This window comes from Eulemur rufifrons, chromosome 25 (assembly GCF_041146395.1).
Source record: "Eulemur rufifrons isolate Redbay chromosome 25, OSU_ERuf_1, whole genome shotgun sequence".
NCBI classification, from domain to species: domain Eukaryota; kingdom Metazoa; phylum Chordata; class Mammalia; order Primates; family Lemuridae; genus Eulemur; species Eulemur rufifrons.
In genome coordinates, this window is record NC_091007.1 from 5,137,475 (window position 1) to 5,281,653 (window position 144,179).

The window sequence follows — 144,179 nt, forward strand, 5'->3', positions numbered from 1 at the left end:
GTTCAAAAATTAGAATTAATATCCTCAGCTACATTTTTATATACATTTATTTCGAAGGTTCCACATGATTTAAATCAAGAGCCTGGTTATTTTACCAGGGTTTTGTTTGAGCTTCAGTGTAGTGTTCAGCTTTAATACACTGCATTTGTTTTGCCATTTAATAACATCATTACCAAGTTGATTAAAATTACATTAGACTCATTATATACATAAAAAATATTGTCACATTCACTAGCTAAACAAATGTTACTTTCATTTTAATAGACATACTTTTGTACCTTGAAAGCTTAAAGCTCCAACTTGCGACAGGAAGAACCATCCGTGTTAGGTTTTCTACTCTCTAGTATTCAAATGTAAGCAAAGTAATGTCGAAAACAAGCTCCCCAATTAAACATGAAGTCATCCTTTCTTGGAGGGCCCAAAACTTTGTCAGTGTTTTGGTCATTGTAGTGTAACAGGATATTTTCAAAAACATTACTAATTTTTTTTTTTTTACCACAAACCTGAATTTTTTTCAATGAAAAGGAAAAAAAAAAAATTTTCAAAAGCATGAAACTAACACTATATTTTTTAAAAAGATCAAAATCCTACCCTCCTATTAATAATTAGGATCATTTTTTATAATTTTTACATGGCTAATTTAATGGCCCGATTAAGAACAGTAAAACCCACTGACCACATTCTCTATAGACAGAATGCCAGGAAAGGATCATGTAAACGACCACCCTGGGGTTAGAACTGAGAAGGAACCATATTGTTGATCCTGCTTCCAAATGAATTTCAGAGGCATTTGTGCTGCGTCCTGGGCGGGCGCTGACGGATCCCGGCACCCACCGCAGAGCTGTGCCCGGCATGGCCTGGGCATTCGGTGGGGACGGCCTGCTCTGAGCTCTGCAGGAGTCGGGCCAGAACAAAGCGCACAAGAGCGCTAAGACTGACCTGGTAAACAGATACGAGGAGCCCTACACCTCAGGCCATAAACTCACTTTAACTGCCTTGATTTTTAAGCACCATTAAGCGGTTAGCCTTTCTCTCCAATGTATTTAATTTTCAGATTCAAAGACAAGGGTAGCAACTGAAGGAGAATGATGAGCATTCTGTGAGATGCTGAATTAATACAATCAGGGAAACTCTTTAGTCAGTTTAACACCCAGGTTAAAATATGAGAGGAAAAAATCTGGACTAAAAGAGACATTAGGGAAAAGAAGAGTAACATGTTATTCCATGGGTCTGGATTAAAAGTACTTTTTAAGAATATTTTTAGTTCTGTGTTCAAATGTGTATGCACAGATGCCTATGTCAGCTATTAAAAGGCATACACACTACAGTAGCCTTAAAAATACCTAATCTATGGTTTCTCAGTACTTGTAACATTAGTGGAAATAGAATGGGCCAATAGAGTAAAAATGTTCAGGTTTTGGAGGAAGATACAAATGGAACTCAGTAATACCTTATCATCGTGCGTGCATCCCTAAATGCTATTGCTGTTTCCAGGTTAAATTCTTTTTTAAAGGGTCAGTGATGACGTAATTTAAATGCTCATCTTAAGCAGCATCTACATGAGGATGAAGACATTTCCACGTATTCTTATCACTAACAGACACCAGGGTGCAAGTTGTTCACAATAGTATAAAATACTGCTTTGGCAATGACAAACACAGCGACGCGGGTTTCGTGGGACCGGGTCTCACAGCAGCACCGACTCCTGGATGGAAAGCCCGTCCCGGTTTCTGTAGTGGTAGGCGGGGGGCGAGGGCCCTGGATACTGATAGCCGGGAGGGCTGGCGTCCTCCACCGCGCGCGCTGGTCTATACCGCACCGGGCTGTCCACCGAGACCGCGGGGAGGCCGTGGTCCTGAAAGGGGACGTGCTGAAACGCCGCGTATTTCGCTACGTTGCCACGACCAGCGTCCCGAGCCCACGACTGCCCGTGCACCTCGGGCCTGTAAGTGTAAGTCACTTCCGGCCACTTCCGGCTGTCTGGCAAATAATCCACCGGAGGAAGGATGAACGGTGTGTGCTTTGGGGACCCCGAAGTGCCCGGGTGCCCGCCGGCGGCAACGTCCGCGGGAAGCACTTCTATCCGACTGGCCGGCAGCACGAGCGGGCCCGGGCGGCCGAGCGCTCTGTCCGGAGAGAGATCGATCGAAAGGGTAGAGCCGTACGGCCTCCCGGAAGGACGACCCGGGGCCCCGGGGCTGAAGTGGGGGGACCCAAAGCTGTTGGCGGGGAAGTGTTTCGGGGTGTCGCCGTGGGCGGGCGGGCGCGCGTAGCCGGGGGGCTGCGCCCTCAAGGTGAACCTGCTGGGGGCCTTCGCGGGGCTGGCGCTGGGCTCCGCGGGCTTCCGCGGGCTGCCGGGGTGGGCGACGGTCCTCGGGCTGTGCGCGCGAGCCCTTTCCAGGGCCTCTCCCACGGCAGCCGCGCCTTCGCCCTCGTCGCCGGGCGCGCTGTCGCCGGGCACGTTGTCGTACTGCGACGCGGTGGAGCCGCGCTTGCCGTCCTCCACCTCCAGGGCCCTGGGCTGCGGCCTGGCGTGCGACGCCGACACGCGGGCGTCGGCGGGGCTCGGGGCGACTGCGAGCGCGGGGTGCCCCTGTCTGCTCTTGCCTTCGGCGAGCCTGGCACTTCTCTCCGCAGCTGAGCCGTCGGACGGTTTGTTCCACCGGGGCACGAACTCCTTCCTGACGTTGGAAGTGGCGTTGCTGTTCTGGTTAGCAGCGGCATGATTATACTGCCTGGAACCGTCGTGTGGACCTGGCGGGGGTTTTCTCTGAAAATCTGCGTCTTCCTTAAGCTTCTTGCTGTCCTCGTCCACCGATTTCCGTCGTAGCGGCCTGGCGCGCTCCGGGGTGCCCGTTCTCCCCTGGTGGCGCGGGGAGTGCTCGTGCTTCCTGGGCTGCGACAATGCCGCGCCCTCCCTCCTGCTGCCCAGGTGGGGGCTCGGCCGGCCCACGCTTCTTTGGCCGTTGCTCAGGTGACTGACGCCACCACCCGGGAATTCAGGCGGAAGCTGTCCCAAAGGTTTCTTTGGATATTCATCCTCTTTACCTACAGAGAAAATAAATTCGTAAGTATAAAAAATACATGCGGAAACAGTATCCAGTATAAAAGATATATTTTTAATAACTGCATCCTTTTGGTATGTGTACACTCCTTCATACACACACTTTTACACCACAGCATTTTAGCGCCTGGTGGGATTATCCGTCTTTTAGAGACGGACACTAAAACGCACCCCTCAAAAGCTTACTAGGCGATGTGTGGGTGGGAACACTTTGTAAACTTATGGGTGAGTTTCATACGTTTGTCTAACACAAGACTCTCATATTTTGTTAAGACATATTATCTCGTGCTTTTCCAAGAATGCAAGGCTGACATTCGCATTTCTCTCGGCAGGACAGTCACATAATCTGATGTGACTTAAAAAGGTCACTTTGAGTGATGGGTTGCATTCAGACTGTGGCAATAATTAATCATGCTAATAACAGAAATGGTTAATACTTACTAAGCACTCAGCACGTCAGCCACTGATCAAAAAGCTGTACTACGACGTTAGCCTTAGGCACACAGTGCAGGTCACTACTGTTTTACTCATTTCATAGATGAGAAAACGGAGACAGAAATGAACCTGCCCAAAGGCACACAGCTAGTCAGATGCAGAATTCAGACCCTGAGCTGATTCCAGAGCCTCCACCCTTTATTCCTGCACTACACTGTGGTGGGAGGAGTGAGAAGAGGTTGCCTCTGGATCTATTTTTAAGGTACAGTCCACACACTGCTCAGAGGTTGGACGTGAACTGTAAGGAACAAGCGGAGTTCAGCAGGACTCCAGGTTTAAAGGCAGCCACAGGCAGTCACTGTTGCCTAACAGTTGGCGTCACCAACACTGTCCTTGTACCCTTTTGTAAGAAAGATGTTTTATGAGATGTGGACAAATTATTTTAATTAATAACCCCAAATTTAAAATGCTTGTCATTGAGAAAAGTTTTCTTTGCCTTATGAATGCTGTATGTGACATGTGCATTTTGGTTTAGCTTCTGACTGGTCAACATGTGAAACGCATGGAGTGGAGGAAGCTGACTGAAACGCTGCCTGAGTCGAGAATGTTCAGAAGTAGTTATTCAGCCCATCAAGTTAAAAGCAAGTGATGAAAATAAAATTAGAATCTACTTAGTATCCCCTGAAAGGTTTTTAATCAACTCTATAGATTTTATAGTTATCTATTTAGTCTCACATAAATATATGAATTCCTTCTTCCCTGGAGGCAAATAATCCCAACAAACACAAATTATCCAGAAGATTTAAAGACCTATGTAACAGAAAAACTGAATTTATAAACTTTCCTCTAGTCCCCACTGTCTGACGGTTTTCTAAGGGCAGAACACAGTGAGCTGACTGGCTAATTCGCTGGCTGCTATCAGATGATAACAACAGCCAATCGTCAGTAGGAACCTGATGGAAAACACAGCCACTAAAAAGGGAAGGAAAAGTGTGGCAGCCAGAGAGTGGCTCACTTGTGCCTGCAAGATGTGCTGTTCCCAAACTGGATTCGTCCTAGAGATTCTCACGCTCAGCCTTGGGGCTGTCCCCACCTCCACCACTCACTGGCTTGCGGCAGCCTGCAGAGGCCACCAACTTTTTAGTTCACATGAAATAATTTTAAATGTTTTTAAAATTCTCCATAGCAGTATTTAAAAAACAAAAAACAAAAAGTAAGAGATTTCTAACTGAATTGCTGTTGCACCTCACGTGTGTTCCTGCGGAAGGTGCGTCTACCTGCGGGAGCTGCACGTGCTTCTCTGCAGACGATCAGCCTGTTTCTGCAACGTTTCAGTCTGTGTAGACCCACAATTCATGAAAACTCAAGTCACTTGAAATCAGGTGTTTCAAAGGGTAGCTACCCTTAGGTCTACACCCCACATCTCAAAATTGGTTGGTTTTACTAAAAACAAGTTTCACGGACTGCCTTTTTCTGTTAGCAAAAAGTCACATATTCCATTACTTATGATCATTATGGTGCTTTCATGGTCCTCACACATTTTCAATGTCAACAATGTAATGAGACCAACTACAGTCATTAAAATATATCTTATATAACCACATCAAAAAGACAACTGAGCAAGGCAAACATGAAAGGCAGAGAGTTGTGACACTGCAGATTCCTGTATGTAGTTTTCTATGTCCTGTGGTCACCCAACTTAATGCTGGGAATGGTCAGTTTGAGGCTGGCTTCCACAGACCCTCAGCTCTAGCTACTCTTGGATGATGGTGTAGTGAAACGGTGCCCTTTCTAAGCACGGTGACCCGGAGTTTGGGCGCTGCTCTAGGCTGGAACTAGCTGAGTAAGATGGATGATGACGTCCCTTATCCTCAACACTGCAGTGGACAATGTGTCAGCTGTCTGGCAGTCACAACGTACTGCCGGGCTTTTTCATGGCCAGTGACTGCCAGATGTTCAGCTGTGTATCTCTAAGGCACAGTGGAAAGAGCACAGTCACAGGAACAAATGACCTGAGTCTGAGTCCTGGCTCTGCCACTAATAAGCTGTGTGAACTTGGACAAGTCATGTAACGTGAGTCTCAGATTTCCCATCTATAAACGAAGATGGTAGTATCTGTTTTGTAGATTTGCTGTGAGGATAAGAGTTAATATATGAAAAAAAGTCTAGCATATTTCCTGGCATACAGCAGCAGATACTTAGCAATTGGTAGTTATTAATATTAGTCTATGCTCTATACAGTCATAAATTACGTAACAACAGGAACATGTTCTAAGAAACGAGTCATGAGGCGATTCTGTCGTGTGAACATCACGGAGTGCACTTGCACAGTCCTGGACGGCACAGCCTGCTACGCACCTAGGACACACGGCATCCCTTCCAACACCTGTTTGTTCCACAGTGTTTCAAAGATGACTGACACAGTAATCTCATCTACAAGTTCACCTGGTCCAGTGGGATGTTCCAGGACACACTTAACCGTGTCTGGTCTCTTAAGTCACATCTTGGTCACATTTGGCTTCAAGTTCCTCTTATCAATATGTATTCAAATTTTCTCATTCTAAACCTATTTTTTAACTGAAAACGTGGAAGCAAAACATTTGGAATAGTGCCTCCATCCCTCGGTGGGGACGAGGGGTCCTGTCCTGCCCCGTCTCTTCTCCTTCAGATACACAGAGTCACGGGGCTGGCTTTAGTTACACCGCCAGGGTGAGGAAGAGAAGCCAAGGTCGGCAGCAAGAGGGTTTAATAAAGGACCTACGCCATGGGAAGAGGTTAAGAAAACACATTAGAGGTGGGTGGAAGGAAGAAGGCGGGAAGAAAGAGGACTAAGAGAACGTGGACCATCTCTGGGGAAAACACCGCCACGGCACGGACTACCCCTACGCTGTAACATCCGCACATTTCCATTCTGAAATCCTTTAAATACATAAAAGGCACATATCAGCAAAGACTTGACTAGACACATAGTAAAATGTGGGATTACGGATATAAAGCACATATTTCTTAGGATTTAAAAATTAAAGAATTTAATAAGTGAGACGTAATGGAGAGACTAAGGTGGTAATTTCAGGCACGAAATGGAATGTAAAGGTATGTGTAACGCACACTTGGGAGATATAACTTTTCAAGAAAAGTATTTACCTTATACTTAACACTACTTTATATTCCAGTAAACACAGAAATTTCTCCAAGGAAGAGTACTTAATATTCTGTGCATCTACTCATGATGTTATAATTAAAAGAAAAATTTAACCTGTTCCATTTATCGAATGGGCAAGAGGCTAATATGCACACTGGGAAAAGAATCTGTAACTATTCAAAATGTCCAAAAAGTAGCCTCTTAAAGTTCTTCCATGATAGTCCGTGATGCATTCCCCTTTCCTCTAGGTAGACCATAACCTAAGTACTTCTTTTGTATTCCTTCCCATCGTACCTAAAATAGGAACAGACTTACAAGGAAGTTGTTGACAAAATGTCCATTCGTTCATATACAATTCATATGAATTAGAGTAATGACTATAAACAGCTCAGAAACATAATGGATATAAATATCCATAATCCACATAGCTAAGAAACTAGATGTAGTAGGGTTTGGGGGAAAAAACCAGTATAGACAAAATGACGTTATACCTAATTAATTCCTAAATGACAACCCCTCTTTCGGAGAAGACTGTGGCAAGTACCTCAAATGCACAAAAACATCTAGAGGACATGGCCTTTTTGCTCTGACAAAGATTTTCATATTTTCAGTAAGGATGGAAGAAGGCAGTAGACAGGGATATAAAAAGAGCCTCTGAAAACATGGGTGCTTAAAGAAACCAATTCCTCCAAATTCTAAGGACAGTGAAGCGAGTTAGGCTACGAGGCCCTGCACTGTGGGATAAGGGTACCACATAAACCAGGCCCACACTGCAGGGTCAGGGCTTGCTTAATTTCAAACAGGGTCTGATCACTCCTACTTTCTACAGTGATCCGTGGCCAGGGAGCACACCACATGCTAACACGTGTAGCTAATACGTGACTCATGAGACCAGCATCAACATCTATCTTCCCTAAATACTTGTTGAGTGCTAACACCGTTGGATGGTGCCATATACAAGTTACTCCCTCCCATCACTGACCTAACACCTCTGAATAGTGTAAAATTCTCAGACATTCCCAATGATCAATGCGCATGCATTGCTGGCATTTCAGAAATCGTCCTGGGGGCCCTCGGGGCAACGTTGTGGAGGAGGAAGGAGAAGGGGTGGAAGGAAGGGAAGAAAGAAGAGAGAGGGAGAGGAGAGGGGAGACGAGAGGGGTGAGGAGAGAGGGCAGTGGGAGGGGAGGGCAGGACGTCAGGGTAGGCAAACACCTACCCTGAGGACCAGAGGAGAAACAAGGAGAGCGGAGGCAGGTAGGATGCAGAGGGCAGGAGAGGGAGGAGCCCACAGGGACCCCCTGAGCAGCAGCCCCTGCTGCCTGCTCTCTGGGACTCTCCTGTCTGCGCAGGGACATGCTCGTGCTTCACAAGTGGACAGGGCAGAGGCTCGACTCCCACAGCAGTGCCAGGATCCAGGACTCTGTGCCCGGGGATCTGACTGCTGTCACTCTGACATCAAGAGGAAAAATCTACCTGACTTCACTAGACAGGTGATTCCTTTTTGAAGATTCATTAGTCAACTTTCACTAAGCTGAAGAGACACTGTGTATACCCTGTAAGAAGGCCAAATGCTATCACCAGCAATATTTTCATGTGCTACTAAATATTCTCTATTTATTCCCACAAAAGTAGATCCAAACAAAGCATTCAACGTTTTGGTACAAGCTCTTTGTAGAGGGAGCTAGGCCTATTTGAACTACCACACAGACACACACACACACACACACACACACACACAAATACTGCTATACTTGATCTTTGTTTGGTTTAAATATCTCCTTTCACCCCTAAGCAACTCACGGTAACTAAAAGATTCGAGCATAATTGATGTCGAAAGAGACAGCTATATACAGGCACAATTAATATTTACCATCCATGTTTTCATTCTGGGCTGCTTTTCAACAGATATAATGCTTTCGCTCCTACCAGCTTCATGCCTAAAATTCTGTGTCCCCTTCGTGCCCCTGACACACAGGAGTGAAGTGAAGACCTACAGCCCTACTTCCACAGCGGCTGTCAGGTGTGATGGGGGTTGCCTTTGTGAAAACAGCACAGCAATGATATTTTTCACCAGTGTTCGGTCAGATGAGTGGTATTTTTATGGCAGTGCTAACAATTAGAATAATATGCTCCAAAAAAAGAAATATAACTTGATACATTTTAGAATAAAGGTAAAAATGTTGATTAGTTTCCTCTTAAGTAACATTTTTTCTTAAAAGCTAACAAAGAATACTCCCGTGGTCCCTAAAGGGCAAGGGAGAGCATCCCTCCTACGCCTTCCCTTGTCCATCCTTGATCTTGCTCGGGTCTCTGTCGCCACCTGGTGGAGGCCACGCTCACCTGCAAGATGTGCTGCTAAATGGTCTGAGAGCTCCGGCTGCTTTCTGCACCCAAGAGACGTGTGTAATTACAGCAAAATGCCCTAAGTGCTCTCTCTGTGAGCAGCGTTCTACTTTTAAGTTTCAACAACAGAATGTATGTACTCTGACTGTTCTAAGAGTTTTCAGTAAGAAATGACAGGGGGCTGCTGTCAAAAAAATTATTCTATTGTTCTGGGGAAGAGTCATCCCCTTCGGATCAAATATTAAGTCTAACTGAGTTTTAAAATATTCTCACAAAATCACTGACTGTAAATATGACTCCATTTCTGTTTAATGTAACATTAGCCTGAAGAATATACAATTCAAATACATTGTAGCCTTCCATAAGGTGATTAAAAGAAATAGTTTGCTTTCTAAATTATATAGTAGCTATCATAATAAAAGAATGTTCAAAAACTTATTGTAGTTAGCCTCATAGGCTTGACTTTTTTCAGCAGATTAAATTTGAAAGGTAGGGAAACAGAAGGGAGACAATTATTTAAACATATCTCTCACTATAAACATATTTAATGCTATGCAAATTCAATAGATCTTTGAGAAATAATGTCAATTTTAAAAACCTGCACTTCGTATTTCCTAGTATTTCAGTCCACACACACATGTGAAAACTGTTGAGCGCGTGTAACATCAGTTTATATTACATAAACAAATACAAGTGAAAACCCACTCAAACCCTCAAAAAGACACTAACCTACAATAAAATTAACGTGTGTGCATGTGCACGAGGGCAATCGGGATACAGGATGGTTTTGTCACCCCCCAAAACTGCCTTGTGCTGACCTTTTGTACACAGTAAGTTTTTATTGTCCAAAACATACACTGGAACTTCACTTACTTCATAAAATTATTGCCTGTGTGTCTACTATCTGCCAGGCACTAGATCAGGTACTAGTGAGACAGAGGCACGCCACTGTCACAGGAACTTTCTCTAACAGCAACACACAAACTGATACGTGTGCTCAGGCACTGGAAGTGTGAGGACGGGACAGTTCGGACATGAAACACAGGCTGTCAAATCCTACAGGTTCGGGGAGGCTGGGGACTGGCCGAGAAGACTTCAGGAAGGTGGTGATGCTTAAGCCAAGTCCTGAAAACTAACAATAGGTAAGGACACAGGTATCCAGAGAACTGTTAGGGGCATTCCTGGAGGAGAAGCATACTCAAAGGCACATTAATGTGAAAGAGGCCTGTGAGTAGCAGCAGCCATTTGGCACAATGCGCAGCTGTGGCTTTGGAATCAGGCCTGGGGTCAATTGAGAGGCCGGTCATTTACCAGCTGTCTGACCTTGGGCAGGTACTGAACCTTGAACTTCAGATGAGAGAAAACTATAGAGTTTTTCATCTATAAGCTACTAATAATAATACTGATGGCAGAATAACTATGAAAACTATTCAAAATTAAAATAAATGCCATTTAATGTATGAATTACGGCCCTACCAAATAAGAAACAAATGCAAAGAACAGAGGATTCCATCAGGCTCAAAGACCTCTAAAAGTAAAAGGGAAAGGGAAAGACCAAAGAAATGCAAAATCCAACCCTCTGGGCTCGGAAGACCCAGACTTCCTTGTGGAGGAGGAAGAATTAGGTAGAGCACGACCAGAATCTGCGGGTTCCTGTAACGGCACCGGCCTGGACACGACAGAAGGCAGCCAAGTGAGTCCTACTGTGATCTTTCTGCAATTTCTTTTTCTTCCCTCTCATCCTCCACTACCCTTCCCCTGACCCTCTCCCACCATCCTGTATCTAGCTCTGTTACTGCCCTTCACACACCACTAGTGATCACTTGTGTAAATTCTGTCTCTTCTGTGTGCACCAGTAGAGCAAGAAACACATCTTCCTCTTCAGTTTTTCAATCCTCAGCAGAGCATCGATAGACAACCTAATAGTATGTGCTGAAAAATGTTCTGCAGTAAGTGAATTTAATACATTATCTACACTGCAACATACTGCAAAGAGCCCTGGATTAATAGTCAGAAAAACTGGACTCCAGTCTCAGTAATACTATTTGGTGGTTCTGTAGCTTCATATTTTTAAGTGTCAGTTTCCTCATCTATAAAATGGGGCTTTTACACGCTTTCCTAGTATATATGGTTTCACAAAATGAGATGATGAAAGCAAAAAGTGCTTATTATTATGCTTGTTTAAAACACCACGGTTACTTCTGTTGAACAATATTATACATCAACCAAATTTCTAAATTTACGCAGGAATAGTATAGTTATTCTATTAGAGGAGGCAGATTTAATTAGTATGTTTACCTGCCTTGCCTTAAAATAAGAAAAAAAGCCATAAGCAGCTGGCAGGACGTTGATTTCCATGAAGTCACCCCAAGTACCACGCTTATGCTTTGAGAAATGGCTCCAGTTAACCGTGCCATGTCTGCCAATCTTAATTTTTGTGTAGCTATAAAGTGAGGAGGTATTTCTTACCAGGTTCTGGAAGGTCTAATTTCGCCCGCTTTAGTTCTGCCATAGAAATCTGAAGTTGTTCTATTACAAAGTCATCTTCGAAGAAAAAATTCTTTGCCAGGGTCTCCTGAAGAAATTCTACAAGTTCTTCCATAGATAATTTCATGAGATGTTCTAAGAAAGAATGAGAGAAATATAAATGTTGAGTCAACAGCTACTTTAGGTTAAAAAGAAAATATATTCTATTCAGGTATAGTATTTTTTTTATAAAAGGGTAGAAAAAAGTTATATACAGTATACAACTTACATATGGCATTTTGAATATCATTATAATTAAGACAAAAATATCCTCTGAAATTAAAGTGATCACAGAGAAAGTAGGTAATTTTATGGGGGGGTGGGTAAGGGTGGAGAGAATACTGCCAAATACCTTCTCCTTGGTTTAAGAGTAATCATCCTAGGCACTGATGTTAACCAGAGCTAACCACAGACACAAAGAAGAAAGTAAAAGTCTACTAAGATCCCACTATGCAATACCCTACAAGTACATGTATTTATGTGTGTAAGTGTACCAATTTATAAAACTAAATTATACTTTTCAAGTTATTCACCTTCTTGCTTTTTTCCCCATTCAATATATCATCTCTCACTTTAACAAATATGATTTTACATCCTGATTAATAGCTATATAAGAGCGCATTGTATGTATATGTTATGATTCACTTAAACAGTCTTCTAATAATGGGCATTTAGATTGTTTCTGATTTTTTATTATTTAAAATCACTGTGTGATGAACCTCCAGTAACAATGTCTCCAGGTATTTTTAAGGTAGAAATGAAAAAAAAGAAAAAGAAAAAAAATCTCCTACAAGTATCAGCTAACTATTGGTTAAGATGCCCAGAAACAGGTTTTTTGTTTTGTAATTGGCTAACGATAAACTGTACATATTTATGGTATATAATGATGTTTTGCTATATGTATATATTGTGGAATGATCAAATCATGCTAGCTGACGTATCATCACCTCATATACTTATCATTTTTGTGATGAGAACACATAAAATCTGCTCTCATAGCAATTTTCAAATATACTATGCATTACTATTGGTCATAGTCACCATGCTATATGACTCCAGGACTCACTCCTCCTAACTGAAACTCTGTACTCTTTAACCAACATCCCGCAGCCCCCCATCCCCAAACTGCCATTTGGATTTTGAAGCTTTATATGGGGTGAAGGAACTTCATGTAAGCCCTCGAGCTTTGCCCCCCTTACCAAGAAAAGCGCAGCAGCAGCAGCTTATCTAGTCTAATGACACGCGGTGTATAAAGCAGTTGCTACGCTGAAAGTTTACAAAGAGTAAAGAAACATCTTACTTGTCAAAAATAATCAAGGGTCATATAAGTAAAACAATTTAAGAGGAAGAAGGGCACTACAAAGAAACATAGCAATATTCCCCTTCTCACTGTTTAGGGAACATTAAAGTAGTATCTCTTAATAAAAATTATACTTTTCTTCTATAATTTGATCCATTCATAATCCAGAAAGAGAGAAAGGAAGGGAGGAGGATGGGGGCAGGGGGAGGAGGAGAAGAAAGAGATTTCAGATGATCATATGACAGAGCCCTGAGTCTGGGAAAATGGTTCGCTGTCAACTGTATTGTTTCGGTGCTTTAATCTGTGTGTTGAGGAAACAAGGAATGAGTGTAGGGGAAATGAACCACAGCACTTCTGAACCCTTTTCTTGAAAAAAGGTAAACAATACAAAGGTGCTTTTAAAGGGTGTTTTCATTCCTGTCTGAAGGATGGTTAATCTGGCACTCCAGAAGTCCACGCTTTTCAAGTAAGCAACCAAACAATCTTATGTGAAAGTACCTAAAATGTACTTAGAACAACGTCAAGCACAGCAGAGAGAAGAACTATAAACACGACCCCACGCACTCCATTACCTTATAATTTAGTCAGGAGGCTGAACAGATCATTCAAGCGTAATGTTAAGAGGGTAGAGTGTACAATGAATGTGAAACTACGTGCTACAACCTAGATGAGAAGTACGCACTAGATGAAGTTTTAAAGCTTTCTATGATTTTCTTCTTTGCACAGCTACAAGAGAAGTCGCATAATTTTTAAGGTTGAATCGAGGCTTTAAAGATGAGTAAGACTCATTTCTTAATATGAAAGTAAGGCATAATGTGCCAAATTTACAGAGCCCTTGAAACACTGCAACTGAAAAGTCTTCAGTTTTTTGTTTTTTTAAGGAAAAAACCTGCCGCATTTATGCACCTGAAGACACTGTACTTGCCCCGGAGGCCACAGTGCCATCGAGCAGAGAGACGGATCTGCAGGTTCCCAGCCGCAGCTTGGAGCTGGGTGCTTTTTTCCCTGGATAAAGGAAACAGTAATAGAAAATATTCTCACTGGCCCTTTTAACTAAGGGGCCAGGCTTCTTTGATCTCTCAGTTTTCCTATTACAAACTTGAGATTCAGAATGATGAAAGAAGGAGTCCCAGCCAGGTGCAGTACCTAACACCTATAACCCCAGCACTTTGGGAGGCTGAGGTGGGAGGATCATTTGAGCCGGGAGTTTAAGACCATTCTGGGCAACATAGTGAGACCCCATTTCTACAAAAAAATTAAAAAATTGGCCAGGCATGGTGGCACACACCTGTAGTCCTAGCTACTGGGGAGGCTAAGGCAGGAGGATCACCTGAGCCCAGGAGTTCAAGGTTACAAAGAGCGGTGATCACACCACTGCACACTAACCAGGGCGACAGAGCGAGACCCTATCTCTAATAAATAAATATTTTTGAGAAGAATATTAGTGAAACCAACAAATCAACAAATTTCATGCTACTGCTTAAGTATGAAACTGCAACTGATATAAAGAAGAGAGAACCACAGACCTTTGCAATGTAGTAAACTTCTAGTCATGAGAAAGAACCAATGACAGTAAAGTACCAACTGAAGATAACTTCTCCACTGATTTTCAAAAATATTTTTAAACCACTATTAAAAGACAATGAATTTTAAGTAGGGTGGGGAATGAGAAATCACAGTTAAAATAAGTGTTGATTTTTATGCAATCTTTATAGTTAAGCATTTTCTTACTTTTGTGTAATTTTAAGATTGTGTAAGACATAGCAGTAAGAACTCGCTCTCCTTCAAAGATGTAGATATCCCATATTCTGAGGTTTAGTGTAAAGGGAGTCTATAATTAAAAGCAAAACAAAACAGAAATAAGGTTAACAGTTTCCCCTCACCTTACAGTTATAATTTCATGATTGACTTTTGTAAATAAATACTTACACGATCAAGGAAACACTGAAAAAACCATTTCATTGTGTAAAAACTTGTGTAGATTTCTTGAGAATCCTGAAAAAACAAAGATCTCACAATTTCTGGGTCATAACAAACAAAATAGGACAATATAATACTAAAAGTTAGGAAGGCTGTTGGAGGTAAATGTCAAAGCTAAACATGAAACCATCTTGTTACAAATATTTTTCATGCTTTCTATTTTTTTCTATTCTTAATTTTTCTCCCAAAATTTTACTTCTCAGAGTCACTCCAAGAATAAATTCCTCTTATGATAGGATTATAATTAGATTAGATTCTCTTTAATATATTTTATAGTGAGCTATCTTTGTTTTACTAAACTGTGTTTCATATAGTAAAGCATATATACAGTTCACTAGGAACGAGTTTGTATGACCCTTTAAGCACTTTTTGTGCAATTAAAAAAAACCCTCCAAAATAACTGAGAAATCACATATCTTTAAACACTATATTGTCTGTATTTATCAGCTTCAAAGAAGTTTGAGTTTATGAATTAGGACCGTGATAGTTCATCAATATTAAATTTTACAAATGGGATGTTTTTCAAACAATTGGAAATGATAACTGCATAATAAATGAAATGGATGACACTAGAAATTAACAAGGTAATTGAGACCAAACACTGAATTTAACTATTCTAGCTTTTATCTTGGGGTAGGTGGGTGTAAGTCAGTGTCACATCTACCTACCAAGTGTTGCTTAAGCTTGGACAGAAATTTATTCAGTATTTTTTCATGATGTTCTTGAAACCTCAAGAGTTTAGGAAAACCTTGGACAAAAAAGCCTAGAATACAAACATAAAAACAATACTTCGTAAACAATACCAACAACCCCTCCCCAATTTAAAATGTACGTATTTCTTTCGTTTGTAACGGTTAAAAATAAAATGACACATCCAGTAGTTACCAAAACATTTTTCCTCTCTACCAAGGAAATAATTGTACGTGAGCTTTGGGTAATGAAATTTTAGCCTAATATTTGTTTGCTAACATCTCCTATGGACCTGTAAATATTAAAAGTGGGAGGAATACTTCTGAATTAAAAGGGAAACCAAGGATGCTAAAAAAAAAAAAAAAAAAAAGGAAACTAAACCCATTTATCAAGATTATCTGTTCTCTTAAGATATTGGGCCATATCTTAAATGCCTAAAATTTTTTATAGGTTATTCTAATCCTGACTACTTATCATTTTGTTTTACTGTTAATACAATACATAACAAACATTTTATTACTTTTTTCGGGTTTACTCTAACAATTTCATTTCTGTTTCCAAAGTTTTATCACTTTTTAATCCTTTCTATAAAGCTATATATTTAACATCTGCTAAAACATACAGGCACTAGATGATCAATGTTATATTAAAAAGTGTATGTTATCCCAAGTGGTTATACAATATAATCTTATAAGATATCTAGGAGGTAACTGATAGCAAATGGTATATTAGTGCTTATTTTGTGTATTTAACTCATTGAACTTTACATCTATTTTTATTCACAAGTTTCCTTTCAGATATTTTACACAATCAATTAAGAAGGACAGATAGTGAATGGACTTTACATTTCTCCACATTAGTATTTCCCAAACTAAGCTCTATGCAGCTTTGAAAGATGTTCATATATGTCCTGTGTTTTTAAAAAGGAATCCAGAGGAGATGCTGGATGTTACATATACCCTTCTTGGATATTCATGAAGTGTATTAGTTTATTAATGTTCCTAAGTTGTCTTTTAGACTTAATGAAACTTATTTTTCTTTGTTTAACTCAGTCTCCCAGACTTACTTGACCTTGGAGTCCATTTTTCCCCCATAAGATATCTGTTTCCAAAAAACAAAACTAGGTTCCACCAAGGACTGGAGGCACACACTATTGGGAGATGCTGCTCTACAATCTGTTGAGCAGAACTATTTCTTAACTAGTTCTCAATTTTCTAAGGTGTGTGTAAAAATTTCCAGAGATAGAGATTCTATTCCTACCGTAGTAACATTTTCCAGTGAAACAGTTTCATAAAAAAAAAAATCTCTCTCTCTATCAGTGCCACTCTCATGGTCAATTTAATAGGAATGGAAGTTAGAAAATTTTCAAGAAAAGTCTGATTTGGAAAAAGTCAATACAGTTCAGTAATAACTAGCTAAAAAGATGCCAACACGCCTAGCATTTTTTCACTTTTCAGTGATGTTCCAGACTTAATATTTTCAATCCCATCTTTTTCAGCCCTAGCTTTGTTTTCATATATTTATAAGTGATAACACTTTCGTATTAGTAAGGCAAAGAACTATGATAATGTTATAAAATTTCATAGGTAGACATAGAAACAAATATCTCTAAGCACAAACTTACCCACAATAATGACCTAAATTGCACGGTAAGTGTAAATGTTAGGATAGTAGGATTAATATTGTTTTACAGATTAGACTGGTGACAATAATTGCTGAAGATAAACTATCAAGTAGATTTAAAAGAAATGACTGTTTTCTAAAATTGGGCAGTCTTCCACATAATTACACCCCACTCAACTTGTAACACTCTATTGTTACTTCCAGACCCATCAGCAACACCAGCCAATGGGAAAGCAAAGACTGATAAGGAAGAGTTGTTTTTCTTCAAGATGCCTTTTTAAATGATACTGCCTATTGGATGGCCACTCAATATAGTAATATGTCTTACATTTAGAATCTATTTACAGGATACAAAGTGCCCAGAAACAGTTACGATGCAGATAATATTTGTTAATAATTGGCAAGGAACACTAAAGGAGAAAAACAAATGCAAACAACACATCCCTCCCCAAACACATAATACCCCACAAAAATCACATGGTAAGAGTGTGAGATTTAATAAACAATGGACTATAGAAGGTCATAATTTTGAAAATATTAAAATGGCACTTTAAATATGTGGCATGTTCTCTACCACATAAAGCTTAAATATCCACAAACTGAGCCTAGATAATCCATTCTCAAAGTAACTAGTGTTAAAGTTGTTTTAAATTTGATATCACCACATGGCTGGCACTGGAAAATAATTTTGCATTATATCAACAAATGCTACTTTTATTTCCAAGACAAGCTGCAATCCAAACTCTGTGAAATAAAGTTTATTGCTTAGCTTGGCAAATATAAGGAAAAAGCTATTAAAAACAATGTGCTAAATCGAAAACCAAAAAATTATTCAAGTTTTGCAATATTAAATAATTGAGTGCCCTGACCATGTTATCAGTCTTTCATTTAAAATGGAACCGATTTTATGGCTGAAGGAACTATTATAAAAACTTCACTGGAAATATAAAACTACTTAATTATGATGTACCTTTCCTTTAAACACCCAAGTGTCATTTCTCAAAAAAAAATTTTTTTTTTAAGAGATGGGATCTTGCTGTGTCGCCCAGGCTGGAGTGTAACTGTTGTATGATCATAGCTCACTGCAACCTTGAACTCCTACCTCAGCTTCCTGAGTAGCTGGGACTACAGGTGTGTATCACCATACCTAGCTAATTTTTAAATTTTTTTGTAGGGCCAGGGTCTCACTATGTTGTCCAAGCTGGTCTCGAACTCCTGGCCTCAAGTGATCCTCCTCCTGCCTTGGCTTCCCAAAGTACTGGGATTACAGGTATGAGCCACCATGCCCAGCCTCAATTATTATTTTTTGACAAGGAGTTATACACCACAATATCCAGTCAATGGTAAACATTTCACTGAAATAATTACATGACCTTCTGAAAGTTTTGATCAAAAGGCATCTTTTATTGCTCCCAATAATATACCTTTTCCTAAATTCCTCTAAACCTAAATTAGCTTATTTTGACTGAGATCGAGTAAAGAAAGAATTTTAAAATGCCAACGATATACTTTGGGGTAAAGACAAAGGAAAATAAATGTGAACAGAAAAGTTTAGAAAAGTTCAATAAAGAAAAATGAAAGAAGAAATTAGTAATAAATAGTAGTTCACCGAACACGTCCTGAGACATTAAATTTGTTGTACTTAATTCTACCAAGCATCTTTGATTTTGTTTGAATTTACCTTTTTTCTCTCTCTTGTTTATGTTTATGATAATACACAGGGTTTTCTTACCATGCATGGCATGTTTGGGACCTGAGAAGAGTTTGACCAGGGCCCAGAAGGCATCTTCCTCGTTCATATACATGAGGAGCAAGGCTGTGATCTGGCTCATGCCCTGACAATACCCGACTTCCTGCAGAGCAAAGGAGAACACAGATGCTGGAGAGTTTAAAATTGAATTACATGCACAAAGACACAAAGCACAAAGACAAAGCTGATCTATAAAATATCAGAAATTGCCTAGATACATTATCTAATAGGCAATTCTAGAGATAAACATTACAATCTTTACAATATTATGCTACACATTATAAAAGAAGAAAATTGTGCTCAAAAATAAATGTACAGGTGTAGACAAAGTCTAAATACCTATATGTTTTTCTTAATGTCCTATGTTCAATACTGTCTTGCTTTCTTTAAAGAGTGCTAATATTTATTTCATTTCATGTATGATTCTCAGCTCACTATTCCTCTTCTTTGCTCAGATTCTGGCAAATTTTCTCTTCCTGCAATTCTCAGTTTGCTATCTTGTCTCCTCTAGATTTCTGAACCTGTATGTAGACACATTTTGGGATGCCCATCCACAGAAACATCCACTCTCCCCATAGTCCCTGCTTGTGATGTGGCCTTAGGGATTCACGTGTGTGTCACAGGAAGCACAGCTGATGGACCAGAAGAGGACACCTGAGAACAGGTAGTTGATTACTGACTAATCAGACAACACTCTCTTTAGGACGTTTGAGCAAAGCCAGAGACTGCCATCAGATGGGTGCATGCCCTTAAACAGACTGGTGATGCTCAATTTGTGGGCACAATTCTAGCCCAAGAATAACCAGTGAGTCGGCAAAGGAAGCAGTTGCAGAGAGAAGCAGTGGACGAAACAGTTCACAGAGATGACAGGAGACACCAGGTGGCCCCAGGGTCGGAGCGACAGAAGGTGCAGCTGTCCTCCCCTGCAGACTCCCCACTTCCCAGCTCCAATCCCCAAAAGCCCAACTAGGGCTTCATTTCTACAAGTACCTTTAATGACCCCCTCTCTAACTTTCCCGAGTTTGAGTGAATTTCTGTTCTTATAACTTAAAAGTTTTAATTATAATAGAAATCATACATCCCAAGGTTCAAAGGTTGTCCTCCCTGGGACCTAGTCACCAAGTACTTATGTGACACCCATATTAGGTCCAACACTAATTCATCTTTCCCCAATTATCTTCTTCCCCAATTATCTTCTCCCCCAGGAATGGTGAATGCCATAAGAATAGCACGTCTATTACCAAAGAGTTTAGTTTTAGCCTCTCCTGGCGATGGCTGGTAAGTACCTAGGTTATCCTGGTTTGGACCTCATCTACTACATACAAGGTGAGACTGAAAGGTAACCTCCCAGGAGCAATGAAGAGCTATAAAATGTTGAGCAAAAATTAATCTAGCTACCAACTTCCTGTGCTTCTACCCTGCTCACTCCCAGTCCTATTTGCTTAAAAATAAGAAGAAAACGATCAATACCATGAAGCATAACGAAACAAAACAGTTTGGAGGGAGAGAGAAAAAGTCATATTCACCAGCAAACTGCTCATATCTAGGCTTTTCCACTCCCAAATCAGCTCTGCTCTGAGACCCGAGGGCTGCTATTGGGTGTCAGCTGGAAAAGACCCACACAGCTAAAGGAGACTGTGGAGACCACCTAGCTGGGAGGTGAAGAAGTCGCCCAGAGGGGCTTGTTAGGTAGAGGGTGCCAAAAGCACCTCCCGTCCCTCAGAATACACCTCAAAGACCTGGGTAGGCATGCTCCAACTTACCGTGTTATAAATAGAATATGCAGCGAGAACATGGAATAAGGATTGCTGCCTAGAGAGAAAAAATCACATTAAACGCAATTTAGTTATTTCACATATTTTTAAAATGACAAATTTAAAAAAAAAAAAAACCATAGGCTGACTGAAAACAAATAGATAAGCCAGATAAAACTACCACTGTAATAAAGAAATTATCCTAAGCTTAAACTGAAACAATACTCTCAACAGTCTAAATTTGAGACTAGATAACATTCAGATAGAATTTATATCAAAAACCACAAAAGACTTCAAAATTTCTTAAATTTGTTGCCCTTTTTTGTTTGACTACCTCACTTTGAAGCAGCTGGCTTGACAGAACGGTGGGGTGGCTTTCTGAAGACTCGGTCACAGTGCGAGCTGGGTGCAGCACCTCGCAGAGCAAGCAACGTCCTCAGGAAGCTGGATATGCTCCAAGTCAGGCTCCAATAGAAGGTGCTGTTTTTCCCATTGCAGGGACTCAGGGACCCAAGATTCAAGCAGTGGAAACAGGAGTGACTCCACTCACCGATATCCCTAATGATCCACTAGCTAAGGTTTTGCTTCCCATCTCTGCAACCTTAGGCTCTGCTGGTCTAGAGATCTTAGTTCCAAAAGGACAGAGACGTAACAATGATTCCACTGAACTGGAAGCTGAAACTGCCATCCAGCCACTTTGGGCTCCTTATGCCTTTGAATCAACAGGCAAAGAAGCAGGTGACTGTGCCTGCCGAGGTGACTGATCCTGACTACTAAGGGGGGATGGGTTGCTACGACACAGTGGACACGAGGAGGAGTATGTCCAGAATACAGCAGAGAGCACAGGGACTGTCCAGCCCTGTGACTGAAGTCACTGGAAAACTACAATAACTAATTCAGGCAGGACTGCTGATGGTCCAGATTTTTTAGGAATGATGATTTGGGTCACTCCACCAGATAAAGAACCACAACCAGCTCAGGCACTTGCTGAAGGCAAAGGGAATGTGGAACGGGCAGTGGAAGAAGGTAGTTACAAACACCAGGTATGACACATGACCAGTCACAGAAACGATCACTGTAATTGTTACGAGTATTTTCTTCCCTTACTTTGGCAAGAATATGCTTTATATATATTGACAAATTTTTTTCTTCCTTCTTTGTTCCCTTTCCATCTAACACAAGATGTATTAATAGTTAACTTTATATCACAGTATTTAAGTTATAGGATTTCAAAGCGGAAGAGTGAATGTTACCCAAAGACTTGGCATCCTCTTGTGGGGAAAGGATTAGCACATTCTTAGTTGTAAGCAGAAGAGCTGTATCATGTTAGACAGCGCTATGACCTTGATACTGTCTTGTGTGGAAATTGAGATGTGTGTCAGGTTGACAAAGGCAGGCTGTGATGGTTGGCTTTGTGTGTCAACTTGGCTAAACAATAATCCCCAGTGATCCAAAACCCTGATCTAGCTGTTGCTCTGAAGGCATTTTGTAGATGTGATTAAAATCCATAATTTGTTGACTTTAAGTAGGGGAGATTATCTGAGATCATCGGGGTGGGCCTCATTCAATCAGTTAAAAGGCTGTGAAGGCAGATCCGGGGCTTCCCTGACGAGGAAGTTCTGCCTGTGGACAGCAGCTCATGCTTCCCAACGGCCTGCCTGTGCATTCTGGACTTGCCTCGTCAGCCCCCACAACTGCACAAGCCGGTATCTTGAAATAAATCTCTTAATATGGATCTCCTCCTGGTTTTTGTTTCTCTGGTTGGACCCTGACTAATAACAGAAGTCAGCAAAACTGTGTCTTTCACTCATACGCTGTCATAGCAATAAAGCAAAGTGTAGTACTAATGCCCTGTTATACTCAGTTCATTAGTTCCTCATTTCATTTACTTCCCTTTTATAGTTTCATTTATGCATGGGGTCAAGGTTATAGAGATATATTTACCAATGACACAAATAATCTCTCATATCTTTTCTAAGATAAATAATAAAAGTATCTGCTATATTTCTAAGCATTCCCAGATCATAAAATGATTATCAATTTTATAGCATCTACTAGGTTAAAAACTGTAAGTTAAATTAAATCCTAAGTTTCATACAACATGGACTCAAATGATGTGCAAAAGCTTAAACCTTTAGGGCCTAAATCAAAATTATAGTCTATAGAAAACATTCTAAACACTCACATTTTAAGTTAATAAAGAGTTTGATAAGGACTATTTACAAATGCTATTTTTATTTCATAATATTAAACTTTACTTACTTAACACCGTATCGGTCTCTAAACATAATATGGTCCCTAAATGTGCGGTTGACATCAAGGTCTATTTGTCTGATATCAGGCGAACAACCCCGTGCTCTGTGTTTTAATTTCTGAAGAGGAAAAAGACGGGAGAAAGCACATATTTATGGAAATCAGTTGTTGGAAAAGCTATGATAAATAGTAAAATAATTCTCATTAAAAACTTATTTTGGTTTAGAAAAATCATTCCCATGGTTCAAAAATCAAAACAATATAAAAAGGTACACAATAGAACCCCTCCCCCATTTCTGCTACGCCCATCCTCTCCCTCTTCCCCTCTCCTAATTTAGGAGAGAGAACTTTTGAGAGTTTGCATTACTGAGACTGCATGAAAGCTCTTCACGGCTGAGCGTCGCAGGCTACTACAGTTTCCTTTTTCTTTCCAGAACGATATTTCTGTTTTCCTTGGAGCTAATCATTGCCTTGTTTCTTGATTTGCTTCATTTTCTACAAACTTGTAGTTAATTCAATCCCAAACTCAGGATGAGTTGTCTAAACCTCCTCTGACGATGTTCCGACAGAACAGTATTCCACCAGCTCCATCTCCTCGGAGCCTCTCTCCCAGGACCTGCCGGCCGCCCGGCCGCGCCCGGCCTGCTGCACAGTGGGGTCCTGGGGTTTCCCTTCGCTGTCGGCTGGGGCTTCCCTTTGCTTTTCTCTCATGTTGGCTCCCCTGTTTCCTGGGTCTCAAATCTTCTTTCCTCCTTGTTTATTCCCTTGCTCTGCAGGAACACATTCTCAGGGAGCTCCTGTGAAAGGGTATACGGAAGATGAAGTTTTTGAAACTTTGAATGTCTGATAATCCTACCTCCTTATTTAACTGGCCGTTCCAGAATTCCAAGTTGGAAAATATTTTTTCTCAAGAAGCATTGTTTCATCATCTTCTGGCTTCCAGTCCTGCCATTCCAATTCTTGTTTCTTTATATGCAATCTGTTGTTTCTCTCTGGAAGCTTGTAGGAGTTTCTCTTTCCATGTTTTGAAACTTCATACTTCTGTATTTGGTTTAGATCTATTTTTATCCACAGGGTTGGGCACTTGACGGATACTTTCAATCTTAAAAACTCAGACTCACATCTCTCAGCTCTGAGAAAAGTTCTTCAATGATTCCTTTGTCAATTTCCTCATCCTCCCTTCCCCACATTCCTATTTTCTCTTTCTGAAACTCTAAATTATTATAGCATAGGGTTTCCTAGGCTGTCATTTAGTTTTCTTATATTTTCTCTATTGTTTTCCATCTCTTTGCCTTTATAATTTACTTTCTGGGAAATTTCCTCAATTGTTCTTCTCAATTAAGTTTTTCACTTCTATTATTTTTTATATTAAACTCTTTGTTGTTCTCGAATGTTCCTTTTTACAGCACCCTATACTTGTTTTATGGATGCAATATCAAGTTTTATTTCTCTGAAGATATTAACAATAGTTTTAAAAGTTCTCTTCTTGCTCTATAGTCTGTTTCTTAGTTGCTTTCTTCCATTGGCTTTCATTTGTCGTTCATGTTAGTTTCTTTCCTCAAATAAATAGCACACTTTGGCTTCTGCTTTTATTTAAATGTAGGACATTAAAAAGCTGTGTGCCCAGCTGGGTATCACAACTGTGGTCTTGACTGTGGAGGAGTCTGGTCGGGCAGTGGCACTGGGGTCCCCTGAAGTCAGGATCTCTGGGTTTATTGTCTTATGCTGAACACATTCCCCAGAGAAGGCTCTTCCGACCTCCTGTGAGGCAGAAAAGCACCTGTCTGCCAATGATCCAGGAGCTGAGTTGAGGGAAAAGGCTGGACTGTCCAAAATTTGGGATATTCAATTCCTCTGCTTTCATGACAGCTGCCCACACTCAGCAACATCTGTGTTCTTCCCCAGCCCGGAGATTCCGTTGCCTCCTCTCCAAATAACAAACCTCCAGTCCTAGGCCAGCGCTGGGAGGGGGCTTAGGGGCTCTAACTGCTTCTGAAACAGACTTTCAGCCACTTCTGTTTTTATCCTCACCTCCCCTTCCAGAGGTACCTGCAATCGGCAATTCCTAAGCCTTCTGGTGACGCGGAGATAGGAGTCAGCTTGCTTGCCCCATTTCCCACTGCCAGCCCAGGATTTAGCTTTCTCAAGTTTGCTAAGTTTACTCAATGTCTGTCTACACTCTGGTTTCCAAAAATTGGCAGCTGTTATCTCTTCTCCCATTTTCTCATTTCTGTGGGTTTGCCTTTTTAAAAACTCTGTCAATGTAGGGGCATTTCAGGGGAAAGGAAGCTAAATAGGTACGCTTAATCTCCCATATTTAGCCAGATGGGAGATTAAAGTTTGTATGAATTTCTATTTAACCATGTTTTAGTATAAATAAGAATTTATACATGTTATATTGACCCATTTACCATGTACTGGTAATATAGACTTCTGCTTAAATCAATTCTAATAAATATATATATATAAACACAACTGTTCCTGATTTCAGCTAAAAGTAGAAAGGTGGCTATCTGGGCATGTTTGGAATACATATGTATATGTTAAGCGTTTTGTGAGTATGTGTATTTTCACGTTGAGGTGGGAGCTCAGAGAAGAGCAGCTTCTGTAGCTTTTTAAAACATGAAAAATAACCACAGTTTGTTTCAGAATTCTGAAGACAGAGGAAGATATTTATAGTATTGTATCAGAATCATATGAACACTAAAATATTATTGTAGGTTATTTCTGATAAACTTGGCTCAGAAGACATTATAAAAAATCTAGCTTTAAAAATAAAAATAGGTACATATTTCTTCTCTTAATATCTTCTTTTTAAAAAGGTAACAAGAGAGTAAAGAGGTTTCAGTTATTGTGCTACAGGCCTCCTGGTAAAAGATGAGATGTCAAAACACAAGAAGAAAATGTTTGACACGACATGATAAAAAAATGCCTTAAAATAAAATTTAATTGGAAGGGAGGAAAAGACCCAAACACATCTATAACATCAGCTTCTCCAGAGGACAAGAAAATCCATCATAAAAAAGGCCTCAGGACAGAAGCAAAGCCCAGTTAAGTAGGTAAAAAATAACAGGTCAGAAATATTATTTATGTCCTAAAATGTTTACAAGCTAATGCACATAATACAGGAAATCAAACACATTTCTTAGCTCCTGAATGAAAGAAGGTAAACAGCTTCTACAGTTATCTCTTGAGAGTGGATAGGTTGAGATCCATGAGTGTCACGATAATGTAAGAATGAACATTTTATTTAAAAGAAATGGTATCTAATGAACCCACAGACCTGAGGGCAGAAGTGCAGGGGAAAGCATTTAGGTGGAAAACTGGCACTATCACCGTGGGTCTGGCCTGCGAGATTACTGAGCCACGCTAAGGCTGGCGATGAGGTTATTTCTGCTATGGACTAACCAACCCTCTACCCTTGGTAAGGTACACTGCTAGACACAAGAGAGACAATAAAAATGAGATAAAATTAAAAGAAGAGGAAAATGTAGAAGATAACAGCATGGGCTCAGGAGCCAGGACAGCCTGGATTTTAAATCCTGCCTCTGCTACTTACTAACTCTGGGGTAAAAAGTTACTTAACTTCACTAAGCTCAGTTTTCTCATCTGTAAGATGAAAATAATAATGATAAGGATAACAAAACCTGCACCTGGGCACTACTGCAGGAATTACATGAGGTAATTCAGGTACAGCATTTATCATACCCACACATAAAAGTATTCAAATAACATCAGCTCTCCTCAAGGTAAAGTAGGTACCATATTTCTAAAACACAGTAACATGAAGCTTCACATTAACACTAATCATACACCAGTTGGAGGGAGGGAATCGGGGAAGGTCTTTGCAATGTGTCTTGGGAATTCATCCCTCTTTTTCTTCCCTTTGGGAAACAAAGCCCCTTAAACACCTCCTATTCCATAAACTCGTCCTGAGTCATAAAGGTCATTTCCTTTCTTTCGCTCTTTTCAACTCAGCCAAGTGTTTTGTTTTCCCATTTTTGAGGTATTTATCACATACCATTATTAAATCTTTCTATGCAATCGTGTCTCCCTCAACATAGAAGAAAAGATTCTTGACACTGCACCTACTCATCTTTGTACGCTCGTCAGCACCTCGCACAGAGCTTTATTCCAAGACAGGTCACTGAGTGCTTGGGACATGCCAGGCTCCAAATGACTGCACCTGAGAAAAATCCTGGTTGACTAAGAGGAAGGCAGTTTTATTCCTACTGAAGTTCCAGTTCATGGAGTATGTGTGGAGAGCAATGTATACACTTTGGTAGAGAGAGAGCAAGAAAGGATGGTCAGGAAGGGAAGACCTGGTTAAGTAATGATGCCAAAGAAAACTCAAATAATAAAAATAATGTTTATGATAGTGTGGAGAATTTTAAGCTTGAAAGCACTGGTTGGCAAGTCATTTTCTTTGTTGTGGTCACTATCAGGTTTTACTAAATGGTGCTCTTATATTAACTGATCATTGGATAATTTTATTCTACATAGAAAAAGCCTAAAATATAAGTGAAAACTATAGTTCTACCATTAATAGGTATGCTGTGTTGAATAGTGTCTCCCCAAAATTCATGTCCACCAGGAATGTGTGAATGTGACCGTATTTGGAAATAGAGTCTTTGCAGATGCAAGTTAGGATGAGGTCTCACTGGATGAGAGTGGGCCCTAAATCCAATGACTGGTGTCCTCATCTGGAAAGACAGAGACACACAGGGATGAAGGCCACGTGACGAAGGAGGCGGATGCAGCGATGCAGCTGCAAGCCCGGGAACACTAAGGACTGCCGGCAACCCCCAGAAGCTGGGAAGAGGCAAGGACGGACTCCACCCCAGAGCCTGGGGAGAGTATGGTCCTGCCGACACTTTAATTTCAGACTTTTCTCCTCCAAAACTGTGAGATATTAACAGATAGTTTTAAGTCACCCAGTTTGTGGTACTTGGTTATAGCAGCCCTAGGAGATGAATACAGCATGTAAATAAAAGTGCTTTTTACTTTCATTAATTTTCTACTTTCATTAATTAAATATCTACCAAGCATGTACCATATGCCGGGCACACTACACTAGGTGCTGGGGTTATATTTTACATGTTCTCTCAGACATCATTTTGAACATGGGCTCTAAAACTATGATAATAAATGCAAACATCTAATCAACAGTTTAAAATAATTTGAAACGCTCAAATTCTGAGGTGTAAACCCATAGATTGTATACGGTCCAAACAGCTAAATTTAAAAATCTTTTATTCATACCAATTAGTAACTCTTTAAACTAACCAGTATGTATTAACTTTCATCTTGAAGAAATTTTACATGAAAAAAATATGTATGTGTGTGTATGTGTTTGTGTGTGTGTGTGTATATATATAATCAAAAGAACATCAAATGCCTTTGTAAGTGGCTTTGGGTTTAAGCTATAAATAACTTTTGTCCCATTTCTTTGATTTTAATTTATTCTATTCATACATATTTTGTAAGGAATATATTTCAAAATCTGTAGGTCTAAGATTCTTAAATGTAAATTTTTTATTCCTTTCAAAGGTTAATATAAAATTTAGGTTTAGAAAGGGTATAGCTGAGATGACAAGGAGGTACATTTACTGCATTGCCTAATTTAAGGAAAATATTACTTATCATTCAGTCAAAAGTTTAACTTTTGACTAAAAAATAATAAAACCTAGAGATATCCTAATAACCTTGGGGGCAAATTCTTTTTTCACCCTACAAGAAAAGAATCACATGCAGGCAGGTATAAGATAAATTGAATTCTGCTATTTTCCCATAAACTATCAAAGTGACACCACAAATCTCTTTATTAATGCTACACTGCAAACAAGCATCTACAATCAGGTGTTAGTCAATTTTCCCTATGAATATGTCCCAACATTAATTGATCATTTTAAGTACTTTAATTGATCATTTAAGTATTTGAAAAGCACTTGATACTTACTGATTGATTGATTGATTGATTGATACAATGACATTTTTCCTGAAGTATCTGTTTGAAATTTAAGAAGTGGATTGCAATCTACAAAACAAGTAATAGGCCTCCAAAACCCAATGTAAGGTAATTTTACTATAATTTTAAGTGTTGATATGAAAATCTTACATATACCTTGAAAGCTACAACACATGTATTTTACTTTTTAATTCCAAAATAACAGGTTAGCTTTAGCTACTCACACTGTAAAGGTCTCTTGTTTCTTCTTTCATTTTAGGGATCTCAAGAAGGAGCGCCCAGACTTCACCTCTGAGCTGGAGTGGGATTCCTTTGTAAATTCTTCTATGAAACTTATTAAAAGAAAAAGAAACTGAAGGTTACAAACTGACAAAAGCTTAGACTAGACGCTTCAACTGATGTCATTAAGATTTGTTAGTCTTGTATTTTCAAAGCATCCATGACAATTAAGTGATACATTTCAACAGGCACACTGAGATCCTGCCATCTCTGTTTTTCAGATCCTAACAGGGAGACACAGAAGGACGGAATAAACAAGAAATCGTTCAGAACGCCCAGCGGGTTAGCATGCTCGTGCCATTACGCAAGTGTCCCTTAAGTGGCACAAAAGCATAATCAGTGCTCTTTTCAAGTTGTGAACATCTGATTTACACATTCCCTGTTGGTATAATTAACTTACTACACACTTTCTTCCTTTTCCCCCATATACCTAAAAGATGCTCCAAATAGCAAAAAGGTTGTCTTGTGCCAAAAGTGTCCTCGTGGAGTGTAGACAGCGTACTCTCACTCCTAAACTCTTCCCTACCACCTTCTCTCTGGGGCATTCTAGTACGTATCAACTCCTTCCTATCTCATACCTCCGTTAATCCCATAAGCAATCTTCAGCTTGAGCCCCACTGCCACCTCCCTTCTTTCCTCCCTCCCTCTTTCTCTTATTTTCTGTCTTTCTCCTTCTTCCCTCTCCTCATTTCAATTCTTGATATTTCTTCAGGAAAACCTTTGTCCTTTTCTTAAATGACATTGATCCTATCTGGTAAGACAAAAACAGTGAAAATATCCATCAAGGAATCACTTTTGAATGAAATTAGGCACAAATCATCAGTATGATCAACTCTTTGGATCTTTGAGAGTATACTGCTATTGCCCTAAGCATCTTAAGATTCAATATACTTCTCCATCTTTTTGTAATTTTATTTTTTCCTCAAGTCTAATTATTCAAAAATCACATACAAATAAATCTATTACGGTCATTCCAGTGTTGTACACAATAACACTTTGAAACTTAAAAATAGATGTCCAAGCAGGGAAATGATTAAACAAATTATGGCAGAAGCCCTTAAGGAGTAAGAATAGGTAAATGATGCATTTATGATCACGATAATATATTTGAATGCTATGACTGAGAAAATAAGATGCATATTTTAGTAATTGAAATGTTGAAGAGCTATGATAACTAATAAACAGGACTTCAACTTTTATTATTACGCTACTTAGATTTTTTAAAACTAAAGCTTTAGTAACTAACTCATGAAGTAGCTTTAAGAAAATTTGATCATGCAGTTGAAAGCGAGTGGCAATGTTGAGCAACTTTTATTGTGAAACACTGAATACTGTAAAGTTGATTCCATTAGATAATGATGTACAGAATCTGTTTTATTCTTTTGGTGTAAACATACTATGCCTCAAATTTGAGATTTCAGTAGTAGTGACTAGAATCATAGAAGTTTCAACCCCATGCAGTAAGTCTGCCTGGAGGAGTGTACACAGAGAGGCTATGTGCTCACTGTAAGCAAGACTTGCAACATTTCCCATGTACTCAACATTTACAGCCATTAGTTGCAAACTTAAATTAATTGCAAATTTAAGATTTATTTTCCAGAAGGAAGTTTGTAATCTACATTCACTTCAAAATTATAGTAAACTGTACTTTTTAAAGGAATATCATCCATAAAAGTAACTTCAAATTATCTCCTAAATTTCTAAAGAAGATGCTGTACTGTAAGTATCTGCTATGAACACCAGGAAGTGTGGAGATTATTACAAATGTGAAAAGTGAAATTTTAATAGTAAAGCAGAATACAATGGCAGGTAAATAAATTGACTTCAAGGGACCTGAATGAGTAAAATATGATATTTTTCAATAAGTAAAATAAGACCTCTGACTCATGTTTGAAACTGTATTTATTTGAAAAGACTTAAGATATTTCATTGCTTTTTCTTCAATTCTGTACTCAATAATTGTACATAAATTACTGTTCACTTATCCTAAAGTTAAATATAGATTTTCAAAAAAATCAAATTGCCATGATTAAATTAAGAAGAGAAAGTAGAAATTTTTCATGTAGAAATAAAAAATTAATGGTCCCCATGCTACTCCAGAGCAAGTTAAAATTGAAAATTAGGGACATACAGAAAAGGTTGAGAAAGAAACACTGATACATTGTCATTTTCATCACCCACAGTAACAATAAACCTCAACTTTTACGGGGCATTTACTATGTACAGGAAACTATTTTAAGCTATTTACAGATATTTATCTCATTTAATTATACCAATAACTCAATTTTATAGGTGGGGAAAGTGAATCACAAAGAGGTTAAATAACTTGCCCAAAGGAAACACAAAAATGTTACCAATTAGTAAAAGATGACTGATTTTACAGTTCATAAAAAACACAGACCACCTTTCCATGACCATGGCACATACTTTGCCCAAATGGACTTAATAAAATACATGGAATAGAAAATAGGGAAATATTAAGAAAATCCAACAGCAGAAAACATTAAAATAATTACAATATAATTGTACCAAAAACTTAAAAGGAATATAAAAAAGATGTCTCTGGGCCGGGCGCGGTGGCTCACGCCTGTAATCCTAGCACTCTGGGAGGCCGAGGCGGGCGGATCGCTCGAGGTCAGGAGTTCGAGACCAGCCTGAGCAAGAGTGAGACCCCGTCTCTACTAAAAAATAGAAAGAAATTATATGGACAACTAAAATATATATATACAAAAAATTAGCCGGGCATGGTGGCGCATGCCTGTAGTCCCAGCTACTCGGGAGGCTGAGGCAGTAGGATTGCTTAAGCCCAGGAGTTTGAGGTTGCTGTGAGCTAGACTGACGCCACGGCACTCACTCTAGCAACAGAGTGAGACTCTGTCTCAAAAAAAAAAAAAAAAAGATGTCTCTGGAATCCAAACTGTAGGAGGTAACAAAACAAAATACATACACAAAATCACATGTTAAAAAAAAAAGAATTCAATTATAAGACTCTAAGAATTTTAAATTTTGCTGATTGGTTTCAGATACTTGTACTATTACGTAACAGGCTAACTTATTAACGTTATACATCTTTCTTCACAAATTTTCAAACTGTCATGGAAGTTTTGGAAAATTTGTAAAACAAAGTGGGAATTCCATCAAATCACAACATTATGCTGACGTGTGCTTGTTCTTCAGCACAGTGGTCCAGTTTACATTTGTTGATAATCTTTCAACTGTCAACGCAGTATTTCATATTTTTTACAACAACCCTGTAATGTAGGTCCAGCAGGTGTTTTCCACTTTAAATGGAGGGAAATGGCACAGAGGAGCGGCTTGCCTAGATCACAGAGTTCCATCTTCTTATTCCTAACTCAGAGACTTTCTGCCGAATCACACTGCCTCCTAGAAATTACAGCTTTATTAAAGCAGCAGCATTTATCAGTAGGAAGCGATAGCTCACTGTCCCCAATTTATGCTAATAAAGGAATATCATTCATTCACTCTAAAATGAAACCTTATAATAAACACCTGCTTCGCGGACAATACTTACTGGGTACTATGGCTGCAAACATGAAAAATATCTCAGCGCTACAGTACAGTGGGGAAAGAAATACAAAAGCAGATAATTATAATTTAAATAGATAATCCTTTATAATAATACATAGGCGGCTGGGCGTGGTAGCTCATGCCTGTAATCCTAGCACTCTGGGAGGCCAAGGCAGGTGGATGGTTTGAGCTCAGGAGTTTGAGACCAGCCTGAGCAAGAGTGAGACCCTGTCTCTTCTAAAAATAGAAAGAAATTATATGGACAACTAAAAATACACATAGGAAAAAATTAGCCGGGTGTGGTGGTACATGCCTGTAGTCCCAACTACTCGGGAGGCTGAGGCAGGAGGATCTCTTAAGCCCAGGAGGTTGAGGATGCTGTGAGCTAGGCTGACGCCACAGCATTCTAGCCTGGGCAACAGAGTGAGACTCTGTCTCAGAAAAAAAATAATAATAATAATAAAATATAGGCACATGCACTAATTGCTGTCACAGCTGAGCATCGCATCCTGATGGGAGAAGTCGTGGTAGAGACAGACCCCGCCGTGGGCCAGGGTGGGAAAAGGAGGCTATGGGCCCCCGTCAAGGTTTGCAGCAGGTGATATGGGGGGATGGTCGGCCCTTCTCTAAAAGGACACATACAATTCTAACCCAAAAAAGGGTTAAGGACGAAGGTGTTGGGGTAAAGGCAGAGAATCTGCTGTGGCTCTCACCCTGAGCCTATCTTAGAGGTATGGAAGAAGGGAGGAACCGATTCTTTGTGGGAGTTAGAAAAGATTTCCTTTAGAGAAAACAACAAGAAACTCAACACTGAATAGGAGTGCGCCAGGAAGGAGAAATGAGGGTGGGAACAGGCATGAGGATGATGATGAATCACATAGCAATAACAGGATTAAGAACAACTGTTACACTAACATTTTCCGATTATTTATTCTGAGCTGACATTATGCTACGTATTCTAAATCAATTTATTCCTTGTAATATTTCTATATCCCTAAAGAGGTAGGTACTATTATTATCAAACTCACTTCACAATGAAAAAGTTAATATGTAGAAAGGTTAAGTAACTAGCTCAAAAGGAACTGCTACGAATTCAAACTCAGTCAGTCAGAGCCTGACTTCAGAATCCAGACTTAACAACCATGATATAAACATCCTATATACTGAATTTTAACATTTTAATATTCCAGTTTGAAAAGTACCACCTTTAAGATTCTTTTACAAATTTATTTCTGGGATTTGATAAATATTTAAAAAAAAAAAAAAGCTTACCTAAAATCTACCTTTTTTCCCCAGTATCTCTGTTCAATTGCCAATAAAATCAAGTAGTCTATTTCAGTCCTACAGATACATTTAATCGTCTACTAACTAAAAAAACTTTCCATGAAATTGCTAATGTTCTCAGCACTTTATTCTAACTTTAGTGACCTCAAAACAGTGACAAATGTACCAATCCATGTCGTTACAGTGGCCAGTGAGTAAACTCTTCAACCCAGCAAGTCTGGCTCGGTTTGCGGGCCTTCCCCAACTGCAAGAGTGCAACAGGAAACCAAAGTCCCTCTCGGAGCTGCTTCTGGCCTTCACTGCCTCTCCATTTTCCTCCATGGTGCCTGCTCCACTGGCTCCTTTGTCTCTGCCTTCAAATAGCACCAAGCCTCCCAAATCTGCAACTAAAAAATTTTAAACCATCCTACAAGGCCCTATTGCCTTTCATAACTACACTCTATTTTCTTGATAAACACCAAAAGGCAAAGCCAGCATGAAAGATGGTATAATTAAAAGGGCTCTAGAGTCCAGCCAGAGAATAATATCTTGCTTGTTGCTAACAAGCTATGTGACCTTGAGAAATTTATTTCTAAATGATATGCCTCCACCTTCCAGTCAGTAAAATAAAATGTTGGTTAATATGGCCTCAAAGGTCCAGTCAGTTATTTGACCAACAAAAAATATGTGTATCTGTAGCAGGTACTTTGCTGTGCTATAGCTCAGACACAATTATATCATGACCAGTTAAATCATTATGGTCCTCACTTAACAGAGAGAACAGTCACTCTGGCAGTCACTGCAAGACCACGTGGGCAACACAAACAACATTAATGGAAACTTTTTTCATTAAAGCTTGGGTTCTTAAAAATCCAAATATTCTCTACCAGAGATATATTTTTATTTCAAGATATTTTTAGAATTTCTCTGTATTACTACTGATGCTAGTAAGGAATTTGTGGAGAGGAAACAGACTTCCCCTTGGAAGAGAAGAAAAATCCATGCTAGTTTTTTACTTCATTGCAATTTAAAACTAGGTATGAAAAGTAGTAATTCTTTTAGAAGGTTCAATCTGTTTCACACCAAATTGGACCATATACATCATCAAATGATTCAAGCATTACAGTTATGGGAGAGTGCTTCAAAATTATACTTCAAAGAAATAGTACTGTTAAAAGTCTCTCTTAATGGGAAACGCATTAATCAGAGTTGCTGTCAGAATAATAGCCAGGTAGAATTGCTCATTTTTACAGAGGCTTACCTACTTTAATAGATATATGTATACTAGAGAAGAACATAAAGCCATGTAATTCTACAAATATTTTATTAGACTGAATGCGAGATTAAAGTGTAGGTGCCGTGCATTGAAAGTTATCCTGTAATTACCACTTGAGCAATCTTTCCACAAAGACATAAGGTAAAGTAGTTGTCAACTTTAGGCCAATCTGAGAGACAGCATAATATTAAACAAGAGCACAGATGTTGTAACTAATATTCTACTTTGAACTGACTCCTCTTAAAAATATCTTGAGTTCTAAATCTAATGATAAAACAGACAGTTAATAAAATCAACAACCCAAAATGAACTCATACAGGATGAAAATAAAATAATAAGTCTGACTAAGGATATTTAGTATGCTTAAAAAGAAAAATGACATTAGCTCTGTAAGATGTCCATGACAAAAAGATTTCCATGGTTAGATAAATTTCACGTAATTTAAGATCTCTCTTAACCCACACCACATGTTATAACATTAAAGACTGAAGAGTCCTATGGTAAAGAAACACTGCTTAACTTTGTTGAGCTCTGATTTTCCCAACTTTCTTCTACCGAGAGCCCTTTTCTCATCTAATAATAAGCAACATGTACTGAATGCATACTAAGTGTCAGGCACAATTCTATGCTTTACACAAATTAAGTTATTGAATCCTCACAATGACCATTGTGGAATAGGCACTGTTATTTTCCCCATTTTACAGATGAACAAACCATGGCAGAAAAAGGTTAACTACCTTTCCCAAGATCACACAGCTAGTAAGTGGCGGAGCTGGGGCTTGAACCCAGATGGTCTAGCTCCAGAACCTGCCTCTTAACCAATAGGCAATACTGCTTCTACATATATTAGAACCCAAGGAACTGATGCTCCCAGGAATTCGTCTTGGCAAATGCTGATACACAATAATTTATATCTACAGAAAAAGTGGGAAAAAGGACCACATAAGAAAAAAAGTACGAGGAAATAGACAAAAACTCTAACAGTTAACTCAGTTGTGTTTTGCTGATTGGATGATGGAAGATATCTTTTTTTTTTCCTTTAAAATTTTTTTGTTGTTCAACCTTCCTTCAAGAAATTAATAGTGGTAGTTAACATTTACTGAATGTTTACTATATGTAAGGGACAATGCTAAGTGCTTTACATGCATTAAATCATGAAATCTTCATCCCTTTGAAATGGGCACTATTTTCTCCATTTTACAGATGAGGAAACTGAGGCTTAGATGTCAGCAGTTCTAAAAGCATGGCAAAGCTATTTTCATAGTAAGACTAAAATGTTTTCCTTTTTTACTGTGTTGCCTTGCGCTGACTGAAAAGTGATGGTGGTAAACCTCCTGGCTAGGGGCACAAATCCAGGCAGCAGTAGTGCTGTGCTGGCATCACTGATTCTTCCTTCACCGTTTAGAAAGAAAGTCAGTGTCACTTAGGAATGTCCTCAATGAAGCAGTAAAAAGTGTTAATTTTATTTAATCTCCAACGTTGAGCACATTATTCATAAACGAAGCGACAAAATGGCAAGTACATATAGAGCACTTTGGTTACTTACTGAAGTACAACTGTTGCCTCAAGAAAATGCACTTATGATAAGATTGTTTGAATCACAATCTTTTTCACAGAACACCGTTATTACTTGAAAGAACAGCTGACTAACCAATAGCTCAGATTTGGGTCTTCAGCAGACATTTTCTCAAAAATAAGTGACGTGAGCCGGCCACTGGATGGAGAATAACTGGGACAGTATTTGTTGTCACAACAATTGACCTTTCAAGTAAAAATTAGCAGTTTGGAAAACTTTTACCACCAAGAACTTAATACCTTCCCATTATTTAAAGATCTTTCTAATGAGATTGGTGGTCGTATTAATGGATGTGTGTATTTTTCTTTAAAACTCAGCACAAACTCAATGCAAGACAAAAAGATTTAAGGAGAGGTTTCTAGAAGCTTTTGGAAAAGGAGACTGAGCCTGCTTCAGGGAAAGCTTTCAGAGGCCAGCCCTGTCTCTCTGAGCAATGTGACATATGGATATAAAGCCTGGAACTGCTCCAGTTGCTGCAGAGATTTTTGACCCCAAAGGGAAGCCGACCTCAAGATAAAGCTGACACTGCAGAAGGCAGGGAAGAGATGGGAAATGTAAGTTACAGGCAACCTAAGGAAGCAGCTGAGTTCACTCCCTCCTGAAAACCAGCCTACCTCTGGATCATCCAATAAAGCCTCTTAATTGTTGAAACCAATTTGAACTGGGTGTCATGTAACTTACAACATAAGGACTTCTAGATTGAAGCATATTGCTAAATTAAATTAAAATATATTTTCAAAAACAAATATGACTACAACACTCTTATAATTAAAGAAGAACTTCCGGGAAAATCCACATTAAATTTATATAGTTTCATATGGAAATAACTTTATTTTAAATTACCTTTTCAGTGTTCTTGTATTTTTCCCATCCTTTTAGCATTTTCAGCCATTTGGTAGTTCTTTCAATTTCCAGGTGCTTTTGCTAAAATAAAATTGAAATTCACCATTACTGTCTGTTCAAGGCTTCTTTACTTACAAATTACCAAAAAAGAAAAAATAAAAAAATGCTGCTAAAAAGAACTACTTTAAAAAGTTACGCTATGTTAGATAGCAAATATCCTAACTTTTTAAAAGTTGGACAACATTAGAGTTGTATCAACAGTATTCCATAGCTAAAATTTAGATTAATAGGAAATGCTCCATTCAGGTAAAAAGATAGAGAAAGGGATTATTTAAATTTTCTAACATTTTAAAACTAACCACTGAAGATCTTGTGTATTCTACAAATTAAAATAAAGGAAGATTTTAAAATATCTTTTTACAAAGCAACAAAAATACAACTTCAAAATTCAATTCTTTTGTATTTTACTAAATTCTAGCATATTAATGTTTTTAGTGACAGAGTTAGCTTTTTAAAGTGGGTATTTATTTATGGAGAGATTAATATATAGTTAGCACTATGCTAGAGGAAAATTATACAAAAATAACAGGAAACAGTTGCTGTCGTAAGGAAAGTTTACTGGTGCTGAGGGCAACTGATGTGGACACACAGCACCATGGCAGGTGCTGGCACAGAGACAGGAGAGGTGACAGCAAGGTCACAGAGGAAGGACAGTCACACCCACCTTGGCATGTCAGAGAAAATGAGCCCAAAACGAAGACCTGAGAGATTGTTAGGGTTTTTACCAAGTGCACTGTGGGAAAGAACATTCTAGGCAGCATGGGAGGCATGCATCTCTGACACACGGGGCCGACGGCCACTCCCAAGGGCTTACACGGGGAAGCATGGGGAGGCTGCCCGAGCAGGGGCCCGTGCGTCTCACTAAGCAGAGATTTGGGGCAAAGCTGGGGAATGGGGAAGGTGAGACAGAAAACGCTTGCTCCTTATTACTTTGGTTTCCAAGAGGAGGGATTTTGTTTTGCCCTAAGTACTCAGGCCTGCAGAGCATAGTAAGTACATGAATAAAAAGCGATGGAAACAGAAAACTACGCAGGAAAGGTAATAGTTCTGAGGATACGTTCTATGCTCACGGATGTATGCTCAATATAAGCCATGAGGTAAGTATGATCACCCCCGTTTCAAAATAAGGAAACAGAGGCACAAAGGGAGGAGGGATTCGTCCCAATTCACCAAAGTGCAGAAGAGGGGTCAGAGCCAGCAGCCTGGCTCCAGGACCTGCGCTCTAAGCCACCACATCTTCTGCCTCTGGCTTCCACCCCGACCTCTGCCCTCGTTCAGGCAACCACAGTTCATGGGTGAAAACAGCAGCTCCTTACTGACTGTCTTCAATCCAGCCTCAAACGGGCAGGCATTTTGTTAGCAGATGGCATATAAGCTTACCACCAATATTTTTAGATCTAAAAAGCATAAAATCCCAAAGAAAATTCTGAATTTAGGAAAAGAGTCTCACCAATGAGAATATTTTTATAGAATTTTATTTTTAGGCATATTCTTAAAACTCTTTAATTACTTCTTGACTCTTTTTAGAAATTTTGATGGGTTTTTCATAATAAAAGACAATCACCCATGAACAAAAGATACTCTGTTATAATTCCCATTTTTCAAAAGGCTAAGCATATTCTTCATTATATTATTAGTGATAAAATGTTGCAGATGGTTCCAGAAATATGTTTAATTTTAAAACTCTGTGGGGCACTGAAATCTAATTAATGTTTCTGCTAAATGTGACTTTAGAGAAGGCCAAGCTGTGAAAAATTAAGATAGATCTAAATTGCCATTTGGTTTTTTTTTTCCTGCACTTCCTCCCCTGACTTCTTCAAAGCATAATCCCTTTTTCCACCAACAGGAAAACACCAAATAATTCAAGCCAACCCAAGAGTATAATAACATACACTTTGCCAGGAACAACCCTGCTGAGATCTAGCAGGTCTCTTGCTATCTTTCATTTTTATGACTATGAAATATCAACGAATCACTTTAGGAAGTAGTCATCCATTTTATTAAAGACACACTTCTGTATTCTAATTTAATGCTTATCATATATATAGATTATTTTAAATGCTATATATTCTCACACTGCAAAGATAAAACACAGACAAAATTTTAAGAATCATTAAGTATGCTTTCCTTTACTCTATAGCAAAAAAAAAAAAAGACATACCTTGGGAAAAGCTCCCAAGGCTGTAGGACTGTAACATTATGTATCAGTAGTTCAATCAAGTTTAAAAGTTAACTCCATGATGCTGTAAGTTCAACTATAACAGACTTGAATGTACATGAAAAAGTCTTTCTCCCTCACTCATGAATCTATAATTCATGGATAAAATATATTTGCTCACCAAACATATTGAAGCTAACTATTCTAACAACTATTCTGAAGAAGCAACTGAAAACATACTCCTGTGTGACAAATGTGAACTTAAATGCCCTAGAAAAATAGGCTAAGGAACATGATCTTGCCATAGACTCAACACCACCAAAACAAACTAGAATATAACAGCATATTAGAATCCCCACCTAAAAGTTCAATAGATATTTTTTTTGAGACAGAGTCTTGCTCTGTCGCCCCGGGTAGAGTGCAGAGTGCAGTGGCATCAGCCTCGCTCACAGCAACCTCAAACTCCTGAGCTCAAGCGATCCTCCTGCCTAAGCCTCCCAAGTAGCTGGGATTACAGGTGTGCGGTACCACACCTGGCTAATTTTTTCTATTTTTAGTAGAGGTGGGATCTCATTCTTGCATAGGCTGGTCTCGAACTCCTGCCCTCAAAGAATCCTCCTGCTTTGGCCTCCTAGAGTGCTAGGATTATAGGTGTGAACCACAGCGCCCAGCCTTACCATATACTTTAAACTCAACATATCCAAAACTATTTTCCCAAACATGCTGCTCCTACCCTTCAATTCCCTGACGTGAATTAAGAGCATCACTACTAAGTCCTCCCCTTCTCTCTTGTGTCCCACCTCCACAGACACACACACACACACACATCTTGACGACAAGAAGTATTCTGCGCTGTGCTGTGTGTGAGAGCAGGAAAAACAGTTTGGTTTTTCCTATCTCTTACAGTTTGCCTTTCATCTCATAGAATTAGGTCGTGCGAATGAGGATGGTTAACCGGCATCACGCATGTCTACACTTCACCAGCAGAGGTCAGAAGAGGACAAGAAGTACAAAAAGGAACATGTCAGTTTTTATAGAACACTTTGACATTGGAAAGTCATGTATCTTGAGTTCGATTTCTAACCACATAAAATTAAGACAGTTTTAAAAGACATAAATAGGCTCCAATATTCTGTACACCATGCAAAATACTGCACTACATGAAGGGACGGCTGAATCTATGAATACTCATAGTTTTACATATTCTTTCCTCTTTATTAAAAACATCAATAAGCTCAAAGAAACAATATAATCCATTATTAATATTGTTCTCTACAGAGTAAAGATCCTAAGTGTGTTTGTTAATTTGTTTAAGTGCCTGTTTAGGGGAAACCAGAGCGCTCTGTAAACACCACCCTAATCCTCTGGCGAGGGACTGCACACCACCAACCCCACTGCAAACTGAGAACCGCCTCCTGCGAAATACGACAGCGGCAAAGCTGGAACTAAAGCCGCGATGACGTGACTGCGCATGGGTGCACAAGTCTTCCCAAACGGCAGCGAGCACGTGCTTCACGGGCATGTTCTGTCAAGGCTGAAGACCGGCAAGGCTATCACTTTCACTGATTTCATTCAGTTAAAGAACATACATAAAATTTTGTATTCGTTTCCTAGAAATGGTAGAGTTGGCCACTAGGACAAGGCGGTCACCACAGAATACGTGACGTGAACTCAAACCACAACATCTGGGGGGGATACCCTGATAAACTAAAGAGTTTCTAGCCATACACTGCTTTGCACATCTTAAAGAACCCAAAACTGTAAAAGGCAGGTCAGGCAATAAGAGCGCAGTTTAAGCAGGAAAGGCCGTATGTAACCTCAGTCAGCGGCCTCAGAACCCTGCCTCTGCCCCAGTAAAAGACTGACAAGTGAATATAAAATTATGTCTTATTTTAAAATAAATTATGAAAGTATGCATAGATCATTTTTTAGTGATGCTTCACTATATTAAACACTTTGGAGTAAATAACCATTTACGAGCCTAGCTGCATTGAGTAAGAGTTCTTTTTTATAAAGGCAAGTCTCTCAAAACAGACATTCCTCAAGGAAGCATCCTCCTAGTGGCTTGTATTTCTTCTTTTCCTCACTGTCACACTGCTTTTGTCATCTGAATGGATCAGGAAATTACAAAAGGGGGGAGGGGGAGATTGGAGAGAGAAGTCAATACTGGGTAGAGAGATTTTTATTTTGTCAAAGGTGGCTCTCTTTTGTTAAAAAATACCTCCTAGCTCTTCTCTCCCTAATTTCTCAAATAAAGGACACTGTAATACCTGAAAGGTCAATCTCTGCCAGTCGAGAGTGTTATAAAGGAGTCATTACATTCATTCGTTCATTCATCCAGTCCACACTTACTGAGCATATACTGTATGCTAAGCACTGTTCTAAGTTCTAGGAATAAGGCAATGAACAAAGCACATTTTTTTTTTAAAATCCTCATATAGATTACACCCTAATGGGAGAAACAGACAAAATTAAGAAATAATCAAAATCCGTAATGTGAAATAAAGCGGTAAAGAGAAAAATGAAGCAGGGAGGGCAATAATTAGCACTGGAGGGAGAGGCCGTTCCAATTTCAGATGTGATGGCTGGGACAGCCTTATTCTGAAGGTGACATTTGAGGAAATACCTCAAGAAAATGAGGGACTGAGCCTTGTAGCTATTGGAGGTGCGCCAGGAGAGGAAGCAGCGGGGGGCCAGGCCTGAAAGAGGAATGTGGCCTGAAAGAAGAAAAAGGCCTCATGTCCAAGAGACACCGAGGAGCCTGCAGTGAGCAAGAGAGGGTGGGAGGAGGAGAGATCAGAGCTATGAGAAACCAGATCGCACGGGGCTGTGCAGGCCGTTCTAAGGATTCTCCCTTTACTGTGGGTGACAGGGGACCCTTAGGTATGTTCAGATCAGAGAGGGACATGGTCTTACTTATGTTAACAGGAGCACGGGGGCTGTTTGGTGAACAGGGACTGTGTGGAGGGGGCAGTGGCAGAAGCAGGAGGACTGGAAGCTCCATAGAAGGACCAAGGTGGGCCAAGTGGCAGAAGTGGAGGAGGGAGGAGTTCTCCATTCTGAATACATCTTTAAGGATTTGCTGACGGATGAGACACGGGATGTGAAGCTGGAAAGCCAGAGACAGCTCGTAAGATGTTAGTGTGGGCAACTACAAGAGTGGAGTTCCCATTTACTAGATGGGGAGTTTGTTAATGGAATACATTTGAAGAGAATCATAGAAATTCCAGGTTGGACATTCATTTATTAGAAATCTAAGTATACATACAAGTCAAACATCCAAGTCTAGACAGTGAAGTGTACATATGCAAAGTCCAAGGTTCAGGGAGCCAAGTCACCAACAGAGTTGCATTTAAAGCCAAAAGATCCATCACCAAGGAAGAAAGTACAGACAGGAAAGGCCTGGGTCACAAGGCACCCCAGGTGCAGGATGAAGGAAGAGAGAAGGAACACGCAGAAGAAACTGAGGAAGAGCAGCCAGTGGAAAGGAGAACAGGAGGAGAGTATGGGGTTCTGAAGGCCAAGCACAGAGACTGGGTTAAGAAAGAGACAGGAACATCAGACACCCTGGAAGGTGAAGCAGAAGACTGAGCACTGGCTACTTGATGGGATCCTACAGCGTAATTACAGACCCTGATAATGGCAATGGGGTGGGGAGTTGAAAATCGGATAGGAAGGAATGAAAGACAGAAGAGTGGAAGAGAAACAGGAAAGAAAGAGTAGAGATACCTTCTTCAAGGTTTGCTGTAAGGGAAACAAAACCAGGGCAGCAGCTAAAGAGAAAATGGGGTCAATAAAATATTTTTTTATGGGAGTAATAATAGAGTATTCTCTTAGGGGAACAAGCAAGTAGAAAGAGAAAGAATTCAGGAGAGAGGGAGCATCAGCGAGTCATGTCCCTGAATAAGCAACGTATGTACTCACAGTAATCGGCACAGACAGGCAGAGGGAGACAGGGGAGCTCACGGATGTGCTCTTCTGATCGCTTCGATTTTCTTATTAGAAATAAGAAGAACATGGAAGAAAGGATAGGGAGGAAGGACAGAGAAGGAGGTGCTGGAGGTTTGAAGTGGGCGAGTATGTCGACAGTGGGATTTCCAGGCAGCATTAATGGCCCAGCTGAGGTTTGTGATAATGAATTTCAAGTAAAACCAGTCAGCACAGGTGTGTGTCTTTTCCAGGTGCACTTAGCCATGCAGATGCAGGCATTGGAAAGGCAGGAAGAAGGCTTTGACTGGGGTTGTAGTTTAGCCTAAAAGAAGCAAGAAACTCAAGAAGTTGAAGGTATGTGCGAGTCATTACAACAGCCTGCAACAAACTTTGAGCTGGGAGAGAAGAGGGGAATGGAGACATGAGTGTACTCCAGTGGCATCAGTGAGCAAGAGGCAAGAGTGGGGCCCAGGGATGAGTGAAGTCAGGAAACTGGACAAGCAAGGTGATGACAGAGGGCAGGACAAATCCTCATGCTCCCACTCAAAGGAGACGGATGCAAAGTTCAACAGAGGCAGAATTTACAAACTGCTCACCATTATTTGCCACTTCCTTCTCATTCATTCCCCAGCTACACAGTATCTGCCTTCCCTTAACCAGCACTGCCATTTCACTTCACTAATACAACACCCCGAAAGCCACCGATAATCTCCCACCTACTGTCTCACCTGACCTTCCTCTAGTCACTGGACAATGAACTTGTCAAAAGCAGAAACTATGTCTTATTTAATTCCATTATTCTATACAGTACTTAGTCCAATACTTGTTACATAGTTGCTACTCAATAATGTAGTTATTAGGCCAGGCGCGGTGGCTCACGCCTGTAATCCTAGCACTCTGGGAGGCCGAGGCGGGTGGATCGCTCAAGGTCAGGAGTTCGAGACCAGCCTGAGCAAGAGCGAGACCCCGTCTCTACTAAAAATAGAAACAAATTATATGGACAACTAAAAATATATATATAGAAAAATTAGCCGGGCATAGTGGCGCATGCCTGTAGTTCCAGCTACTCGGGAGGCTGAGGCAGGAGGATCGCTTGAGCCCAGGAGTTTGAGGTTGCTGTGAGCTAGGCTGACGCCACGGCACTCACTCTAGCCTGGGCAACAAAGTGAGACTCTGTCTCAAAAAAAAAAAAATAATAATGTAGTTATTAAAAGAAAGAAATTCATTTATCCAAATATCTAGGTTATGATGTTGAGAGAAAACCAGGCTGTCACAAGAGAATTCAACTGCAGGAAGTACCTACAGTGGGATCTCTATATATATAAAATGGCAATTTTGTCTATATTTTAAGGTTTTGCTACTGGTTTGGTTTTCAGAAAACTTTGATCTTAGATTTTCTAAAATATTCAAATTCCAATGTCCATTTCACCTTCATTATCTAAAACTCAGCCCTCTCCCCATCAAACATATACAGACCAAGAAGAATCCCAATCGATAGCCCCACTTTCATACCACAGTTCATTTTTTGGTACAGAAAAAGTGGGGAGGAGGGAGATTCTGAACAACCTTAAAACATTCAGTCTCTACTTCTTATGACACCCAAGTGTGGAACCAGCTCCTTGCTAAGTATAATGAGGAAAGGTTAAAAAAAATGTTCACAGGTTTACTATGTAACACTTCTCTAAGCCTTAAAATGCTAACATACTTATTTGACTACAGAAAATGTTTTTTATTGTTGTTTGTCAGAAATTTATTAATATCTCATGTTCCAAAGAGTTACTGGCCTACAATGGTATTTTCTTAGCCATACAGTGCATGAGGATCACTTGTGAAGCTTTTTAAAAATTCCCTGTCCGGGCTCCTGCCCCAGAGAGGCTGATTCCCTGATTCCACAGACAGAAGAGTGCTCTCAAAAGACTATATTCTGAAGCACGGCTACACTGGGAACTGACAGTCTAGAATGGAGTCTGCTGGTAACTACTAGCTTTCCTTACTTTCAAGTATATATCAGAATCTCATAAAATCTCCTAAAATTATTTCACCATTAGTTTAATTACTTTCTTAGAGTGATATGATTAGGGCTAAATTCTAACAACGACTGCATCATTTCCATATAATATGGCACTGAAAATCACAAAAGTGGTCAATTTTAGTCCTCTAATAAAAGCAACTGACCAATAAAATAAATAAGTCAAGAGCTGGACTTACCCGTTCCATAGCTGCATTATGATATGGGAGCTCCTCCTCACTGCAGAGGAAAAACAGTATATGTGAAATAGTGATACCACAGATAACTTTTAAAACATTATATACCTATAGGTACATATGATGTTTAATATTGATTTGTCATCACAAGAGTTACACATAGGCTTCCATTCCATTGAATTCTATACAAACCGTTTTGTAGCCACAGCGCCCCCTATCTTCAAAACTCCAGATCTGTACTGTCCAATACAGTAGCCACTAGTCACACGTGGCTCTTTAATTTTAAATGTAAATTAAAATTAAAGTTAACATTGTGTTACTCGGTCTCACTAGCCATAGTTCAAGTGAACGAAAGTCCTGTAGCAAGAGGCTGCTGCACTGGACAGGGAAGATACAGAACGCTTCCCTCACTGCATAAGGTGCCACTGCACGGCGCTGCTCTAGACCAGGAATCTACCAATTTTTGCTGTCGAGGCAAATATATAAACAATAAATATTTGAGGTTTTATGGACCATGCAGTCTTTTTCACAACTATTCAACTGATGTTGTAGTGCAAAAGCAACCGCAGATAATATGTAAATCAAGTGTGGCTTTGTTTCCACAAAGTTTTACAAAAACAGGTGGTGAGCTAGAGCCATGGTTTGCCAACCTTTGCTTTAGACCACCACCTCTACTCTCGGTTCAAACTATAGCCTATGATAAATGATTGTTTAAAAGGTTAGCAGAAGGGGAAAAAACTGCCTCCAACAGATTTGTGAATTAAAAAGAAAACTTCCACTTTTATTCTGTACAATAAAGAAGGCTTCGTTGTCAAAACTTCAAGCGATGATTTTTTTAAAATATACACTAAAAGATCAAATTTATTTCTCTGATATAGTACATTTGTGATATCATCTCTAATATAAAATATTGTCAGACTCTTGTATTAACTGTCAGTAGTGTAAAAACATTGTGCTATCCATAAACAAAGTTATGTGCTTTGAGTAGCTTTCTCAATAGTATTGATGTTTTGGCAACAATATGTACATACCCTTGCTTTATTTCTCTTGGAACCAGATAACACCCTACTTTTATGAGCATGATAGATTAATATTGAAGACTTCAGTACTTTCAAAGGTATTCTTTTGCTACTCTGAAAAATTCTTAGGTGAACCACTAACCCACAGTAACGGAACTGACAAGTATAATAGCCAAAAGAGATCTATCTTAGAGAGACAGTGCAAATCCCTCATTTCCCAGATAATAAAACTATAATAACATTTTCACTTAGTCACTCAGCTGTTCAACACTATCTAATCCAGTAGGTTCAACTTCAGATCATGCAGGAGTATATGAAGAAAGGGGACAGAGGATGAGAAACCAATTCTCAAGAAGAAAAGAAAGTTTTAAGGATTAAAAACAAAAAGTCTTCAGATCTCACAGATGGATGCTAGAGCAGGAATGTGGTCTGGTTTTCCTACAGATTTTCTTGCATTATTCCTTCATACCTAAAATCCTTCATAGAGAATCTGCTGTGTGCACACACCAATCTCCACAGAACTTTTCCTCCTCGAGTCCCTGTGTGGCGTATGCTAATTTTCACAGTCTTCCAAGGAGAATGTTGCTGCCTGATCACGAGCTCGGTGCGATGTCCAGAGCGCACACCCCGGCACACTGAAGGAGCTCGGCAGGTGCTGCTGACGGACTGCATGAACGGGAGGAGGAAGACACGCCTGCGCGCAGGCATGCATCTCTACTTGCCTCCTAAACATCCTTCAAGCAGAAGACAGGAGATCACGAGCTGGGTGAGCACAGCGTGTTCCTTTAGGCCAGCAAACTGTGGCCCAGGAGTCACATCTGGCCCACTGACTGTTTTCGTAAATAAAGTTCAAATGGAACACAGCCACACTCATCCATTTATGTGCTGTCTATGGTTGTTCTCATGTTACGATGGTACCATTGAGTAATTGTGACAAAGGCCATATGGCCCACAAAGCCAAAAATACTTAATATCTGGCTCTTTACAGGAAATGTCTGCCAACCCCTGCTTTAGAGAACAAGGGTTTAAGGGCACCTAAAGGCTGCTTTAAGAAAACTCCAAGCTGACAGCAAAGACCTATGTTTCAGAAACGCAGTAAGTGAAAACAACAACATAGTCATCTGGATATAGTTTTTCATCTACTATCAAACTTTGAAACAGCTCAGGTAGAGTATTTCTGTTAACTTTGAGATAAACTCTCATTTCAAAACTTAAAACTTAGTTTCTTAAAATCAATTAGCTGCATATTTGACTAAATTTTATTTCTGTTTTTGAAGTAAATTTTATCTAAGTTCAAATTTACTCTAGTCAAAATTTATAGGATTGGTAGAAAGAGTTCTCAAGCCCTTGTAATCAAAACAGATATTCCATAAAAACAAACACACCTTTATTCTGGCTTTCATATATAATAATTTTATATAGTCACAGTAAACTACAGTCCGTCGGCTAAATTTTATAAATATACGCGATTAAACAGTTGAAAATCTGAAGCTTGGTATTAATTTTATCTTCTCTATTTTGGTATAATTTCCTTCTAATTCTTCTATTAATAACTTGCGGCCTAAAAGCATTATCTGTCATTATTCAAATACCAAGCATTCTCTGTTGAGCAGACTAGCAGTGAGCATTTTTGATTAAACTGTTTAAAGTTCTCCAACTTTTTCCTTAAACCTTTCTATTTCTCTCCTCTCCAGCTGTGGCTCCAGCACAGGCACACAGACTGGGATGTCAACCCCTGCTCAGTACTAGTATCAAGCCAGGCAGGTTTAGCAACAGCTTTAATGTTCATTGTGAAATCTGTTACAAAACCAAGTTAGTCCTATACTATATTTTTTAATTACTGTTCACTCCTTCACATATCATAATAGGTAATTTAAGTTTCTAAAACTATAATTAGATATGAAATCAGGCAACAAAGGCTACAAAGTTATTTTTTGCCACTTTATTATACTGACATTGACACCTAAAATCCAATTTCATAGCAGAACCAGTCAAAAATTACAAAGAATTAAGAGAGTAAAAGAAATGCTCCTTTGATCAAGGTGTGACAGGGAGTAATATCTAAATGCCTACACCAAGTGACTTTATTCAACAGTGCAAAAAACTCCAGTCTGCGGTGACAAGCAATAAAAGCCACTAGCAACACTCTCTGGAGAAAATGTTTTACTTAAATTAGGCACTGTAACAAAAATCACTGATTTTGGTGAAATTTAACAGAGGCTGACATTACCCTAATATCCATCTCAATGCCTCACTGTTTTGACGTGTGCTGCCTGCTTTAGGACCATACCATGGAGCAGGAGAACTGGCACCAACCTGCTGCACTTTCAAAGAAGTGGTGAGCTCAGCTACTTAGTGCACATGTCAATAGCAGTGATCCTTCCCAACAGCATCCTTCTCTTTAGGCACTCTTTCCCCTCCCCCCCTTAACATTCTCTGTAGGCATTTCACAGCATTTCTTCTGCGTTTCACTTATTAAAAACACAAGAAAGTGTAACAGGTAGTATACTGTAGCCGTTCAAAACACAGGCTCTGCGGTGAGACTGCCAAGGTCCACGCCCTAGAGCTGGCACTCACTGTCAACAGAACACAGACAAGTTACTTGACCTCTCTGTGCTTCAGTTTCTCCATCTAAAAACAGGAAGAGAGAAAGAGTACCTACCCCAAAGAGCCTGTGAGGGGAATAATCAAGTTATTCCATGTAAAAAGCTTAGAACAGCCTGGCACATAGTAAATGTACAATAAATATTAGCTAATATTATTAAGATAGGTTATTGACCAACTTTTTTCTCACTAGAGCCAAATGGACCTTAGCACAGAGAGCAAAAAACAAACACAAAAGAACTGTCTGCAGTTTTTAGGTTGCCAAATACAGGCTAGGCTCTTAGGCCAGAACCTCTAAGGTCCAGCTCATTGGCTCATGTTGTTTCAAGCAACAAGAAAAGAAAATGTAGGTAAACAAGAGACTCTTTTAGAATGCACAAGTTTTTCATATGTATTTTATACTGTATTGAACCATTTTATAATTAAAAAAAAACACTATCTATTATAGTAGTTCACTCCCATCAGAAACACTTAGGTCAAAATCAGCTGAATTGCATCCTATCTTCTGAGTTAAAATCTAGGAAAGGAGTCAGAAATCTAGTTTGGTTTTTTTTGTTTGTTTGTTTGTTTCTTAATTTCCCAGCTGATTCTAACATGCAAGCAAGTTTGGGACCCACTGATGCTAAGTCTTTACACTCAAATTGTCCTTCAAAACTTCCTTCACATATCTCAGATCTGCACACCTACTCACACAAATATGCAATCACTTCCTGTCACATTTGTAGCTAAGTTTGATTTAAAAAAAAAAAAAGTGGAGGTGAGGAGTTTAATTTAAGAACAGTATTTTCATCATAGTTAAATACTGATGTTGGTATACTGAGGTTCAAAGTCTTCTGATTATAACTACTCAGAAGAATGTTTCAGATATGCTAATGTCACTAGATATAATAATAACACCTTATATTTGTCCAAAACTTTATAAAATATTCTTACATTTTATTTTTTCAAAGCTTCAAATACACTTAAGATATGCAAAGAAGTTATTGATTCCTGTTTTAAAGATGAAGCATGAAATGGTTAACTGACCAGAGACCAGCAAAGCCACAAGAGCACTCATTCTCTAACTCCTAGAACTGTCTGTTTGTATGGTTGTTTTACTCTCAGAAAAACAAGACAAATAAAATAAATTCTAAACACAAAAAAAAAACTGAACAGGAGAAAATAAGATCTGAATACTGTAAATTACTTGTGTAGCTATGAACTACACAAGAAATTATGTTTTTCCTTCAAAATTTAATCATATATTATGAAATAAAAATTCATGGCTTTTTTCCTATTTGTAATAAATGAAACTAGGAAAGAGTACATTTGAATGAAAAGTTCGTTAATCCCTAAATCGTACAGAACCAAACAAACTATAGAGATGAATAAGAGTCTCCAGCCTGTGGGAATCTGATTAAACAATGCCAGAACCAGAACAGACAGATTCCCATCATTTGCAGGATGTATTTAAGAGTCAAAATCACTTTAATTGCTTTGTTTTATAGTGGTGTAGACCTCTCTTAACTCTTTTATAATAGACTCAGGATAAATGGAATTAATTTTGGGAAGCATTACCATGAACACATTTACAACTATAAGGAAGATCAATGGCATTTCTTCTCAATGCTCATTTTTAGGCTGCATAACACTAAAGTTCTAATTGCTAATTATTTTCAAAATGCATTAATGTAAAATAAAATGTTTTATATATTTTTAAAAAATACAAATTATCCATTTGCATTTAATTCTGCTAAATTATTAATACAACTCATTTACTGCATTTAATATTCTTACTAAAATACAAAGAATATTAAAAATTTGTATTCTTAAATATACTTAAATTTTAATCATAGAGGTTAAAAATGCCAGGAAATTAGTGCCAAAAAGCATATTGTAGGACTACTCCTGGAACCTTTGCACAGCAATTCTATTAAAAATAAATAAAATCAATACCACTGAAACATTATAATTTTAAAAGTTAGCTTTCGATCTATGCGACTTACTGTAAAAAGCCAAATCTATCCGTGACTTTGTAAACAAGGTAATCAGCATCTTCCCATGGTTCAATCTCTGCACCTTCTCGTCCCTAAAATAAGGGACAAAAAGACATGTTATTGGGAGTTTATAAAACTGAATAATTATTTGCAATAAAAAAACAATAAAGAAGAGCTTTTAAAAACTGTATTGTTAATAATAAGAGCTAGAAATGAGGCATCGTCAGCCTTATTTAACATTTTTTTCCCTTTAAACCCAACTATTTTTGGCAATACAGTCACCATTTCCTAGCTATGAGCGATGGGAGACACGATGACACAGAGCTAAACCTTGATCACACCAGGGTTCCCGAGGGGAGATGACGAGGAAGGAAGAGCATGGAGGATGAGAAAGCCATTCAAGGAGGAACTGCCAAACTTCAAAGTTTTAGACCAGACCAGGAGCAGTAGCTCACACCTATGATCCTAGCACTCTAGGACACTGAGGTGGGAGATCGCTTGAGCCCAGGAGTCCAAGATCAGCCTGAGCAAGAGTTAGACCCTGTCTCTACCAAAAATAGAAAAATTAGCTGGGCATGGTGGCACACACCTACAGTCCCAGCTACTCGGGAGGCTGAGGCAGGAGGATCACTTGAGCCCAGGAATCTGAGGTTGCAGTGAGCTATCATGACGTCACTGCATTCTACCCAGGACAACAGAGTGAGACTCTGTTTCAAAAAAAAAAAAGTTTTAGGTCAAAACATGTCTTAGAAAAAGATATTTCTTGCCTTTTCATCCAAACTTCTCAAGAGATCAGGCTACCCACTTTCTCTACTTCTTTACTTCACAGTCAAATAAGCCCTGAAACTATTCTTGCCAAGGTCAAAAATGACCTTTCAGTTGTCAGCCCCAGCAGACACTCTTCAGTCCTTAGCTGACAGATCTTGGAGGTGTACTTGTCAGTGGTGCTCACTCCCTCCTCCCCAACTCCCAGAACATTGTCCTCCCTCAGGGTCTCCTTGTGCGCCCTCCAACTCTCCTTGTGATGGCTTTCTCATGGGCAACTCTTCACTGCTTCACTGTTCCTCTCACTCCGGGTATCATTTGCTCTTGAGCTGTTAACTAGCACTGATTGATGAAGAAACACCAAATGTCACTGTCTACACCGAGCCCTCAAATTTTAGACTCAAACACCCAGCTGTCTTGTGGACACCTCCATCTCAGTATATTTTACAATCGCCAGCTCATATTTTCTCCTCTGAGTAGACTGGGAGCACCTAGTGGACAAAGACGGCTGCCACTCATGTCTGCACCATGAATCCCCACGACGCCTCGCCTGTGTTCACGGCGTGGGGGGGAAATGCACGAATGCAAGCATGAATGAATGACAGTGCTACTGGTTTTAAATTAGTTAAGCAGTTAAATAAGTTAACTAGGTTCTTCATGGAATATGGCAAAACCTAACCACAATAATGGGAAACTGCGTCTGATGCTCTAAGCAACCAACATAAAAATGAATTCTGGGAACGTAACTATTAAGTTGAACAGTACGTCCCACGGAGGCAGAGCACAGCCCAGATGGCTTTCTATAATTTCGTGCTTCTGTTATTCTCACAAATAATAAAAAATAACATATATAATTACACACAAGTGACATTAATGTAAAACACAACATTCATAAATCACTGCTAGGACTCACTGTAGACCTCAGGAGGTAAGGTAACAAATAAGAACACATGTAAAAAAAAAAAAAAGCACATGGTTTTCTAGGACATCACAGATTCCATATTAACTTAAGGATAAAATGCTAACAGAAATTACATATAAATGCATAAACCAAAATCTAAGATCCATGGCAAATTGATAACAACACATATAAAATATGAATACAATGCGTATTTAATTCTATATACTCACTTATTCAAGTATCTATTGAGTACCTAGTATGAGTCAGGAACTGTTCTAGGTATTTAGGATACAAGAATAAACCAAACAAAAGAAATTCTTGCCTGGAATATAGTGTTTACATTCTGGGAGAGAGAGCAGACAGCAAACAAAATAAGCAAAATACATAGTATGTTGATGTAGTAAGTGTTACAGTGAAAAATAAAGCGGGTACAGAGTCCCGGAGGTAAATGGGGGGATGTGGTAAACAGGGAGGTGGGAGGTCAGAGAAGATCTCACTAAGATGTAGCATCCGGGTAAGGATCTGAAAGAGGTGAGACAATGAGGCAGGAGGGTGTTCAGGATACAAGTGTTTTAGGCAGAGGAAACAGCCAGTACCAAGGCCCTGCGGCAGGAGCCAGCCTGCTGTGTCAGAGAAACAGCAAGAGACTGGAGCGGCTGGAGAGGAGAAGAGGGAGAGAGAATTTGGAGATGAAGTCAGAGAAAAAAGATGACCTCTATGTTCCCATGAAGTAAACAAAGTGCTTCTGTAATTTAAGCTCTCCAAAAAGCAAATCCATTTCTATTTATATGGTTTTTCTAATAAAACTTTCAAAGAGTAAATATGGATACTTACTCTGTCATATTTAGCAACTATTTCAGCTCGCTCCTGAGCTAGTTTCAGTGCTACATCCTGTTCTGAATCTGTGGAGAGATCAAATTTAGAAGTGTTATTCAAAGAAGCATAAAGTTAATAATTATAAAACTAAGACAAATAAAACAAAAAAACCAATACTGCTTAAAATGACAAATCAAATAAATGTAAAAGGATAAGTTATATATCTGTAATTACACCTTTGGAATAGCAATATAGATGATATTCAAAAGAAAGCAAATTTATTAAGAGCAATTAACTCAGGGACATGATAAATCTTACCTCTCAAGAATCAATTTTGGATCTAAAATTTCATAGAAATGGGTACTGAAGAAGAAACTGAAACTCAAAGTTCTAAGTTTGCAAATGAAACCCCCATAAGTACAAAAGAAGAACATTCAAAAGGGCTTTTAAAAACTTACGGAACTTGGAGCTCCACAAAATAAACTAGCACGAGATATATTTCAGGAGGTAAAAAAAAAAAATTTATCTTACATGATGAAAATAATCATGTCTTTGTTTAGCCTTTCAGGTCCCTTTATCAACGGCCTCAACTACTATAATAATCTCCTAACGGGTCTCTACGCCTCCAGTTTTATGACACACGTGTGTGTGTGCAGGCAACACAAAGGCACACACACACACACACCCCCTTCTAATTAGCACTAGGTGTCTTACAAAAACACAAATCTAACAACAATAGTAAAGATCAGAACATGAAATAGTGTGAATATGATTACAGATCCCAAGTACTGTTAATAAAAAAGATCAGTGACAGACTGTATGAGAGGCATCTCTGATCCAGAAGAAAAAGACAACATTTCAATGGAAAATTAAACAAAGGTTATAAGCAAGAAATTCACAAGAGTGACAACAGCGGCAACAACTGTACTATGTTCTCACTAAGTGCCCTGCAGATAGCGAGGTACTGCCAGGCAGCAGATTCTGTGCTAAGCACTTCACTCTGCCTCCCCACACTGAATTCTCACAACACCCTAGTAGGTATCACCATTAACCCTGCATCAATGGTAAGAATGAGGCTCAGAAATTCTAAACAACTTGTCTAAGGTCACAAAGCTAGTAAATAGCAAAATTAGGATTCAAATCCAAATAGTTTTGACTCCATAGCCCCTTAACCACTACTTTATAAAAATGATTACTAAAGACACAAAAAAGGACTTCTGGTTAAAGATGGCAGATGGAACATACTTTTACATTCATATCTCCTAGAACCCCACTAAAATGACAATATAGGGATTCCTGAAATCCTGTCCCCCAAAAGGCCCAGCGAATGGTGGTTCCTAAGAAGAGGTAACGGTGGGTTAAAAACAAGGGAGTTGATCAAAGGGGGTGAACTCCCTGCAAAGTGAAGGGATGTGCACATGTGTGTGGCACGGGTGGGTACAGGGTGGAAAACCAAACCCTCATTCTCCAAAGCAGGAAACCAATGGAAACACCTAAAACAGAAGAAGCAGGAAGTGGTAACAGAGGTGTGTTACCTGTGCAGGTAAACAGAAAAAGAATCAGCCAGGGGAGTGGAGTGTGGTTACTTCCATGGAGTAGGCAGGGAGCAGGGAGGAATATGGGAGTTTGCTAGTTTCAAAACGAGTCTTACAGATTGCTGAATCTTTAAGCCAAATATGGCTCTGGTAAAAATAAAATCTAAATTTGAAAACCAAGACACAGACAAAAATCAACCTCATTAGTAACTAAAGAAATACGAGTTTTAAAATATCACTTTGCACCTATCTTAGACTAATCAAAAATGTCCTGATGTTGCTCAATGTTGATAACAATGCAGGGAAATTTGCAGTTCCTTACAGTGAGGATAAACATATAAACGTATAAAATCTTTCTGGCAAGTAATTTGATAATATGTGTCAAAAATCTTAAAAATGGGCGTATCTTTTCCCCAACAATTCTACCTCTAAGAATTTATGCCAATGAGAAAATCAAACAAGCACAAAGTTGTTTATAATGGTAAAAATAGAAAATGGAAATTTGTACATTTTTAAAAGTTTATTTGGGAAAAAATATTTATGTCACCACTTTTTTCAGTTAAACTACAAAATGTCAATATGCTTTCCTTTGGGGGAAGTGTGAATAAATAAGTACATAGAATGATTCAATAAAATAAAAGTACAGATTAGTTGTGCAGACTTTCATAATGAATTAATGCAAACACAAGTCTGAGCTAATCAACTCAATCACATACATCTTCATTACCCTATGTTAGACTCAGGAGGCTTTGTCAATTCCTTTTCCCTCTTCTGTTGCCCAGTTTTAAAACATTACACTCACACTTCTATCAAAAGGCAAGGAAAGCAAATTAATAGAAATTAAATTCAAACTAGGGAACTTGACTACTTATTAAACTCTATTTCCATTATCAGAGCTGCTATGCATGAATTTCTTTGGTGATTAGTCCAAATTCAATAGATGAATGCTTTCTTGCGATGTATTTTACACCAGTCCTTTATCCCTGCTGCCAGTCCTAGCAGTCTCAACTATATCTCTAAGATAATCATGAAAAGTGTAAAAGTGTAAGGCAAGAACTGGGCACAGTATGGAGTTTGGAAGCAAAGATGCAAAGTATCTCAAGAAAACTTCACTGTGGCAAAGTATAAGATATAAAGCATTACACAGATCGTGTTTGCTGCCCAGCGCTTCTGGGACAAAGATGATGATGTACTTTAACATGTTTAGAACAGTTAGTTGACTCTAAATCAAATAAATGAGTTCTAAATCTCTAAATCCCCTTCGAAAGTTCTCATCCTTGTACTTCCCCGTGGGGAGAAAATTTTATAATACTAATAAACGTATTCTAAAAAGAGTGAATTTAAAGTCAAACTAATTTCATAAAATATAGCCAAATTTACTTCTTTGAAGAGTCTAAATGGAAGTGCCAATTTTTCCCAATACTGAGGTTAGAGACATTATTTAATAATCTGTACTGCGAGGCAAGCATCTATAGAGTAAGAAGTACTATCCTCATGCAGGATTCACTAAGTTAAATTATGTTTCATACTATCTCATCTGTGGTTGAGTGGTTTTCTAACAATTACACTAGAATACTTCCTTTGGTTTCATTCTGATTGCTTATTTAGCAATTCCATCGAAACAAGGAGTTTGTCCCAAAACCACAAACAATGTCAACAGCTATCTTGTGTCTGTGTACAAGTGTGAACAAAGTTCCAGGCACCTATTAAACAATAACAGCGGTATTAGTTGGTACTTACACCACATCATCATCAAATAAAAATTTAATCAGGGCATTATTCCAACAGTTCATACTACATCTTCATGCTCTCTTTGCATGATAAATCCATAATTAGTAAAAGTTTATTTGGAAAAATTTGGTTTGAAATACAATACCACTTGTTGCCAAAATATCATGGTAATTAAAGAGTAAGTCAACATGATTGCTAAAATAAACATAGCTCTCTTATTTTACCAAAATATTCATTTTTTTTACAATTACCTTATTCGAAACAAATTAAATCAAATTACTTTTATTAACTTTACATCTAATATAACAAAGTTTCAAAGTATAAGGCATATTTTAGGCAGAAAGGATCAGAAGATGTTTGGATACTCAAGCACACAGGAAATACTCAAGTATACAGGCAAAATATCTCTGGGCACAAATTTACAGAAGAAAATGGCAACTATAGTATTTTAAAAATTGACACCTATATGATTTTAATCCATTTAAATCTAAATTCCCAAGAACTTTCAGAATCAAGTATCTCCCTAAATTACATTCCTTAAAGGCAGGCATTGTTTTAATATCTCAGAGTCACTAAATTAACCACAAATTGTAATGAAAAATTCATATAAAGTTACTAAAGTTCAAATTCAATTCAGTAAAGCAAATTAACAGCTGACCATTTTTCCTAGTGTACACTTTGACTTTTGAGAGTTAAAAACATCAACAATATCAATTTTAAAAGTACCTTACCCTTTGTTAGATAATCAGTCTGGCCTTGGAAATTAACTAAAGCTTCAGTCCTCATAGAGTAACTTATCTATTCCAAAATTTCATTATTATTTTAGAGTTCTCCAACACACCAAGAGCATTAGGTGGTAGGTACCTCACACATTCCGCAACTAACAGAAACAAAGAAAGGAGAAGGCAGCTCTACTTTAAACTATTCGTGAAACCAGCACAAGAAAGAAAAAGTTTCAGATGCATTCTGTCTTTTCCTAAGGGGGGAAAAAAGACCTTGCTGTGATCACATGGATATTCGAACAAAGATGATATTTGTTGAGGGTGAAAACATGTCTTTCAGGCTGGATCCCAACCATGAACCATACCGGCCTACACCCAGCATTCCATCGAATAACAAACAGGGGCTTTAAACAAGCAGCTGCATAACATGCCTTAATCTTGTGCTTCACAATTAGCCACTTTCTTGGTACTTTTAACAAAATTTATCATGGAACAACTAAGAAAAAAATTATTTAAAACATTAAACTAAAGCTAAGTAGGAATGTTCTTCTCATATACATTTTTATATCTTGATGTTATTTTTCATGATAATTTTTAACACAAAACCTGCAGCCCTGTTTCAGATAGTAAGCAAATACATACTAAAGCAGTAGTTTCGGACATTTTTAACACACTACACACATACAAGTGAAACGAATGTTTCATGAGGCACTATGTTGTAAGTATTGTAAGATGGCACTTTGATATTTTCCATTCTGTTTTATTTATTCCTTTCTTCTTCCTTTCACTGTTTCCCTCTCTCTTTTAAATGGGTAGGAACCTACAACAGCCTTGTCAGAGGCATGCCTGTGAACATTAATTACACTTAGCTGGACACTAATGAATTCAGTTTATGCTCAGCTAAACCCAGTTGTAACATTCAACTAAAGCAAAAGATCTCAGAAGTTTAGAGAGAGGGAAAAATTTCAAGTCATATGCCAAGGAATGAGAATCAGACTGGCATCAAACTTGTTATCAACTTTTCAAAGTTCTGAGAAAAAAAATTATCATAAACTTGGAATTCCATACCAAGCATGAGGAAAAATAAAGACATGTTTAGATATTACAAGGTGTGGTAAACTGAAGATGCCCCAACCCCTCCCCCAAAGATGTCCACATCCTAATCCCTGGAACCTGTAAATGCCACCTCATATGGCAAGAGGGATTTGCGGCTGTAATTCAGTTAAGGATCTTGAAACGGGGAGATTATTCTGGATCATGCAGGTGGCCCAATGTAATCACAGGAATCCTCACGACAGGGGGCGAGAAGGTCAAAGGAGGAAGCAGGAGGTGTGACGGTAGACACAAGAGGCTGGAGTGACTTGGGGACACGAGGACAAGGACGGGTTGGCAGCTGAGGAAAATAGCCACCAGAAGCAAGAAAAGGTGAGGAAATGGATTTTTCCCTAGTGGCTCCAGAGGGAACCAGCCCTGCTGACATCTTGACTTTAGCCAGTGAAACTGATTTCAGACCTCTGACTTCCAGAACTGCAAGAGAATAAATCTGTGTTGTTTAAGCCACCAAGTTTGCGGTAATTTGTCACAGCAGCACGAATACATAATGATTCAAAGTTTACTGCCTAAGCAATGTTTCTTTGAAAAAGATTTTGAGAGTATACTACAGAAAAACAAAACAACAAAAAGAACTGACAAAGACCCTTTCCTTGACCACACTTTGGTCAGGCTCCTTTGAGCCCACATCTCAACTAGGCCTTGACCTTGGTCCTGCCTGCCTTCAGCCTGCCTAGCCCAGCTGCAGTAAGGATCCTCCCACCCGATATAAGACCATCCTTGATTATCTGAGCAGATTCCTCACCCACCCTTGGTATCTGATCACCCTGGACTGTCTTCCGCAAGACTCCTGTTAATGTCAGTTTAGCAAGAATCCCCTGCCATCTTAGTAACTTTCATCCACTGACCCCTCACTGGGCTCACTGGCTATCAATCGCCATTGTCATTCGAAGTTCAGCCTGATCCCTCTCCCCTATTGTGATAGTCTTGATACCTATTATGATAGTCCTGAAGAAAGTCTTCCTTACCTTTTTAACAAGAGTCAGAATAATTTTCTTTAACAAAATAAAAAAAGAGGCAGACACAGGACCCATGAAATCACAGCAGACCAAAATGAGACATTTTCAGATGTCACCTGTGCAGATGCCTAGACGCAACCAGTCTACGTTAGAGTAGGGAATACCAGGTGTCTCCAAGAGGAAAGTAGATTCCAGGCAACATACAGATCATGGGTATGACTAGTGATACAGTAAAAGCTTACATATAAAGACACCAAAAAGAAGATAAGGGGACTATTAGAAATCTCAAGACAAGCAAAGAACAGAGTGAGAAAAGTCACAGTCCAAATATGAAGTAAAATACAAAGGGGCATGGCTGTGACCTTGATGGTATATGAGAAGAGTGGATTCATTTGACCCTGACACCTTCAACATTAGGATCATACCTCCTTCTCTACATACCTCATAATAATATTTGAGACTGAAGTAAATGATACTGACATTATGAAGACTATATAAGAATTTTATTGGCTGCTAATGTATGGAATCAACTATAGACAATGTCCAAAACTCATCCCTGACCTGCAGGCACACACACGCCCCACTCCAAACCTAAGACCCCCTTCTCAGAGGCAATCACTGATACCTACCAAAAATATTCTCCATATTGTACAAGAATCTGCATATATTCATGCACACATGTATGCATTTAATCTGCTTTTTCTATTCAAAAACTAGATTCATTCTATAAGTAATTGTACACCTTACTCTCTTTCACTTAACAGTACATCTTGGAGGTTGTACAATATTAACATCTATAGATCTACCCAGTGGTGTGCCCATAAAGGTTTCAGAATCAGTTCTAGCAGAAGAGGCAGAGGCAGTGTGGCCTGGTTTCGGGCACCTGCTGATTTCCATGCTGCAAATACTCCTGCTGTCGTGGCCAATATTCAAGCTGCCAATGTGATGTCACTGAACACAGGGTTCAGGCTGGCTCCAGTACACCAGTGATCTACTGAAACCTTTTCACAGCTATAAAGTATCCTAAAGTATTAACATAATTTATTCAACCAGTCCTCTTAGGAATTTGAACTAGGAGAAACTGAATCGATCAATTTGCAATGGGAGTTAAAGATAAAATATGTTTTTATATATATAAAATATTTAAAGCATCATGAGGTAAAGAGCTTTACGGACAATGATGGCCAAAGGCAAGCTGAAAAATGAGGAAGCAGAAACTACCAGTAAGCAGAGAAAAAGTAGGTGACGCAAAGAAAACAGTATCTGAGATGCAGAGCAAGGCAGAGTCACCACTACAGAGACCTTTTAGCCCAAAAGAGACAGAACAGCTCGTCCCTGAAGCTGCTCCATGCTTCAGCTCATGATGGCTTTCATTTCCAGGTCAATGGATTCATGTAGCAAATGCTTGTTTCCTAAAGTCGTCTGAATAAGTTATTTGTGTCTTACCTTGAGTTACTAAATTACAGCTCATCTTTGAAGCAAAGTCAATGGTGCCTCTTAGTCACGGTTTTGGTTATTTGTGATCACTTTCCTACTGCACCATGGACTAAGATGTATCAAGAATAAAGACTGTTTTAAATGTTAAGATCTTAATAAACAACACCGATAAAAACTTTATTATTTATTCTGCCATGCTGTAGACCCAAGGTTGGAAGGAATACTCAGAGGAATAAGCAGAGTGAGAAGATTAACATCAGACCTCAAACTAAAAACAAACAAGGTAAAGGAAGGTGCAAGAGCAACAAGGGAACCTGAAATACCAATTATTTTGATTGGTCATTCTCAGCAAGATGAAATGAAATGTGGACACCTAAAGGGCTACATATACTTGATACCTGAAACAGCTTATTCTGACATAACATCCCAGGATGTGCTAAGCCAGCTTACCAGCTGATGGTCCTCTGAGAAGAACTGGTCCAGTATCTCCTCCTGTCCCTTCATCCCTGCCCCCACCCTCTATTGGGAGATCATCTATAATCCTGAGAAAAGAAAAACTGCTCAGAGGAGTCTGAGCTACATGAGGTTTGCAAAATTTGTCAGGCCCCAGAGATGGAAGCATGGGACTTCAGTCACAAGGATAACCTCCCAGCCATGCCTGGGGGCAACTGTTTAAAGGCATTTTGTTCCTGACTAGCAGTCTCACCCGGTGACCACAAGTCCCTGGAATTTGTGATAAAAAGAACAATGAATAGCTAATCAGTAGCTTATTATTTTAATGTAAATTCTAGGCAATAATTTAGGAACTGCCTCTTCTTTTTTCCTTAAAAACTCACTTGTAACTGCTGCTAATTGGAGTGTACATTCAGAGCAACTTGAGTCCATCCTCCCATTTGGCCACCCTCAAGCTTTGGGCTTGAATAAGCTCTCTCCTTCATATTTTCTGAATCTTCATTGTTTCAGTTTGACAATCCAACCCTATGTTCCCCTGCACTGTAGCCCAGTCCCTCATACAGCTCTCGTAACTATGTTAATTCCACATTGGACAAGTGTCTTTTCAAAACATGCACAACCTCAAACCCCACTTATCTCATTCTTCCTTCCCCGACTAGTGTAATAATCTTAGAAAAATCATTTGGCTTCCTTCCCTCTTTCTTATGTTCACTTGGGAACAACAACAAAAGATCCTGATCATAGCTGCAATTATAAAAATAGTATAAACAATCACTATCAAGGAAAGGGAGAGCAAATGTGAAAGAACCAGGGCCATAAACCCAAAAGTCCTCAGGAATGCCCAGGTTTCCTCTTCAAAAGAGACACACAGGTTTCTGCCTACATCTTCACATTCCTCTAGTTTCATATGCATTGTCTAATACAGTAAAAGTGTCTAAAAGAAATAAACCTAAATGTTCCTCAATTTTTAACTGTTAATTATTGGCATAAATGATTTATACCTTTCCATTCAAAATATTTCTTATGCCACTAACAGCACTATTATCATTATTTCCACCATATCATGCTTTAAATTAATAGTTTTTAAATTATTCATTAGATTTGCAGAATATATTTCTTCAAACTCTTCTATAGAAGCCCAGCAGCCAAGCAAGTAGGGTGAGTCGGCTGGGAAGGATACACGAAAGTCCTATTAGGTGGCCTTTTTATTCTGCAAATGAAAAGATCGATAGTGTACAATTGTTAGGGTGTTTTGTTTGTCTATAAGCACATATTTTATTTTTAATTATATTTTACAGAACTCTTTCTTTTCTTTTTTGAGACAGAGTCTTGCTCTGTCACATGGGGGTCAGAGTACCGTGGCGTCAGCCTAGCTCACAGCAACCTCAAACTGCTGGGTTCAAGCCATCCTTCTGCCTCAGCCTCCTGGGTAGCTGGGACTATGTGCCACCACGCACAGCTATGTTTTCTGTTTTTAATAGAGATGGGGTCTCACTCTTGCTCAGGCTGGTCTCAAACTCCTGACCTCAAGCGATCTTCCCACCTAGGCCTCCCAGAGTGCTAGGATTACAGGCGTGAGCCATCACACCCAGTCTGTAAACACGTATTTTTTAGGTCATTAGGAACAGGACTCATCGCCAATATGTTAAACATAGAGCACTTACCATTAATAGATAGTTAACATTTCTATAACTAATAAAATATTTAAATTATGGTTTTAACAACATGTCCTAGGTAGGCTTCTATTACTTGCTTCTTAATTTCTAGAAAGATGAGAAACAAAATAATTCATAAAGTCCTAGAAACAACTACTGACAAGGATTCATTGCAACAGAGAAGATAATAATTGCTTCTCAAACTGAATCAAAAATTGTAGACTGCCTGTATATGTTCCACCTTACCACTGTCCATTACCATAAAGGTAGAATAGAACTGGCCACTGCTTCTTTTGATCTACTGTATTTCCACATTTGGTACCTATAATATTTTATTGAATGCATTTATTTACATGTCTCTTCTATTAAACCATAGCCTCCATGAAGGAAAGGCTTCTCTCACCCATCTTGGTACTTCTAGTATCTATCACAGTGCTTAGCACGTGGTAGGTACTCACTAAATATTTCTCAAAATGGATTTAAAAATTACTCAAAATTAATTACTAAAGTGAATTATTCAACCCAGTAAAGACTTAATATATCAATGTATGTTTAAAATGAGACTTATAACCTATTTTCCAGACATACCTTTACTGCAGAAAGTACACTGTTGCTAAAGATTCTTAGCTTTCTCTTATATATTTATTCAATTTTCATTCTGTTTCAAAGTGGAATTTAAAATTTTAAGACTCTAAAATTCAGACATGAAAAGTCACAATCTATTTCCTTCACTTAGCACTTCTGATTATCTACAAGTCCTTCATGTGCATTTTACATAGTGTAGGAGGCTCTCAATGAAGGTGAAGGACACCAGAGACTTGTCTGCTGTGTTTGTGTTCCAACCTTCTCTTCACTCTTCTACTTTATCTGGCTCCCAACCTACCCACAGAACTTCACAGTCTCCCTTCCTTTACTGAATGGTTCTATTCACACCACTGTGTGTGCTCCCATCATGCTTCCAGTCCACGTGGAGGAAGTTCAGCTAGGGCAACACTCAGGAACTCTCCACTCTCCCCTCCCTCCTCTCCAAGAGGCAGAAAGTCTTTTGGGGTCAAGAAATCTGGAAGAAGCAAGGCAGCTCTTGTTCTCTCTCAACTCCCTGTCCCTGTGTGCACATTCTCTCTGATCTGCTCTCCCAGCAGGAAGGTGCCTGCCCTTAGGGGAGGCCTGGGGTTGTTGGGCTGTGCTAGTCACCCAGTGGGTAGGTCTAAGTCAAGCAGACTAATGCAGCCTTTTCACTTCAGATCTAATGCCATGTCCTCCAGCAGCCACCAGAGGAGACAATTTGATCTCCATCTGTCAGTCTCCTGTGCCTTACTTCTCAAGGAAAAGAAGCAGTATCACTACTGACTTCCTGGAACACCCCCAAATCAGACAAGTAACTCCCACATTTATGTGTAAGATGAGTCACAGAGAAAAAGGATACGAAGTGATGTAACAATATTTAAATACCATTACTACTGGAGAGAAACATAATTACTAGCTGTTGAATCTGAATGTAATTCCCACATTTGGGGGCAGGGTTGAATGACAAAATTGCCAACAACAGATACTTAGAACCAAGACAAACATGAGTCATTTTACTCAAGTAAAACCCGCCTACAGTTGCTGACAAATTCAAGATTATACTTTAGGTGCTTTTCCAGCAAGCAGTGTGATTGTTTTAACAGATGACCCAAGACTGGTTTACAACAACTCCTTGTTTGTGGATATTTTATAAACTGTTTATCGAGGGTTTACTATTAAAATGTGCCAGACACTGTGTTGGGCATTTAACATGCATAATCTCACGAATCCCCACAACAGCCTATGCTAGTTTTGTGACTATCCCCAATTTACATATGGGAGGCTGAGGTATGGAGAGGTTAAGTAACCTCGGTCACGTGGGAAGTGGCACAGCATGACTTAAAGCCAGGCTGTTCAACTTCAGGGCCCTGTTTCCAACTACCAAGCTCTTTTGTTAAAGTATAAGCAGATGATCTTATTACGTTTCTGCTCAGCTCTAGTAGTCCTTACATTTCTTTCCTTAGAAACAAATCTATGTGATCCCTATGAATTCTTAACAATTGTATTTTCTGGATTCCAGTAGCCTTCCAGTCTCATCACATGAAATTGTCAACTATTTGTGCAAAATGGAGATGAACCAACCATGTTTTAAAGAATCAAAGAATAAGTTATATGAAATACTCTTTGTGATCATAAGCAACTGTACCTCCCACGTTGTGTTTTAAGATATGTGTTTTAGGAAAATAACAAGTGATCAAGAAACATGGAAAATGTTGACACAATAATCATCAAATGGATCCTGAAGTTAACTTTACTAAAAGATTTTATGCTTTTAGTTGATACTAAAAACTGCCTTCATGATTAATTTCCATGATTATGGAAAGGGTTCTAATGAATCTCCTTTATTTACTTAACTTTCATAACTTTTTCCCTAACTCATTCAGAATTGTAAGCATGTATAGTTATATTCATTATAATAAAAGTTTGTGTTGAATTTGGCCCAATGGGTATTAACAAAAAATGTTCCAATTACAGCAAATTCTTGTAGACCAGATATAAGAAGAAAATTCATAGACTGCTCACCCTGACAGTAAATAACTAATTCCACAGACAGTGGTAACTGTCAACCCAATGGTAAATTTTCTACTCTTTAAATCAAAAATAAAAAAAAACCCAAACTGTGCCAAAAATGACACTCAAAAACAAGAACTAAGTATTGCCTAGAACAAGTGAGAAGCATACAGGAAGAACTGAATTACCCTGCTATGTAAGTATTATTTGGTCCCTGAATGGGACCTTGGATTCAAATTAAACCATAGAGCCATCAAAAGCCAGCAATTTGGTAACACTGAATGGGATATAATAAATAAAAATGCTCATATCACACTGAAACTGTCACGTAATCATTTTTTTTAAAAGTGCCCCAAGCGTCAAGCACAGTACCACATAATTCTCTTAGCATACAGCTGCATTCTACATATCTCCCCTAACAAATCCTAAGAAACATTATATATAAGTATCTCCTACATCTATGTGTTTATTATGATATGTATTCCTTGCACTCTGTTACTATTTTTGTGCTAATGATGTTGTATTAGGGTGACCTGTACAATAAGTAAGATTTATTTTACATAACAAACATCAAAAGTACCATACATATAGGTAGTCACTCCCTAGGAGACCAGCTGAATTAAGCAGCAACTAAGAGGCTGGCTCATAAGTAACAGCTAGCATTTATTCTGCTTATGTATATTATCACATTTAATATTCCCACATCAAAACTATGAGGTAGGTGTCATTAATGTTCATTAAACACACAAGAAAACCATTAGGTTAATTAACTTGCAAAGATCACAAAGTTTCTAAGTTAGAGATGTGGCATTTGGACCACGGCAAGCAAGCTCCATAGTGCTTTTAATCATTCCACTCGGTCTTTGAATAAACAAAACGGCAAGCAAATGAACAAAGATGTGTCAAGAGAATCTGTGAACAGAGACCCTCAAAGTAACATTAAATAAGGGCAAGAGGCAAGGAAATGCTCTCAAGTTAACAGGAAGCCAAAGAGGTGTTTCTAAATAGAAAAGAGGCCAGAAAAGCTGTAGAGAAAACGAAGACCACCCAGGAAGAACAGTTGCTTAGTAATAGCTCACATTTGTTGAGCTGTTACTCTCCATCCGGTACTATGCTAGGTACATACATTATCTTGTTTAATACTCAAACAGCCCTATTATAATCTATATTTCATAGAAATTCTCAATTATTCATGCATCTCACAGATGAGAAAAACGAAACTTAGAGGGAAAACGACCTGCCCAAGGTTACATTAATGTCCCAGGCTCAACTCAAACATGCATCTGGAAAGCTCCCAAGTCTATGCTCTTGCCCACTGAGCTACAAAACTAAGCCCACTAAGCCTTAAAAAGAGATAGAGGAGGGGGAGGGGGAAAGGGAAAGCGGAAGAATGAGAATGTATCTGTGTATCTCCAAATTAATAAATTATAAGCCACCAAGAAACCATTTCATGCACAGTAACCAGGAAGTGAGTTAGCTGATTTCAGTGTACTCAAACCAACATGTTCTGGCTGTGTTTCTGCAAGGGAACATCCTATTCCAATAAAAAGAAAAATCTTCCTAGATCTGAAAATAGTGACTTCTCAAAATTACTTATTACTCTACACTTTCAGATAGGCAAGTTTCCAAGAGTTTACTGATACTATAAAGCTGCCATAGTTTGAAGGACATAAAATGTATTTTGGTAGTATCTGATTACTATAAACAAGTAAGCTAATTTTTCCAAATGTTAAATTGGGGCAGCTCAATATTGTCCTCATATACTACTAGGTGTAATTAAAACTCTCCTGTAAACTTCTATTTTTCACATGACACTGATCTGGCCAACATAGTTTGGCCAACAGTCCTTTTTAAGAACATAACTTCCAAGGCTGGAGAGGGATTAATATACACAAAATACTTCAATAAACTTGCTGACAAACAGATTACACTGCTATCATTGTGAATGGTAATTACTTTAATTGGCCATTTTTAATATAGCCCATCTCATAGGTTCCTAATAAAACCATCAATGCTTGACAATTTCCCAAACTCCTTATGTGCCAGGCTCCTTTCAAGTACTGAGAAACAGATTATCAAGACAAGATACTTGCCCTCAAGAGGTTTACAGCCTTGCAAATGAATTAAAAAATGCTTACCACAAGAGATTTGTTCACCTATCATACCAGCAGTGAGAGAAAGGCAAAAAAACCCCAATCCTTCTTAAAGCACCTCGCACAATCTACAGAGGACAAGTATGTTATTGCATAATGCACACAGTTTCTAACATAAATACAAACTATGGAGCTTAACTAGAAGAGGTGATTATCTAAAGTTAGGACAGAATTTCGGCAAGATCATTCTTTGTGTATTTTAATATTATAAATAAGAGCCAATTTGGATTTTTCTTACAGGATTTGTCTTCAGTTTGGCTTATGTTCCTCTAGAAACCTAAGCACATCTAGAAATCAGAAGCTCAAACTGCTTGGCTAGTATAATGGAATGCCAACAGAAACTAAAGTTAATTACCTACTTTCTTTTAAATGTTACCAAGCACCCTAAATCTTTTGGAAAATGTGGTTATCTTTATTTATAATATGGTTTAGAAAGGGCTTTCCTACTGAATTATGTCTGGAACGTGCATGTATCTGTAAACACAGACAAACTATTATAGCATTCCCAAAAGGTACAGTCAATAGTTCCACAGTTTGACCGATTCATTTAACAAATTAATACTGTTTCACAAAATTAGTCCATACACCAATAATTTTACTCCATTTCTGATTTTGTTTTTATCCAATTCAACATAATTTCTACTAACCTCTCTACCACTTACTCACATAAGCTTGGGCAGATCACAACCTGCACAAGCTTCAGTCCCCTCACCTATAAAAACAGTGACAATAACAAGAGCATTGGCTCACATTTACTAAACGGCCACTGTGTGTCAGGTACTGTTTGAAGCACATTATAATGTTCTATGTGTATTTTCTCAAGCATGATATCATATGTAAACTCAAACAACCCAGACAACACTATTATTGTCACCAAATGACAGATGAGGAAAGGGAGGCACTCTGAAGTTTCCAAATGTCTCACAGCAGGTGGCAGAGCGAGATGCGAACAGTCAGAATCCACAACCCATCCTTGAAATCATTAAGCTACAGCTGCCTAATAATTATAAAATATTTCCTGCCCAACTCATAAAATTCTTGTGAAGATCAGATTTAATCAGACTCATAAAAGCATTTAAAAAAAAAAAGCATTTTAAAACTTTTAAGTGCTATCTAAATATAAGGTATGTATTATTAGTAAAGTCTTAAGGATAAGATTAATAAAATTGACTGTGGAGTTACCTAAGTAAGCAAAAGTTAAATGTTTTTTAAATATTGAAAGAATAGGAAGGAAACTTAAAGCTCAACCTCTCACAAATGATTAAGTCCCCTCTATAACATGTTTTAATAAGTAGTCACTCAATTTCTTTGTAAGGCTTCCAGAGATGAAAATCTCATAAGCTCACAGGTCAGTCCATTCCATCTTGAAATGTTCCAATTATTATTAGAAATGTTTTCCTTTTAGTGCTAAACAAAATTAGGCTTTTCCCCATGACAGGCTTACAAATACAAATCTTCGTTCAACACACGATATTTATTAAAGTCCTCTTTGAAATTTGACTCCCAAAATCCAACATGATACCCCAGAAAAAGTCTAATCTACAAACAAACGTTCATATTTTTTTCTGATTGGCAAGTCAATTTACTGGGCTCATATCAGCATATACTTAATTAAAATCTCTCAGTCCTTTCTTAGACGTGTTCTCAGTGTAGAACTTGACATTTTATCATTTTTAATTAAATCATTTTTCATTTTGGTCCATGATTCTAGCCTGTAAAGATCTTTGTAAATCTTAATTACATAACCTTACTTTAGCTAGCTCTATCAATTTTGTACCTTTCTCCTTCCCTTCATAAATCCAATAATTTTAACTGAATTTTCATCCTAGCCATGGAAAAACTGCTGAATAAGCTGAAATCCTGGGACATGCTAGCTAAGACCTTAATTCTAACTGACATCAACAAATTAATTTATATACTACCTATCAATCAATTATAAAATCTTACACGAACTATCCCCCAACCATTATTTCTTCCTCTAACCTAAGGTAGGATCATAGAAGCTATAATACCAAATACCTTTCTGACACCCAAATAAAACCTATCTCCAACATCTCCTTAGGTTGCCTGTTCAGTGACAACAAAAAAAGAAAGTTATGTTAGTTTGTTCTCGTTATATCCAGAAAAGCCCCTAAAGATTATTTCCTTTTAAACCAATTCATAAACCATTATTGAATAAAACCAAGCCAGTGTCCTGATTAGAATTAGCATGAAGTTCAAGTTCAGTTTCTAATTACCAGAATCCACCCACACTCCTCTTTTAAGTCTAGTCTTCTGGTAACTTTTCCATGTTGTACTGCCCTTAAAAGACTGTTAAAATTATTCCAAAATAAAGAGTCTAAGGCTACAGCTCATCTAATTCTGAAGACCTAAACTTAAAGGGTTTTATTATCTACCAACTGACCTTGGGCTTCAATGACCTTTCCTTTCTGTCCATTTTCTTTCTCAGTTTAAAGATAACTCTGCTTTAAAAACAACAACAGCAGCAACAAAAACAGACGGCAGCAAGAGTCCGGGACTTACATGCCTTCTTTGTCATGTTGACATTATATGATCTGTTCTGAACAGCAGGCCTCTCTGGTCATCACTGATCTTCAGGATCCAAAATACGCCCTGGAAGGGTTTTATCAGACTCCACACTCACTGTTCACAGACGTCAATCCATTTGTTGAGTATTCCTGACAATGATTTTTAAGTATCTACTACTCTTTTTCATTCCTTCTTGGTTATAATCCTTATCTTCCACCTTTCATTCATACTCTTTAAATGTGAACTCGAAGTTAACACCCTAACCAGCTACTTTACTTTGTGTGTATTCCTTTATCTTTTCTTTCTCATTAGAATACACAGTCACTGTAGATTTTTCTGCTATTGATCTAGTTTTCCTTTCAGTCTGTGAATGCAATCAAGCCCACATTTACTCTAATGTATTTCTAATTCACTTTCCTAAAGATAATCATACATCACTAACTGGGTACAGAATCTTCTTCCTTTACAAGTACAAATTCTAAGAAGTTACCATCACTTCTACCTTACCAACAAGTACTTCCTGATTAGTCAGAATGAGCCCTAAGAAGCAGCTCCCTTCATCGTTCCTACAATCTCCTATTCCTAAAATATACAGTACTCAACATTGAGATTTAAAAAATGGATTGACTTATATTTGATTAAGCTCTGTTGTCAGGCTTAAATTCTTACTGAAAAAGACGGTTACAAATTATAGCAAGATCTCATAGGCCCAAAGGTATCAAAGTAATTCAATGGGGAAAAGACAGTCTTTACAACAAATGGTGCTGAAGTAACTAGACATCTATACAGGAATAAAAAATAAACCTTCACCTTTACCTCATACAGTATACAAAAATCAACTTGAAGTAAATCATAGCCATATATGTAAGAGCAAAAACTATTGAACTAGAAGAAAACAAGGAAAAAAATCTTTATGATACTGGGTTAGGCAAAGATTTCTTTAAAATAAGTACAAAACAGAAAAGTTGATAAAAACAGAGCTCATCAAAATTAAAAACTCTTGCTCTTCAAGACATATAGTTAAGAAAATGAAAGACAAGGCACAGACTGGGAGAAAATATCTATAAAGCATATATCTGACAGAGGATTATATGTAGAATACATAAAGAATTTTTACAACCCAATAAGAAGATAACTCATTTTTTTTAAATGGGCAAAAGATTTGAAAAGATACTTCATAAAAGAAGATAAAGGAATGGCCAAAAAATATACAAAGTATATAAAAAAGATGCTCAATATCACCAGTCATCAGAGAAATGTACCTTAAAATCACATTGAGATACCACTACTGAGATACCACTATGCACAAAGTTAAAAATATTGACAATACCAAGTGTTGACAAGGATGTGGAGCATTTAGAAAACTCATACAGTGCCAATGAGAATACAAAATGGTACAGCCACATTAGAAAAGAGAGGATGTATCTGATAAAGTTATAGAAACTTCATCATAGCAATCTCACGCCCAGGTATTTAACCAAAAGAAACAAAAACATTTACTTATAAAAATGTTTATGTGAATGTTCATATATCCCCAAACCAGAAACAACCCAAATGTCCATCAACTGGTGAATAGATAAGCAAATTGTGGTTAAGCTATACTTTGGAATACCACTCAAAAAGAAAAGAAAAAGAATAAAACTGCTGATAACATGCAACAATACAAATAAAAGAAGCCAAACACAAAAGACCTCATACTGTATGACTTCCTTTATATGAAATTCTAGAAAACATATATATTTGTTTACGTATTTTTAGTCTTCTCCACTGGACCTACCAATCAGTCCCTGTCATTTTATTTACCACTGTTACCAGTGCTTAGGACAGTGCCTGATACCTAACTGGTACTCAATAAACTTATCGAATGACTGAATGAACAAGAATTGCCTAACTTAACCCTAATCACAACCCTAGTGACATAGGTACCATCCTAGAGATGTGAAAACTGAGACTTAGAAAGGTTAATGTTGGCCCAAGATTACACAGCTATTAAGTGGTGACGCCATGAATGAAACTCAGGCCTCTCTGACTCCAAGTCCTGTTCACTTAACTAGGTGTTAGTGTCTATACATAGTGTAGCAGAACTCATTGAGTTTCTACAACAGGTTAAGTTCACTCACCCAGGATCTTAAGTTAGTGGTCAGTTCCTATCATTAATTCTTAGAACTACTGAAATTATTTCCCTGGAATTTTGTTTGATCAAATATTCTTTGAAATAATTGGGCCAGCTCAATTGTTTTGTTAAGTAGAGATAGTTACTAGGCCTGATGGTACTTCCTGAAATAGGCTTTAATTGGTTACAACTAAATTTATAGTGTATTCCTGTATAACAGATGCATATTTCCATTAAAGTAAACAATAAAGTATTTATATATTCATCCTATTAACAGGAAAGTCTGTTGTCTGGCTACTCTTACACATTACTAACTCTCACCATATTACATTTCCTGCCAAGACTAAACAACAAAGTGCTAACCATCCCTAGCAAAAGCTTTGAATGTGCCTAGAGGCGTGGCATATACACACCAATTAAGAAAAAACAAAGGTTATATTCAGCAATGTAAGACTTACTACAATAATTCTATTCATTGGGGAAGAAATAAGAACCAGAAAAAGAAAAGCAGAATGAAAGAGCTTTTGAATGACAGTGAACTTAAACTAGTGAGTCAGGATGGTGAGTCATCCTTAAGTGCATGCCTCAAAAATGTGAACAGATACTACCATAAATCCTAGGATGTTAATCATAATCCTTTTCAAAATAAGGAAATAATGCTGCTTTATGCTGAATTCCTGTTTTCAATGTGGTCACAGTTTTGCCACATGCATAACAACTGTTAAGTGGTTTTAAGATTAGTCCCTGAAATAGTCTCTATGGATATGGATAGAGGTGGCTATGAACTGTCTAAGAGTATAACAAACTACAACCACAGGTTTGGTGAAGTTCCATAATATCCTTTAGGGTAGGAATAAGATCAAGAAAACACTTTTATATTGGTGTAACACAATTCACATTATGCAGAAAAATTCACACACACCAATAGGAAACATGCCAATTAAACATATTCATAACTCTAAGTAATGAAATATTTATTTCCTTGCAAGGAACCCCTTTCTAATTTACCTAGAAGCAGTTTTTGAAGAGCGAATAAGCAAGAATGGTACCTTATAGGGTCAAAAGGCACAACAAACTGCAAACAAGATAAATACTAAGAAAAACATACCTGGACAAGTAAAACTTTCAAAAATTAAGGACAAAGAAGAAATCTTAAAAAGCAGTCAGAAAAAAGACAACTTTCAAATGAGCAGCAATAAAACAAATGACAAATTTATAAGCAGAAACTACAAAAGTCAGAAGACAATGAAACTACACTCTTAAAATGCTGAAAGAAAATAACCAGCAATTTAGGATTTCAAGAAATTCTGAAAGCACCCTTTAAAACTGAATGTAAAAATAAAGACATTTCCAGACAAGCAACTGAGACATTTAATGGTCAGCATGGTTCACTATGAACAGAAAACTATGATCCCTAATGGATGAACAGACATAAAGGAAGAGAGAAAAGGAAAAGGTAAATATATAGATACGATTAATAAATACATGAGGTTTAAACTATATGTAGAATTAAAACATAAAGCAACAATAACCCTAAAGGCAGACAGGGCATAAATGGAATTAACTACTTCAAGGTCTTCAGATTTTTCTGGGAAATGGGTATCAGTACTAATGTATTACATATTCTCATAAATCAAGGATGAATGATATAACCTAGGGTAACACTGGAGAATAACAAAAGAATGTATAACTAACAAACTAACAGGTGTGAGAATAGATAATAAAAACTATTTGGTAAGAAAACACAAAAGAATTTAAAACAGGTGGAAAGATAGAAACAGAAAGTCAGATTTAGACCCAAACATATCAGTATCATATATAAACAGACTAAACACACCAATTAACAGACAAAGGCAATCCGATTAAATGTAAAAATATAGATATGCTATTTAGAAGAGAGATATCTCAAATATAAGTACACAGAAAGTTTGAAAGTAAAAGAATAGGAAAAACATCCTATGCAAACAAGAACCTAAAGAAAGCTAGTATCACTGTACTCATATCAGACAAAGTAGACTTAGGTAAGAATCATTATTAGAGATAAAAAGGAGGCCGGGCGCGGTGGCTCACACCTATAATCCTAACACTCTGAGAGGCCGAGGCAGGTGGATCCTTTGAGGTCAGGAGTTGAGAACAGCCTGAGCAAGAGCGAGACCCCATCTCTACTAAAAATAGAAGCAAATTAGCTGGACAACTAAAAATACATAGAAAAAATTAGCCAGGCATGATGATGCATGCCTGTAGTCCCAGCTACTTGGGAGGCTGAGGCAGGAGGATCACTTGAGCCCAGGAATTTGAGGTTGCTGTGAGCTAGGCTGATGCCACAGCACTCTAGTCTAGGCAACAGAGTGAGACTTTGTCTCAAAGAAAAGAAAAAAAAGAAAAGAAAGAAAAGAAAAGAAACGAAACATTTCATTGCAACAAAACAATCCATGAGGAAGACATAAGTATGAACCTAGTAACACAGTTTCAAAACATATAGGCAAAAAAAATGGCAGAATTAAAAGGAAAGATAGACAAATTCACACCATAGTAGGAGACTGTAAAGAGAAGTCAGAGAGAATCTTAGACCTCTAATAACAAACTGATCATATCCAACACTTTTGGGTCTATCAATCTGGCTCTCACTCTCAAGGGCATCAGCCAAATGAGGAACTGGAATTTTTTTTTTTTTTTGAGGCAGGGTCTCCTTCTGTTGCCCAGGTTAAAATGCAGTGGTGTCATCATAGCTCACTGCAACCTCAAACTCCTGGGCTCAAGCGATCCTCCTGCCTCAGCTGCCCAAGTAGCTGGGACTACAGGAGTACACCACCAGGCCCTGCTAATTTTTCTATTTTTCATAGATGCAGGGTATCGCTATTGTTGCTCAGGTTAGTCTCGAACTCCTGGCCTCAAATGATCCTCCCACTTCAGCCTCCTAAAGTGCTAGAATTACAGGTGTGAGCCATTGCACCCAGCCAGGACCTGAATTTTTTATATTCCTTGCATGCACAGATAAAAAAAACCCATTGACTACTTCCCTTTGGGTCACAGAACTAGAGGATTTTAGAAGAATTCTAGAAAAACTCCATACCCTCAAAAGATAGGGTTACTAAAAGGTTACTAAAAGCTAAAGCATACTTCAAAGTCAGCAAATATGATATCCAATATTTAACAACAGCTATTAAAATTTGTTTCTATTTTTAGTACCTTTTTACGATACAACCACAACATCTATAGATGATGGATAGTAAAGTCTACAAATTTCTCTAAATATATTATACTTACCACAGAAATTTTCAAAGTGCAGCATATATATTTTGTTAGATGTTTCTGATAATTGCAGTGATAAAACTAGCAGATGTTCAGGTAACAGTCATTAAAAGCTCTCCATGAGTAAGTGGCATAATGACCTTTATTAATGACTGCATCTGGTGTCTGCCAAATGGGAGAGAAACAATACTAGCAGACTATTCTTAAAGGGTAACAGGTTATCTGAATGAAGACACTTTAGCACATTTAAATTACATTCAAATCATATCAAGATACTAGTACAAACATTTAATTCCAAGTAACATTCTAAGTAAAATAACTCACTGTAAACCTAAGTGTTCTCTAGAGAATGTTCAAAATGTCTACTGGGCAGTCTGTTTCAGTAATAAAATAATATAAAACAAGAATTGAATCTTCTTAGTAATTAGGAAACTGATTAAATTGATCAATTATCTATTAGGCATACATGCATTCCTCACTTTGATGATAAGCTATAGAGAAACAAATACCAGGCAAGCTCATGAGCCACTGTATTCTTCAGAATTAACTTTGCTCCAAAATGATGAATGAGTTGCAGTCCTTGCCCTCAAGAAGCTCACAGCTTAATAAAGGATACAGCCCTTTGAAAAATAACCATAAGTACATACGCTATAAGGTAATAAGTAGAGATACATTCAAAAAGCTACTCTACATCATTCCCAAATGGGACTTAGTACCACTGCTCTGCCAGTTCCCAGCTATCCCCTGTTCTACCTCTAACAAACCTGAGAAAGCAACATAAGATACTGAATCAGTGTCTCAGAAGATGCCTGAGTATCTTCAATCACAATGTAAAATCATTTATAAATTTGATTTGTAATGTTGATTTTACAATATCCACTCTTTTCTCCACCACATAATACAAGGTAGCTTGCACAACATATATCTGTGACAATATATGCAATCCAAAATGCAGCTATCAATATGATTAATCATGGATTTGCCACTTGTTATGTATTAAGCTATTTGTAGTGACAAATGGGGATTCTGTATGGACCGTACTACACCATAGGTATGCATCATTCTACAGAAGTTAAATTAAGTTTTAACTTTTTACAGTTTTTTTCTCATACGGAGGTAATAACCTGTTCAAAGTGAAAAATAAACTAAATCATACCTAGATGTCATTATCATAGAAACATAAGAACTAAGTTTTGTTTATTACATGAGGTGGTATTTGTTTCTTTGACATTGACGATTTTTCCTGTGTTACATTCACATGATACCCATTTGAGTATAATCAGAAGTACACACAAAGTAACACACAGCAGACCACAGAACAGGGAGGTAACCTGAAGAAGTGAGAGACCAAAATAAAATCTGCATCCTTTAAGACTATGTCATCCAGAAAGCATTCGCAGTGGTGATTTGCATGTCACTACATTGCAGGACAGTGAACGGGAGTGATCAGAATCACTATCCGGCCCCCTCCCCATTGAGACAATAAGGACAGAAGTGGAGAGGCTTGTGAGAAGGAGCATATTTCTGATACTGACATCACAGAAGGCAGAATGGGTGTTGGATTCCCTTTACTTCAGAGATTACTTGAACAAATGTGGCTTTGATATTAATAGAAATACTGACTGCATTTCAAAGTTGAAGATTCTTTTATTCAACAAGCATATGCTGAGCACTTACTATATGCACAGATAATGCTTCACATTCTGGGAGAGCTTGTATACCATTTGAAGAGATGACACCACCACCATTAAATATTTTTAACAACAAAGGCAGTGATTAACTGAAAAATGAAACAAAGGGCCAGAACTGGATGGCAGTGAGAAATGAGCTGGGAAGGGCAGGCTGGAGCTCTCAGAATGCCTGACAAAGGAGACTGTGCTTCACCCTGAAAGCAGTGAGCACCCGTAATAAATTTTTAAGCTAGAGTGTGTGACAAAAACATTATTCTAAATTGTGATAAAATATAAAAATGAAAAATGCATTCAAGCAGGTTGGCGTATATAAATATTTTTTCAAAAGGGCAATAAAAGATATAGAAAGGACAAAAAGATAATCAGTAGACATTAATAAATTATAAAGCATAATAAATCTGAACACTATGCACATTTGTTTAGCAAACACCACATATTTACTATGTGCCAGGTGCTGTTCTAAGCACTTTACAAATGTTGACTTATTTAATTCACATTAACAACCTTACGAGGACTTTTGTCTGGGGTTATGAATCCAATTTTACATATGAGGAAACTGAGGCACAGAGAAATTGAACGACTTGCTCAAGGTCACATGACTAGTCAATACTGGATTCAAGATCTGAGCTTAGGCAGTCAGTCTTGCTATACTATCTACCCACCAACACTGTCCAATAAAACTTTCTGCAATGTGGCTTTTGAGCACTTAATATGCAGCTAAATGACTAAGGAACTGAATTTTTATTTTACTTAATTTTAATTATTTAAGTTTAAGTATGCATATGTGGCCAGTGGCTACGAGCCTGGTGAGCTCAGACCATACTCTTAATGACTATACAGTACAGCCTTACTAACAGCCTCAATGACAACAAGCAAGAAAGGAACAATGCCCAGGTCGTCCACTGTAGTCAATTCTATTTTTTTGTTTTTTAAATTACTTTTGTTTTTAATTGACAAATAATTACATATATTTACAACTTTAAAAGTTTACACAATACAAAGAAAACCTTTCAAATAATTTAGAGTTTCAAGCAACGACTGATTGCAAAATTCACTACCTTATTTCAAAAACTCTTCAACATAGTTAATAAGCTAAATAAAATGAGCTCATTTTTCTTTAAAATAATATTAAATGGGTTATGAATTACAATCTATACTAAATATATCTCCCTAAAACAAATTCTTGATAAAATTTTATCAACTCTGCCCACAACATACACACAATTTTGACTGTAAATATAATATATCTAAATTTAAAGAATAAATGTACTGCTTAGTTTTCCAAGTACAAAGGAACCGACACTGTTATAAAGATTAATGGGCATCACTATAATGAATCAGACCATTGTCCACAGAGCCCTGCATTTATCCCAGACATAAACACATACAAACAAGTTATTAGCCATCTAGAGGATCAAGAGTACAATCTCAACAGTAATGACAACAACAATAATAAAAGTAACAAACAGCAGCTTACATTTAGTCCCCACAATGTGCCTAGCATTGTGTAAATTCTGTATAGGTATATCTCTTGCAACCCTTACAATACCCTTAGAAGTACATACTGCTATTATCCCTGCTTTTCAGATAAAGAATATAATGCACAGGGAAGTTCCATAACTTACCAAAGGTTACAAAGCTAATAAATGAGCAAATCCAGGACTGAGACCTCAGTCTGTCCTAATCGAGTTCATGCTCTTAACTGCCCTCTTCTGTGTTGCCTTTCCTCTTCATTAAATCACTTGCATAACTGTGACTGTCAGCTTAGTAATACACTGTGAAAATCTCTAAAAGCTATTCATGATCAAGCAAATATACAACTTTCTAAGACTACTGTTATCCAGATTATCATTGTGCGTGTATGAAAAGAGTACACACAGTTGGACAGGCATTATGATTTGGCATTGTACTCCAAGAGGTTACCATAAAAAAATAAATATGTCTTCAAGAAATGAAGTAGAATATGAATATCAGCGTTCTATGCGATCTTAGAGAGAGAACATCTAATCACATATTAGTAATAGATGGAAAACACCGCAACACAGAGATATTCACTGGCTTGTCTAAAATCACAGGTCTTCTGACTCCCAAATTAATATTCCTTCCACCACATTGTAACAGCCATATCTGTGTTTCATGCTACTTCTAATTGAGACTGCCCAATCCCAGCACAAAACAAAGTACTCTGTAAAAGTGTTTACGCTATATACTCAAAGACTTTATATGCAAATGACACACTTTTGTTTCTCGTCTTATTCTTTATCACATTGGATACCATACTAATGAGGATTACTTTCATTGCAAATAATAAACCAAAAAGTCTAGAGGTAAATCAGGGTTGGTACAAATATTCATTAGTGTCATTGGTGTCACAAAAGACTAGACTTCTCTGTATTTCTCCTTCACTCTGTTGCTTTTGTCCTCATGGTCACTTTATGGCTGTTACAACTCCAGGAATTGCACTCACATTCCAGGTAGAAAGGAGGATGTAACAAGAAAGCGGAAGTGATAACTGTCTCAGAAAGCAAAACTTTCCCAGCAATCCTCAGCAGGCTTTTGCTTACATCTCAGGAAATGGAGTAGATTTGTTGGTTTGTTTTTCAACTGAGCATAATACTATTCCAAACAAAAACAAAGTTCTGTTAAGGACTTAAGGGAGAATAAACATTAGGTGGACAATGAACAATGTTTGCCATGAGCAGCCATTTCTCAAATTCTCATTAAATAATTTTTATTGTGCAACCTTCTTTTTTGGTCAAGAGGATGAAATTCTTTGTAAATCATAAACCTACAACTAAATAAAGTATATTAGATGCTGTGACTTCAGTATCTCAAGCTTAAATAGTCAACATATATAGCAAAATATGGTTACACATTAAATAAAAGCTGAAAACCATTATCTATCTAATCATTACAAAGTATCTCCATGGCTTATTTGCATATTCCTCCCTCTGTTGTTTAAGTTATTAGTTATAATATTTTACTTATCTAAGATCAGTTTATGACAACCTTAACGATTTAAAACAGAGCTAAAAAACAGAACAGAAATAAAAATGCTCAATAAGTCAAATCAGTAAGTATATTGCAGTTAATATTTATTGGTCAATTTAATAAGTATAATCATCATGTATAGAATTTTTAAAGTGTAGTAATAGAATCAAAAGCAAAACGCTAAAAGAATACAAGGAAAGCAGTGACGAAATCTGACACAGAAAGGTGAGGGGAGAGAAAGTCAGGGAACATGTCTTCTGGCAGGGGTGGCATTTCAGCCTGGAAGGCTGTTCTGATAAGGAATGCAACTGTTCGGGAGCGGGGAGGACTTGCCATCCAGATGGAGCAGCATGTCTGGGAAGCAGCAAGTACTCTGATGTAGCTGGCACAGAGGGTATGTGCAGAGATCTGGTGATACAGCCAGAAATACTGTACAGGGCAAGCCCAGATTCTGGGTTTCAGGGCAAACTGTTTCGGGAAGCTACTGCAGGAAGCAACGGAAGGACGAAGCACAGGGTTAAATGGTTAAATGACCAGACTTCTTCTCACCCCTCCACCCCCCACCCCCGCCTCCCCTCCCTCATCTCTACCACTACCCCCCAGCCTTCACCTACTTTCTTGCCATACTTAACAATGTAGTTTTCCAACACATTTTGTCCTCTCTTACCTCCGTGACTTTTTCCTTTGCTTGGGACGCTCACACACTCTCTTCTTCTCCAAGCTGGCTAGCCTTTACGCCTCCTTTGAGACTTAGCTCAACTGAGAACATCTGTGGCCTCACCAAAGAATGTAATCCCTTCACTCCCCTTAAGTAGCTCCTCCCACACCTCCTCCACCCCCCAGCCCCCAACAACACCTTGTTACAATACCTATCAAACTACTAAAATTACTGACTTTTGTCTCTGACCACTTGCATCTGAGTTCCTTGAGGATATGTCTCCAAACCCCTGTATCTAAGATGCAGTAAGTACTCAGTGCATGTTTATTACATAAATGACTGAGGAGGCTGTTGCAATGATTGGGAGGAAAGGTACTGAGGAATAAAAGTGGGAATGAGAAGATCAACACAGATACCAAAGCTGGTATGCTTTACCAACAAGAGAGACCTTCAGGGCCTACTCAAAACCTATTCTCATTTTAGGAATAATTTTAATAAATTTTGTCATAAGGTTTTCTAACCTATCAAAAATATAAAATGAAAAACCCGAATCATTAAGAAAAAAATTAATCATATTTAGCATACTTCTGTCTAACAAGACAGAGAAACATGAACCATTTTCAGAAGATTTTTATTCAAATAAACATGAGACTTTTAAAGAAGAAAAACAGGCTCCTCAGTAACACACAGCTCCAGGTGATTATTACATTTACGCCTTACATACATCTGAAGTGATTGCGTGGTTTGACTTTTCAGTCTGCTCTAGGCCAAGTGCCTCACCAATCTAGTCAGCTCGGCCCTAGAGATGCAGGCTAATGAGGACATTTGAGGTGAAAACTTGGACAGTTTATTTTTCCAGTCAGCATAGTATCACTCATCCCATCCCTCTCCCTGGTCCACAAGACTAAATTGTCTTAACTCTGCTCGTGACCGCCTCACGTCAAAAGATAAAAACTCACTTGCTGCGTGACCATACAAACACCTCTTAGACAAGACTGTCTCAACAAATGTATGTTCCTCCATTCGTTCCTTCATTTATTTTATAATTTTCCTCCTTTCCCAAAATATTTCTTAACCATACTCTTGGGTTTGTTTACTAAGTCATGCTAAGGAAAACTAATTGATAAAAACTTCTCAAACCATATATCATAATTATTTCATCCCCAACTTTGGTACTTCTAGGACATTTTTTTCCTTCACAAATCAATTTTTTCATACCATTTACAATATTAATGTGAATACAATACTTGGAAACGTTACGCTTTCTCTACATCCATCCAAATCCACACAATATTTTAGGTTGGGCACAGTGGCTCACGCCTGTAATCCTAGCACTCTGGGAGGCCAAGGCGGGAGGATCCCTTGAGCTCAGGAGTTTGAGACCAACCTGAGCAAGAGTGAGAGATCCCGTCTCTACTAACAACAGAAAAAACTAGCCGGGTGTGGTGGCGCAGGTCTGTTGTTCCAGCTCCTTGGGAGGCTGAGGCAGGAGGATCATTTGAGCTCAGGAGTTTGAGGTTGCTGTGAGCTAGGATGATGCCACAGCACTCTAGCCAGGTCAACAGAGCAAGACTCTGTCTTTAAAAAAAAAAAAAAAATCCATATAATATTTTAAAGAATTAAGTTTAAAATAAACTTTATTCTTATGGGTCAGTGTTTTATGTTTGTCAGCAAGACTGCTTTTCTCAAGGAGTTTGTCAATATAAAAAACTTGTAAAATATAACAATAGCTGCAAAAGGATAAAATTAATAGTAAATATGTTCACTAAATGATTAAGAACACTATTAGAAGAGGTTTGAAACAGCAAGTTTCTAAGAAAAAAAATCTATGTATAAGCTTCCTCTGTTTTTAACAGAAAATTCTGTCTGAAAAAATGAGAAAAAGTCTAAGAACAAAAGACATTCTACTACTTTAATATACAGAATTTTTGGTAGTATTTTTTCTATATTCATATGGTGTTTCCTGTCACATATGAGATATATGCATTTTGACAAGCAAAAAAATATTATTCTTTTCCCTCGGTACATTCCAAGTAGCTATGACTGTGACTGAAAACATAAAAACTGGAAGAAACATTCCAATAAAAAATTCTGCCTGTAAAGGTCAAACTGTATGAATCTGACATTTTCAAACAGATTGAAATTAACTAATTTATATTCTCCTGAACTAGTAAAAGCTATGGCTTTTTTAAAATGCCTAATTGTTAGAATCCTGCTATTTTGAGACCGCAATGAAGCCTTCTATTTCCGAAGAAAGCGGAGGAGAAATAAATAGAAAACGGGACGTGAACAGTTGTAGTAAAGTATTCTAAATAATAGTATCACATTTTCAAAGGTAAATGACGGTTTCTCTGCTTTTTGAAGTACATTTCTGTTTACTCATTTAAATATCACGTTCTTCGATAAAAAGAAAAGAATAGACAAGAAGATGTCTAAGATTCTTTCAGCTTTAATTATGCTATATATGGTTAGCTACCCTGTATGTCACAATACTACTTTGTACTATTACCCTAAATCATTTTACATAGGACTTTTGGAATTTCATAGCTTTACTTTAAAACACAGATCATATCATGTTAAAGAAAAAATCTAAAATAATCTATATTTTATATCATCTAACGTATACTTACAGTATTCAAATCACATAAAGACAGAATGCTGTAATACATCTTACATATGAAAAAGCTGATACATAAATTTATCAACTGACTGATGTTAAGCCATAGATTAATTCTGTGAAATTGCCCATATAATCAACTTAGTTGATGGCTTGTATTTTTAAAAAATCAATTTTGAAATAATTTTAGAGATTTACCACTTTAAATGTTTAAAAAGTAAAATATACAAGTATTCCTTCAAAGACGTATGTATATTAGCTCATTTTAAGATCTGTAAGTCAGACATGCAATTAAAAAATTCGTGAAAATGTACTTCAGCATATACCAAACAGACACATGCTATAAATATAGGACTACTTTTTATTATAAACAGCACTGATTAAACATATAATCATAAACAGAAGTAATTATCCCTAAAAAGGCAACAAAATCTATCATTCATTGGCTAAATTCATATTTATAGCTATTATTTTATCAGTTATTCATACAAATGAGAACCGCCTAGTTCTTATGCCCTACCACACAGGCAGAATTCTAGCTTGTTCCCTTCTGATTTCTGCCATGAATATTTATACTTTAAAATTAACAGAAACGAGGACTATACAAATTATTCTTCTATCTCCGAAATATATAATACATGAGGATCTTTACAATGTGAAAAATACTGTTACAGTAGCAATGTCATAATCTCCCCTTACTCTCTGTACCTTTAAATAAAATAATGTGCTTCTAATTTTTGGTTTAAAAACGGTAATAATGAGGCATGTTAACCTGATCCTTTTCAGATTCCGTAATATATCAGAAAAGCAAAAGCATACATGAAAACTCAGAACTCCTTTTTATAGCTGTTGTTTAGGCTGATACTTATCAAAATCTGAGTGCCTTAAAAGTGTTCTGATTGTTCATTCTGCTAATGATCCTACCTTCCTTCACTGTGGCTGCTTTTTGCCTTGATGGTGTCACCAGCTCCTTTACAATCTGCAAGACTTGAATCATTGCTAGTTAACAAGCCAAAGACTCCAGCTGCTTCCTCCAGAAATCCAACAGGTTTCATCACCAAGAGCTCATTTCTGCTCTCAGGAAGCTCAAGCACGAACACAGTTCAACTTCAGAGAAATGAATGCTTTGCCTAGCTATCCATGTAGGCTAGGCTCTCAAGCAGTTAATAAGAAACAACGAAAGGATAGGCTGTATCTTCTTGAAATGATGGATTCAAAATGATTTCAGCACATGTGAAAACCCCATCCTCAAAGTCCAAAATGTATTACTTTGCAAAGCGTTGACTAGTTATAAACAAAACAAAACAAAATGTAGGTAATCTTCTGTAAATCACTAAGCAAAGTGAAAACATTTTCTCGCAAAAGCCATATGACAGAAAAAATAAAGTGCTATGCTATAAATTCCCTATAGTACATCACAGATGCTATGTGCAAGTTTTTAAGTAGTCAACCAAAATACACTGCACTGTTGAAAGCCTTAATACTTTTTTCCAATTTCTCCAGAACCTTATATTTGAAACAGAAAATAAAATGTGGATAAAAATAAAAATCTATCTTGCTAACTCCAAGCTCCCAGATTTGCATGAAAAATATGATGTCTCAAAAACATCTTATAAATTCCTTGCCCTCCTCCTCACACACACACCTCTGACATCCCAGTACATGAATAGAAGTCTAAATTCCCATGCACACTAGAAATTCCCAAAGAAGTTTGTAAATTCATTGGTCTCAACACCTAGAGGCAAGGACTAGAGGAATTTCTAAACAAGTATAATCGTTGTTTCTGCCATATGATTTTTAACAGCCAAGTTGCAACAAATGCTGAATTAATATTTAAAACCTTTGTTATGTGTTCTATTTATCATATAGCATCCCTTCTTAAAGTAAACCTATGGAGTTAACTAAAAGAGAAAAATGACATTAGGGTTAATATAGTTAAATGTTATGTTTAATAAAATGATTCTCCACCAGCAATTTGCTCCTGTTAATGTACTGCCAATTTTCCTCTCCCACTTTTCTTCCCTTTCCATGAATTATTTTGGTATTTTTAGCCTATGACAAAATCATGGATCCCAGAGCAAATCAAAGGCACTCCCTTTGTCTCCAGACTGTTAAAAGCTTATTTGTTATTTTCCCATTTTTCAGTTGAACAACTGAGGTACACATGAATCAGCCGAGGTTAGAAGTAAAACATATGATCTAAAACTCAGTCTTCTACTTTCTCTCTACCAACCATCCTCTGTAAAAATGTACAGTTTTAAAATTCAGGGTGAAGTTTTCAGCCCTTCAGTGAAGAGGTGCTACAACATATGCATATATATATATCACCCATAATGTAGTCTCCATATGGGTGTTAAGAGATCAGTGCTACAAGCTCTTGATAGTGAGAAAATATTTGCAAATGGCAGACAAATCAGGGCAACTATCCTAACTACCCATTATCTTTAAAGAACATGTTTGTACTTACAAAGTTAGAGTTCGGGTGGGTCAAAGACCAAGTTTTAAACCTCAACCCAAAACTGTGATCTTGAATAAATCCCTTTGAAGACTGACATAGACAAATAAACATGTACATCAAATTCCTCAACTCGAGTTTCCCAATTCTTCCTACTCCATGCCCCATTTTCTAGGGCAATTCAGAAGATGCAACAGGTGTTAAGTATCTACTGTCGTTTATTTTCCAGTTGTGTTTCCAGCTCGTAAGAAATTCCTAGTTTGAGGTTGCTGTGAGCTAGGCTGACGCCACGGCACTCACTCTAGCCTGGGCAACAGAGTGAGACTCTGTCTCAAAAAAAAAAAAAAAAAAAAAAAAATTCCTTCCTCTCTCCTGAAAAGATTGTTGAAAGGTACTGTTTTTAAAAAGCAACTTTCTGTTAGCTTTGCTCTCTGCCAATATTTCCCTTTTTCCACGCAAGGAAGGGGATATACAGGACATCACCCTTTCAATCAACTCTTCCTCCACATCTGGCCAGTGAAGACAGGAGTATCCAAATTCATGTCTCCATAAATCTCAATTAACATCATCCCCTGTCTCACTGGTGTTAGTATTGGTTTTGAAAATGAAAACCACATAGCAATCAATTTGGACATACTGGTTCACTACTATCAACCCTTAGCTTCTGATAAGTAATCAATAGCTTTTTCTTGTTTCTCTTCTCATTTTTAAATCATATATTGCATCGATAAAACCATGTGACTACATACTCTGATATATGTTAACTGTATACTCTTAAAAATGTCAAGATCATGAAAGACAAAGACAAACTGAGTAATTGTTATAGATTAGAGGAGAGGAGAGTCAGGATAACTAAATGCAACACATGATCCCAGATTTGACAGTGGACCAGAAAGGGATAGGGGGAAACATGACATTTTGGGACAACTGGTGAAATCTGAATACAATCTATAGATTATCAATGTTGATTTCCTGACTATGACCACTGCACTATAGTTATATAACAGAACATCTTGGATTTTAGGATATATACCCTGAAGTATTTAGGAGTAAATACTTCAATTCACTCTCTAATAGTTCAGAAAAAACAGTAATATTAACACAGGATGAGAATGCAAATGTGGTAAAATATTAACATTGGGAAATCTGGGTAAAAGAGTATATGGGACTTGTCCATGCTATTTTTGCAACATCTTTCTAAGTCTAAAATTATTTTAAATTAAAAATTTAAATCCTGACTCTTTCTCCCCCACGTTTATTTATAAAGAATATACAGTATTAATATTTATGTATAAGTCATACGAAATGGTAATTTTTTTAAAGGACGAGATTAAATAATGTAGGAGGAACCGCATCTGTATATTGGAATATAATTACATTTGTAACACAAATTAATTACATTTGTATATATATGACTTTATGTGTTTCTATAGCTCTGTGTGTATATACATGGATATATGCACACACACACATGCATATGCATTCTCATATTTGGTTCTTGCACTCCCTAGATCATTCTGAACACTCCTGGTATTAAAATTTTGGAGGTACACATACCTCAGAGGTTACCCCGGCATAAACAGTTTTAAGACAGTAATTACCAGATCCTTAATTTCCCTATGTACTTATCCTTAAAACTGATCTGCTTGAGAAGATGCCTGCAGCAGGGGTCTGCCATCCCATCTGCCTTTTGCAATGTCCTTTCTCCCATTTTAAAAGAAAAAAGCCAACCCTCACCCATCTTATTAAAGTGCAGTGCTTCAAAGGGTAAAAACAGGGGAAGGGGAAGACAAAGATAATTCAACAATTCCTTTAATCAAGGTATAAGTAACATCAGCCATTCCACTCATTAAGAGATGAGTTTCTAATATTAGTTTATAGCTAATAATTATGTATCAACATTTTTCATATATGTGTTGATCTGATCAACCCTATTAGGAAAAAACTAAGCAAAGTGGAAAGTATATATAACTTTGGAGAAAAGGAAAGTATGTAAAATCTCTGGCTGCTAAGTAATAGCTTGTTCATTACTTAAATGGATGGCAGTGGGTATCAAACCATTGTGGTATTTAAACTCCATTGGATACACTTATAAGAGGAATGTAACAATTTTTGTTTATATAATATTTTCCCTTATTAGGCCAATGGTACAAAGAATTGGTTTAATCATAATCTTTAGCTCATGGACACATTTATACTAGTATCATTGGTCCATGTTGTACCATGACCCAGTTGTACTGATTCACACCATTGTACTGATTCACTTATTTATTTTTAATAACTTAATAAACACCAAAAAGCAACCACCCAAAACAAAAGCCAGGACCTTCACACTAATCTGCATCTAACCTATGGTGGCCCCAACCACCAACTCTTCCCCCTGCTTCTCCCCACCCTAAGGACCGATCATCCTGAACCCAGTATTTAAAATTCCCTTGAGTTCCTTCATATCTAGTACACACACACTCCACATATTCTTAAAATGCTTTGTACTGTTGCTGTGTGTCTGTTTTTAACTTTATTAAAACAGTATCATGTTTTACATAATCTTTTGGGAATTACTTTTTTCTTAATATATTTTGCTAAGATTAATCCATATTGTTTCATATTGCTGTAGTTCATTTGTTTTGATTGCTATTATTTCATTGAGTGACTACATCACATGTATTATTAACTCACGCTCTTGTTGGTGGTAGACATTTGGATTATTTCCAGTGTTTTATTCCTGTGAACAAAATGCTGCTATGAACATTCTTATTCATGGCATATATACACACACGGAAGAGTGTCTCTCTTGGGTACACATAAAGGATCAGAATTTCTGGGTCATAGTGGTAAGTGCTCAACTTTAGAGAACAATACCACCCTGTCTCCAAAGTATTGCACCAATCCACACAGCAACACATAAGAGATCTCATTGATCCTTCTTCTCTCCAACATTTAGGATTAGGTCAGACTTTTTAATTTTTGCCAATCAAATGGACATAAAATGTCACCATATAATAGTCTTGATTTGCATTTCCTTGATCACCAATGATGTTTAACATTTCTTCATATGTGTATTGGCCCTATGCTTTCTATTCTTTGAAATGTCTGTTCACAACTCTTGACCATTTCCTATTGGGTTTTGTGCGCTCTTAACTTATTTGTAGAGGGTTGTTTTTTTTTTTTTTAATATACTCTTAATCCTTTGTCAGCTGTGTGCTTTTGCAAATATCTTCCCCTAATTTATAATTTATCTTTTCAACTTCTTACATGTGTCTTTTGATGAACAAAAGTTCTTAGTTTTAATATGATCAAATTTATCAACATTTTCTTTTATAGTCAATGCTTCTTGTGTCTGGTTTAAGAAAACTGTGCCTGCGCCTAGATCTAAAAGATGGTCACCTACCTTTTCTAAGTGTTTTAAAGTTTTGTTTGATGTTTAAGTCCTTAACCCATCTGGAGTTGATTTTTTTTTTTAATACAGTGTGAAGCAGAAATCCAATTTCACCTCTTTATATAGGGATAAACATTGATTCAATTTTTACTACTGTTGTATTGCTCAGTCATGCCTCCTCTGTGATATACAAATTCCATACACAGCTTGGGTCTTCTCCTGACTTCAATATTATATCCCATTAGTCAATCTGTCTATCCCCCATGCCATGGTCTGAATGTCTGGGGTCCACCAAAATTCATATGTTGAAACCTAACCCCCAAGTTGATGGGTTTATGCGGTGGGGCCTTTGAGATGTGAGGAGGGTCATGAGGGCAAAGCTCCCATGAATGAAATTAGTGCCCTTATAAAGAGACCTCTGAGAGCTGCCTTGCCTTTGCACTATGCGAGGAGACAGCCAGATGTTATCTATAAACCAGGAAGTAGGCCTTCAACAGACACCGAATCTGCCAGTGCCTTGATTTTGGAATTCCCAGCCTCCAAAACTGTAAGAAATAAATTTCTGTTGTTTATAAACTATCCAGTGTGTGATATTTTGTTATAGCAGTGTAAACATACTAAGACAAATATTACAACCCACTGGTCAATTTGACTATAACTTCGTAAGTCCTGATAGCTGATTGAGAAAATCCTCCCCCACTGATACTGGTCAGAAATGTCCTAGCTATGTTTGGCCCTTACCTCTCCATCCCTTCCACATCAAAACTTAGAACCATTTAATAAGTTCCATGGTAAATCTTACTGAGATTTTAATTTCATTGGTCTATATGTCAACTGGGGAGAAATGATATCTTTATGATACAGAGTCTTCCAACCCAAAAACATGGGTTTTTTTCTCCATTTTTAGGACCGCCTAATATCTTTTAAAGTTTTATAATTTTTCCTTACAATTCTTATCTTTGATTAGATTTATAGTTGTTTTTTAAGTTGTTTTTCACTACTGATATGTAAACACGACTGATTTCTATACATTAGTTTTATATGTAGCTACATTGTTAACATCTTATTTCTAATAATTTACCTGCAAATTCTTCTGTTTTTCTATACATAAACAATCATATCTATAACTGATACTCAATTCGTTTCCTCCTTCCAATCCTTGTATCTCCTTTTTTTAAAATTCTGTATCTCCAATCTATTTTTCTTGTTTTATTGCACTGTCTAGGACCATCACTAAAATTTTAAACAGAAATGATTCTAATAGGCACGTTTTTCTAACTTTTTACTTTAAAGGAGATGTTTTCAACATTTTCCAATTTAAGATGATGCTTGCTCTAAGCCTTTTACAGATACTCTTATCAGGTTAGGGAATTTCCTTCTATTCCTGATTTAGAAGAGTGATATTAGAGTTTTACTTGTAAATGTCAATATATCATCCTTTGTAACTACAGAATTTAAACTTACAATGAAAAACTTTACATTGCAACCTAAAAAATGAGGGATCAGTTTAGCTCATTTTACAAAATTCTTTGTTGAGTACATGCAGTGATGTGCTAGATCTGGTTTGTACCAGCTTAATGGTAGCTTGAAATTGGGAAATTGGCCATGGTGGGTATTTTTAATACCACAGAAATTAGCAAACACTACAGTCAGGGATTTCCCCCTCCCACACACCCCCAAGAGCTGGTTATTAAACATTTACCAGCACAACACTGGGTGCAAGGGGAAAAAGGTTTTAAGAGCATGTGAGTAATGTTTATGATATTCACTCAACAAGCATTCACTGAGTACTTACTACGTGCTAGGCAGCACTGAGAATTACAGACTCAAGGTGCTCACAACCAAGAAGAATGGGATAAGTGGCACAACAGTGCTAAATCCAATTCTGAGTTGGCAGGGAAGGTTTCAGTAGAGAATCAAGGAAATTACAGGAGAAAGTAACGTAAGGGTACCATATGGAAAAATCTTTCAAACCACAAGTTGATAATCACTCCCCCGTCTAAAAACTTAATGGCTTCCCATTTGCACACAGGTAAGTCCAAACTCCTTAACACAGAATTTAGCCTCATTTATAATTTAGTCCCAATATATCACTGTAGACACATTTCCTGAAGTTCCTTGCCAGTACTACTTCAGTTATATGCAGCTGGGCATGTCATAATTTCCTCCATTCCCTGAATTTACCATTTCCTTTGCACATACCATGCCCTCTGCCTACAAGGAACCTCCCCCATTTTCTCTGCTCAGATTGTCAAGATCTAGTTTTTGTCATCTCCTTAAAGAAGTCTTCCCAATTTTCTCAGGGCATTAATTAGCTGTTCCCTCTCTCCTCATACCTACAACACCCTGTTTACACCTGAGTCTATCACAGCACTATCCCAGTGAATTCTAACTATCTGCAAGTGACTTTTCATGCACTGGGATCTGGAGTCAGCAAACGTTTTCTAAAAAGCTAAATAGTAAATGTTTTCTACTTCGTGGGCCATATGGTCTCTGTTGTAGCTACTCAACTCTGCTGTTGTATCAGCCACAGATAATACCCATATGAATGTGTGTCCAAATATAGCCCACTAGCTGGAGTCTGCAGACTACTGCATAGACTAGTGTGAGGGAGGGTTGCCCCCCAGGGACATGTGGCAATGTCTGGAGACATTTTTAGTTGTCACAACTGAAGTGGGGGTACTAACGGTATCTAGAGCTGCAGTCCGTGGCCTGTTAGGAACACAGGGCCATTCATCACTGCCTGAGCTCCACCTCATGCCCTCTCTCACTGCCCCCCACCCACCTTCGCCCCCTCCATCTATGGAAAAACTGTCTTCCATGAAACCAGTCCCTGGTGCCAAAAAGGTTGGGGACTGCTGATCTAGAGGCCAGAGGCCAAGGATGCTGGTAAATGTCCTACAATGCACAGGACAGCCCACCACAATGCAGAATTATTCAGCCCAAAAGGTCAATAACGCCGAGTTGAGAAATCCTGCCCTAGATCATGTCCCTCATGGACAATGACCTTGTCCTGAGTGACATCTGAAGCTTACCTACTATAGCTTTTGGCTCCTTGGTTGTTATTTAATAAATATTTGAGTATATCAATAATTAAACAATAGGATTTTTAAAAATTTTCTTTATCAAATAAACAAATCAAAATCACAATCTCCATTTTGGCAGAAGGAATCAAAAGACTTAACTTTTTGCATACTGTTTGACCAGTAACTGTGTATCAAAAAATATATATATATATACACACACAGTTGTGCACACAAATTTAGTCACAAGTATGTTTGCAATATGTATTGTTTATAATAGTGAAAAATAGGAAATAGTAATAATCTAAATATTCGACAATAAGAGCTTAGTTAATGAAGTTCCAGTGAGTGCACCTAATGGAATACTAGATGCTATAAAAAAATTATACCCTAGCCCAGTGGTTCTCAATCTTCAGTGCATACTGAAATTACCTGGGGTGTTTCAAAATGTACTAATGTGCCTGGGCTCACCCACAGGGAGTCTGATTTCACTGTCCCAGGGTGCAGCCTGGGCATCACAAGTGTAAGAACGCCCCCAAATGATTACTAACATCTAGCTGAGGTTAAGAACCACTGTTCTAGAAGAATGACAAAGGAAAAGCTAACTACATATGGATAAACATGAAAGGTACAAAATATTATGATTCTACTATTGCCACAGAGATGGATGGATGGATGGATGGATAGACTGGAGTGGCGGGAGGTGCACAAAGAAAAAATATCAAAATCTTACCAATAATTTTTCCTTTGAATGGTGGTATTATATATAAATTTTTGCTGTCTTCTTTTGGTATATTTTCTACAGTGAACACAATTTACTATGTTAGTATTTTTTTAAAGAGGAAACTATCTTTTGGTTTAAAGAAGAATCCCTATCATTAAAGATATATAGATGGCAAGTAAGATTATGAAAAATGCTCCATATCATATATTATCAAGGAAATGCAAGTTAAGACAATGAAATACTACTACACAACTATGAGAATGGCTAAAATCCAAAACCCTGACAATAGCAAATGCTGGTGAGGACGTGAACCAACAGACTCTCATTCATTGCAGGAGGGAATGCAAAATGGAGCACCCACTTTGGAATATAGTTTGGCAGTTTCTTACAAAACTAAACATGCTCTTACCATATGATCCAGCAATCACACTCCTTGTTATTTACTCAAATGAACTGAAAACTTATGTGCACATACAAACCTGCACACTATACTATAAACGTTAGTTTATAGCAGCTTTACTGATAACTGCCAAAACTCGGAGGCAACCAAGATGTCACTCAATAGGTGAATGGATAAACAAACTGTGGTACATCTGTACAGTAGAATATTGTTCAGCAATCAAGTGAAATGAGCTATCAAGCCATGAAAAGACATGGAGGAACCGTAAATGCATATTGCTAAGTAAAAGAAGCCAATCTGAAAAGGCTACATACTGTATGATTCCAACTATATGACATTCTGGAAAAGTCCAAACTGTGGAGACAGTGAAACAATCAGTGGTTGCCAGGGCTTTCAGAAGAGGAAAGAAGGGATGAATTGTGGATCACAGGAGATTTTTAGGGCAGTGAAACTATTCTGTATGATACTGTAATGGGAGATGTCATTATACATTTCCCAAAACCCATAGAACTGTACAACATAAAGAGTGAACCCTAATGTAAACTGTGCACTTTAGTTAACAATAATGCATCAGTATTGCCTGATCAATTACAGCAAATGTACCACACTAATGCAGGATGTTCATAATAGGAGAAATTGGTTTGGGAGTATAAAGGGGTACAAGGAAACTCTCTGTACTTTCTGCTCAATTTTTCCATAAACTTAACATTGTTCTAAAACATCAAGACATTTTTAAAAATCTGAATCATACTTTTTGGTCTTTACCTGAAATAATACAAAGACAAATCCAAAAAGTTCTGCATTTAACTGGAAAGAGAGCACTTAAAACAACAATATTCATTGCCTATACATGTTAGAGATCCAATGTAGCTTGGTGGACAAGAAATGTTATAGCTGTCCTTGCAATGGGCTGCCTGCAGACAGCTGTGAGCTAGTTCTTTTTTTTAACAGAAAAATTCTTACCTCAATCTTGTTTCCTACATTTGTATTTGTTATACACGGCCACCCCCAAACCACTACCTTTTAGCTAACACCAAAAACTGCTGACTTACTTTCCTCGCCATCTAGCATTCCAGAGCAGGACACAAGGAAGAATGTGTGTGAGAGAACAAGAACAAGACAATAACAAGGAGAGAGGAATACAAGTGCTGGAAATGGAATCACTATCTACTCTACACCTATTTGGACATTCCAACTTATTCCAACTACCTTTTCTAAAAAAAAAATACAAGGCAAAAATCAACTTCTCTCAGATGAAAAGGGATCAATAGCAGGAAGTGATCAATAGCAAATCACGTAAAGAAAAACAGCTAGGCAGAGGAAAGAAATATTTTCCCAACTCTCCTCACCTCACTCAGAGATAGGAAGAACAAGACTGAATTTGATCTGATTTGTATTCCTTCTCTCATCTACTTAATAAAATCATGAACAAGTTCACTGGAGCATCTTGTTTGACCCTAAATGTAAAAAGAATTACAGTATAATTCTAAAGCAAAATTATACTACTATTCATAGCAAATAATGTTATAAGTAATTCAAACTAACACCGTAGAATCTTAAGGACTTATAAACTAATTTAATATTTTGCTATTTTCTTCTTTCTGACAATACACATCTTTAATAATTTTTCTTATTACTAAAATAATGCACATTCACTGTAGAAAAATAAGAATCCAAAAGTAATCTAACATAAAATAAAATTGTCTTGGGCCCCCCCATACAGGCATAAGCACTATTAACCTTTTAGACTTATCCATGTACTTTTTTGTTATTGATTATACAAAAATGAGGCAATACTATACATATTCTTTTGGAACTAATGTGTTTTTACACTTTCAAATATTTCATCAACGTCTTTTTTATGCAATAAACACAGACAGGGATATTTGCACTGTATTCTATGTTTACACATTCTTTTTATCATGTGAATAACAATCCAGCATCTTTTCATTCTTGGCAATGATTCATATTTTTTTTTTTTTTTTTTTTACCCACTTTACAGAAAACTTTTTTGGCTTTCCTGGAAATACAATTTAGAATTAAACTTCTGTCATTCTTTTCAGAACATGTAGATAAATGAGATGGGGAAAAAAAAGTGAGAGGCCACACTTCTTGTGACAAAAATAATCTGTAAATATTCAAGATGTCCATTGGTCTGCAAATAGAAAAAGACTATAGGATATTAAATGATAAACCCATTTCTAACTGGCCTCTCCCTTGGGGTTAATAAATCAGTTAATAGACTTAATTTCTTTGTCATTCTACTTAAATTTTAAAGGTGGGATATGATCACTTTGTTATAGAATTTTCAAAATCAATCTCTATAAAGTGAACAATACAAAATATAGCATATGTTATTATAACACATTAATTGCCATGAGAGTTGTATTTAACTCACTCTAGTTTTGACCCCAGGGCCATGTGAAGCATATATAAAATCTTACTTCTTGATGTTCTTATTGTTACAATTAATATTGACAATTCTAAAAACATGGATTAAATGAATAGAAGTCAATACATTTCATTTTTCTATTTATATTCACCTTTAAATTACACTCAAAGTTTTTATTCTATTTTCATAATAAAACACTGTGGCCGCAAGGAAAAGTTTCTAACTTCTTTATGTGGCAGTCAATGTGATCAAAAATAAAAATCTGTTGACTTTTTTCTCTACATCTTTTTCTATATATAAAATCAATAGTATTTTCTTTTCAAATAGTGTTTAGAGGTTTTTACAGCCCATCATAATAATTCATACTGGTTATTTAAAAATTAACAGTCAGGCCAGGCGTGGTGGCTCACACCTGTTGTAATCCCACCACTTTGGGAGGCTGAAGTGGGAGGATCACTTGAGGCCAGGACTTCACCACCAGACTGAGCAACATAGCGAGATCCTATCTATACAAAAAAGCAGAAAAATTAGCTGGGTGCTGTGGCGCACACCTATAGTCCCTGCTACTTGGGAGGCTGAGGCAGGAGGATTGCTTGAGTCCGGGAGTTTGAGGTTGCAGTGAGCTATGATGATACTATTGCACTCCAGCCTGGGCAACAAACCAAGACTGTGCCTCGAAAAAATAAATAAATAAAATAAAAATTAACAGTCAAAAGCTAATCAACTATCTTCATAGATTATTTTTCATGGAAAAGAGGTAAAACAAAACAAAAAAGATAGTAAAGGTAAAATATCCTGAAATTGTCAGATGTGGAAAGAGCCACAGGACATGTGTTTGTGGACAACACTATCCTTCTCTCACATAATCTTTCTTTGAAAACCAGTCTTTAAAAATACTTTATCAAAGCACAATTCATTTTGCTTATATAAAGCAGGCAAGAAACTTCTCAATTCTGTAGCTCAGTAAGACACTGTCATAAACATGTGCAAGGTAAGTTTCACAAACATGGGAAATAAAAATATATTATCCCAATTTACTTTCACAACATTGAGAAATTCTTAATGTACTGACTATATATCATAAGTGCATTTTAAAGGCACTAAAATCCTGTTCATTTATACAAGGTTTCTCATGTACCTAGTATGTAAGAGGTACCATGCCAATTGCTGTATTACAGAGGTGATCAACCTCCTTCCATTCTACCAAGAGAAACTGGCATTAAACACATAATTATAAAATTAATTATTGAATTACAATTGAGATGACTTGCAAGCACAGGATGACAGGAGAGTTGTGCCCTTAAAGTAGAAAAACAGTGTGAATTAAAGTCTGTACACAGTGTACTATAACGGAACAAATTCTAATTTCCAAATTATTACATTTTGAATTTTTAAAGGAAGCCTCCTTTTGTGTAAAACTGACCTCTCTTTTGACTTTCCAAAGCCACATGCAAATGAACACACAAATATAGAAGGAAAGAGACCTTCTGGTCACAATAAGAAAATTTAAATATGACCTCATTTTCAAAATCAAGAATTCAAAAAACAGGGCATTCAGGCAATCTTGACCTACTCTAGATTCCAACAAAGCTATCAAATAATATTGGTTTTTTAAAATTCATTACCATAAAAAAATACTAAAAAGCATTTGGGTCTATGAGCCTTGGAATAAATCATAATTCGATATAACATCACATTTAAGATCAACTGTTCACATGTGCACATACATACAAAACATGTAAATGTAAAGACCAAAGTATTTCCATAGATATATATTATATATATAATATATACATATATTATATATATAATATATACATATAATATATTATAAACACAGAAGTCCTTCTAACATTCAAAGAGATCTTTGCAGATCTTGCAGATCTTTCCCTGGTAATGAAATCTGTAATCACCATAACACATTAATTACTACAGGGAAGGAAGACCACCAACAGTGTCCTCAACACAACAGTATATTAGGCAAAACTCACCTTTGGTATTTATCATTCTCCACTCTTCCTCCCTTTCTGAAACCTTTTCCTACCTCTGCCCTTTCTTTCTTATCTCTCCTCTGACCATCAAAAAATGATCCATGTCACAGAAGAAATACATACAATTCCAATAAATATTTAAAAGCTATATTGCTTCATAATAAATTTTTGAGGCGCAAAAGCAGCATCCAAGGTTAAAACCTGTGAGTTTTCAATAATCATTTTGGAAGACTTATTTTAGAAGGATATGATGCAAGAGCAAAATGTAAACAGTTGAGTACATGAAAAAAGCTATCTGGTCTAACAAGGAGATATCACCTCACTAGGATGGCTACTATCAAAAAAAAAAAAAACCAACACAAAATAACAAGTGTTGGGGAGGATGTGGAGAAAATGGAACCCTTGCGCAATGTTAAACTGGTGCAGCCACTGTGGAAAAATGCATGGCATTTCCTCCAAAACTAAAAATAGAATTACCATATGATCCAGCAATTCCACTTCTGGGTATAGACCCAAAAGTTTGAAAGCAGGATTCCAAAGACATATTCGTACACCCATGTTCACAGCAGCATATTTCACAATAGCCAAAAGAGGGAAGCAACCCAAGTGTCCATCAACAGACAGTGGATAAACAAAAGGTGATCTATACATATAAGGGAATATTAGTCAGCTTTAAAAAGAAAGAAGGTTCTGGCACATGCTATTAATACAACATGGATGAACCTTGAGGACATCATGCTAAGTTAAAGAAGCCAGTTACAAAATGACAAATACTGTATGATTCCACTGATGTGAAGTACCTAAATAGCCAAAGGCTGGGGAGATGAAGAAAAGGAGAGTTAGCGTTTGATGGGTACAGAGTCTCCAGTTTTGCATGATAAAGAGATGAGGACATTGGCCACACAACAATGTGAACATACTTTACTGACTTATACACTTAAAATGGTCAAGATGGTAATGGTATGAAATGGTATGAGTATTTTATTACAATGCTTTTTCTTTTTTTTTTTTTGAGGCAGAGCCTCGCTCTGTCACCTTGGACAGAGTGCAGTGGCATCTTCATAGCTCACTGTTGCCTCCAACTCCTGGGCCCAAGTGATCCTCCTGTCTCAGCCTCCCAAGTAGCTGGGACTACAGGCACGTGCCACAATGCCCAGCTAATTTTTCTATCTTTAGTAGAGACAGGGTCTCACTCCTGCTCAGGCTGGTTTGGCACTCCTGAGCTCAAGCGATCCTCCCACCTCAGCCTCCCAGAGTGCTGGGATTACAGGCACGAGGCACCACACCTGGACTTTATCACAATTTTTGTAGAAAGTTACCCTGTCTAAAAACCAAATAATGCAACTGAAAGCAACTTTACATCATTTTGAGCCTACTAAGTTAGTCATGGTGACATTGATATCCTTGTATACAATTAGCGGATTAATTGTAAACAGGTGCAATCTTTTCCAAAAAAGGCAAAAGACATAGGCAAAAAAATTTCAATACTATAAATCTAGCCTAAGGAATTAATTCCGGTTTAATGAAAAAAGGGTAAAGTCATCAGTGATATTTATTCTGTAAACATTTTTTAAAAACTGAACCATCTTAAGTGACAAAAAATAGGGAAATGATTAAAGAAATTATGATGCATCGTAAAGAATGTGATAATTATGAATTCTAATTATGAAAACAATTACAGAAATACACTGTTTTGAACACACTTCAATGTTAGAAATCCAAACATTAAATTGCATATACACTACAAATGCGATTATACAAAAATATATACTATCTGAAGGCCAGAATGTCATATAAAAAAGCAAATGACTTCTTTAACATACTGGGGATACCAGTGATTTTTTTCCCTCTATTTTCAAAATGCATTTATTTTAATGTTGTGGTTATACCTTAAAAAACAACAGCAAAAAGGGGTGGGGAGGATGAAAATAGATTAGTTTAAATGAAGTTAAATAAGAGTAGAAAATGGAGGCAAGAGTGGAGTGTTTATCTAAACTAAACTTACAAACTTAATCTCCTCCAACCTACTAGCTTCTACAAATACTGAATTTTCCCTAATTCCTTAATCTCAATCTTAGTCTCTCAATGCCAGGTCTTCACACACATGGTTCCCTCTGTTTAGAACACTCTCCCTCCTCTTCTTCACTTCAGGACTCAGCTGGAGTAAGATTTCCTCAAGGTGGTCTTCCAGCCTCCCTGAGGATAGGGTTCCTTCCCTTGCTCCTGCAGACTCCCTGAATGTCTTCTTGTATCAATAATACAGTGCTACTTGTTTAATATCCCTCTTCCACACTAGTTCTATGCTCTGCAAGGCCAAAACCCATGTCTGTCTTGTTCTTGGATGTAATCCCAAAGACCAACACAGTAGCAATACACATGTAAGGGCTTATTAAGTACCTGTTTATACGAAAATTACAACATAATTATTACTCAAAATTATAATTCTCTCCCTTAAACTTTATTATAAAATCAAAGATTAAAACACTATGACTCTTAAATTATATAAAATTAATTTATAGTATCATGTCTCAAAGTCGTCTAACTTTGAATTTCCTATCTTTTGCAATATTCCAAGTTAATTTCTAGCTTTCACTATACCTTGCTATTATTAAACTTTTAACAGTCATAACTATAGATGGTAAGTATCCTGACATTTCATATTAAAATCTAATATGACCCATAAATCTCTAAAACCTAATGAGAATCAGTCTTGATATGTTCATTTATTCTATTTTTGGCTAAAGAAAATTTATCAGGACAAAGACAAAGAGGCACCAGGTTAAGAGAACGGCTGATCTTTACTGAGGCAATCTCCATTTATATATGTATGAATAGATGCAGCTGTTTTATTGCTATAAAACAATTAAACATTCTGCTATGTCTTACACCTTCACAGTATTTGTTCAGTAGCATCTTAAGATTTTTGTCGACAGAATCCAAAATAGGAATTCTGCTAAAAAGAATCTCTTTGATAAAAGCCAAATGTTGTCTCTTTTCAAGGTCATCTCACATTCTAGAAAAATAGTTCACTCCTATTTTTCTCAAGCCTTTGTAATAAAAGTAAAACAGAAACTAGTAAAGCAGAACAATAAATCCTGTACTTATGCAAGAGATTTGAATCCTATGTCAATTAAAGAAGAAATGGGAAGTTTTTCTATTAAAAAGCTAAATAAGAAGGAAATCTAGAGATCACCAAGAAGTCTTCCTTTCTCTTCCAGGCAAGCTCCCTGACAGAATGCCCCCAAACCAGTCACACCTGTTAGGTCGGATCCCATTAGAGGAGCCCTCAGACATCCCTCATCTGCGGGAGAGTCTATAAAAGCACTGGTTTGTGGTCTCCAACAACACTGACACCATGAAAGATAAAGAAAATCTGGGGAACTATTTCAGATTCGAGGAGACTAAAGAGATTTCACTAAATGCAATGTATGAATAACACTCAGCTGGATCCTGTACTGAAGGAGCAAAATGCTATAAAGGACATCATGGGGGGAAATTGTCAACATTGGAATAAGGATCATATATTAGATAAGCCTAATTTATGTGATCATTTTACTGTGGTTACACAAGAGAATGGCCTTGATTTTCAGAACTACACACTGAAATACAAATGAGTAAAGGAACATGATATATGCAATCTACTTTCAAATGGTTCAACAATAAATAAATTTTTTAAAAAGTACATTTTCAGAAATAAAATTTAAAAATAAAGAAGTGATCCTACTGAAAATAAGTTGGACTGGTTGGCAAGGAGGTATTAACAGATGCCAAAATTTCACCTGTTGGGAAGAGACACACACTAATGAAAGAAAAAAATTGAATAAGGAAATCTTTGTGGATCTAGACATTATTTTCCATCAGAATGCAGCTCAACACTGAGCTAGCAAAGCACATCTTTTCAGTTGTTATAGAATAAAATCTCTGGTGTCTACCAATTTTCACACCATATTTTAGTGGAAAAGAGTAATGACTCCATTTTTACAATAATGCAAAACAAACATTTTAAAGTACCTTTTGTTTATTTAAGTGCAGAGATACTTCCAAGGAATCATTTGGGAACCAAATTCCTTTTCACAAAGTTGGTTTGGGTACCCAGAAAGCAGAGATAAAGTTTTTCTTGTGTTCTCTGCAAAGTTCCCCTTATATATAGGTACATTATACCTACAGGTACCCCAAACAGGCACAAAATTCTCCTACAGTTCTAAGACTGACTTTTAAAAATCACGATGGCTCTATTAACTAACTCCATGTGTGGCAACCTGGATAAGACCATGTACAAAAGCTCCATGGCAATGGAAAAGCACCTTTCCTTATCCAAATGAGAGACTCTAATAGCAATAAAGAAGATTTCCCCTTAGAAGTAAGGAAATCCTCTTTCATATAGCTTCTAGGTTACTTCTACCACCAGAAACATTTTTTATAATAAGGAAGGTCAATTAAATACATCACAGTGGTGATATTATAGTGGTCTGAACTTAGCATGGAAACTTATGTCAAAGCAACAAATTCGAGCAGGTTTGAAAATTAAATTCAAATTCTGTTGTACCATAAGTGTCACAGGTAAACAAGTTCACAATGCTTTTCTAACATCGGTAATACCTAGTTCCTCTTTTCCTAATGCAGAATACCCCACAAGTCACCTACATCTAAATATCACAGAAAAACAGTAACATAAAATTATTACCTAAGAGAAATACACAAGAACAACTATTGTAATTTACATAAAAATTTAATAGATATGTATATGTTTGCTTTTACAAATCTCTTTTAAGTTATAATCAAGCAAACATTCTCCCTTACTTTGTGTCTATCAGAACAAGGTTAACTAGTGAAGAGATTAAACATAGTGCTTTACCGTACAGTGTCAAAACCTTTACTCACAGAGCCTATCAATTCCATTTCTATTCCATTCTTCTAAAATCTGAAACAAGCAATTGTATTTTTAAAATTTAGCCATTGTGATTCCAAATGCCCTACAATTTAATATAAATCTTAATGAATATCTATCAGTATCTGACCAGAATCTTTTTACTTTTTATTGCTTAAAGTCTAACACCTGAATGCTACAAATAAATGTGTGAGAGGGAAATCAAACTGGTGCCACTCTAGGATACCTGGGCAATGTCAGGGGAAGTGAGTTTCTGCGTTCAGGGGGAAAAGCCAGCACTCCACTACACCGGCCTACACAATGGCCACTCTCTCTCAAGGTAAGAGAGAACCCTCCTAACTTCTGGGCCACAACCATATATTATACAAACATATACTACATTTCTGTTTTTTAAGAAAAAAAAAAAAACTAATTCATAGCTCAATATCTAATGTAAGAGTGGGAGACTGGGGTAAGGGGGAGAACTGGGAAGATGTTTCCACTCCATTCTTGACCTTTCCAACCTACAGCTTTAAAGAGAAGCTAAAAAGAATTACTTTCATAGTTACCTTGTCTAACTCCAAAAAAAAAAAATAATAATAAGGTATTTTGAGGAGGAATGACAGACGCATGGAAATTTTTAATACCAATTTCACACTCCGGGAAATGAAGAGACACCTCTACAACGGCATCCACCATATACACTGACAGGCTCAAATTCCCTGAGTAGGAGATGTTTAATGCAAAATATGATAATGTACAGCTGTCCAGACACTACTGAAAAACTGGATGTTAATTATGTGTAAATTTATTCATTATAGACCATATAACAAATATCTCTTACTAAGCTGTGCTTTCCTCTGTGTCTTTTGATAAATAAGAAATATTAAAAGTCATACATATATTACCATATAGAAATCCACTTTCAGAGAAGTTAATGTAAAAGAGATACAGATTTTTTCCCAACCAGAACATCAGTTCTAACAAGACAGATTCAAGAAAACAACTAAAAATCAAACTCTTTTTCCTGAAATGAATGAATGAGATAACAAGATGAATATTCAAGAATATTAATTTGAAACACATATTCCTCTCTGAACTCTGGTTGACTGGAGAAAAAGCAGAATGAACCAGAGAACATGTGTCTGCATTTGGAACAATGGCACCTCTGAAATTCCAACTCAGACCAACTCAAGTAGGCCCCCAAACTCTGAAAACTATGTGTGTTTTCTTAATTTAGCATACCTTGTACCTAATAGGGGCATACCTTATGTTATCCAACAGATGTGCCCCATAAGGCAAAATTGGAAATGAAAATGTTCTGACTTAATGGTAAATTTTAGAACTAGAAGGCTTCCAGATGATCTAGTCCAGTCCCCATATTTACAAATGAGTAAAGGCAGGGGAGGGTACAAGGGGTGGGGATCCTTAGGGAAGTTAAAGAGGTCAAGCCACTTGCCAAACATAACAAGGCTAGTTAGCAACAAAGCCAGTGTCCCAACCCAGGGCTCTGAGGCTCTGGGAACTTAAAGAGGACTGCCACTAAAACCTTACTGCTCTCAGAATAGAATTTTAAAGAATTTTCTTAAGAATGAAATATCTTTAAATTATTATTTAAAAAGTCATTTGGAGCACACTGGTTTGTGTTGTACTAAAAACTTTTAATTGAAGTTGATTTACACATAAAATTTACATTATGTAATATATTGTACATCTAAAAGAAAACTTTTAATGACAAACCTACAAAAACTAGGCAAATAATGTAGCTTTTGAAGAATAATATTAAAATAGTAGATATAAAATTTGAAATTTTAGGATTTAACTACCTAAAGTATTCCAGAAGCCTTATTAAGCCTATACTACTATAGTAATTTACATTTATGCAAAAAATTTAAATGATTTTTATAAAAGGAAACCAGATTTTCACAGAAAATGTTTTTTAATCACAAATCAATTTCTTTTATAGGCAGACGTGGGAGGGGACAGCAAGACAAAGAATCAAATGGACAAAATGTAAATAACTGGTCAATGTGGGCAAAAGGTATATAGGAATTTTGGGTACTACTTTTACAACTTTTCTTAAGTTTGAAAAAAATATCAAAAGAAGTGGATACAAAACAATGTGAACCATCTCTCAAAAAGAATTTAAAACACTCAATATACTCTATAAGAAATACTATATTAAATTCATATTTAATTTCCCACAGTATCAAACTAAGAATTACTCACTTTTCTATACAAGTGGTCAAAAGAAGATAAAGTAGCTAACAGCACAGTATATTCCATTTTGAATAGTATTAATACAATGAAGTGCATTAAACTAAGAAATTGATCGCATAAATTTTCTGAGAAGCAAGTGTGGCTGGCAGTCGGTGCCACCCTGCCTGCTGCGGCTGACGGCTGCACAGCTCTGCACGTCACACTGGGGTTTCTCAGCAGCCACTCCTAGTCACTCCACGCGGCCCTGCCCACTAAAAACCAGCAGGTCCCCCCAGGAACTGTCAAGAACAGAGTCTCCACATATTTCCAAATTCCTCTCCCCACATTGAGAATCGCTGATAATATATTCATTTTGAGAATGCTTGACATTTAAAACTTTATATTCCAAAATTTAAATTTATCAAACATAAAGGAGTCTGAATACAACAAAAGAATACTTGTTATACTTTAAAAGGGGATTTCTTTCAATATTCCACTAAATGACATTAAAAACTTCCTAACAATTCCATTAAATACTTGTATTTAAAATAAATGCAATCCAACAACTTTGTCTTTTCTTTAACTTCTACCCAATATCTCAAGTACACAGCTATTCCATAAAACATGACATCTATCTAGATAGGCTATTGTCCTTGAGAGAAGTTTTAGCCAAAATTCAGGGAACGTCTTCTGTTACTTGCAGCATAATTTTTCTATTTAATAAGACTCAGAAGAATCCTTATATTACCACTGAGGGATTTTGCAATCTATTCAATTATTTATAACATTATCTGCTCTAACAAATGTTAAAACAAATTGTTCTTCACTTCAACATGAACTCTTAGTACACTGCTGAATGAAGATCTTTACTCCTATTCTATTAGCAACCACAGATATGCTATGTCTCAAATTATTCACTGCTGCTACTTTTCCTCAGGTGAATGAGAAATGTTTCATATCCTGAAGTGACCTCAAAAAATTCATTCCATTATTTAGGCCAAAGGGCAGAATCAAACACTCAAACACAATAGACTCACTCCCGGATTGCCCAGTCAGGAGAAGAGAGCCCATGTCCAGAAAGACTCTCTAGGAAACATGTCATCTAGTTAGTTACAGAGCAAAACTTTCCTCATGAAAGTGAAATAAAATACAGAAGATTAAAATAGAGCAAATAAGCTTTTCTTTTTTTTACCTTAAAGCTTTAGAAGAGAAAATTAAGTAGTATGCTAATCATTTCTCTTTGTTTTTTGGTGCTTTTTTGGCTTTTTTTTTTTTTAACACTATCCACCAAAATATTCATTATTTTCTATGACACTGTCTTTCACACAAACTTCTCATGTAATAATCTCCATTAAAGGTCTAAGAGATCTATTTCAAATTACAGCCACAGTCTGAGTATAACAACTTTATTTCATCCTTGGCACCGTCTGAGAAAACAAAATGGGCAAAACTGATAAATGTTAAACACTGCAAAATATGCAAATACAGAAAAACAAGAACAATTTAGTACTAAAAGTCAAAAGGCTTTTTGTGAATTGTAATAAAGCTAACAATCCACAATGAAATGCACATCATAACAGGATCATAGAATGCGTTTTCCACAAAATAAATATTCAGCCTCAGAATTTGACAGAATGTATATCAGCCGGAATAAAAGCTGAAAAGCATCACAAAGCGTTTAACAAATTCTCCAGGCCTTACAGTTGTGCTGGGGGCGTTCCAGCCACTGTGCCCAGAGTGCAGGGTGTGTGGAGACACTGACCCCTCGGCTGCCAGGGCAGCTGGGCACGTGAGGCAGCCTGGCCCGAGGGTGCGGAGCCAACTGCCTCCAAACCCCAGACAGCTTTATCAGTTTATCCCACGTGCTGTACAACTCTTACCATGTTCTAGTGTTTCATGACATGGCAATGGTTGAGAAATCCTGCATAGATAAATACACCCAGATATAATCTTTCTTTTAGTCTCTACAGAAGTAGTGAAAAAAAATGTTAGTTAACCCATCATTCTCACCCAAATCTAAGTTTGGAAATCCTATCTTAACTTTAATGACATATATTCCTATTTTTTAACCTGTACCATGCTTCCATAAATTTTTTTTTTTTTTTTCCAAAAACAAGAACTCTGATATACTCGGGTCTCACTTTTTGGAAGACTTAGAACCCTCAAGAAACTGCAGCACAAGGTAAATCACTGTAATACTCCCTAACCTCTCATTATAGTGGTCTACAATTTCTTTTGCTAGAGAAAACCATCAAATGGCCAAGAAAAAGAAATGTAATTCAGTCTGATGCAAAGGAATCTTGAAAAGAAGTGAAAACAAAGAACAAAGCTAGAAAAGGAAAATACTGCCTGTGTAACCAATTTTTTAAATTTACATCTAACAAAAACCTGTATTTGTCAGAGTAATTTTCCAGAATGAAATCTTATTAAGTTGCTCCCCTAATTGAAATCCTCTACTAGTTCCATAAGCCCTACAGGATCAAGTGTAAATAACCTGGACCCTGATTTCACCTCCAGCTTTACCATCCCCCTTCCCATCGCTGGACTCCGGAGTGTCCAACTCCTTAGCAACACCTGCAGGGAGTCACACCTTCATGCCTTTCTCACATTCCATGTGCCACCAACCTGGAATGCTTTATCCTGAGCCACACTCTATACAAACACACACTCCTCTCACGCGAATGGCTCAAATTTCACCTAAAAATAATACCTGTTATAACTCTCACATACTAAGGACATTACTTAGAAACACCCAAAGCTGTGCAATATTTATTTAGCACCTACTAAGTGCCAGGAACAGTGTTTGGCACTCGGAATAAAACAGTCTTTGCCATCAAGGAGCATACAGATTAGAGAAAGATACAAGCAAATAAACAGATGATTTGAATACAGTTGGGTGGGGCCTAGAAACGAGGTAGGCAGAGTGCTATGGAGAAGGAGCACATGGGGCTCACCTCACCAAGTGAAGTATGGCGTAGGTGACAGAGAGCAGCTGTAGGAACTAGGAAACTAAGCTGAAACTGATTTTTAAAAAAGAACCTTAAATGTGAAGTAAGGAGTTTGGACTTTATTCTCATACCAGTGGTTAGAACCCCAAGGACATTGATCATTTTTTGCAGCTCCCCCTTCTCACAACAAACACATAGAAATAAAAACAAATCTCTAAAATGACACAGCTATGCCCCACAGCACGTTAAACATCTCTATGGATCTAGAAATCTAACAGGAACACAAAGTGTGAACCAAGCTGAAGCCACAATGTCAGCTGGACTCTGGGCCTCAGAGCAGGAAAAAGCAGCAGGAAGTTTCACCCTATGGGGTAACTGCAAATAAAAGTGACCCCTATGAAGCAGGGTCAGTAGCCAGGCTCTCTGCTTAAAACCAGAAACTGGGCGGCACTCTTCCTTGATTATGAGACTGCACTGGAGAGGTTTCTGCTAATTGTGCTGAGGCTACAGCTTATAGGAAGTTGCTGACCTAATGCCAGCTGACTCAGTGACTGAATCTGTGATGTCCCCAACGTCACCATGGGGCAGGGCCTCTGATCCACTAACACAGACCTGATTCTGATCCGGGAACGCCAAAGCCAGGCAGAGACAAACTACAAATCTGCTAGACCAGCAGGGGGAAAAAAATTACAAAAAGAAACAGAAAGGGAGACAGGACAAAGAAAAAAAAACTTTCATCAGAATGTGCATGCAAAATTATAGAACATGATGGAAACACCGCCAACATCAACAAAAACCACAACATAAATTCACTGCAGACAAAATTATAAAGTTATCAAATGATCCGAAAAAGACTTTAAAGTAAGCATGTAAAAGATCCACAAAGAGATAAAGGAATAACAAAAGAGCAAAATGATTGTTTTAGGCAGAAATGAAAAAGAATTAGTGGATATAAAGAACCAATGAAAAACCTTGCAAATAAAATATAACCATTGTAACATTAAAAACACAAAATGCCATGTGGTTCAGATACTATATTAGCTGCCTAACAAGCCATTCCTCCCCCTGCCTTCATCCTCACAGTACTCGGATGTTTTTTACGGACAGCGGTACACAAGACACTGTCAAACACTGAGATTCAAAAACAAAGACACAGGGTACCTGTCCTTAAAAAACTCGCCTCGGTAACAGTGACGCTAACAGTACCCTAAAATTACAAAGTAGAAGAAAATTTAGTTAATTTTCCAGAAATGTAAGCATTTTTTAAGTTAAAATGCTGGCCATTTCTCTTTTAATTTTCATGAACTCATTACTATCTTCACTAGAGTTAGCACTTTACATTAAATATTCTCACAAAATTTCATATGAATGGAGCAGAAATAACAAAAGCTGTTTCTCTCTTAATCTGTATTTGAATGCATCTAGCAACTATCCCTGTTTATTCCAAGTACACCACTGAAAAGGCACACCACTGAAAAGTCTAAAATCAAAGACCATTTCTCACAATATTATTCTTAGTAGAAAGCACTCAAAGGTTTCACAGTAACAGCAGCTTTGTTTTCATTTACCAACCATCTAGTTACTTGAATTGATGATGAAAAAGCTACCCTATTTCATACTATGGTAAATATATCAATATGAATACATTAAGAAAATTAAACCCTCTAACATTATCTCCCAATAAGGAAATGCTCATTCTATCCATAATCAGAAAATCTGTACTTCAAAACTTCCATGGGATCCCAGTTAGCGGAAAATCTCAATTTCTTCTCCTCACCCTCTAAAAAAGAAACAGTTTACACAAAATAGTAAAATCCGCTTCTCTTTTTCACAAGCAGAAGTGGACAGGAAGAGAAAATATTATATATACTATCCCCTCATGACTGAGAAGATAAAACCTATATCAAATTTGGTTAAGTCCAGCAAAGCCTAGGTTCTTTGTCTTATGTCTCTATCAAAGACATGGATAGAGAGACTGGGGTTTTTTCCTTAAATATAATACTAACCCATGTTACCCAATGATTTAATTTCACACAATAAAACCTCTGCTAATTATGATCAACTGCAATGTTCTCCATTCATAGTTCTAGAGTCGTTTTCCAATGGCTAGTTAATAGAAAATTTTAGATACCAGAACTAAATCGGCCAAGGAGCTAATGACCCAGATTTTCTCATCACGTGTAACTTCTTAGAACAAATCAAACATCAAAAAGTATCTCCTTGTTTTAATATAGACAAGTGCACAGTATTGGGTGGAACCAGATCATTCAATCTCTGAAGAAGTAACATAATTCCAATTTGCCCTGAAACATATTTTTTCTTTTTTTAAGTACGATACTGTACGTGCTCCTGAGACGGCCGAAATGAAACAAAACAGCACACTCACTCATGGCTGGAAACGTCTCTGTATGTTGTCCCAATCAGGTATTAAACCAAAATCTGCTGTCCAAATTTTCTCAGAGGAATACATGTCCTAGTCAGGAAACAAAGAGAAAGACACAGTATTATCTAAAGGTCAATATTTAAAATAAAGTTCTCTAAAAGGAAATGAAGAAAATCATTTTGTTTCAAAAATTTTCCATTTCCAGAAGAACTCTTGTCATCATCTATTGAATATAAAAGATTACCAATCTTTAGACTATTGTGACTTAATTCACATTTTCCTTTCTCTGAAAAAAGTTATTTTTAAAAAGTAAATAATATGTATAAAGTAATTACCACAAAGAAACTTCTTAACAGGTGTTCTTTGTCTTTAGTACTAAAAACTTATTCCTTCCCAAGTCCCAGCCAAATAAATCATAGAAAGAGAGCATTCTGTCTAGAGTAAATACAGCACACATCACATCTGCTATGTCTATTTTGATTGCACATAAATGGTTTACATAAGTCGTCAAATAAAGATCACTGAAGTTACTGCTATAGGCTTTCTCTAATAAAGAACATTTTCCTCATTATAGAACCAATATGGGTTCATTATTTCAAAAAAGAAAAATGGGAACAGCAGTAAAATAGAAAAATTCTCTAACAATACCCCTACATCTACCCAATCATTTGGAACATATTTCTTTCATGACTTTTTTTCTAATTTGTATTTGAATAAAAATATACTTTATAAATACTACATATAGGCCGGGCGCGGTGGCTCACGCCTGTAATCCTAGCACTCTGGGAGGCCGAGGCGGTTGGATCGCTCAAGGTCAGGAGTTCTAGACCAGCCTGAGCAAGAGCGAGACCCCGTCTCTACTAAAAATAGAAAGAAATTATCTGGCCAACTAAAATATATATAGAAAAAATTAGCCGGGCATAGTGGCGCATGCCTGTAGTCCCAGCTACTCGGGAGGCTGAGGTAGTAGGATCACTTGAGCCCAGGAGTTTGAGGTTGCTGTGAGCTAGGCTGACGCCACAGCACTCACTCTAGCCCGGGCAACAAAGCGAGACTCTGTCTCAAAAAAAAAGAACATTTTCCTCATTATAGAACCAATATGGGTTCATTATTTTAAAAAAGAAAAAGAAAAATGGGAACAGCAGTAAAACAGAAAAATTCTCTCACAATACCCCTACATCTACCCAATCATTTGGAACATATTTCTTTCATGACTTTTTTTCTAATTTGTATTTGAATAAAAATACACTTTATAAATATTACATATAAAATTTTGTACTTGGTTCTTTTCATTTAAGAGTATAACACAAAGCATCACCTTGTGTTAGTATTAATACAAACTCAACCCTTTGCTAAGATTTACATTATAAATCCGCCTCTCTCTCATTAGTATTAGGCATAAATGCTAATGCTATATTTAAACATAACCAGGGATACATAATGCCTGCCTAAATCTAATATATAAAATTCCACAGATAAGTTAAGATCAGATTTGATACAAAATGCACATTTGCACTACCTCATAGGTAGCTTCCTTCATAAACTGATAAGCTACTTCTTACAGTAAGTGATGGTTATTTTCTAAATCAATTTAGAAAATAGGCTGGGCGTGGTGGCTCACACCTGTAACCCTAGCACTCTGGGAGGCCCAGGCCGGAGAATCACTTGAGTTCAGGAGTTCAAGACCAGCCTGAGCAAGAGCGAGACCCAGTCTCTACTAAAAACAAAAAAAATTAGCCAGGCGTGGTGGCACATGCCTATCGTCCCAGCTACTCTGGAGGCTGTGGCAAGAGGATTGCTTGAGCCCAGGAGTGTGAAGTTGCTGTGAACTAGGCTGACGCTATGGCACTCTAACCCAGGCGAAAGACCGAGACTATCTCAAAAAAAAAAAAAAAAAAAAAAAAAAATTTAGAAAATAGTATAATACGAAGGACCTCTGCTTTACAAGCAAAGCTAGCATAATACTTTTTGAAGAAATAATGCTTGCCACATCTATATGCTTCAGTCATGTCATGTAATATACATGAGAAGTATACATTTACAAAATGAAAAAAGACTGCATCAGCATTTACATGCACGGCTCACACACTGTAATTAGCAATAGCATATAATCATAGTGCTGCCAGGTAATCACCTGACCCCCATCCAACATGCACTCTTCTTTATCTATGCACTAGTAAACGATTTCCATTTCCAGATAACCCAGTTATCCCAAAGGAAATGAGAAACTGTATGGAAAATCTAAAACAACACATAACCCCCATTGTCAGTTTTAGATGAAAGTTTCTCCCAATACATGCACTTTCTTGATGGTGTTCGATTGAATCTATTAGATTTGTTTTCCCTCCTAGGAAACTCTGAGGTGGTACATGCTCACCTGGAGCATGCTGAATGCTGACAAGCAAAGGTAGTCCCATGTCACAAATACACAAAGGCAATTAAATGTTCACAGGAATCCACTTAAATTTATACCTGTAGAGTCTAGTCTCTTTGGCCAGGGACTTTTCTCCTTGTTCATGTTTACAACAAAAAATTTTATCTCCAATTTATAATTCCTAAATGGTAACAACAAAGCACCTTGTACTACGCAGCACCCCCTTCCTGCCTATAACCATGAAGACCCAAATACACGCTTATTCAAGGATTTAAAGTTCTTAAGACATCAAGAGTTTTCTCAGCACTAAAATAGTAACCTCAAAGACACCAGGATAATAAAACCTATAAACACTGGATTTATAACCTCACCATCTGAGGAAATAAATGTACACAAGTTTTATAGTTTACAAAACTATATAGTTGAATGCATGTGTTGGAATTAATGTAAAATGTCATGGAGGGGCTCTTAGAAACATATTTATAAATGACATCACTAACGTCAGATGTTCAAGATTCTTTGCACTAATAGCAGCTTTAGTAAGTATATCTTCCCACCTACTTTCAAAGGAGGTTGTCTACCAATTCTTTTAAGCAACAAGGCAGCTCAGCAGCACACAATATAAAATGTTGAGATTCCCTTTCTCCTCCCATAAATGCTACCCTTCTCACTGGACTTACAAAGGAGAAAGAAGAAAAACCTTACTGTTTTTTGCACCATCCAAAAGAGGAAAAGTAATTTGTTTTAAACCCACAATTTCACATGCAAGGTATATTGGGATATTTCTGCAAATTTTGGCCTTTAATCTCATTGCCCAGGCACTTTGAATTTGGGGGTGTGGCCATATGACTTGCTGGCAAGTGGGCAGAGAAGACACTGTGCTGGTCCTAACAGGAGGCTTGAAGAGCACCAAGTCGGCCTTCCTCGTGCTCCTAGGCTGCACCATGAGAAATGTCTGCCCAGGTAGTGCTGGACAAGAATAAGCAGATCGCAGGCACATAACTGAAGCCAACCCACAGCTTACAGCCAAACCCAGCAGAGACTGCAGACCTGTGAGCTAGAAAACAAGTCTGTCGTTACGTGCCACTGAACGTTGCAGCTGTTACGCAGCATTTTTACAGCCAAAGATGACTAAAACAGAGTGTTCAGATATTAACTTTAAATGTAAATTAACTAAATTTTCAAGTTAAAAAAACTATATTTTTTAAAATATAGCCCTATGCTAATCATAAGAAACACACCCAAATCACTAAAATACAGAAAGGCAGGGAATAAAAGCATTAAAAGTCTGTATCAGGCAAATACTAACCAAAAAAGGGACATGTGGCCATAAAAACTCTTTCATATGTGTGCTAGGATGTATACTGAAAAAAGTTCATAGCAACGCTGTTTGTAATAGCAAAAACCTGGAATTTCCATCAGTAAAAGGATAATTGTGTCATCTTTATACACACAAGTATTATGGAGCATTGCAATGAATGAACCATGGGTATATATATCAACAAATAAATCTCACAAATATTATTGATATATATTTATATTTATTATACATACTGTACATATACATAGATATATACACACACATATGATACCATTTATGTAACGTTCCAAAATATGTAAAGTTAATGATATGTTAAGGGATATAAACATATGTGATGTACTATTTAAAAAAAGCAAAGGAATGCTAGACCCCACACTGAAGCTGATGGTTTCCTCAAGCTAGCAGTAGGATAGGGGTAGGGAGAGGCACTCCAGGAGGGTACTAGTAATATTTAATCACTTAAGCTGAGGGAGGGGATGGGATGGACATCACTACGTTAATCTTTTCAACATATTACATAGTCTTTCGTATGAATGTAATATTTTACAGTATCTTAATACGAAAACGCAAAATTTTTCCAATAAAATTCAGAAAAGAAGTGATTATAAATAAAAGTAACATAAATATATGTAACCACACATATAAAGGAGTTAAATGCATTTATAATCTTTAGGCTGTAATTAAGAGGCAGAAACAGTGTAGTGACTCATTTACTCATTAAAAGTAAAAGACAAATACAAGTGATAGTAGGTTCCACCACAAATTGCAAGATAGCTTTTATGTGAAAAGATGGATGATTACACATTATCTACATGCAGAAGCAGCTGGCTACCCAAAGATTGTATCATTTGTGCTGTCTGATCTCAGCTGTCTGACCACTGAAGCTTCTGATCTCACCTTCACAGTTGTATAATCCCAGCTCATCTTCTCATAGAAATTTCTAGATGCTGTTTTTCTAAATTGCTATTTGTTGAACTGTCATATTCCTCAAAAAAAAAAGCTTAAGAAAATTTCCTTCATTGATGTATAATTTGCAACAGCAAAAAAAAATAAGCAACTTAAATGTCCAATAATAAGGGATTTACTAAATGAATTGTTAATTTACATGTAATGGACTCTCGTGCATCCATTAGATATGTCTCAAAGAAATTTAACGAAAATGAATGAATGAACACGCCACAATGTGCTTTATGAAACTTTCTCACCGAGTCAGCAAGAAAGAAGTATCAGAAATGATGCCTCAACCAAGTTACATTTATTTTCTCCAAGGTTTACAAACCAATACTTAATTAATGTTCAGTTTTTAAATTTAAAACAGATAATATAAAAACTTACCATTCATTCAATAAACATTTTATTGAGCAACTATTACGAGCCAGGCAGTGTTCCAGGCACTGCAGACACAACCACAAACAAAACAAAGACCCTACTACCATGGAATTTACATTACAGTAATCCTAGTACCTTTCTTTCTTAATTCAGATTCACAGTTCATTCGTTCAAATATATATGTCAGGGCAGATTCCTAGGTATAGGTTGAGCATCCCCAAATCCAAAAATCTGAAATCTAAAACTTTTTGAGCACCAGCATGACACTCAAAGGAAATGCTCAATGGAGCATTTCAGATTTCAGCTTTGGGATGCTCAACTGGTATAATGCAAATATTTCAAAATCTGAAAAAATTTAAAATCTGAAATACTTCTGGTCCCAAACATTTCAGGTAAAAGAGACCTAACCTGTAATTTCTTCTCATTCCAGATAAATAACTTCAGTTAATATTAAAGTCATTATGCATTGATACAGAAGGTCTCACTATTGTACTTTCACAGTCCTTGGGTTCTGTATAAAGAATGCTCTTGTTGTAATTTATACACCCTGAAACACAATGCTAAATTCCCACAGCCTTCAGTATTTTCCCAGCACAGGAGAAGTAAAGCAAATCTTCAGTCATAGCTAGAGTGAAAGGAGGTTTGTTTATCCTATTCACTACATCAACAAGCCACTTCCTGCTAATAAGATCAAAGAATGAGATGGGCCTAAGAACAAAATGGGAAATCGTTGGGTTTCATCGGTTTGTTTACACATGTATGTTAATGAGGCATGAGATAAGAATGAGGTCAAATTTCCCCTTCCACAGGTAGAATTTAGGTTAGCTTTCCAGAAGGAGTTATCAAATTCTAGTAGCTGTACACTGGTCAGCACGTCAACTTCCAGGTAATCAGGAAGCAAATGTCCTTTCCAAGTCTTCCTTACTTATATCAGTTATAGAGAGAGGCTCTCAAAGTGCTTATAATTCGTTTACATGATATATTTGCCTAATGCCCTTGATATATCATATCAGAACTGTATGTAATGCCTGAACTCTACAGATAAAAGCTAAAATGAAGGATACAATATTTCTAGTTTTCAGGAACTTGATATCATTTTAAAAGTCAGTTAAAAGTTCCAGACTCCCAACTATAACAATAAGCATTATAGGAGATACTATGAAGAATATTTAAAAAAAAAAAAAAAAAAAAAAAGTAGAAATAATTCAAGGCCCTATCTTTAAAGAATTTATATTAATATTTAGTTGGATTCTAAACACAAGAAGATACCCATTTATTCATTTAATAAATATTAATTCAGCTCTACCATACGCAAGAACTGCTCGAGGGGTTTGAGATAAAGAGATCAAGACAAGCTCATTCCCAGCCACCCTGCAGGTAGGGAGAATAGAACATACTCAGAACACAAGTGCCAAGGGAAACTGGAGAGAAGTGGGAGTCAAGAGCTGGAGCTCTCTGAAAGGTCCCGAACTGAATGAAAATGAGAAAATGTATGGGCTAAAGGGTGTCAATACACAGTTGAAGAGAGGAAAATTAATGTAAGATGTCAATAAAATTGGAATTCAGCAGGATGGTGGTAGACCAGGAGGCTTATGCAGAAATCACTCAACATACAGAAAGTCCAGGATACAAATATGTTACAGCTCTGCAATTAAGCAGCTCTAGGAATTTAGACCAAGTCATTTCACATCCCAAAGCCTCAGTTTCTTTATTTATAAAATCAGAGTTAAAATTTCCAGCCTGCCTGTCACTCAGGATTATTGTAGAATTATGCATGAGAAAGTGTATTGGTAAATTAAATATCTTATATAGGTAACACATGTATTAATACTGATCCATTTTTGGTCTCATTATAAGATAAGAACATTGAAACACAATTTTTGAGTTCTCTTTCTAGTACTGTATGATTTATTATTTTAAAACTAATTTTAATTCAACAGGCTACTGAGAAATATTCTAATTTCCTTAGCATTATAAGTAGGATCAACCAATGAATCATTACAGCAAACCAGGTATGAGCTGAAACAAGCTGGTCTAAAATGTTGGTTATATTTTTTTCAGCAGGGCAAATCCAACTGACACTTGGAAGTAATTCAAAGTGACTATTAACAGTGAAGTAGTCAGAGGCAACCCTAAGTTTGAGGAGAGAATCTAGATGATGTTCTTTTGGCAATCCTCAGTGAGGGCAAATCATTAACTTTGGAGGAAAATTGTTTTTATAATAGTCAGAAAAATATTTCCCAAGCAAGTCTGGTGAATGAGCTCAGAATTCAAACTGATAATGAAACACTGGATCAAAAACAAAATGTGATGTAAGTTGATAATGTATGGAACTCTATACCTCCAAAAAGCAATTTCTAAGAAAATGCCAGAAATTTTTCTTTGGCAATTAATGTATATCATATTACCACTAATTTGAATATATATTCTAAAATGTTGTTTTAAAAATTAGTCTATTGCTTCACAATCAGACCCTACTACCTAGTCCCTATTTCTAATAACTAAGCACCTAGCTGGAAAAGTAAAACAAAAACACATGAAAAGTCACATAAAAAACAAGATGACGGGCCTGCATTCCCAACAAAAGTAGACCAGGTATTACAAGACCAACCCTCTTACTTGAAGACCATTAAAGAGCTGGATAAAAAACTACGTGTAATTTTAAATCATTAATCAGGGGATATAAATTGGTATGAACACTTTGGAAAACCTTTTGGTGGTTACTACTAAAGCTAAATACAGTAGCCCCTGCATTATCAGCAGGGGATACATTCTAAGACCCCAGAGGATGCCTGAAACCATGATAGTATCAAACCCTATATATACTATGTTTTTCCTATTTGTACATAACTATGATAAAGTTTAATTTATAAATTAGGCACACTAAGAGATTAACAATAAAACAGAACAATTTTAAAAATATACACTGTAATAAAAGTCATATGAATATGGTCTCTTTCTCTCTCTCAAAATATCTTATTGACCATATCACATGTAATTGAAACCAAGGAAAAAAACTGTGGACAGGGAGTGCTGTATATTGCATTGGGTTTGGTTACACGGTTAAATACACTTACTCTGAAATTTATTCAGAGTATACACTTAAGATTAGTGTATGTTATTGTATATATGTGTAGTGTACACTACTGTATACATGTTATACTTTAATTTTTAAAAAGGGAGGGAGGACATCAAATAGCTAACAAGACAATGAGGAATTACCAGCCACAGTCCAAGAGAGGACAGGAATCCAGAATGGAAAGCATAGCACCTTAGGGCTTTTTTAATGCTGGAAATGTTTGCCTAATCAAAGAGGTACCTGAGAGACTAAACTGCACTTAGGCAGCCTTGAAGGCTAGGAGGACAAAATGTCAGGGTATAAGATCCACCAAGGGAGCCATCACTACTTGGGAATAAGACGTCAAGGTATTGAATCCCAAAAGAAAGAATAACTTAGAAGTAAACTAAACCAACTCTTGCATTGACACTCAAAAAATTTTTAATTTGGATAAACGTGATCCCAAGTGCCTGGCAAAAACAATGGAAAAAACCTTACCTAAACCTATGTCTAGAAATACTTTTTCAAACACAATGACCAGCACACAATCAAAGATACGCGGGCACACAAACAAGGAGATGAAACTCCTTGAGAAATGAAGAGACCACAGGGAAAAAATCTTCAGGACTCTGGAGGAGAGTTACTATGCTGACTCTGTGCAAAGAGATACGTGCAAAGCTTGAAACTTTTCACAGGCAACTAGAAACTACAAAAAATGGCAAAGCATATATGAAAAAGAACTAAAGTGAAATTCTAAACCCAGAGAATACATTTAACAGCAGATTAAACAGGAGATGAAGACTAACAGTAAACTGGAAGTTGGGCCAGAAGAAAATATCTATAACAAAAAAAGATGCGAGAGGATGAAAAAAATTCAACAGAGGCAAAATACACAGAGGATTCAGTGAGAAGATCTAGCATTGTATCACTGAGCTCCCAGGAAGATGAAGCAAGAGAATAGGGAAAAGCAGTCTCTGAAGAGATGATGGCTGAGTACTTTCCAAAATTGATGAAAGACATCAAGTCACAGCACTGAAATGCCCAAACAAGAAATGAAGCAAGAGAGAGAGGGGGAGAAAGAGATAAAGACAGAGAAAATCATCTAAAATCCAAAGACAAAATGAAAATCTTAAAAATAGCCAGAGAAAGAAACAAATTACCAACAAAGCAGCAATAAACTGTAGCTGACTTCTGAATAGAAACAAGGAAGCTGAAATATTATAGAATAATCTCTCCCAAGAGCTATTTTCTGTATCTAGAATACAGATTTTTAGAATTCTATATCCAGCAAAATATACCTTTCAAGAATGGAGGTGAAGGCCGGGCGCGGTGGCTCACGCCTGTAATCCTAGCACTCTGGGAGGCCGAGGCGGTTGGATCGCTCAAGGTCAGGGGTTCGAGACGAGCCTGAGCAAGAGCGAGACTCCGTCTCTACTAAAAATAGAAAGAAATTATCTGGCCAACTAAAATATATATAGAAAAAATTAGCCGGGCATGGTGGCGCATGCCTGTAGTCCCAGCTACTCGGGAGGCTGAGGCAGTAGGATCGCTTAAGCCCAGGAGTTTGAGGTTGCTGTGAGCTAGACTGACGCCATGGCACTCACTCTAGCCCGGGCAACAGAGTGAGACTCTGTCTCAAAAAAAAAAAAAAAAGAATGGAGGTGAAATAACAACAAATTCTCAAACAAAAATCTAGAAAATTTGTCAACTCAATATGAAGAAAATATTAAAGGGTATTCTTCAGGCCAAAGAATAATTATGCAAGGTAGAAAATCAATAATGCAAGAAGGAATCAGGAAAAGAAAACACAGCAAGTCAAACTGAGTAATAACAGCATAAAACAACAGAAATACATCCATGGGGTTTAAAATATACACACATTTTAAAACATGGCAACAACGAATTAAATAAAGAAGGAAACTGAATTAAGTGTTTTTTAAAGTTTTGCATTGTCCAGAAAAAGGGTGAAAGTCTCAATTAATATCACACTTTGGTAAGTTAAAAATATATATTTGAATTTTTTTTTTTTTTTTTTTTTGGTTGTGGCTAGAGTGTAGTGGCATCATCATGGCTCACTGCAACCTCAAACTCCTGGGCTCAAGTGATCCTCCTGCCTCAGTCTCCTGAGTAGCTGGACCTATAGGTGCATATCCTCAGACCTGGCTAATTTTCTTTTTTATTTTTTGTAGAAACAGAGTCTCACTGCATTGCCCAGGCTGGTCTCAAAAAATAAATAAATAAAAATAAAGACTTACTGTATGTCAATTTATTATTTTGGATTATGGGCAACAGGGAAATACACAGAAACATCTAGCCCCACACACACGCCCCTAACTTTATAAATTTTAGCCTCCACATCTATTCAGTTTGTTTCATTGTGACTGGCTCTCCAAAATCTTATTTCGCCTTATCTTTTCTTATCTTACCACAGATACACTAATAAACATTAAATGTCCACAGCAAACAAAAAGAAACAAGAACCTGGAAAGTCCATGGTCTCTTCTTTTAAGTAAATAAATTTTTAAAAACCTAGAGAGCCAACTGAGTAATAAATACTATATTAATTCCATAATATTATTTGCCATCACTGAGCTATATAACATTACTAACAAAATTAATACATTAAAAAGATTAAAAATTGTTTTTTTTCACTTATTTCAGAAAAAAATGTTACTCTAATATTTTTAAATCACTTGCTGATTCAGCGAAAGGAAAATTCTAGGATAAAATTATAACTTCTTCTACACTCATATCAATGTCAGCAAGACATAGGTGCAATGTGTACCTCCATCACAGAATAACTAAATAACCTCCTCAAAGCCAAAAACACCTAAGAAACCAAGACATGAAACTTCAGTGTCACTCATGACCTTTCTATAAGCAAATGAGACTACCTGCCACTTACTAAACATTTTCATTTTAGGGGGGATTCCCACTACAGTTTTGTGAGGAGTAGGCAATTTAAATAAGGTAGCCTAGCTCTTCAAAAAGAAAACACAATCAAAATGAAATCAAAATACCACCCTGATATTAGAAAGTACTCTCTAAAGAAATCAAAGAATACTTTAACATTTAATCCCAGTTTTACAGCAGTAGAAACTAACAAGTAAACCAATACAGAGTTATAAAAATAGACACCAAAGTGTGCTGAGAGTCAGTTCCGGGTCTACTGTGGTTAGAGGCAAGCAGACACTGACTCCTTTTCTGTAATGGCTAGGGAGCAAAACTAAACCACTTCATTCAGATGATCACAGAATGGTCGGTGCCAGAAGCCTTCTCTACATAACCAACAGGAATTGCTTATGTGCCATGTGGGGAACACACAAGCGTTCTTCTTTAATCTTCACAACAGTCCCCTCAGTGACCGTGTGCGCTCTTCTCTCACCCACCCACCCAACTCTTCTTTTCACCTACTAACCTACTGTCTCCTCCTCTTCCTTCAGGTCTTCCAACTCACCTCCTCCGGGAACGTGCCCTGGCTCCCCAAAAACCAAGTTAGCTTCCCGGGTAACAGGTTTTACAGCTCCCAGTACTTCAAAGGACTCATCCCACCTGTTGTTGAAAACAAAGTACCTAACACAAAGTCCTGGGGTACACCAAAGGCATTTAAGAAATATTCTTTGGATAAACAAATTTGAATTTATGATTTTCCTCAATTTTACAAAGAAATGAACTTTAAAAAAATAAGTACTTTGCATCAGGTGATAACAGCCTGACAATGGCACATACCAGTTGGGAATCCAAGTTTCTGTGGCTCTAACTCCATGTACTATATGGAAGTATGCTAAAAGCCAGATTTCTTTCAAATTATTATTTTTATATTGACTTCCACTGTAAAAGTGAGAGACATCTTTTAAAAGAAAAAATGAATCCCTAAATATAATTAAATCACATGTGAGATGGAATATGCCTTTCAAAAAATCACAGGGAAGGGACAAACTGTAACTTCCTGGTAATTAGTGGTCTGAATTGCACTCATTATAAAACCAGGTTAGAGCGAAATTGCAAACATAAACCAGAAATGTAATCACTCGTCTCTTTCTCTTTACCTGAAGTAGCAATTCCCAAAACTTTAGTTTTCCAGCTCTTCTGCCAGCTTCAAACTGCCTTAATATTCCTAGAACTTTTTTTTTTTTTCCCTCACCACTATACTAAGGAAGACCTAGAATTTTTCAACCAAAGTAATTTTGTTTGTTTTCAATTTGCTACTAGCTTGAACTTACTGGCCTCTTTTTCACCCATCTTCTCTGGCTACAAAATGTAACAGTAACTTGATACAGATATGACCATGGTGGCAAAAATGGACCAGTGCAACCTTTGCTTGGCATTGGAGACCCAGATTGGATCTGCTGTGGCAAGTAGTTCTCTTGGTTCCCAATAATGTTTGAGGATAATCACTCAATTAAAGATGGTGCCAAATCTGGTGGCACTTCTACTTAGTGGCTTGTTTAACCAAAGTCGGTTGTCCCCACTAGGAGCTATCTACATATCAAAACATTGTTAAAACTGGAAATGCACGATCTATCCTAACCAAAAACAAGTAAAACAGAGTCTGACAGTCTAGCTAAAAACAGTAAGTAGGCACCAACATTAAGGGTCACGGCCCAAATTCTTAATGTTTGGCAAACGATGCTTCATTGAATGCCTTTGTGACAACTCATCAATTCTTTAAATATATACTGAACAAAAGAATTTCTGTTAACTCAGGATACCTGTATTTGCAATGAGAACTGTGTTTTTCCTTTAAAAGTTAATTTATGAATATAATCTTTTTCTTTTCTATTTTGGCATATTTTGATTGCCTACGTAGAATAAAACATAACACCAACGTCCATTTTAAGTAATGAACTACACCATGTTTGCAAATTTTCTTATTAAAGAATGAGAAACTCGGAAACATTTTTGTTAATTTTAGGATCTGACTGAACGGGAAATAAACCACTCTTCATTTGCTGCCGGCTAATTTATTCTTACTAAGATGACTTCAGGAAAGAAAAAAGAGCCATGACTTCCCCCTGACAGAACTTCCCAGATTCAGTACAGAAAGGGGTTGGCCAGAGTAATCTCTAAAGTTTTGTGCAACTTGTCTGAGCTATGAAATACCAAACATCCATCCCAAAGATATAATTATATTTCTAAAAGGATTAGTATAGGATTGAAATAATTTTCTGCCAACCAAGCAAAATACTTAAGACAATGTCCCCACTTTTTTCCCATTCATGTCGCATTATTTCCAACGAGTGGATACTGCCCCAATTCAACAAGCCTTCCCAGTCCCAAAGGAATAAGGGTATGTTAAAGTCCACTTACGGTCTAAAAAGCACCTGCGGATTAAACAGGGGCGTGGAGGGGGGAGGATAGGGGAAGCAGGAGAGACTAAATCTTCAAATCACAGAAAGGTGCAGTCACCGATTCATAAACTTCTCGCATTTTCTGGCAATAAAACACCTGCCAGTAAACGTTCTCACGCATTAGGAACGCCGCACCGTCCTACGGTGGTGAGCGCCAAACTCTTCTGCAAAGTTTGCAAAGGCGCACAGATTTCCGAGCTCTCCAGATCCCTCCTTCGCCCCATCCTCCCCTAGCCTGGCTGCAACGAAGTTCCGCGGCATCCAGGCACTCATTTAAAAGAACCAAGTTCGCCTCAGTCCTGCCCACTTGGACTCTGGAGGAGGCAACTGAAACTTGCCCGGGAGACACGTCTCCCCGGGGACCGAAACCGGCCCCGTGGGGAGCGAGGGGGGCGGCCGGCCCCCTCCCCGGCGCCGGGCAGCCCCGGCCCGCGCCGTCCCGCACGCCCCCCGCCCGCTTGCCTGCCCGTCACGGAGCGGATCCCCCCACCTCACGGCGTGTGGGGGCGGGGGGCCGCGCGCCGGGCCTGCCCCTGCGGCGCCCCCTGCCCGGGTCCGGGAATGGCGGCGTCGGCTGCGCGGGGCCAGCTCCGCGTCCGGCCCCGGAGGACGCTCGGGGAGCTCGCGGCGCGAGGGGAGGAGAGGAAGTTACCTCCGGACGGTCCCGGCTGCGGCGGCTGTGGGCAGCGGGCAGGGCAGGCGGTCCGGGCGGCCGAGCGTGGTGGCGGTGGCGGTGGTGGCGGTGGCTACCGCAGTGCCCTCCGCCCCATTGTTTCCCTTCCAAGAGGATCCCGGCGAAGCCGAGCCCGGGAACCAGGAAGTTCCCCGGCGCGACACCTCCTGCCGCCGCTATGGAAACGGCCCCCGCCTCCCAGGGCGGCTCGCCCGGGACCCCGCCTCCGCGCCGCCGGCCCCGCCCGCCTCACCGACCGCCGCCAACCGTCGCCGCTGCGGCCGCGGCCGCCGCCATCTTGGCGCGGCCCGGGCGGCCCCTTCCCGGCGGCACGTGCGCGCCGCGCCGCGCTCCCGCCGTGCGCGCTCCTGCCGGCCACGGGGGCGCGCGCCCAGGGCTGCAGGTGGGACGCGAGTCTCCCGGGGCCCCCTCGGCGGGAGGCCGCCCCCTGTGACCCGGGCGCCGCGCTAAAGGCCCGGGGTCTGGGGCGGAGAACGACCGACATGCGTGTGTGCAGCTGACTGGTCAAGAGGATGGCTGAGACCTGTGGGGAGGTCTCTCTTCTGGCGCAACTGCTTACCGGGTGTCAGACCTTGCACACTTAAATGTTTTCTGTGCCTCAGTTTCTCCATCTGGAAAGTGGGATAGTAATAGTATCTGCCTCATGGGACTGTGACCTGGAACAAGCAAGTGCTTGGTAGTTGGTAATCATCTGTTCGATAAAATGGCATTGCTTCTGACACAAGTCACATTTCTGTCATTTTTCAGGAACCTTCAAATCCGTGTTGGAATCAGCACTGCTCTAAGTAGGCTACTGTGTATGATCCCATTGCCGCTTAAAACTTGTCAAGTGTTCATCTTTGTCCCATCTTTCTGTAGGTCAGCTTTCCTTTTTTATATCGTGGAAATTGTCAAGAGTTTTTAATCCCCGCGGTCTTCCATTAAGGGGTGCCATAAAAAGACGAATGATGTAAACTTCCCAACGCTGTAATTAGCTGACAGTTAAGTGATTCATTCAATAGAAGCTAGAAAAGTTAGGGTGTGCGAATAACTGAAAGGCTTCCTGTCCTTGATTCCAGGAACTAGAATTACTAAGGCTGGCAACTCTGCACAATTGTTGTTATCTCGCTTGTCCAGCTGGTGAAAACCGACACTGAGAAACCGGGTGCTGTGCCCAGTATCTCACAGGAGGGGTAGAAGGAGGAGGCAGGGTCGCAGCCTCTTCCCTTAGCACCCAAACTTGAAGAACTGACTCCACGGTTTTCAGTTTTAGACAGTCTTTAAGGCTCCTTCTAGCTCTCCTGTTGTAATATTATCTTAACAATGGGGATACGTTCTGATACATGCCTCGTTAGGCAATTTCATTGTCTTGCAAACAGAGTGCACTCACAAACCTGGATGTCATAGCCTATTGCACACCTAGGCTATATGGTATGGCCTCCTGCTCGTAGGCTACAAACCTGTACAGCAGGTTGCTGTACTGAACAGTGTAGACTATTGTAACACAATGGTATTTGTGTATCTAAACACATCTAAACATAGGAATGTGTTGCGTTACAGTGTTACAATGGTTATGATGTCAGTAGACAACAGGAATTTTTCACCTCCATTGTAATCTTACAGAGCCATCATAGTGTATTCAATACTTCATTGACCAAAACGTTTTGTGATGTGTAACTATATACACTTTGTAAGAAAATGCAAATTTATACTTCCCTTTGGGTCTTCTTTCATTTATTTATTTATTTATTTATTTTGGAGACAGAGTCTTACTCTGTTGCCCAGGGCTAGAGTGCCGTGGCATCAGCCTAGCTCACAGCAACCTCATACTCTTGGGCTCAAGCAATCCTACTGCCTCAGCTTCCCAAGTGGCATGTGCCACCATGCCCGGCTAATTTTTTCTATATATTTTTAGTTGTCCAGTTACTTTCTTTCTATTTTTTAGTAGAGACGGGGGTCTTGCTCTTGCTCAGGCTGGTCTCAAACTCCTGACCTCGAGCGATCCTCCCTCCTTGGCCTCCCAGAGTGCTAGGATTACAGGCGTGAGCCACCGTGCCTGGCCTTCGTTCATTTATTTAAACGAGGTTTGTAAAGATTAGTATTTATTTTTCTGATCCTGAGACAAAAAAAGACATAACTAGTTTGATATGTGAACGGGGGCAAAAGCAGACCAGGAGTTGGAAGGACTTGGGTAATCTTTTCAACACCCAAATACTTCTCCAAAAGTTACAGAATTCTCAGGTTAGCAATCACACAGATTGGAATATTCTCAATTTCTAACAGGCAAGCCCCCTGCTTATACCACTCCGTAACCCCGACTGGACCCAGCAGATTGCTTTGCACAGGGAAGGCTTACGGTAAATGCTCACTGAGTTAAATTGCTGTGTGTGGTTGAGTTCCCACCACTTATGGAGACCTTGGGAACCACAGAGATGCTCAAGAGACGTCACTCAAGGGACATCACTGCAAATATCATAGATAAGAACCCCAAGTCACCAGTTAATGAGTTAATGGGATTTGGGATGGACAACCCCACAGCCACAGGCTTACTTGGCAAAATGAAGTGGAAATTTCAGATATGTTTTTCCATAAATTATATGGGTAATTTTAAAAACACTATTTTTGACTTAAGTTTGAGCACCATTGGCTTAATGGTATACTTTGATAACAGCACTCTGATCCTATAGTATTATTAAAGTTCAGAAATGCTCACATTTTTTTCCTCAAGTCAAAGTATCAACAGCCATTCACCTCAATATAAAACCTGTACTGTTCTTAAGTACAACTTCCCGGGCTCGCCACAGTTTTTATTATTAAGCATCTTGGGTGTGTGGTTAAACAATAAGCATGAATATTCACCTCTCTTGTTCACTACTATACCCCAGCACAGTGCTTGACACGTGGTAGGCATGGAATATGCCATATGCGTATGGCGTAACTGGCACTATGTCAATTTAATGTTATCTATGGGAACATATTAAATACAAAATTTATGTCAATGATTACCAGGGAAGTAGAATCATTTTCCCTCTAAATCAGGGATGCATGCACAAACTTTTTCTTAAAAGATAATAAACATGAGAGGAGCCATAGAAGAGAATGAGAGTGGCTGAATTTCACTGGAAGTTGAATTATGGAAATAGGCGGACTTGTCCCACAGGGCCCTAGTTGACCAATCCCTGCTCTAAATAATTATAGTTTCGATTAGATTCACTCCACGATTACATTCGCTCCAGCACAACACACCAGATACTAAAATACCCTTCAACTGAAGAAAGGGTAAAAGCTTTACATCAATAAAGTACCAAAAAGTAAAAGGACACGTCTACTAACAGTTTGCATTGACAATTAAAATGTTGTACAAATACCAAAGGTTTAGAACTACCTCACGTAATGGAATAAGAGAGACAGATGTTTGCATTGCATTTTTAAAAAAGTTATGTGCTATACTGATGACAATATTTAAAATGTTGCCAAAGGTAAAAGTACATGTTTAAGTCCCCCTCAGGATCCCGTAATAACTAAGGCCAGAAGTACAATTTGTGGTGAGAACATAAGAACATAGAACATAGAGAAAAAGAATGCTCCAAAGCAAATTATCCATATTTCACTGTCATCTTCAAAATATGGATGAAAGGGTCAGTTCTTAGAGGCTTCTGTAAATTGAGACTTTGAAATGTGAATCCATGCTATTTGATCCATTTCATTTTTTTTAAGAGGAGTAAGCAGATAGTTCCCTAAGGGGGGAATTTCTTTTTAATGAGGCTATGGAAAGTGTTGCAGTGCACATATTCATGCTCACCAGCCACAGTAATTTCTGAAATTTCATGAGAAGCCAGTGCTCTTCTATTGATTAGAAAAGTCACCTCCAATGACATTGCATATAATTTTTCTTCATGGGTTAAAAAAAAAAAACAGATCAGTCTACATCTCTGTACCCAGTGTAAGTGAAAAAGCAATGGGTGACCAACAGCTACATCCATACTGCTCCTATAGGCCAGGCATGGTGGCTCATGCCTGTAATCCTAGCACTTTGGGAGGCCAAGGCAGGAGGATTGCTTGAGCTCAGGAGTTCAAGACTAGCTTGAGCAAGAGTGAGATCCCATCTCTACCAAAAAGAAAGGAAAAAAAAAAAAAAAAAACACCCAGCTGCGTGTTGCTATTCGTGCCTGTAGTCCCAGCTACCTGGGAGGCTGAGTCAGAAGGATATTAGAGCCCAGGAGTTGGAGGTTGCAGTGAGCTACAATGACACCACTGCACTCTACCCAGGGCAATGGAGTGAGACTCTGTCTCAACAACAAAAAAAAAGAAAGAAAGAAAGAAAGAAAGGCAACTGAGCACCCCTCCTCACAACCTCCCACCCCTTCATAAAAAAAAAAAAAAAAAAAATACTGCTCCTATTAAAAAAAGGCTTTAGTTTAAAAGAGAAGTTATTGATTGCAGAGTGGGAAAGATGAGTTCACGGAAGGACTATGAGCCCCATAAAATTTTATGCAGGATTTTGTGTGCACAGTTTGTTACATATAACTAACTAAAGTTTTCTTCTTTATTGGTGTACTGAGTTTTGTTTTCTTTTGTTTTTCTGTCTCCCTAACTTAAGAATGCACATGCCATGAGCTGGGAGAATGTATGTGTGTTCTAGTCCTTGGGCCACATCAGTGTTTGATACAGAATCAGCTTCCTATAAATATTTGTAGAAGGAATGAAGGAAGGGAGGGAGGGAAGGAAAGGAGGGAGGAAGAAACGATGATTAAAAGAAGCAAAGAACAAAGATAGGCAAATGGGGGGGGGGGGGCAGAAAGTTCCTAACTTTTTTCATGTGCTCAAAGGCATCTGTGACTTACAAATATAAAAAATTAGCAATGACTGATTTTCCACTCCAAAAGCTGCCTCTCATTATCTCCTCTGCTCTTTTGCTCACAAGCCACCCTGTTGCTGATCACATACCAAAATAGTCATCATGGCTTGCCAGAAATCTATAATGATGCCATATCATTTGAAAAGTGTCTTAGTGTGTTTGTATAGTTTTAGAGAATTTCTTCTGCCTGCTCAACTTACAGCTGCCACACTTTAGCCATCCATTGGCCAGCTCTCGGATGCCATGCTGTTTACTTATTTTTTTGTTAAGTCTCATCAAGCAGAGTTGTATTAAAAAGTATTATTGGCCGGGCACGGTGGCTCACACCTGTAATCCTAGCACTCTGGGAGGCCGAGGCGGGAGGATCGCTCAAGGTCAGGAGTTCGAGACCAGCCTGAGCAAGAGTGAGACCTCATCTCTACTAAAAATAGAAAGAAATTATCTGGCCAACTAAAAAGTATATATAGAAAAAATTAGCCGGGCATGGTGGCGCATGCCTGTAGTCCCAGCTACTCGGGAGGCTGAGGCAGGAGGATCCCTTGAGCCCAGGAGTTTGAGGTTGCTGTGAGCTAGGCTGATGCCACGGCACTCTAGTCTGGGCAACAGAGTGAGACTCTGTCTCAAAAAATAAATAAATAAATAAAAAGTATTAATATAAGACACTGAAAAATGGAAGTACAATTTCATGGCATTTTTGTCTTCATTTTAGGGTTCTAAAACTGTTGCCTGTGTGTACATGATTCTTGCATTGAAATTTAAAGCCTTGTGCACATAAATCTATATAAATCATATAGCAGCTAGTTTTCACAGATGGCCTCCCAATATTTATATCCTTTTACATCACCCTCTTCTTGCACTGGGCTGGCCCTGTGACTCACTTTTACCACGAGAATATGAGAGAAGTGATGCTGAGTGATTTCTAAGGCCAGATCATAAAAATCTTTGTAGCTTCTGCCTGGGTCTCTGAAACGCTTATCACACTCCCTCTTGGAACTCAGACACCATGCTGAAAGAAGCCACATGGAGAGGCCACATGCAGTGGTTTGGATGGCAACCTTAGCTGTGTCTCCAGCCAGCAGCCAGCATCAACCAGTAGCCCCGTGGGTGAGGTGTCCTAAATTTCCAGCACAGTTAAACCTTCAGACGCCTGAAGCCGTAGCAGTGCAACCCCATGAGAAACCCCAAATGGAGACATCTCAGGTGAGCCCAGTCTACCCATGGACCCATGAAAGTAAAAATAAATTGTCATTTTAAGCCATTGAGCTTAAAACATCTGCAGGAGTTACACACCTGCAGGTAACTGGAATGAGTTGTTTAAAAATACAATGCTAAAGCTATATTTAGCTATATCTTCATAAATAATTTCATCAAAATTAATAGAAGTGCTGTATAAACAGTTCAAGTTATAAAAGAACGAGGTGGACTGTAGCAGATCCTAAGGTATTCAAGGGCACGTTTTTTTCACTAAGTTGCTACTTTTGTCTGCTTCTTTCCTTTGATGTGAGGTGATATGTTGGGCTTTGTGAAACAACATAATGACCTCAATCTTTTGGAGTCTGCAAAGGAAATATACTTGCAATTACAGTCAACTTAGATACGAAATAAGTCCTTGCCCACATACTTTGGCTAAAAAGGGAAACCAATGGTGGTCACAAGTAGCCAAACTAAAGACTCAGTGAAAATGAGACAACAGATTAAAAATATATGTATGTGTATTTTTAGTCTACTCAGCTTCTTTTTCCAATTTGTTAATACAGGCGTGGAGAGGTGCAGAGAGTTCTTCTCAATCCAGAGCAGAAGGAAGGCGCACGGAGGACCTAAGGAAGTCCTGGCCTTTCCGCGGTAGAAAGAAGGCAGCGTTGACATAGAAATCGCCGGTACCTTCACGGGAGCAAGCTCAGTGGAAAGGTGAAACCAAGCTGGAGAGAGTTTCCCGGGGAAAGGCAGCTGGCGGGGATGAGAAGCGCAGAGAGGGTTTCTCAAAGCGGGAAATAAGAAAGCATGTCCCACTGCTGAGGGACGCATCTGGTGGTCGGAGAGAGGTTGAAGATGTAGGAGAGAGGGAACGCTTCTCACTCTGCCCATGGTCCTAACCTGACCTCATCCACACCGTGGCTTTGGCTACGACTCATGCAAGAATCGTCAAATTGCCACACTTAGAGCTAAAGCCCAGAAACATAATACAAATGTATTAAATGAAATTTTCACTGCCCTCTAGATGCAAATAATTAATTTATCATATCCTTCTCAGCAATGCCTCCACTACTCCACTACTCCCTTAACACCACACACACACACACACACACACCCCTTAAGGAAGGCATCCCTCGCTCAGTCAATGGCACCACCGCCCACCTGGTTGCCATGCTAACCACCTGGACATACACCCCAGTGCCTCCTTCTCACTTCTACCCACACCCACCAAGTCTGCACGTGTAGATTCTACCTCTGAAGAGCTCTCAAATCGGTTCCCTCCTCCTCATTCCCATCACCACTCTTTCCATCCAGTCTCGCCTCACTTCACGTTTGGATCACCACCAATCTTTATCTCTAATCTGTTCCCCTCTCTGCCACACACAGCGGTGCTTCCCACTGTTAACAGCATGATTTTCCTAAAATTTAAATCGGACCATGGCATTTACCATTCAGAACCTCAGACTACTGTCTGTGGTCAGCATTCGATGAGTGACTGACAACAAATGAATGCTTGAACTTGGGCAAGATCGCCAGTCCTTTCCCAATCCGGGGCAACTGTGGGCTAATGATCCTCCATCATAACCACCTACTCCCCGTTAGTGTCTAGGCAAAGATGAAAACTGGTGTCTCCTGCCCATTAGCACTCTTCTCGGGTTTAGTTACACATTACTTGTTCGTATTTTCACTGTCCAGCAAGAAGCAGCTCAAAAAGAGCTGCTGTATATATTATACGGTCACTGCTATTATTTTGTGGACTTTGTGGAGAACTCATAGTACCCCTATCCCAAGACTAGGAAGGGGCATTTTTAAAGTAGAAAAATAAAAGACAGCTGTGGTGATTACATACCATCTATTTAACTTTGCTACCTGGGGAGATGCTGAGATGAACTATGTAATGATTCATTCCCAAACAGCCAGAGGAGGGGCAAAAAAAAAAAAAAAAGGAAAAAGAAGCACAGAGGGGCAATGAATAGAGCTTTGGAAAGAGAAAACTGTGCAAGAGCAATTTAATTTCCTTCTATGATAAGGTAGCAGGCTATGCTGACAAGGAGGAAGCAATAGCTATAATCTACTCTTTTCAGTAAAGACTCCAATGTGACATTATCACCTTTAAACTGAGAAGATGCACTCCAGTTGAAGAAAGGTTACTTTCAGATATATATGTGATACTGGCATCAAGCCATTTCTCAAAGAATAGCAAATATACTCTTTTCTACAAAGAAAATGTTAACGTCCACATTTTCCAATGTTGCAAAAGCTAGAACAAAGAAGCAAATGGATACAGGGACCCTCTCTTCATTTCCCAGGTATCAATGGATTAAAATATAACAAAACTTGTGCTGGTAGACAGACTTAAAATAGCCATTGATATTATAGATAATGGCTAGTGATAACCCTTTTACATCGTGTTCTTATTTGGGTTAAGTATAAACTGTGAGTGTCTTAAACAGGGTCTAAACAAATAAAACTATTAATGACATAACTATGTTGAGGTTAAAAAGAATATCAACGCTTATTTAAGCATTGTTGAAGCCTGTGTTTTTAATCTTGGAGTTATTGCTACCCTTCCTAAAAAAAATTAATAATCTGAAAAGGTATTTTAAGTAAAACACTTGAACTACAATTTTTAAAATAAGCAGATATTAAATTAAGAAGTGTGAGGCCAGGTGCGGTGGCTCACACCTATAGAATTTAGTGATGCCCTGTCTCAGCTGTGAGAAGTGGGGTTTTGCTTACACTGGGGGTGGATTGTTCATGGAGAAAGTCCCCGGGGCTGTGATGGTGACAGTGGTCATCACAGCAGTGAACCCCAAGTGAAAAACATGCTGCCAGCAAACGCCCCCAGCCCCCTAAGCCCTGTCCTCTAATGCTTCCCAAGCTAAGAATTTAGGGGTTTTGTGACTTGGGTCACAAGCAGGGATGGCTCCCTCACAGTCTCTGTAAAACTCAGACTTGGCTAGGTGTGGTGGCTCACACCTGTAATCCTAGCACTCTGGGAGGCCAAGGCGGGAGGATCGCTCGAGGTCAGGAGTTTGAGACCAGCCTGAGCAAGAGCAAGACCCTGTCTCTACAAAAAATAGAGAAATTAGCCTGGCGTGGTGGTGCATGCCTGTAGTCACAGCTACTTGGGAGGCTGAGGCAGGAGGCTCACTTGAGCCCAGGAGTTTGAGGTTGCAGTGAGCTATGATGATGCCACTGCACTTTACCCGGGGCAACAGAGCGAGACTCTGTCTCAAAAAAGAAAAAGAAAAAGAAAAAGAAACCCAGACTTGAATGCATCGGGCAGGAAACAGGTTAGGACAGCAATGTAGTCAAAATGCCACCTAAACCAAGGTGGGGTCCCAAGAGGCTAACATATAGGATAATTGGGTCAGAGTAGTGGGTGGGTAGCAAAACGTGGCAGAGACTCGCCATGCATTCAACAAACCACCTCCTGTCCTGCATGGGCACGCAGCTACATTACACCTCCAGCCCCTCTGCAGTCCGGTGTGGTTCTGGGACTGATTTGGCTCATAGTGGGCAGAAGTGACACACACCACTTCCAGTCCTTACCCAGATAAACCTCCCACAGACAATTCTCTGTGCTCTCTTCCCTTTCCAGAGCAACGCTGGAAGCTGAGCATGGAAGATGGCACGGAAGGAATGAGCTCGGGTCTCGGTGTCTCTGCTGGTGAACATGGCCACCGAGGAGGACACCCTCTTGCAATTTACCTTAATGAAAAAGAAAACTTTCTCACGTGGCATTAAGCCTCTGAGATTGGGGGGCTCGTCTGTCGTAGCAGCTTGCCTTTTCTTACAATTAGCTTTATAAATACCAAGGAAACGACAAAAAGATGCCCAGAAAAGCCGGACCAAAAGTCAGCCGCTCCCCCTGAATCCTCCTCTCTGTTTCCACCCTTTATCTCACCTTCTATTCACAGCCAAGAGTCTTGAAATAGCAGTCTGCATGTGTTTTTTCACTTCCTCACCTCCCACCCATTCGTCACATCATAAAGTCTCGACCATGGCCCACACCCTACTGAAACCACACCTATGACCTCCTAGTTGTCAAATTCAATCTAACACTTTCCAGTCTTTACGGAGGGGCTTTTAACATACAACAACAGACTTTAAAAAATGTTACATTTATATGTTTCCTCCCAAAAATGCATCTGTTTTTGAGCTCCCTTTCCCCCTGGGCAGGGAGGAAGTCCAACGTCAGCCACTCCTGGGGCTCCCATCCCAGGTCATGGGTCATGCAAGGTTCAGAAGGGCTTTAGACAGCACAGAACATTGGGAGCCAGGTCTTTAGTTCATAAAAGTCCAGAGTGACATTCTTGTCCAGCCACATGCTTCCCTGGGCAGCAAGTGGCTCCTTTGCTTCTGGTCTAAGCCGGGCACTGCCTAGACTAGAAAGCCTGGTCTCCCTGGGTAGACACTGCACCTGCCACCTACCCAGGGGCATGTCAGGGAGAATCCACGGCCTTTATTCATTTCCCGATTCTTAAGGACACTCTCTTCTCGCTCTCACACTCCCAGTTTCACAATCTGCTCAGACCCCTTGTTCTGCCCTCAAACAATTCAGCTCTTTGCAAGGCCTTTGGGGCCAAGGGAATCCTCGGTCTTCAAACTCAGAATCTCTGCTTGGGCTGGGTAAAGGTCAAAATGTCTCTCCCCAACACATTCACTCATAAATTAAAGCCCCAACAGATTATCTTGTGGCTCTTACCTTGTTTCGTCTGTCTGAGGCTTCCCACAATTTCCCTTCCTTCAAGTCTCTTCTCCTTTGAATTCTATGAACATTCTCTCTGTTTTTTCCTTTCTTTCTGGTCATTCCTTCTTGGTCCTTGTTTTTTTTTTTTTTTTGATTCCTAAAAGTGTTTCGAAAAAATATATACTCTCCTTGTACAATTGTAAGTTGACATTCAAAAAATGTATCCAAGGCCGGGTGCAGTGGCTCATGCCTATAATCCTAGCACTCTGGGAGGCCGAGGAGGGAGGATCCCTTGAGGTCAGGAATTTGAGACCAGCCTGAGCAAGAGCAAGACCCCACCTCTACTAAAAATAGAAAATAAAATTAAATTAAAAATTTTAAAAATGTACCCAAGTGTAAACAGTTGCAAAGAATGAATTTTCTAGTCTATTACAAGTGTCGATATTTTAAAATAAAACTGTTAAGTCATTCTTCTAATAGAATCTAAAAAACATAGGGATTGGTTATAGCCCACTGTCATCCATATGTAAAAATATTTGAACAAGCTCTTTTTTAATAGTTGGCATTTTATATGGTTTCTTCTTCCCTTTGATGTCATATTTCTTTTCCCACAAAATTTAACCCTTATATATTAATATGTTATACTTTACAGTCTTTTATTGACCACTATTTTTGCTTTTCATAAAAAAAAAAAGTATAATTTAAAATTGTCTGTGTTTCCTATGGCGATAAGCCTCTACATGTTAAAGATTTCTTCTGGATTGTGTTGTTATTGCAATGATTATTGGTATATAATTGATCAAATATTATTAGAAAATATTATAAATTTGATGCATAATTATTAAACAAGCCTTCCCTTCAGCTTTATTGAGGTATAATTTATATCCCCCCAAAAATGCACCCATTTTAAGAGTACATTTTGATCAGTTTGCCAATTGTGCCCAGTTATATAACCAAAACCACAATCAAGACCAAGATATAAAACCTTCCCTCAAACCCAAATTTCCCTCTTGCCTCTTTGCAGGCAATTCTCAACCCTAACCCCTAGTCCCAAGCAACTACTGATCTGCTTTCTGTCACTATATTTTTGCCATAAAAAATAAATTTTTATCAGAAATGCATTTCTTAATTGATGGGAATGAGGAGGTATATATATTTTTTCCTTTCTAGTTATCTGTTGGTAAATATGACTTGTTGCTAGAGTGAGACAGGATTCAGATTCAATCTTATTCCTATTTTTCATTTGTACAGATGTAAGATCTCAGAAACCTTATTCACATAACTAAGTAGATGGAAAACGAAGAATTTTTCTTTTATAGCACTGCCTCTTGATTCTTTGAACTCTTTTTGAGTTAAGCCAAAAATCACAGAGTAGTCTATAATCACAAACTGCTTACAATGATTGAACAGCTGACAATTCGACAAGGCCCTCCTTTAGTTTTGTTGAATGCAGAGTTGGAGGCCACTTGGCTGGCAGAGGACCTGTCACTTAGTCACTGGAGTCATTTGCTGTCTCAGAACCAATATCGATGTTCCCAACTGTCCCTTTGTTTGAAGCCCCAGAGGTTTTTCAACCTCCAGGACAATGTCACATGGTGCTATGGAGGGTATGCCTTTCTCCTGGAAGGCGGAAGAAAGGCAATTGTGAATGGATGAGAAAGGAGACACTATCCCCACCCCGTACCTCCCCGATACGGCCACACTCTCAGGCAGAGCAAGTGGAGGGAAATTACGGATGGGAGTGAGGATCTCGGAGTGGATTCCCTGAAAACACCCATGCTCCCTTGGAAAGTTTTGCACACTCCTAGGAGTATTTTACTCCAGTTTAAAGACTTCTACCCTGAATAGCAAGTACTAGGTCATCTTGATCTCCTCTGGTTCTCCATGCTCTCCTAGTCCACAACTAATCCACATCTCAGCTTCAGCTCCCACGGACAGACTGGTGACTCCCAATGTCTCCACTGTAGCTCACGACCCCATCCTGAGTCAAAGAGCCATATATCCAATTGGCTGTTCAACATTCCCACTTTCCACTTTTCTGATTTAGGGGTGACATGCTTTCTTATGTGTACAAACTTACCCTAACCTACATTTGTGAAAATATATTCAACTCCATAAATTGAATTGGGGAAAAAGTAGCTAGCATTTTTCCATCACTTTATGCACAAAGTGCTTTCGTCTCTATGCATGTGTGCATGGGATGACCTAGATACAGGACACAGGTGACTCATGGTAAATGCCTGTATCCTACAGATGAGGAAACTAAACTCCACGAAGTGAAGGTTCAATTACAAACTGAAAAACACAAAGGAAGCAAAAGTTCCATTCTCTGTCTTGAAATTGCTTACATAAAAATCAACATAAGCCTGTGCATGATAGGAGCCAAACAAATGTTCAGGTAGACAATACGAAGGGTATTTTCCCACCAATTTTAATAAAAAGTAGAATACATTGATAATCTCTGTAAAGGCACTGTATCGCATTTCCTTATGGAAATATAAAAAAATGAAATTGGTTGGCTCGGAAATAAATAAATAAATCCAGAGTACCTAAGACAAAAAACAATTTTGATTAACAAGTATTAACAATTTAAAGGCTCTTCAGCCAGAAGCAGGAGGTCAGATGTGTAACTTCCTTGGCTTCCTTCCAGCGATTTAATTCTATACAAAAGAAAAAGTAAGGTGCGCCCGTTCTTTTATGTATTGTGCTTTCAACACAGTCATTCGTTGAATGTACATTTCCCGTCGTAAGTAAGATGTTTGTGGACTGTGAGGAAAGAGCAATCTCTTAGGCATATAAATCTTAAACAAGTGTTGCTTGTAGCAAACCCAAAACAGAAGGGTATGTTGAGAGTAGTTTCACTTCCCGTATACCACAAAATGCAAAATGATATACCAATCAGATCATTCTGTTTTTTCAATTTTCATTTAACAATATACTTTAGGGCTCATTTTATATTGTTACATATAGATCAACTTCATTCTCTTTAGAAGCTGCATAATGTTCCAGATATACCATCATTTATTTGACTCTTCCTCGGCTGGTGGACGCTGAAGTTATTTGCAGTATATTGATATTGCCAGTAAAGGGGCAAGGGACATCCTTGCACATAATCTTGTGCACATCTGCCAGAATTTCTGCAGGATAAATTCAAAGAAGGACCACTGGGTCATTGGATACCTGCACTTGAATTTGGACAGAACTACATAGCAATTTGTGATTACCTTTTCTTTTTGATCTTTTGCTGTTAACTCGCAAAAGAAAAATCATAGACATTTCAAGCTGGGAGAGCTCATGCCAGGATTGGGACAGGACAAATCTTCATTGAGCGTGGCTGTCCCTCACACTGAAGGACAGCTGGTATCGTTGATCTGCTTATCAGGAGCCAGTAGCATCCTGTATGAGTTATCTGTTGCTGCATAACAAATCACTGCAGAGAGAGCATCTTTTTTTTTTTTTTTTTTTTTTTGAGACAGTCTCGGTTTGTTGCCCGGGCCAGAGTGGCATCAGCCTAGCTCACAGCAACCTCAAACTCTTGGGCTCAAGCGATCCTCCCGCCTCAGCTGGGACTACAGGTATGAGCCACCACACCCGGCTAATTTTTTATTTCTATTTTTAGTAGAGATGGGGTCTTGCTCTTGCTCAGGCTGGTCTCAAACTCCTGACCTCATGGGATCCTCCTGCCTTGGCTTCCCAGAGTGCTAGGATTACCGGCGTGAGCCACCCCGCGCGGCCCCGACATAGCATCTCAACACAATAAACATTTATTATCTCACAGTTTCTGTAGGTCAGAAATTTGGGAGAGGCCTAGCTGGGTGGGTCGGGCTCAAGGTCTCTCAGGAGCCCATACTCAAGGTGTCAGCTGGGGCTGCAGTCCTCACTTGACCGAGTCCAGAGGGTCTGTCCCCGCTGGCCCGCATGGCTGGTCTGCAGGTCCTCACCACACGGGGTTCCCCAGACAGCTGCTTACGACAGGGCTTTCCACAGAGCAAGTGATCCCAGAGAGTGACAGGGAGAGCAGGACAGAAGCTGCAGTGCCTTTTGTAACCTTATCCCAGGAGCGGCGTATCTTCACTTCTGCTGTGTTCTACTGGTGACGCAGACCAACTTTGCACATTACGGGAAGGACAACACACGGTGTGAATACCGGAGGTGAGGTTTATCAGGGGCCATCAGAGCTGGCTACCGTAGACCCAAACCAGAGCTGTCTGACTCCACAACCTGGGGCCTTTGTGCCACATCATGCTGCCTCCCGTAAAGGATTAGATGTGAAAAGTTTGCAAAGAATATTCTTTAGACAGTATTGACACCTTATTTTGAGCAATGGTGAATTAGCCTCTCCTTTCTTCTCTCTCGCTCTCTGCCCTCCACCACTCAATTTTAGTTGATTCTATATTTTCAGTTACTTTTTCTTTGTACCTTTAAGAACTCGTAGGCCGTTTAAAACTATGCTATAGAAATGAAGGTCTTGTAGGAGTTTGGAGAAAAATGGTAGGAGAGATGATCAAAATACACAGGTGGTATAAGCATATGAAACTCAAAGGTGTGTATTCTAGCATTGAAATCCATACTCACATTGTGAGCAGATATAATATAAAAACCGCAGGGTGGGAACTCATGCCAGTTCTCAAGAGATCATTAATGAACACTGAGAACAATCTATAAATAAACTTTGTTAAATGATATTTTTAATTTTTTTTGACATCATATTTGGGTGCACTATTAAACTGTCTTCTAAATAATGGATAGGAGATATAAAATCAACTTTGTTAAAAAGGAAAAATATCGACAGAGATCATGACAGGCATTATGATAAGCATTATGCTCAAAATAAAAATAACCAAACCAACAAGTGAAAACTCAGCCATATAAATAGATTTTTCTACTATTAATGCCAATAGCAGTGATTTTATTTCAGCAAAACAATACCATCTGTCATACTGCATACTAATTTCTCTTTTATGAGTTTTGAAGCTTTGCTGGTATTTAATATGTTTTGATTTTATATGAATAATTATATAAGAGCTACAAGCATAAGTGCATATCTGGTTTTAAATATTTAAATATAGGTATTATCAGAAATCTTTCCTTTGTAAGTGGCAAAAACTCAAACCAACCTGGTTGTGGTCACCCCCATAGGCCCTCATGTCCTGGCTCTAATCAGTTTCTTGAGCCAAAACTTTGCAGCCGTCTCTTAACCTAAACTTCACAACTAAATGTGATTCTGTCCTCAGTCCTCTTTCTTCCTCCCCTGTGTACTTTCATCTGGGGGAACTTAGCCACTCACACAGGTATAATTACTGTGAAATGACTCCGTAATCTCTGCATCACCATCCACCGTCTCTGCAAACCCACATTTCTGATTGCCCATTGGTCACCTGGACCTCCCAACCTCCCGTGTAATGGACCCCAGAGGCAGATTTCTCATGACACTAATGGTGCCAATGCTTCTGGCCCCCCATGAGAACCCGCCCCTGACAAAGCCCTGGGAGGGGCCCTCGCTTTGTGTTCATGGGTCAGATCTCTTCTTTCTTTCCCTGTCTTTCTTTCCTTCTTCCTTTCTCTTTTTCTATTTCTTCTTCCTTTCTTCCTTCTCTCTCTCTCTCTCTCTCTCTCTCTCTCTCTCTTTTTTTGGTTGCAAAAGTAGATATTTTAACAACTGGTTAAAATTGGTTTTAACAATTGGTTCAGACCACTGTCTCTTTCCTCTTGGACTTTCTGTCCATCATACTTCCCCTGGCACAGGTACCATGGGAATGGCTGTGCCATTCTGGGTTCCAGCTAAAGGCAAGTTGAGTTAGGGGTGCATCTTGTTGGATGTGGCAGGGGATATCCAGGTGGTTTGCAGCCCCTTCTGTGTCTGGGTATTACCAGCCATCCTGGTGTGGGACTGTCTTCCAGATATATCCCCACTGTGGATGACAATGATGCACGTGCTTTGTGACTGAAGGGGCAGGACCAGAAGGCAAGTCAGGACACAAACGTGTCCTACTGCACCCAGAACCAAAGGGGCACTGGGAGTGGAAGAAAACCGAGTTTGAAATGTGCAATCAGTTTTCACTGAAACCGGGTCAGAAAAGAAGTCCTCTCCTGTCAGGAGAACTCTATAACACAGCAGGGACGTTTTAGATGCGCTACTTTTTTTTTCTTTTTGACAGGACTCACATGAAAGAGAACCATTCTAAAAATCTGTGTTTATAGGCTACAAACTAGTAGAACTGCAAACACATAAAACATCTGTATCAGCTCATACATGAAAAAAAACTATGCTTTCAGAATATTAAGCTATAAAATAAACTGTAAGATAATTTATAAAATAAGACAATACAATATATCTATGACATAATAATATTTTTGTCCCATATATTATTAAAATATCCTATTTGACCTCTATTGCATAAACAGGATAAATTTTCCCCCATTTTCAAATGAGAACCAAAGAAGTTGTCCAAGCCTAAACTGACACCAAGTTCCCTGCTTTCTCGTGCCATGGGGGAAACCTCAGGCCCCAGCCAGCCGGGCCACCAATCCTGATCTCAGTTCCTCTCATTAGGCCACACCGGGGACAAGTGCCAATGCCCACCGCATTGCCTGCTCTCTGCTGTGCTCACCGTGACTGATCGTGCGGCACACACAGACGGGACACAGGGCTAACGATGTTGAAGTGCCAGGTGGCATCTCTGCTGCTCCGGTGGTACTGCCAGTCAGCCCAGAGCGTCTCTGATGTGTGGCTGCATTCATTCCTCCATGACATGTGACTTTAGCTAGGAAAACTTTTTTTCCCTTTAACTTCTTCTTTTAAAAAATGGCTCTGCTCCAGAAAAGTGAAAGAACAGGACAGGAATACCTGTATACTTTTCATCTGGGTTCAAACAACTGTTAACATTTGGCAACTTTTGCTCTCTCTCCCTCCTTCTCTCTCTTGCTCTCTCGCTCTCTCCCCACTGCCACGCCCCCCAACATTTAAACTAAGTTGCAGACACCAGGATATTTCACAGGAAAACTTTCTGCATGCATCTGCTAAGAACAAAGACATTCTCTCACATAACCATCGCCAAACCCATAACCGATACCATCATCACACCTGAGACATTTAATGCCGATCCAGTAACATTCTCTAACATGCAGTCCGAGTTCCAGCTTCCTTAGATGTCCTTCAAATGTCTCTCCTGGCTCCTTTTCAATCTAAGACCCATCAAACATCATACGGTTCACTTGGTTCTCAAGTTCTTTAGCTTCCTTTGATCTAGTGCACTCCCCTTTTTCTTTGTTGTTTTTTCTTAATGACATTTTTTAAGAGTTTAGACCAGTTGCCTTGCAGAATGCCCCCCAAATCCTTATTTCCTCATGATTAAATTCAAGTTAAACATTTTGGGCAAAATATCACACAGGATACTTTCCACCAGGTCACATCAAGTGGCACCGGTCGCAGACTGTCTCATTGCTGCTCATGCCACATTGACTACTTGGTTAAGATGGTTTCTGCCAGAACATTCTATGGTGATGGCATCATTTCCTGTTTGCCATTAATCAGTAATCTGCGGGATGATAAAATGAGACTTTATAAATCATGTGAATGTCCTGTTCCCCAGCAATCTTTAACCCAGTGGTTTAGCATCATTATTACTAAATGGCTGCAAAATGGTAATTTTTCTAATTTTATTGTACTGTGTACATTTATTAGCTGGCATTACAGAAGCTCTCCCTCCCCTGCATACATCTCTATATAAAGTATTACTATATAGTAGCTACAGTGGTATAATATCACTATGTAGAGTATCACTACAAACTCATGGATTATTTTTTTATTCTGTGTTTTAGAATTCATTGCTATTTTTATTCTTTTATTGGTGATCACATTGTCCTAAAATTAACCAACAGGAGCCTGTTCGATCAGTCTTTATGCTTTTTCACTGTGCTTTTTTGACTTAACAATATAGCCTGGAATTCCCTCCTTAGAGATCTCCTTCTTTCTTTTTTATGGCTGCATAGTACTCCGTTATCTGGCTGCTCCCTAACTGGTACAACCAGCCTCTTAAGCATGAGAATTTTGGTTGTACTTTCAATATTTTGCTATTACAAATAATGCCACATCAATAAATTTTTTCAGATGTTGCTTTGCATTTTAGGGTTTTTTTTGTTGTTATTTATTTTTTCAGAGTAAATTCATTGAAACTGAATTGCTAGATCAACGGCAATGCCCTGCTGGCTCCTTGATTCTAGCCCAGTGAGACCCATTTGCTGTCGTTTTATTAAATATCACCAAATTCTCCTCCCTGGAAGTTGTACCACTTTGCATTCTTGTTAGCAATTTCATGAAAGTACTTCTTTCAGCTTGGAAACATTCACAC

The 144,179-nt window shown here is 38.2% G+C and overlaps 1 protein-coding gene and 1 pseudogene across 2 annotated transcripts; one reads left to right on the forward strand and one right to left on the reverse strand.

Moving 5' to 3' along the window:
* Nucleotides 1-533: 533 nt before the first annotated feature.
* On the reverse strand, nt 534-85,210 carry USP6NL (USP6 N-terminal like). Of its 2 annotated transcripts, none has more exons than XM_069458980.1 (14): nt 85,138-85,210; nt 54,049-54,116; nt 51,558-51,640; nt 45,953-45,992; nt 37,597-37,677; nt 29,056-29,163; nt 22,873-22,982; nt 20,620-20,668; nt 18,839-18,959; nt 15,462-15,556; nt 14,743-14,808; nt 14,545-14,644; nt 11,457-11,609; nt 534-3,048 (listed from the first exon to the last, which is right to left on the reverse strand). In XM_069458980.1, exons 1-14 carry the CDS (start codon nt 85,208-85,210, stop codon nt 1,688-1,690), a joined length of 2,508 nt encoding a protein of 835 aa, XP_069315081.1. In that variant the 3' UTR covers nt 534-1,687. The 2 variants fall into 2 exon arrangements, with proteins under 2 accessions (XP_069315081.1, XP_069315082.1); XM_069458981.1 differs by lacking the exon at nt 85,138-85,210 and adding an exon at nt 58,028-58,082.
* Nucleotides 85,211-120,363: 35,153 nt separating this feature from the next.
* LOC138375254 (uncharacterized) lies at nt 120,364-125,601 on the forward strand (annotated as a pseudogene).
* The last annotated feature ends 18,578 nt before the right edge of the window (nt 125,602-144,179 follow it).

Coding starts and splice junctions, on each gene's coding strand:
- USP6NL (XM_069458980.1), bottom strand. CDS start 85,210: ATGATTCAAGTCTTGCAGATTGTAAAGGAGCTGGTGACACCATCAAGG. Junction 54,117..85,137: donor AGCAGCCACAGTGAAGGAAG/GTAGGATCATTA, acceptor ATCTCTCCACAG/ATTCAGAACAGGATGTAGCA. Junction 51,641..54,048: donor TAGTTGCTAAATATGACAGA/GTAAGTATCCAT, acceptor CCCTTATTTTAG/GGACGAGAAGGTGCAGAGAT.